This window comes from Mytilus californianus, unplaced genomic scaffold (genome assembly GCF_021869535.1).
Source record: "Mytilus californianus isolate M0D057914Y unplaced genomic scaffold, xbMytCali1.0.p SCAF_2, whole genome shotgun sequence".
In the NCBI taxonomy this organism is placed as follows: Eukaryota; Metazoa; Mollusca; class Bivalvia; order Mytilida; family Mytilidae; genus Mytilus; species Mytilus californianus.
Window position 1 is genome coordinate 59,998,925 of NW_026262668.1, and position 122,360 is coordinate 60,121,284.

Here is a 122,360-nt window from a genome sequence, read left to right on the forward strand (position 1 = left end):
ATGTAGCTAAAACCTTCAACACAGAGCAAAAGCTCAACTTTCAATTCAAGTTCAAGATGGTCCTTGGCACCAGTTATATGTATATTTAGCTTTTATTTTTCTAAAAATAGAGATGTAAATGTATACAATGAATGTCAAAATATCAAGTAAAGTTGTGTTATTCCTCTTTGAATTAAACCCTTTACCTCCAATGATCTACGATAATGATATGATATTGCAGCTGACATTTTGGTTTCATTGATGCATAATGTAAAAGGGGTTACTAAATTCATTTTTATGCCTGGACCTACAATAGAAGGATTTGATTCCTAGTTTGTTCCTCCATCTGGCCCGAGAACACAGTTATATCGTAGTGCATTTCTTTTAGACAATAAATTCAAATTAAAAAAAAATGCACCTGCTCTATCTCAAAAATATTTTTAAAGTGTAGTGTACTACTTTTGGGACAAATAATATCAAAATTATGGAAAAGTCTACCGGCTCTATCTCAAAATATGGGCAATTCTATGTTAAGGGGGTCTAAAATTCAGTTTGACAGCTTCAGACATACTAATTTTTGACCTTTTTAAACGGGACCAAATCACTAATTTACATAAAAATTCATCACCCAAATTGTTTTAACATGTAATTTCATCTCCATACTTAATATTTCATGCTTAAAATATAAAGAAATAAATTTGGAAAGATTATGAACAAAATTTGCAAGTTATACACTGTCCACACTAGGGACTATATTTGTAGACAACTCAAATCAAAGGACAATAACTGTGTCCTCGGACCATCTGTTTGTCCGTCCTTTGTTATATTATTAAACTTTTGGTTTAAAGTAGTTTATCATGAATTTATCATCGCATCAATTTGAAACTTAATTCTCAAGGTCTTTATGATGTGAACTTTTTAAAAACATGCCAAATAAAAGTTATGACTCATATATTTTCCTGTTCATCATTGTTCATTGAAATGAGTGAAATCAAAATACAATCTTAGATTAGTAGAAGATTATTATGAGGTCATCAGGTCACATTAACTGAAAGTACAAATGTCCTTATGATGTGAAGTATCTTAAAAAAATGTCAAATTAAGGGTTTGACCATATTAGGGCATGGTGTCTAATATATAAATACTAATTCTTGTTGCTATACTATTATTGAGAAGTGTACATAATAATTCAATATTTAAAATACTGAATACAATTTTGTGCATGATGCACTAACAATGTTACACTTATTTTGTATTTTCAGCTTTTTTCTACACTGAATACAAGAATTATTTATGTATGCTTTAAAAACAAGTTCAATGACTGCTTTAAATTTTATATTATTATAACAGCATTTCAGAGATAGTATCATATCATTTTGGAAAAAAAAAATATTTGCAGGACAGGATTTTGAGAAATGGCAATTCCATACGCCATTTCCTTGGTAACATTTTGTATCATTCTTTACATTTATATGTCTGATAGACAGAATATTAATTACGACACTTCTGGAAGTTTACTGCTAGAGTAAATGAGTTCATGGAATATAGTGATTTTTTGTATTTGACATACCATGTAGATGGAAGTTGAGCTATTCTGACTTCTTGGTGCCATAAGTTCACATTAGGAACATATGGAACAGACATTGCTATACTAAGATGGCATCAGTTATTCAATAAATAAATAGATAGTTTAACTCTTTAATATTTTTGACTTTTTGTTTAACAATCAGAAAAAATATCCTGATAGAAATGCCTGGTCTACTATTTTTTCTGATAGAAATGCCTGGTCTACTAACTCCAACAAATCATATTAATACATGATGCTACAATAAATATTTCTGACTTCATTTAGAAGTCCAAAATTGTACAGTACCTTGCTTATTTAGAAACAATTTTGAAGATTTACAGAGAGATTTATCTAATAGTCATCTTGATTACAAATATTTTTGCTCGCTGCTCGTCTGAATCTTTGTCACAAGCACTTCCTACCCATAATTGTCCATTCTCGTCAATGTCCAGACTGTAGGGGTGTTTAATGCCAAGGTCAATCGTAGACTTAAATGCTATAACATTTCCTGCAGTGTTCAATATATGTATTGCACTATTTGCTGTGTCTGCAACCACTATTTTGCTTGATTCAGTGGTTGCTATGGCAGTAGGGAAAAATGGTTTCACATGTGTACTTGTTTCCTGTGGATCGTTATATTCCCACTTTCGATGTCCAAGTGAATTGACAGCCAAAACTCTTCCTGCGTGTTCACTAGTGTGGTCCAAAACACAGATTTGTCCAGCAATAGTTGTAATGCGATATGGAACAGTTATCAGTCTTTTCCCAGATGTGGTAAGTTCAAAGGATTTCACCAAGTTCCATGTTTCTGAATAGGCTATGAGCTTTCTTGTACTTGTTGGTTGAACTTCATAATTCCCAGGTTCTTTTAGTCCAAACCAGTATAAAATACCTGAATTAGTATGTTCAATATGAAGGCAAGTAGGCTCCAAAGGATCGAAATCAAAGATATTTAATATTTGTCTCTGACCAAATGCATCTGTGAATGCTCTTTTGAGATTTTGATCATCTCTAGACACAAACAAAATGTCTTCATTTATAAGTTCAATATTGTTAGCTTGGAAACCCTGAATTTGATCTGTCTGATTGCATTCTATATCTTTGTTCATCTTATTATAAATGTACCGTATGCAAAACTTCCTACTCTTTATTGGCATTTTGATCTTCTGAATTTCACTAATGCTATCACATCCTATCCAGGCAGATAAATACGACACAGTTTTAAGGCAATGAATCACTGGCATTGGTGTGACTACTGTATGTATGACATGGAAATCTACTGTGGTCAGGCAATACCCTTCTTCTTTGCTTTGAGAACGAGCAAGAAATCTAGGTGGCAAATGGTCAGATACCTCTATTCCTTCTGCCTGTAATTTCTCTGTAATAAATTGATCTATACCAAAAATGTCATGAAGTAAATGATTCTGAGGAATACAAGAATCACAGACTAAAAGTTCACAACTTTTGCAATATAGTGTGTAATGTTGATGTGGATGGCGCTGGCACGGTAACACCTTAATTTTGTTTTTTATCTTTCTGTCTAGCAGGCAGCAGTCAACATCATTAAACGAAATGATTGTATGTTCCTTTGTAGACTTTGCACTTGTATGAATAATTCTACAATTATCACAAATCTTCATGTTGCATTGAATACAGCGCCATTTAATATTGACCGTCCTTGTGCAAAGTCCACAGTAAATTGTGAGGTCAATGAGTTCCATGTTCATTTTCTAAATAGTTAATTAAAAGATTAATCCTGGAATTCACATTAAAGTTGTAAAAATATACACCTTGACACAAAATTGGTAATTATGCTTTGAATTTAATTACAGACTTCTTTGTCTGTAGTTTCCATTCGAGAATGGAACTTTATTTTGTTGAATATCATTTTTAAAGATATCTTTGTAAGGAAAATATTTAAGGTAAACTTGTGAGCTTCCTTATATGGCTTTACATTTATACAATATTATTCATGTATTGCGTAACTACATGTGATAGTAAAAAATATGGGAAATCTTATTTAATTTCTTCCCTGGTTGAATGAAGTATCATTCTGTCAGGTGATTTTAAATATTATTTCAAGTTCATTAAATCTATGTATGAAATTTAAGAAGGAAACAATAATGTGTCTCTAAGTGTAGCCTTGCTACCACAATTTTATATGAAATTTATTGAAGAAAAATACTTAAAAGTTGGATCTTTTTTGCTAAGGTTTAAGATTTTCTCTACTAAATGTATCTTATGATTTTTAAAATAGAATTTATAATATTTATCTGAGGATATATAAAGAGGACCCCTTATTTAATCATGGTAACTTTGCCATTACAATCAAACATTTTGTTAAGCAGCTAAGCTTAACTTTGACTAAGCATGATGTATCACTAGCCATAAACTGTTAACCATGCACTTTTAAAAATAAATAAATATATGTGATGGCAGTTCTCTGGAAGTCTGTCAACTTTATTAACAGCTGATCTTTACTCATGCTCATTTAGAGCTTGATATATGGTATCTATAGGCACTTGCCTCTCGTTGTCCTCTATACATCTCTTTTTTAGCTCACCTGGTCCAAAGGGCCAAGTGAGCTTTTCTCAACACTTGGCGTCTGTCATCATCGTCTGTTAACTTTACAAAAATCTTCTCCTCTGAAACTACTGGGCCAAATTTAACCAAACTTAGCCACAATCATCATTGAGGTATCTAGTTTAAAAAATTGGTCTGATATTTCCAACCAAGATGGCCGACATGGCTAAAAATAGAACATTGGGGTAAAATGCAAGTTTTCTCTATTCTTTTGGAAAACGTTATAAATAAAGGAAATCTGACAGGAGTGAAATGTTCAGAATGTTGAGCTCTACCTATTGTCTATGTATGTCAAAACTGTCAGACGATTTCTTATAGGAGTTATTGCCCTTAAGTGACAAATTTTACCATTTTTTTAGCTCACCGCGGCTTGAAGGGCATCATGTGAGCTGTTGCCATCACTTGGCGTCCGTCGTCGTCTGTCGTCGTAAACTATTTCAAAAATCGTCTCCTCTGAAACTACTTGGCTAAATACCTTCAAACTTTAACTAAATGTTCCTTAGAGTATCTAGTTTATAAATTGTATCCAAAGTTTGTATCCATCGACAAACATGGCCGCCATGGCTAAAAATAGAACATAAGGGTCAAATGCAGTTTTTGGCTTATATCTCAAAAACTAAATCTTTTAGAGCAAATGTGACAGGGGTAAAATTGTTTAATTGGTCAAGATCTATAGGCCCTGAAATTTTCAGACGAAATCGAACAACCCATTGATGGGTTGCTGCCACTGAATTGGTAGTTTTAACAAAATTTTGCAGTTTTTTGTTATTATTTTGAATATTATTATAGATATATATAAACTGTAAGCAGCAATAATGTTCAGCAAAGTAAGATCTACAAAAAAGTTAATATGACCAAAATTGTCAATTGACCCCTTAAGGAGTTATTGCCCTTTAAAGACAATTTTACACAATTTGTTCATCAAGTTTGCTAACATTTAAAAATCTTCTCCTCTGAAATAAGGGTGAGCGATTCAGGCCCTTAGAGAGCCTCTTGTTTCATTTGTGCCTTTTATCTTGAGAACTGTAATAGATAAGGAGAAACATTAAAGAGCAAAAATGATCAGCTAGACATGTTCTACAAATAAGTCTAATGGTTGAAATCGTCAGTCGACTCCTTATTAGAGTTATGGCCCTTTGATGATGAATTTTTACCAAATTTTTGCGTTTTGCCTTCTATCTTAAAAATTATAATAGATAGATATAAACTTAAATAAGATAAAATGATCAGCAAGACAAGATCTACAATTAATACAATATGATGGAAATCGTCCCAGTACTCCTTATTGGAGTTATTGCCCTTTAATGACGATTTTTACCATTTTATTTGCGTTGTGCCTTATATGATAAAAATTATAAAAGATAGCTATATAGATAGAAACTTTAATAAGCAAAATTGATTAGCAAGACAAGATCTAATAACAAGTCAAATTTTGCCGATATAGTTAGTAGACTGTCATTCCTTATAGAAGTGATTGCCTTTAATTTAGGAATTTTTTTTTACCCTATTTTGTGTTTTGAGCAAAAACTAAAGAAGATAGAGAGAAACAAAACAGACTAAATGATCAGCAATACAAGATCAACAAAACAAGAGATTTTTGTCATGAATTCCATTCTCGCCTACAATGTTGGAGAGTGTCATTTGTTGAATATGCATAAAGACCAAGGTGAGCGACACAGGCTCTTAAGAGCCTTTAATTCTGATTTTATTATACCAACTTATGCCTCACATCTCCTTATAATCATATTTTTTATGCCCCCGCCATCACTAGAAGGGGGCATTAAGTGTTACCCTTGGCAGTCTGTACGTCCGTCTGTCTGTAAGTACGTCCTGAAATTTGTTTCCGTTCTCTAACTTAATTTGCCTCAACCAAATGTTATGAAACTTATACACAATGCTTATTACCATAAAACACAGATCAGGTTAGAATTTGGGTGGCGTCACTTTTACCATTCTTGAGTTATGCCCCTTTATAACTTTATATGCAAGCGGGGGCATCATCTGTGTCCCATGGACACATTCTCCATTTATTTTCAAATCAATAAACATTTGTCAAAAGATAAATCCCTAAAAAAAGAAACTAAATGTGACACTATTTTGTTTGAATTTTCTTTCTCTACTTATTAAGTACTTGTTTTGTATGAATAATTGGTTTGTTAAAGTCAAGTAGTGTGAACTTAACAATGTTTGCATTTATATATCTGTGAGCCTACATTAGAATTCACTTAAAAAAGTTTTTAAAAAAAAGGTAAAGTTTATGTTGTTTTCATTTCATGTCAAAACAGTTACTGTATATAGCCAAATAATGGGTTTACTATTTGAATTTCCTAATAGATTGTGAAACTGTAAATACACTCCTACAGGAATAAATAATCTGAATCACCAGGAAAATGGATCTTAAAACAAAAAGATAATCTTTAAAATAATCTGTCAAAACTGTTTTTAGATTTCCTTTGTTAAATATTTGTGTAAATAAAGATATTTTATCTGTCATTTGATACTTTAAAATGACGTACTACGGAAGAAGTGTCCTGTATGAAAATACAGTTGGAAAACCAATGAGGTGAGAACAATAGAAAAATAACTCATCTTATGAAAAAGTCTACAAAATCAATAGTTTGTTTATGTTGGTAACCATACTAATCAAAAATTATTTATAAACCACAATAGTACATTTTATAAAAATAGTCTGTTAAACTCATTCACTTAAAATATACATGCAAAAAACATGATCTCTTTTTTTTATTATTTTCGAGATACTTTTTAAATTATTAGATTTTTGTTAAAATAGATTTAAGAAATGTTAATCTTAAAAAAATTGCTGCATATTGATAACAAAAAAATTTCAAAAAATCATGTTCATAAAAATCTTAAGCTCTTTTCAGGTACCAATTTTTAAAGTGTTCCACATATAGTCCTTATTATGTTACAATTTCCCAAAAATAAATTGAGGTTGGTACACCAGAAATTTATTCGCATAGCAACATTTTATACTAATTTTGCACAAAACTCCCATGGCCTGCTTTTTTCATTGTTTGCTATAAAAAAAAAAAAATTATAACATTATATTGTGATTTTGTTTATATATCTTTTAATCTAAATTTTTACAATTTTTACCAGAACACTTTCTTGTGAATTTATAATCAATTATTTCCTTGCGGAAAACAGGCCAAGCATTGATTAGGATCAAGTTTTCAGTGTTTGCAAGAGAGACAATACACTGCACTTGCTTGCTTAAGGATTCTATCTGAAGAGATATGAATTTTAAAAAATATTCACCTTAATTGTATGCAGCATTTCTTGATATGCAAATAATTATAATGTGTGGATCAACTACAACAGTAATAAATTTTCAAAGAAAGATACTTCAAAATTGTTTTGGATTAAGGGCAAAACGTGACATGAAAATGTTATACTACTGATATGGGATGTAAACCTGTTAAAATTGGGTTAGAAATGGAGTTTTTGCTATGTATTCACCTTTTAACAATTTAGGTATAAGCATTGAAATAGATTTCCATTTTATTAGCAAAAAAGGTAAAGTTTGAAACAGCATAGATTTATTTGTGTTAAAAACAGAATATAAATATCTATGTTGCAATTGTGAAGCTAAACATACTGATTACAATGAATATCAAACTCTAAAAAAAAGAAAAAACAAATATTGACTGTCCTTTTCAAACAGAGAAAAGTCAATTTTCTTGAGCATAGCTCCAACTGTTTATTAGTTTTGGATTGTGGAGAGTTTGGAATGAACAATAAATTGTTTGTAGACATTCCTTAGTTGGACTAAATACCAGATACACAACAACCTACCATCAACACCTTTCAAGTAAGAGATTTCTGATGAAGCACTAGCAGGTCCTTTATGATGAAGAAATCTAACAAGAAAAGAAATGAATGGTAAAAGATAAGAAGAAAAAACAAGGATGAACACTCCTCCTTTTCCAAAAAAAAAAGAGCCCATGTGTTTGAGCAATTTCAGTTTTGTTTAATACACTTGCAATAATGCAGAAGCTGAAAGGGGATTGAAAGATTGAAATTTTGTGGTACAAAGTTAATAGCTAATTAACTATTTCAGGGGTTCAAATGAATAAATGAATGTGTATTTGAGGTCTTGATCTCTTCTTTTCTTGTTCTTGGAGGGGACTTCATTTTTGAATTACAAAAGTCAAGGATCTCCCATCCTTTGCACTGATGCTATATACAAGACCATTGGCTTTCTTAAGCTGGACTTTTTACCTATGAAAATAAGAATAGTCCTGGTATGGACATTATATCTGTTCTGGCTGAATAGATCTTAGTGAGTCTGGCAAGATGAGCAATTCATGATCTTTTGATCCACTAGTTTAGAAACAAAATGGGCATGTAGCAAGAATTGTGGGACCAAAGTTAAAAATCTATCTTTTCATTCCAGGTGAGAGATGGATCTGATGAAAATGCAGATCTTCTGGGTCGTTGGTGTGGTAACGAAGTCCCTGCAGTTTTGTCATCAACAGGAAATAACCTATATATAGAATTTAGATCAGATGTCTCTACAGCAGGAAATGGATTCAAAGCTGACTACACTACAGGTATTCATTGGTTCAACATCTTGATTGTTGTAATCAAGTGCATGTTACATGTTTTAAAATCACATGAAACTACATCTTATGGCATGCCCAAAGATTCATTTCTTAAGGAGATCTTAAAAAATGCAAAATGATAAAACAACCTGTTATAATCAGAATACAAAGTGTGAACAAATATTGAAGGAAGCAAAGGCAAAATTCATGAATGGTAGAAAAAACACAACCTACTGTGGATTAATTTATTTTCGTTGGTACCAATTTCGTGGATTGTGGAAAAAATTGTATTTTCGTGGATATTTGATTCACTGTTTTGCCAATGTCTGCATACAAGCCTATACAGTAGTGTCCTGTAATTCCGTCCGTCCGGTAAATCCGCCCACTCCCATTTACTTCCGTAATTGTCACTTCCATGTATATTTCGTCTGCTGTTTTATTCATAGGAACTGTACTTATCATTACTGCATGTCAAATGTTAAAGAAAAATCCTTTATTACGAAAATATCTAGTGATATATATAATACAGTTCCTAAAGCTAACGATAATCTATTATTGCTTACAAAACTCGTTTCTGCCTTGAAATTTTTTTTTTCCTGATTGTCTGGAATCCCTTTTATAAATCATTGTAAATGGTCTATTAATAGATCACTTTTCCTTTCATAAATATGTGATCAACTGGCCCTCCATACATATTTACTGCCTATTGGCGGATTTACCGGACAAACACATTTCAGATAAAAACACAGATGACCCACTTGTTTTGTTGATTTTAAAATTTATTTCAGACATTTTTGGGGAAATGAGATAAACTACTCAAAATAGATTTGCCAGTGAATCGATTAATGTTAAATTTGATACAGTTTGTATATGATTAAGCAGAAATACATACGGTCAAAGCTTTATGTTGGCGGATTTACCGGACTGCATCGTAGAAGAACATTGAAATTACTAGTTCACATATACCCACCAAATCCATGAAAATTGGTATCCCACTTATAGTCAACAGTAAATCCTCAGCCAAAAATAGTTAATCCTTTTGCCAAGAATATTTGTGAAAGTTAGAAGGCAACATTATTGCCAGGCATTTATGAACTTCTTCCTCCCATTATAAAGTAGTTCTTCATCCATAGTTTATAGAACTGAAATAAATATGTTTGTTCAGACAAAGGAAAAGTAATGATGAATAGACTCAGTACAGCTAAATTGATTTTGAATTTTGAACAAATTTTTGAATGCAGAAAAATTTATATTTCTTCACTTCATACTGATTGTAGGGTGTGGAGGAACCTTTACAACTGAGGAAGGAACCATTCAGTCACCATACTTCCCTAATGCTTATCCTGGCAACAAAGAATGTATCTATATCATAAGTTTACCTGCAGGCAGCAGGATCACCTTGACCTTCAGTTCTTTTGACGTTGAAGACTCGTCAGATTGTAGCTATGATTATGTAGAGGTAAGATTTGATAAACTGTTACTATAATCACTCATTATAATTCAAAAGATTATTGTCAATGTTTTGTTGGAATAATTTTTAAAGCCCTTATGTACTCCACAAAGGAGTAGGGGCATTAAGGTCTAGGTTTGGCCCAAGAAAATAAAGATTTTGAGAACTATTTCAAATTTGCACATATTGTTTGAAAATGCATAAAATCAAGAAATATAAATGAATTAGATAAGATTTTTGATGTTATGACGTCAGAATTACATCAAAATATGCACCATTTCCATAAAAACAAACTTTATGCAGTTTTCCGTCAATATTTCCTTTGTGGAAACATTGTGTGCAGGCAAGAAACAACAAAATAATTTAAGAGAAGCTTTAGTAAAACCATTGACATATTCTAACCAAATATAAAGTTGTTTTTTGGGTGCGCACATACTTTTACAATATATATTTGGTGTATGGAATGATTGTAAGGTACACATGTCTGTCTGGCAGGTTTCATATGACCTTGACCTTATTTTCATGGTTCATTGGTCAATGTTAATGTTTCATGGTTTGTCAGGTTATCACATTAAGCAATAAGTCAACTATAATTTTATAACAAATAGGTCTGAAAATTAGATTTCTACTAGAAAAATCGATGGAGTTTCAGCTTTACTTCAGACTATTATAAAATTAATTTCTGATTTGTTTGTAATTTTGTACTTTTGTTCATTGTATTTATGCTTAACTTAGAGTGGTATGTAAAGAGATGCAAATCTGAAAAAAGGAAACTTTGAACTTCTTTTGAATAAAGAAAGCAATAAAAATACAATAATAAAAATATTTAAATTTAGGCATCATTTTTTTGTAGATTCGTGATGGAACAAGTGCTGATTCAGGAATCCTCAATAAATTTTGTGGAAGTCAGGTTCCAGACCCAGTAACAACAACACAGAACAGCATGTGGGTTAAGTTTGTCTCTGATGGTTCTGTCCATAATACAGGATTCCAAGCTTCCTATGCTGCCAGTAGTGCAGGTATTGAACTATTTTATATGTAAATTAATAAAAAAAAATTTGACACTGACATTATACAATTAGGTGTAAGAAATATTCTCAACATAAAGTATATCTCACACCCAAGTATAGTAATAAAATAACCCCCAATGAAAATTGAATAAAGGTTTCCATTTCTTTATGAAGGTTAATTATCCAAAGATTTGTAGACAGATATTTTCTAAAATGTTTTTTCTAAATTTTGTGCCGACATTCTGGTTGTTTTTGCTATCATGTTACCATATATGATAAATAGCTTTTAGGTAAAAATAAAGGGAGAGATGAGGGGGGGGGGGGGGGGGGGGGGGGGGGGGGGGGTGAACATTAGTGAGATTACATTCCTGAAACAAAAGACTGGACAAGATACACTTAAATTTTAACAATAGACAAGTATCAATAAATTATTTTCATATTACAAACTTTTGACTCTGGAGTATACTTTTTTTTGACAGGTTGCCTACTCTGTGGTAAGACATTCCAGTATTAGGTCAAGTAAGAGCAACCGAAAGAAGTAAAATCAAGCTTACAAAGGTGCAATTTGGGGAAATAATTAACTGTATTATGTTTCTATACACTACAAAATCATCAGAAAACAAAAACACTTAATTTTTACCCCAAATTGCACTGATTGTAAGCTTGATTTTACTTCTCTCAGTTGCTCTCACTTGACCAAGTACTAGAATATCTTACCAAGGAGTGGGTAACCTGTCTAAAAATTATATACTCCTGAGCCAAAGTCTATTCTGTTCTTCAAATTGTGAATAAATTTAACAAAGCCCACCAATTTTCAAACTGCCATTGACTCTGAATTCTTTATAGCAAAAAAAAGTACACAAAGAGTAACAAAACAGCCACATCCGTCCCTCAAAAACGCTTTAAAAAATTTGCATGAACTTTGGTGAATTGTTTATATCTATTGATGTGAGCTCCCTTTTGATTTTTATAAATTTTAGATTTTAAGTTTCCAAGTTGTGGGGTTTTATCCATTAAAAAAGGGTGATTTTCCAGTTTTCAGACAATAACTCAAAAACACTTTCACCAATTTGCAAGGAACTTTAGTGAATTGTTTATATCTATTGACATGAGCTCCCTTTCGATTTTTATAAATTTTAGATTTTATGTTTCTGAGTTATGGGGTTTTATTCATTAAAAAAAGGGGGATTTTCCAGTTTTTGGACAATAACTCAAAAATGCTTTGAGCAGTTTTCATGAAACTTTGGTGAATTGTTTATATCTATTGACCTAAGCTCCCTTTGATTTTTATAAATTTGAGATTTTACGTTTCCGAGTTATGGGATTTTATTCATAAGTAGGGGGTGATTTTCCAGTTTTCAGACAATATCTTTAAAGTGCTTTGAGCAGTTTTCATGAAACTTTGTTGACTGGTTTATATCTATTAAGATAACCTCCCTAGTTTTTCATAAATTTCTGATATGACATTGAGAAGTAATTGAAATTTATTCTTTGAAAAAGCGAAGGGCGTATCATGCGCTCATGGCACAACTGTTTATTGTGTTTTGGTCTGTTTTTCAAGTACTATAAGCAATAGGTCAACTATATTTGGTGTATGAAATGATTGTAAGGTGTACATGTCTGTATATATAGCAGGCATCATCTGACCTTTACCTCATTTTCATGGTTCATTGGTCAATGTTAAGTTTTTGTGTTTTGGTCTGTTTTTCAAATACCATAACAATAGGTCAAATATATTTGGTGTTTGAAAAATTGTAAGGTGTATATGTTTGTCTGACAGGAATGATCTGACCTTGACCTCATTCTCATAGATCTTTAAAAATGTTAAGTTTATGTGATACTTTTAGTAAAGCCTTTGTCTTTAAGACTTTCAACATAAAATCAATGGTCAGAAAGCAGGCGAGACATTTCAGCGTGTACACTCTTGTTAAATCTCTATCATCGAAATAACATAAAACACATAGACACAAAGAGTTTTTTTAGGATTTTGTGACATGACTTTATACACCATATCTCCCCCTTTTATACAGTAATGTCAGTTTAAAAAAGTATTTAACTTCATAATATTTGTACTACAGATGAAAAACTCTTATCATTCGTACTACAGATGAAAAACTATTATCATTCGTACTACAGATGAAAAACTATTATCATTCGTACTACAGATGAAAACTATTATCATTCGTACTACAGATGAAAAACTATTATCATTCGTACTACAGATGAAAAACTATTATCATTCGTACTACAGATGAAAAACTATTATCATTCGTACTACAGATGAAAAACTTTTATCATTCGTACTACAGATGAAAAACTCTTAGTTACAAGTAAAACAGAACTTAGTAATGCTAGCAAAAAATTACCACTTTTTGAAAGTTTTTGTACCATAAATTTTCTTTCTTTCAGCTTGTGGTGGTGTACTGACAGAGGATACAGATAGCTTTACAAGTCCAGGTCATCCTAACTTTTATCCACATGGAGTTAACTGTACATGGCAGATACGAGTCAGTCCAGGTCACGTAATACGGCTGACCTTTAACACATTCAGCATTGAAGATAATTCTGACTGCCGTTTTGATTATGTACAGGTTTTTGACAATGCAACAGCAACTCCTGGTAGTGGTTTGGGAAGGTAGTGTTTGATTTCATAATCTTGTATTCTTGAAATACTGAAAAGTTATCACCAATTTTGTTATTTATATAAAACAAATATTTTTAAAAAACAAACTGTTAGATTTTAACAGTTTTTGTTTAAATCGGCTAACTCTTGGTATAATTTCATGATAACTGGATTTTTTGCTGGGAATATCTAGAAAATACCATGAGAAATAACTGATGAAAAGTTAATGGATGAAATGGCAAGTGACCATCAGTGTAGTCAGAAAAATAAGTTGAATAATTTATTTGCCAATTGATTCTGTTATTACACACTTTTAACACAAATTGCTTCCTCAATCATAAAATGGTTCTATACCAGACAAAAATTGGCTTATGTCCTCACAAAGTATAAGTTGATATATCACCGTTTTAACCAATTTTTAGTGAAAAATAACTCCTGGTTTCAAAAAATTTTAGCTTTATAACAAAAAATTAAATGTAATAAAAGATTCGATAAATTTCAAAGTTACACACATTACACACAGATTATGCTCTTTCCACTAGCTCTCCATTGTTGAAGAAAATGTCCCTCCGAAGGGAGACAACTGAAAATTGGATCTCAAATTACAGGGTCAATTACACAAATTGTCTAATGTAAAGAAAATGGTAAATGTCATTAAGACAGCAACTTTGTATCACATGTAATCAAAGCAGACATCTAGAGATAAACATTGGGTATTCATCAATGGGAAAGTGCCCTAACTCTATGACAAGCTCTAAATGGCATCAATATTTTTGAAGTTGATTTTTTTTAAATTTCTACAGGAACAGCCTGTTTTATGGTTTCCATATTTACAAAGACTTGTATTTGAATTGAAAGACATTATTTTTGATAAATTAATTTTTGCGAAGAAACTGCTTTGTGAGATAGAATGTCTGTCTTACTATATACATGAACCTTTAGGGTGCAAATAAACCTAATATGCTGGTTCTTCCTTAGTTCTGAACAAGAAAAACGTGTTGATTTTTAACAAAATTGTGTAAATTGTTAATATCAAAGTATTCATGTTGGTTATTGTTTGGATACTGAAATTGATATCTATAATCTAGGTAAAAATTACTTGTTATAACCATTAGAAACTCATTTGTAGTAATAGAATAAAAATAAAAGGATGGATTATTTTTCTTTCAGAAAATGTGGCTCAACAATCCCTCCAGTGTTGACATCATCAGATAATGTAATGTCAGTTGTTTTTGTGTCTGATAACAGTATAGCTCATGAAGGATTTTCAGCCTCTTACGTTGCTCTTAATGCATCAACATGTAAGTAAATGTAAGATAATATGATTAATTAGAAAATAATTGGCTGTTACATATTGATCTATTTTCTATGGCTTGTCACCCCAACAAAAAATGGGGATGAAATTTTTTCTCTGGAAAGGTAAGCTGCTCCAGTTGCACTAGTTGCACCCATGGTGTTGTTGATAGACAAAAACTAAAGACAGGATTATAGATCAGCAGTAGAAAATCCATAAAAATGCCAATATTGCTGTTGCCATTAACTCATTATAGGAGTTACTGCTCTTAAATGACAATTTTTTACCAATTTTAGTATTTTTGTCTATTTTCTTTAAAACAATGAATATAGAGAAAGAAACTTTTAAAAAAAAATGATCATAAATATAAAAAGTCAGGATGACAGAATCTATCAATTGAATCCTTGCAGGTATTGATCAATCAATAGCACAATGATATTTGGTACTGTAAATTTAGAATTTTTTGCAAAGTTTTTATAATTGGGAAAATTTCAACGAGATAGGTGTCACACCTACGCTTTCTCAATATTTTTTTTACAGTGTGGTTTACTACTTTTGGGACAAATTATATCAAAATTATAGAAAACTTCATCTGCTCTAACTCAAAATATGGACAATTTTATATTAAGGGGTCTTGAATTCTTTTGACAGCTTCCACTAATTTTTAACCTTTTTCAGCTGTACCAAGTCACTACTTTACTTTAAAATTCATGACCCAAATTTTTTTACAGTGTAATCTCATCCCCTTCTTGCTATTTGAGGCATAAAACATGAAGAAATAAATTTGGAAAGGGGAATGAAAAAAAATTGAAAGTAATACATGTTTCACACTAGGGACTATATTTGTAGACAACGGAAATCCAAGGACAATAACTGTGTTCCTAATACTATTTGTACATTTCAGTGTGTGGTAATGCTTTGACAGAACGAACAGGACTAATTACTAGTCCTAATTACCCCAGCAACTACCCACATAACAGGGAGTGTGTATGGACAATAACAGCTAATGATGGGAACCAGATTTTACTGAACGTTACAGATTTTGAATTGGAAACACATGCTTCATGTGTGTTTGACTTTTTAGAAATCAGGTTTGCATATATGATATAGAGATTGGTTGTTTGACATACTGAATGCTCAGCTTATCAGTTTGGCGACAAAATTAAAGTGTGTTGATATATCCATTCTTAGAAGATAGCCTTTTGTCTGATTTGATGCTTCAGTTTTTTTAATTGATTAAATTGTTTCATTTATATTCCATTATTTACATGTTATGTAAAGATGTTTAAAAGTATAATAAGTTGACGTTAAGTAAAGGGCAATGTAAAAAACTTATATTAGAGTTGCATACCTTGTCTGTCTACTGGTTTATTTGTATTAACAAATAAAAGTTGAAATTGCCATAAAAATCAACGATTTTTTTATAAGAAGGTATATATATATATATTGCTTGTATATAAATAGTAGAAATTTACTTGGATTTTCAATTTTATGAATTCCTTTAAAAAAGTCACCAGACAATTGTAAAAATTCCTTTCAAACTTCATACATTCTTATAAACAATAATGAATAAAAATATATTTTCTTTAGTATAGTTACCACATAAAGAAATACCAAATATTTTTGTTTAATAAAAGTTTTTGCCAGCTTATTTTGGGATCTGACGTGCATGAATTAAGCTCTACTACTCTCTATGAATATTTTTCCTTAACAAATTACAGGAATGGAGGATACCAGACTTCACCATTACTTGGGACATACTGTGGCACCACAATTGATCCAATATTACGTTCCCATAGCAACCAAATGTACCTGAAATTTAAGTCTGACTACTCACGATCAGCTAAAGGATTCCAGATTTATTATGATTCTACAGCCTCTGGTAATCATGTTTAGATAATCAGTTTATCACTGTTTTCCTAGGCAATGTCAATGACTTATGCACATGACGTCATACATTCTCTTTCTGTCATGACAGAAAAACCCATATCACTCGAGTAGCGTGATATAAAAAATTATCACAAAAAAAGATCAAAGCTAAATTTGAGAAAAATAAAAATAACTAATATTTATGTGAAGTATAGTTTGTAAAGATAAAAGATAGTTTTCAAACTTCAATGGAAGAAGCAAACCTACAATTTAGAACGGCTGTTTCATGCAAAAATACTGTTCACAATGAAAATGTCTTGGTTAAATTGTCTCTACAGATGGGAACCAAATTGTCATTCCTGGGTAAATGTATCATGTAACACTGCCTGAAGCACAATTCCTTGCATCAGTGAGAAATCTCATGCTACACATGATCAAATTTAATCTAATCATGTCCAAAAAAACATGCGATAAAATTCCCTGTAGAGTACGAAAAGGGATGTTCATGTTCCATATATAAAACTGGGAAATTTTTCAGTTATAATTCTTTCACAAGAGGTTAGAACATGCCGAACCAAAAGTGTGAAGTTTATATTTTGTAAGACCTTGGAAAGTTAATAACGTAAAGTCAATGATTAAATCTAGCATGTTGATAATAAAAATGCAAAGAGTAATTTTATTTTGAAAGTCTCCTATCGACAAAGCAGTTGTTATAATTGTCGAAATGTATTTGATATTTTTAAGCCCCTGCCATAGGCAATGGGGGCATTAAGTGTTAACCTTGACGGTTCGTCTTTCTGTTTTTCCGTCTATCCATCCTTCCGTCTTTTCGTCCGTCCCATTTAATTTGCAAAGCTTGAGGGGGGGGGCATTCTTCTTTTATTTAATATACTTCAGTTAAAAACAGGTATCTTGTTTTGACATGTCCACAATGTAATCAATAATTAAGGACATTTTTATTATTGTTATAAGTCAGAAAAAGTTTTAGCAAATACTTTGCTCATGTTAAGAAAAACCTTCAAAAATAAGAATTTGAGGATAACCTTAAAAGACAAGGATCCTTTATTGTGTCCACACACCATTAAACTCTGTTTAGTAGTAGTAGTGTTCATACACCATTTCACAACATTTGCTAGAGGATATTGAAGTGGATCCACATGACACCTATGTAAGACAGGGGAAATAATCCTGGGTCATCTTTATCTGTAGGTTGTGGTGCTGATTTAACTACACCAACCGGTAGTTTTGTTTCTCCTAACTATCCAGCACCATACAGTCACAATGCTGAATGTTTCTGGACTATAACTGTCTCCAGAGGGAGTACTATAACATTGGTCTTTGTGGACTTCGACCTGGAAAATCATCACAGATGTACATATGATTATGTAAAGGTATGCCATATAGAAATATTCAAGTGACATGCATGTATTAAAAGGTATTTGGAAAATATCAGTTAGACAGCAACTTAACAACACAGTAAAAAAAACAACATCTAAACATCAAAATTTGTGTTTGTTTAGAATAGACAACCATCCGTAACACATGTCATGCTGTGAATTGCCACAAGTCTTGACATTGTAAATACATTCAACAATGATTACACAAGATCTGCCATGATGTATTATGTAATGTGTTGTTTTGTTAATTTTCATGTATGCTATCAACCCCATTGGTGTATGATAGTGCATTATTTTCAATAAACCATTAATTCCAAACTTTTCCCAGTGGTTCTAAAAGAATGATAATGTGAAAGGTAAAAGAATCAAATCAAATCATGACCAAATTGTGGAATAGATTATAAATGATTTGCTGTAAATCTTTTATCATTTGGATTAGATTCGAGAGGATGGACCACATGGACAGCAGCTAGCCCATTATTGTGGTTCACAACCACCAGAACCTGTGACCTCTAGCACTAACAAAGTATGGATAAAATACAGGACAGACCACTCTGTATCAGGACGGGGATTTCATGCTACATACTTTTCAAGTAAGTATTCAATATTAAAGATAATATTTGGGTTAATTCTTAAGTTTTCATGATGAAATTTTGTTTGCCATGTTTCATGAAAATTAATTAGAAGTGCACAGTTCATGTCTAAATATTAAATTAGGGAAGAATTGATAATTGAGTACACGTTTTTTCCGAGCAAACTAGTACTCAAAAACCTTCCTTCTAAATTATGTATTTATACCACACGCAATGAGTTGCGGATGGTATAATGTTTTTGACCCGTCAGTCTGTCCGTCCGTCAGTCCGTCAGTCTGTCAGTCCTGTTTCTTGTCATCGCAACTCCTCTCAAACCACACAACAGAATTTCACGAAACCTTTTTAGATAATAAGGACATACTATGTAGTTGTGCATATCGACAGGAAATTCCGATTCAATTCTTTTTCTAGGAGTTACGCCCCTTTGAACTTATTTACTTTAATGTACTATTGCAACAGTTTGTCATCGCAACTCCTCTCAAACCACACAACAGAATTTCAAGAAACCTTTTCAGATAATAAGGACATACTACGTAGATGTGCATATCGACAGGAAATTACGATTCAATTCTTTTTCTAGGAGTTACGCCCCTTTGAACTTATTTACTTTAATGTACTACTGCAACAATTTGTCATCACAGCTCCTCTCAAACCACACAACAGAATTTCATGAAACCTTTTCAGATAATAAGGACATACTACGTAGATGTGCATATCAACAGGAAATTAGGATTCAATTTTTTTTTTCTGATACAATTTTTTAGCTCACCTGGCCCGAAGGGCCAAGTGAGCTTTTCTCATCACTTGGCGTCTGTCGTCGGCGTTAACTTTTTACATTTTGAACTTCTCCTAGAGAACCACTGAATGGAATGAAACCAAACATGGCATGAATGTTCCTTATGAGGTGCTGACCAAGTGTTGTTACTTTGTAGCGGATCCATCATCCAAGATGGCCGCCAGCGGGGGACTTGGTTTAACATAGGACCCTATGGGAAATGCATACAAATGTCTTCTTTTAGAGAACCACTGAATGGAATGAAACCAAACATGGCATGAATGTTTCTAATGAGGTGCTGACAGAGTGTTGTTTCTTTGAAACTGATCCATAATCCAAGATGGCGGCCATCGGGGGACTTAGTTTAACATGGGACCCTATGGGAAATACATACAAATGTCTTCTTTTAGAGAACCACTGAATGGAATGAAACCAAACATGGTATGAATGTTCTTTATGAGGTGCTGACCAAGTGTTGTTACTTTGAAGCCGATCCATAATCCAACATGGCCGCCAGCGGAGGACTTAGTTTAACATGGGACCCTACGGGAAATACATACAAATGTCTTCTTTTAGAGAACCACTGAATGGAATGAAACCAAACATGACATGAATGTTCCTTATGAGGTGCTGACCAAGTGTTGTTACTATGAAGCTGATCCATAATCCAAGATGGCCGCCAGCAGGGGACTTAGTTTAACATTGGACCCTACGGGAAATACATACAAATGTCTTCTTTTAGAGAACTACTGAATGGAATGAAACCAAACATGGCATGAATGTTCCTTATGAGGTGCTGACCGAGTGTTGTTACTTTGAAGCTGATCCATCATCCAAGATGGCAGCCAGCGGGGGACTTAGTTTAACATAGGACCCTATGGGAAATACATACAAATGTCTTCTTTTAGAGAACCACTGAATGCAATGAAACCAAACATGGCATGAATGTTCCTTATGAGATGCTGACCAAGTGTTGTTACTATGAAGCCCATCCATAATCTAAGATGGCCGCCAGCGGAGGACTTAGTTTAACATAGGACCCTATGAGAAATACGTACAAATGTTTTCTTTTAGAGAACCATTGAATGGAATGAAACCAAACATGGCATGCATGTTTCTTTTGAGGTGCTGACCAAGTGTTGTTACTTAGAAGCTGATCCTTCATCCATTATGGCTGCCAGATGGGAACAATGTTTAACAAAGGACCCTATGGACAATACATACAAATGTCTTCTTTATGAGAACCACATACTGAATGGATTGAAACCAAACATGGCATGAATGTTCCTTATGAGGTGCTGACTAAGTTTTGTTACTTTGAAGCTGATCCTTCATCCATGATGGCCGCCAATGGGGGGACTTCCTTTAACATAAGACCCTATGGGAAATACATACAAATGCTTCTTCTAGAGGTGCACTGAATGGAATGAAACCAAAACATGGCATAAATGTTTCTTATGAGGTGCTGATTAAGTGTTGCTACTTTGTTGCCGATTTACTGTTCAAGATGGCAACCAGGATTTTTTTATTAAATTACAGGACCAATATTAAACCAAATTTGGCCTCACTCATTATTAGGGTATCTGTTATGATTTTAATCTATTTTGACATGATTTCCAAAACCAAAGTAGAATCAGGTGAGCAACACAGGCTCTTGGGAGCCTCTAGTTTTTCTTACACTTATTTTATTTCTCCAATGACAATGTGGGGACGTGGGGTATGTGAGCACGCTCACTAAGGTTCTTTAATTGTTTCAGATTTAAGTGTCAGACTGACATCATGGAGTGGTGTGATAACAACCTCTCTACCATATTATTTCTGTGTTTTAGATTGTAATGTCAGACTGAAGTCGTGGAGTGGTATGATAAACTACCTCTCTACCATATTATTTCTGTGTTTTAGATTGTAATGTCAGACTGAAGTCGTGGAGTGGTATGATAAACTACCTCTCTACCATATTATTTCTGTGTTTTAGATTGTAATGTCAGACTGAAGTCGTGGAGTGGTATGATAAACAACCTCTCTACCATATTATTTCTGTGTTTTAGATTTAAGTGTCAGACTGACATCATTGAGTGGTATGATAAACAACCTCTCTACCATATTATTTCTGTGTTTTAGATTGTAATGTCAGACTGACGTCGTGGAGTGGTATGATAAACAACCTCTCTACCATATTATTTCTGTGTTTTAGATTTAAGTGTCAGACTGACATCATTGAGTGGTATGATAAACAACCTCTCTACCATATTATTTCTGTGTTTTAGATTGTAATGTCAGACTGACGTCGTGGAGTGGTATGATAAACAACCTCTCTACCATATTATTTCTGTGTTTTAGATTTAAGTGTCAGACTGACATCATTGAGTGGTATGATAAACAACCTCTCTACCATATTATTTCTGTGTTTTAGATTGTAATGTCAGACTGACGTCGTGGAGTGGTATGATAAACAACCTCTCTACCATATTATTTCTGTGTTTTAGATTGTAGTGTCAGACTGACGTCATGGAGTGGTATGATAAACAACCTCTCTACCATATTATTTCTGTGTTTTAGATTGTAATGTCAGACTGACATCATGGAGTGGTGTAATAGAGAGTCCCAATTTCCCTAATGCATACTATCACAACAGGAACTGTTCCTGGGTTATACAGACAACTATGGGGAATACTATTAATGCTTCATTCTCACACTTTGACATAGAATCACATTCCAGTTGTCAATATGACTATTTACAGGTATGTGTGTAATTATAGATTACTCATGTACTCCATTAGAGTTATTGTCTCGCCTTGACGGAGTCAAAAAGCAAGACATAGGTATGCTGTTTCTGGCGACTGCGGCGGCGGCATCAACAATGTATTAGTTTGTGATTAGGTCTAGTTCATGGTGAACCACTAGTGGCACATCTCATTACCATGGAGATTATTTGGCCCCGCCCCCTCAGTCAAGGTCTATTGACTTTGAAACTTTTCATAGTTTACATGTATTAGTTTGTGATTAGGTCAATTTATGGGGAACCACTAGTGGTAGGTCAATGATATTTGGTATCTAGTTGTATAAGCATTAGCATATCTCATTTCCGTGGAGATTATTTGGCCCCTTAGACTTCGAAAATTTTAACATGTATTAGTTTGTGATTAGGTCAGTTCAAAGGGAACCATTAGTGGTAGGCCAATGTTAATTGGTGTTCAGTTGTATAAGCATTAGCACATCTCATTTCCATGGAGAATATTTGGCCGCGCCCCCTCAGTCATGGTCTATTTACTTTGAAACTTTTGTTTAGTTTACATGTATTAGTTTGTGATTAGATCAGTTTTATAAAGATGAACTTCTAATGTTAAGTCAATGATTTTTGGTATGCAAATTTATTGGCATTTGCAAGTATCGTTTCCATGGAGATTATATAGCCCCACCCCTGATCATGGGTCATTGACTTTGAAACTTTTACATAGTTTACAAGTTAATGTTTGTGTTTAGGTTTGTTTAAAGGGAACGACTTATAATAAGTCAATGGTATTTGGTATGCAGTTGTATTAGCATTGGCACATCTCATTCCATGGAGATTGTTTAGCCATGTACCTTCAATCATGGTTCATTGACTTTGAATATTTGCATAACTTACATGTTAAAGTATTGCTATTTTAATTTCAACATTTGCATTATCAAAACTACAAAAAGGCGAGACATATCTCTGTGATAACAGTTTATTAAAGAATGTTATTTTAAAGATAATCATTCAGTGTTGTGTATTTTCTGTTTGTTTGTCTAAATAATATTTATTTCATACTGGAGCAGAGGGAAAAGCTAGATGTGCTTTGTATAAGCAGTGAAAACCAAAATGTTTTTTTTGTATAGATAGGTTTTGGTTCATACAATTTTAACAAGATCTACTTCCTTTTTTAGCTCACCTGGCCCAAAGGGCCAAGTGAGCTTTTCTCATCACTTGGCGTCAGTCGTCCGTAGTCCGTCGTTGTCCGGCGTCGGCGTAAACTTTTTACATTTTGAACTTCTTCTAGAGAACAACTGAATGGAATGGAACCAAACATGGCATGAATGTTCCTTATGAGGTGCTGACCAAGTGTTGTTACTTTGTAGCGGATCCATCATCCAAGATGGCCGCCAGCGGGGGACTTAGTTTAACATAGGACCCTATGGGAAATACATACAAATGTCTTCTTTTAGAGAACCACTGAATGGAATGAAACCAAACATGGCATGAATGTTTCTTATGAGGTGCTGACCGAGTGTTGTTACTTTGAAGCTGATCCATGATCCAAGATGGCCGCCTGCGGGGGACTTAGTTAAACATAGGACCCTATGGGAAATACATACAAATGTCTTCTTTTAGAGAACCACTGAATGGAATGAAACCAAACATGGTATGAATGTATCTTATGAGGTGCTGACCAAGTGTTGTTACTTTGAAGCCGATCCATAATCCAAGATGGCCGCCAGCGGGGGACTTAGTTTAACATGGGACCCTATGGGAAATACATACAAATGTCTTCTTTTAGAGAACCACTGAATGGAATGAAACCAAACATGGCATGAATGTTCCTTATGAGGTGCTGACCAAGTGTTGTTACTATGAAGCTGATCCATAATCCAAGATGGCCGCCAGCAGGGGACTTAGTTTAACATTGGACCCTATGGGAAATACATACAAATGTCTTCTTTTAGAGAACCACTGAATGGAATGAAACCAAACATGGCATGAATGTTCCTTATGAGGTGCTGACCGAGTGTTGTTACTTTGAAGCCGATCCATAATCCAAGATGGCCACCAGCGGGGGACTTAGTTTAACATGGGACCCTATGGGATATACATACAAATGTCTTCTTTTAGAGAACCACTGAATGGAATGGAACCAAACATGGCAAGAATGTTCCTTATGAGGTGCTGACCAAGTGTTGTTACTTTGAAGCTGATCCATCATCCAAGATGTCAGCCAGCGGGGGACTTAGTTTAACATAGGACCCTATGGGAAATACATACAAATGTCTTCTTTTAGAGAACCACTGAATGCAATGAAACCAAACATGGCATGAATGTTCCTTATGAGGTGCTGACCGAGTGTTGTTACTATGAAGCCCATCCATAATCTAAGATGGCCGCCAGCGGAGGACTTAGTTTAACATAGGACCCTATGAGAAATACGTACAAATGTTTTCTTTTAGATAACCATTGAATGGAATGAAACCAAACATTGCATGCATGTTCCTTTTGAGGTGCTGACCAAGTGTTGTTACTTTGAAGCTGATCCTTCATCCATGATGGCTGCCAGATGGGGACAATGTTTAACAAAGGACCCTATGGACAATACATACAAATGTCTTCTTTTAGAGAACCACATACTGAATGGATTGAAACCAAACATGGCATGAATGTTCCTTATGAGGTGCTGACTAAGTTTTGTTACTTTGAAGCTGATCCTTCATCCATGATGGCTGCCAATGGGGGGACTTCCTTTAACATAAGACCCTATGGGAAATACATACAAATGCTTCTTCTAGAGGTGCACTGAATGGAATGAAACCAAAACATGGCATAAATGTTTCTTATGAGGTGCTGATTAAGTGTTGCTACTTTGTTGCTGATTTACTGTTCAAGATGGCCACCAGGATTTTTTTATTAAATTACAGGACCAATATTAAACCAAATTTGGCCTCACTCATTATTAGGGTATCTGTTATGATTTTTATCTATTTTGACATGATTTCCAAAACCAAAGTAGAATCAGGTGAGCGACACAGGCTCTTGAGAGCCTCTAGTTTCGCCATGTTGGAGGTCTCAGTGCACAAATTTCCTCAGAAATCAGCCAAATTCAACTTGTTAAACTGACAATTTCGTTTAGCACTGCTTGACTCATTACTACGATCTAGTAAGGATCTTTTATCAGACTTGTTTGTATTGAATGTTTCAATTTGGTTAGGCCAAATATGAAAATCAACCATTTACACCTCCAAAATTGTGACAAGGGAGATAACTCAAACTTAAATTTTGTCATATCAGAATCTATCTTTACTAATATACTTATATAGCTGATGTCTTATAGTTGTCACAATCCTATTTACGTCAGTTTAATAAAACAGCTATCTTAATCCTAAGACATCCAAATTGTCAACTTTTGAGAGTTGTTTTATTGCTGTCTACAGCCTGCTCAAAAACAACCCAAATATTATCCATCTAAGTAAGCTATAATTGTAAACTGTTTTGGTATTGCAGATACGTGATGGTGAAAACATGGAAGCTAATGAGATTGGTCAATATTGTGGCAGCAGCTTGCCACCAACTATTGCATCTACTGGAAATACCTTATGGCTCAACTTTATGTCAGATTATTCTGTGGCAGGGAATGGATTTAGATTGGAATACATTACAAATGGTTTGTATACTTCTTGGGATTTATAAAGATAAAGATCTTCATTGCATCTCTTTATGACAGAATTAAAAGTTCTGTCAATTGCACTGTAGTTTACAATGTAACAATATCAGTCTGATTGCCTCAAATACTTTTTGAGAAAGACTTAGTACCTTGAAAATATATTCTACAGTTTCTGATTGATTGATTGGTGATTGCTATACTCTTCATCAGGGCAAATTTATTTAATTCATAAATTGATAGTGCTTGTTCAAAATAATTTTTGATCAAATTTGAATTTCCACATATGAGAAACTACAAAAGAAACAATTTTAGCTAATAGATATAACCTTAATTACATATTTTGTGAACATCATGTATTTGTAAAGAGTCATTGATTACAAATTGAGCCTTTATTTCTTTTCATTTGAGAAATTTAAATAGTTTCTAGACAAGATGTATTGTATGTTATAATTTCTCATAGGTTGTGGTGGATATTTAGTGTCAACAACAGGAAGTTTTACCAGTCCTAACTATCCCAATCCTTATCCGTATCGTCGGGAGTGTGTTTGGGTGATATCACTACCAACAGGCAATGCTGTAGAACTGACAATAGTCGACTTTGACCTTGAAACCCATTCTTCATGTCAATTTGATGTTTTAGAGGTAAATGGTCACAACTTATTATACCCCATGCAACGAAGTTGCGGAGGGTATAATGTTTTTCACCCATCCGTCTGTCCCTCTGTCTGTCCGTTCTTCCGTTCATCCGTCCGTCCGTCCGTCAGTCCTGTTCTTGTCATCACAACTCCTCTGAAACCGCACAACAGAATTTCATGAAACTTTGTAGATAATAAGGACATACTATGTAGATGTGCATATCGACAGGAAATTACTATTCAATTTTTTTTTCTATGAGTTATGCCCCTTTAACTTAGAATTTTGGCCAATCCTGTTCTTGTCATCGCAACTCCTCTGAAACCGCAAAACAGAATTTCATGAAACTTTGTAGATAATAAGGACATACTATGTAGATGTGCCTATCAACAGGAAAATACGATGGAATTTTTTTTCTCTAGGAGTTATGCCCCTTTGAACTTAGAATTTTGGCCTAAATATACTACTGCAACAGTTTGTCATCACAACTTCTCTGAAACCACACAACAAAATTTCATGAAACTTTGTATATAATAAGGACATACTATGTAGATGTACATATTGACAGGAAATTACTATTGAATTTTTTTTACGAGGAGTTATTCCCCTTTGAAGTTAAAATTTTGGCCCAAATATACTACTGCAACAGTTTGTAATCGCAACTTCTCTGAAACCACACAACAGAATTTCATGAAAGTTTGTAGTTAATGAGTACATTATATGTAAATGTGCATATCCACAAGAAAATTTTTATCAGTTGACTTTTGTAGAGTTATGAGTCTTTGGGCTTAGGAATCTGGTGAGATTTTGTTTGTCCAGTTACAATGTGGGGGCGTGGGGTATGTGAGCATGCTCACAAAGGTTCTTTAATTTTGGAAGAAGCTTAGGATATTAATGACAAGTCAAGACTAATAATTTGACAACATTTTGTGTTTGAACATAGTCTGAAAGCATATGCACAACTTCAACTTTAAAGTATTTTGGTGTGATCAAAATTATGCCTTAGTACTTCATATTGGAACCACATTACTTAAATTTGTGTGATTTTATGAAATGTATTATTTGTTAATTTGTTTTTTAAAAGTTCAAGTTCAAGAATGAAAGTTACACTTGTAAAACATTGTAGCCAAATTGCTGATTTTGTTTTATCCATAGAACTACCAAAATCCTCTGTTTCTCTTTCAAAGAGGCATTAGTTACGAGATATAAAAAAAGTTAAAATATGATTTTTTTTGTTCAATCATAAATGAAAGTGAAATAGTGAAATAATAATTCGCTTTTAGCAGCCAGTTTAGTTCAATTTTGTGAAAACAAGCTAAGAAACATCGACCTCATTGAATCGGTATTCATGTGACCTTCAATTTAACCCCTTAGCTAGAGATTGGTTACGCATGTATTAGTGGTGTTCAGCCATTAAAAGGAAAAGAATGTTAACATAGAAAGTGAATCGTTGACTGATTCGATCCACAAAAAATCATTCTTGTACAGGTAAAAACGATGATAATAACTTATTTTCTTAACCTATAACATGAAATCAAACAGACCTAGAAAAGTCCAATTGCACGAAGTCGTTATCTACTTATATTTATGTTTATGTTTATATCAGGTTATGTGACCGTCGGCAGTCTTCAGAGGTCATCTCAATGGTTAATTAGATAGCGCCTGGACTAAAATACACACGAAAAGCTGATATATATTATCTATTCCATGTATTGTTAATTGTTTATTTCAGACTTATTGTAATTTGGATATATGTTTTAGTATGTTATAAATCAAATATGAGAATTTGAGTCAAATCGGTGAACATGAATTTGACAGCTAATGCCTCTTTAAGGTTTGTTGTTTAATAGTGAAAATAAATTTAACAAAAATATTTTAGGTGTACGAAGGATCAGACACATCCGGACCCCAGCTGACGAAGATTTGTCACAAACAGAAAAAACCACAGCTGTTGACATCTAGTGGCAACATAATGTATGTACGGTTTGCAAGTGATAGTTCTGTTAGTGGTAATGGATTTAGAGTAACATACAGAGGCATTACTGGAGGTATGTGGGCAGTTTTAAGATCTACAATTCTTAAATAGAATATAATTTCTATATACTGACTTGGTTGTAATTTTACTTATTATAGACCACTAGAATCATTGAATGTGTCTGTGAAAGAAATGTTTTCCTTTTTTAGCTCACCTGGCCCAAAGGGCCAAGTGAGCTTTTCTCATCACTTGGCGTCTGTTGTCCGTCGTCGTCGTCGTTAACTTTTTACATTTTGAACTTCTTCTAGAGAACCACTGAATGGAATGAAACCAAACATGGCATGAATGTTCCTTATGAGGTGCTGACCAAGTGTTGTTACTTTGTAGCCGATCCATCATCCAAGATAGCCGCCAGCGGGGGACTTAGTTTAACATTGGACCCTATGGGAAATACATACAAATTTCTTCTTTTAGAGAACCACTGAATGGAATGAAACCAAACATGGCATGAATGTTTCTTATGAGGTGCTGACCAAGTGTTGTTACTTTGCAGTCAGTCTATTATCCAAGATGGCCGCCAGCAGGGGACTTAGTTTAACATAGGACCCTATGGGAAATACATACAAATGTCTTCTTTTAGAGAACCATTGAATGGAATGAAACCAAACATGGCATGAATGTTCCTTATGAGGTGCTGACCAAGTGTTGTTACTTTGCAGCCGATCTAATATCCAAGATGGCCGCCAGTGGGTGACTTAGTTTAACATAGGACCCTATGGGAAATACATAAAAATGTCTTCTTTTAGAGAACCACTGAATGGAATGGAACCAAACATGGCATGAATGTTCCTTATGAGGTGTTGACCAAGTGTTGTTACTTTGCAGTTGGTCCATCATCCAAGATGGCCGCCAGCGGGGGACTTAGTTTAACATAGGACCCTATGGGAAATACATACAAATGTCTTCTTTTAGAAAACCACTGAATGGAATGGAACCAAACATGGCATGAATGTTCCTTATGAGGTGTTGACCAAGTGTTGTTACTTTGCAGCTGATCCATTATCCAAGATGGCTGCCGGGGGGGACTTAGTTTAACACAGGACTCTATGGGAAATACATACAAATGTCTTCTTTTAGAGTACCATTGAATGGAATGAAACCAAACATGGCATGAATGTTCCTTATGAGGTGCTGACCAAGTGTTGCTTCTGTGTTGCCGATTTACTGTTCAAGATGGCCACCAGGATATTTTATTTAATAACGGGACCAACATTAAACCAAATTTGGCCTCAATCATTATTTGGGTATCTGTTATGATTTTTATCTATCTTTACATGATTTCTTAAACCAAAGTAGAGTCAGGTGAGCGACACAGGCTCTTGAGAGCCTCTAGTTTGGTATTGAGACAAATGATATTCAGATTTAGGGTTTTGCTGTAGTTATTAGGTATACATGATATTCCAATTTTGATTTTATGAATGAATTGCCTAGTTAACCTGGGGTCATTTGGGCAAAACATTGTAAGGTAAAGATATTTGCCTTGTGATACCAATTGAAAGATCATGTATTAAATCTACTAAATCTTTGAAGAATTAATGTTAAATTAATTACAGCCAAAAAGTAGTGGTATTCTTGTCTTGTATTTCTGTCTGACCATCAGTGTGTGTTTGTCCATATGCCTGTCAGTCACACATTTAAGTTGGAATTTTCTGAGCAAATACAATTTAGGATTCTTTATATTTGAAAGCAATTGTCATTTGGGTAAGCCTTAAATATGCTTTCATAACTTTTTAGCTCACCTGGCCCAAATGGCCAAGTGAGCTTTTCTCATCACTTGGCGTCCGTCGTCTGTTGTCGTTAACTTTTTACATTTTGAACTTCTTCTAGAGAACAACTGAATGGAATGAAACCAAACATGGCAGGAATGTTCCTTATGAGGTGCTGACCAAGTGTTGTTACTTTGAAGCCGATCCATAATCCAAGATGGCCGCCAGTGGGGGACTTAGTTTAACATAGGACCCTATGGGAAATACATACAAATTTCTTCTTTTAGAGAACCACTGAATGGAATGAAACCAAACATGGCATGAATGTTCCTTATGAGGTGCTGACTAAGTGTTGTTAATTTGAAGCTGATCCTTCATCCACAATGGCCGCCAGCGGGGGACTTCCTTTAACATAAGACCCTATTGGAAATACATACAAATGCTTCTTCTAGAGGTGCACTGAATGGAATGAAACCAAACATGGCATAAATGTTTCTTATGAGGTGCTGATGAAGTGTTGCTACTTTGTTGCTGATTTACTGTTCAAGATGGCAACCAGGATTTTTTATTAAATTACAGGGCCAATTTTAAACCAAATTTGGCCTCACTCATTATTAGGGTATCTGTTATGATTATAATCTATTTTAACATGATTTCCAAAACCAAAGTAGTATCAGGTGAGCGACACAGGCTCTTGAGAGCCTGTAGTTTGTTCTGTTTACTATTTTACTTTCTTTATTTTGCTACAACCATTTATGTTCTTTATATGAAGTGAACAGGAAAAAAAAATTGTCACATTGAAAATCACAAACTTAGAAGTAAAAAAAGGCTTTGATTTTAATCATGTTCTATGTGCTATCTCTGGTTGTACATAGTAACATGATCAGACACATTCTTAACTGTTGTAAAGAGATAGATGCTAGTAATAAAGAAACCCTATCTAATCACAGTAAAATTGAATCTCCACTTGCTCATTTTCAGCGACAAAGCATACAAAATGAGTGATTTGAGATTTAACTTTAGTTAGATAGAATGAAACCCTTGTATATTTTTACTTTTTTTACACTCAGGTTGTGGTGGCAACTTTAGTACACCTACTGGTACTCTGTTGTCTAAAAACTACCCAGACAATTATCCTCATAACACAGAGTGTGAATGGATAATCACAGTACAAGAAGGTCAGACAGTTGTTATAACCTTTGAAGATTTTGATGTAGAAGGTGGAAGCTGTACATATGATTATGTGGCTGTAAGTACTTGTTTGTATGATTGATGTGCTAGCCTACATGTCCAGGATAGTAAATTCTTGTAAAGCCTAAGTCACATGTGAAATATATTCTTCATGTTACTATTAATATGATGTTTGAAAGACTATTACAAAATCCACTAAAACGAGTTAAAACGATATTTATTCAAATTAATTCATCACATAAAATATATTTTACACGAAATCAAGGGTTTGGAAACGGTCATATTTTCCAGTCATGACCCTTGACCGAAATGTATATTTGGGATTTAGGTCAAGAATTTTTTTTGTAATGAAAATTTATGAAGATCTTGTAATATTCCAGAGGGTCCTACAAGTATTTTTTTTCATGCCCATAGGGATTTCAGGTAAATGCTTGTAAAGTTTACTTGAATTGACACCTGACAGCAGAAAATACTGACCAGATACAGACTATTTTATTATGAAAATCTCAGCAAAGGCATTGATTATTTAGATTTTAAAATTAATTCTTTCTATACAATTTCATTGAAAAAAGAATTTTTTGTTCAGTCGTAAATGCTGATATTTACAAGATTAGACGCTTTATCATAAAATGCTCATTCATGTTATGGGGAATGCACGAAAAATAAACCATAATTATTCATACTAAAACACTTTTACAAAAAAAATCTGTATTGTAAATCCGTTTTCAGTCGTAATTTATATTCTTCTTGAAAACTTCTGATTTCTCAAAAAAGAAACAATTCCTAAGGAATTTGAGGTTTTAAGTCATTAAAATTACTGCAGTTTTAAACTGATGCATTACACATATTATTCTCAAATGCATTTACAAAAACAGGTACATAATTTCATGCCATTTATACAGCAAAACTATTGATACAGGTTTATCCAAATGAATTTTCATGATATTTGAAAGAGCTTTAAGTTTAAACTTTGCATAAACTTATCAAATATCTATGCAAAAATAACCAGATTTTGGAATACTTCAATTACATATTATAATTATACAGAGACCAAATAAGACCATTAGCTTATCTCCTCTTTTTCTCATTTTACAGTGTATTGTTTTACCTCATGTGTTATATATATCATTCTATATATCATACTGTGATAAACTCCCTTAAACTAAATTGTAGGGATATGATGGACCAAATAGGAACTCTACAGAATTATTTAGGCATTGTGGCACAGCTGTTCCTAGTCCAAATATATTTAGGTCAACAGGGAACCGGATGTTTGTTAGAATGAGAACAGATGCATCTGTATCCGCCAGAGGATTTAAAGCTACATACTCAACAGGTTCAATATTTGATACTAATTTGCTGTCAAAGAATTTTCAAAGACATATATATCGTCGATGATTGCAAGTTCATTGTGCTTGCAAGTTCGTGACATTTGGGGATTTCCACTTTATTCGTGACGTCATGCATAATTATTTATCATTGGCAACGTGCTACTTCAAAAAAACTTAACTGGATATTTTTCATTGCATTTTTACTAATATGGCTTGATAAAGAGAAGTTGTGTATGTTCTTGCATATTATTTGTTTAAAAGTCTATTTCCACTATTATTGTTTATTACTCTTCTAGAATTTTGTTGAATTCTTGGGAAAATCCTTTCAGCAATGTTATTGACATCTTAACAATGAGTCATCTATTTTTAGGTTATGTGGCGCTCTTTACCCTTTTTGAAGGCCAAGAGTATTATTTTTTGAAGTCTGTATGTGAGCGGTTTGTTTAAGATCAGAAAATGATTTGATATATTTTGATAAAACAAAACCTGCCGAATATTGGCTCGTAAAATTAATTTAATCCTATGCCATTGAATGCAATTTGAATGAAAAAATATTTTGATGCACTAATGACATTGTGACTTCGTTATAGTTATCTTAAACATGTTTAAAGTGTTTAATTCTGGACTTTCCAATTAACCATTGAAAGTCATGTGTAAAAACTAGAATAATTGTTGTAGGGAGAATAAAAAAGTTAGTATATCCCAATTTCTCTTTTTTTCGAGATATTCATTTGTTATTTGATCTCAAATTTATTCTGTAATGTTCAAATACATAATACAATAGGCCTGACCTATATATTGCACATGCGCAAAAACCACTGTCCAAGAAAAAGGTCACGAACTTACAAGCATGTCTACTTATTTTACAGAATTGGGTCACAATACAAAACATAGACAGATTGACCAGGTTTCTGAAGTTATTCATCAATTAAATGTATAAGACTGTTTGCAAATAAGTAAAGAATATTTACATTCATATTAGATAATATTTGCTCCAAGGTTGTGATTTTTTTCTTCCGTTTCGAGTTAGGGTAATGAACTTCCAATCATCGAGGATATAGATAACTTGGTTTATATATATATTTTCTCTGTTGGATAATTGTCTGGCAAACACTATACATTTTTTTTTCCATCTTGATGTCAATGATATAAGAACTGATTTCCCTATCCCCCTAACCCGATTCCAACTAAAATATTAAGTACAATAACCGTTATTACTTTAAAATAAATTAACACCATGCCTAAGATATTAGGGGTATTATATTTTCCAATCTATGGGTCCATCTGTCTGTCTGCCCAGTATGAGGTTACAAATTTAGTTTTAAGTGTATGTTACGGTAGGTAACCATGGAGTTGTGGTCACATCAAGTTAAAACTTAATATACATATTTATTATGAATTGAACTTTTGAAAATATATGCAAAATTAGGGTTTCCACCCAGATTTTGTGATTTACTGAATGTGGAAATTTGATAGTGGAAATGGGGCATGGTGTGCTATGAACACATATTCTTGTTTAGCTACATAAGTTTTCAAACCCACAAGCCTCCTACTTCTCATTTATATCCCCACATGTTCACTTCTGTTTATTAAAACAAAAGGAGGATAATTAGTTGTCAAAGAAAGACGTCCAACACCATGGTAAAAATTTAACAAACAGCAGTAAACAAAAAACTACACAGACACAAAAATTGAGCAGCACAAACCCCATAGAAAATGGTGGATGATCTCAGGTACCCTGGAGGGGTCAGCAGTTCTTGCTCCTGTAATTATCCATTAACAAAAAATTATGTAAGAAATATTTTAAATCCAATTTCTCCAGGGTTTCTTATGTTTTTTAAGTTGAAAAAGTTCTCTTTGTGAGATCTCTGACAATTTTTGTTTAGATAGAAGTGCATGATAAATGCCAAAAAAATGCTTGTTATCTTAATAGTTTGCTATTGTGTGTGTTTAAATGGCCTTATTTGATTTTAATAGGTTTAATTTCTATGTTACAGGTTGTGGAGGATTATTAAGCGCTGAAGAAGATGGAGAAATAGTTTCACCTAACTATCCGAATACTTATAGAATGCTGAGCAATTGCACATGGATCATTAGAGGACTTCATTCCAGTTAGTTCAGAGATTTTAACTGTTTTTAGACCATAAAATAAATGTAACACTTTATAAATATGCTTTTTCCAAAGCACTTTTCTAGAATTTATTTTCACCAGGAACTCAAACCCAAAAATTTAAAAGCCAAAATGTAAAAATACCTAAACTTATTAAAAGTTTTATGACCGAAAGGGACTAAAAAGAATAGCCAAATCAATCTTAGGTCATCTTTGCCTGAGGGAGTTGGAACCTAAGGTTCTTAATAAATTCTAAATTTATCAACGATTAATTTAAGAGATATGTTGTAAACTGGGTCAGTAAGTGCTGACTTCTGAGTTGGTGATGCCCTTGGGGACTAACAGTCAACCAGCAGAGGTATCAACTAAGCATTAGAAAATGGTATAATCCTTATTTGAGATTTGTATTAGTAGTAGAATGCTTTGTCTATGTATAAAGTTTGGCCAGTTGGGAAATCCTGAAACTGCTCGTTGAAATAGCTATGACTAGAAATTATAATCAAAGAAAATGGGAATATCAATTCCTCCATTTGGAAAAATAGAAGAAATGATCAATTGACTGTAAAAAGTTTAGTAAAAAAAATGCAAAATTGATTATGGGGAGAGATTTTAAGGATAATTCATTTTATTCTTAGTATTTATGAAAAGATAGTTGAAAAACAACACTAACCATGATATATCATTTTATAACAGGCCTAGGTTTATATGTGCATTTTTTGAATTAAATTGGGAGTTTTTTTGGTGACAGGTTAATCTTAGTAGTTATCAACATGAACACAGATATGGATTCCTTCCGCTCAGCTCAGGTGTACATGTATAACCCAGCGATTGTGAAAACTGCAAGAATGCACATAATTTATTAATGTATAGTGAGTAGTAGGACGATCCAGTAATTATGTTTTATGAAATGTGGGAATAAAGAATGTTATATGCAAAGATGCATTTAGGGCTGTTCGATTAACACATACATGGTAAACAGAACAGGCACTTTGAAAATAGGGTGACCAACTATACAGACAACTTAAGAATTCAACATACATTTTTACTGTACAATATATTTGACACGCATCAATAGTTGTGTTCAAAGTACCTCCCCTTGGTCCCATATAAGTTTTTTTTTAATCAGTTCTTAGGTATTTTAAATCATAGCTACATATAGATTCCACCACTGCATCAAGTGAGTTACAATATTTCTGCATTAGAGACAGTTGAATTTTAATTTTATAAAGCACGAGGCTTGCCGAGTTTTTTAAATAATTAAAATTTAATTGTTGACAGTGGAGAAATATTGTAATACACAAGTTATAGTGATGGAATCTGTTTCTCTGATGATTTTTAGACGATCTCTAAACAAAGTTTATCTTTCCTTTTCAAAGATTTGCAGAAAGTTATGTTCTTTAGATGTGACGTCATCAGACATGGTCGCCTTTTTTCATGACGTCACAATAGGAAATTTAGAAGAAACCAAAAAAATTTGACGTCAACATTAAATTTCGACCAATCATTTGCCGAGAACAAAGCTTTTCCTAGAGATGAGAAATATTTTTCACACAGATTGAGAAATGTGAAAAAAGCATGAAAATTAGAGAAAATTATATTTTGATTTAGATGAAGTTTCTGTATTAGTTTTTCTTCATGACTATTTCAGATGATCGTGTCACCTTGACCTTCACTCACATGAGTTTAGAGGTTCACAGTATCTGTAACCATGACTATGTGACAGTTTATGATGGAGATGATGTGAATGGTACTGTAATAGGAACGTATTGTGGCACCACTGTTCCAGCATCAATTACATCTCAGGGGTCAGCCATGACAGTCCAGTTTACGTCAGATGCATCTGTTCAAATGTCAGGTTTCAGAGCACTGTATACCAAATCAGTGTCAAGTAAGTGTTTTAAAATGTATGACTGCAGGTAAAAAAATGTTTAAAACAAAGTCTGAGCTATACAAATAAATCCAAATGCATTAAATTTTTTTGAATAATTCACATTTGGTCCAAGGACACAGTTATCGTCCTTTGGTTTTCGTTGTCTACGAATATAGTCCCTAGTGTGAACAGTGTATAACTTGCATTTTTTTTTGATACACTTTCCCAATTTATTTCTTGATATTTTATGCATGAAATATTAAGTAAGGGGATGAAATTACATGTTAAAAAAATTTGGGTGCTGAATCTTTATGTTAAGTAGTGATTTGGTCCAGTTAAAAAAGGTCAAAAATTAGAATGTCTGAAGCTGTCAAACTGAATTTTAGCCCCCCTTAACACAGAATTGTCAATATTTTGAGTTAGAGCTGGTAGAAGTTTCTATAATTTTGATATTATTTGTATCAATAGTAGTACACTACACTGTAAAAAATTTTTTGAGATAGAGCAGGTGCGATTTTTTTAATTTGAATTTATTGTCTAAAAGAAATACACTACGAAATAACTGTGTTCTCGGGCCTAAGAGATGAATTCCGTCAATGTAGATTCTGTACTTTGGCAACTTTCCTGAATGGTTTGCTGGTTTCAATGTGTCAAACTCAATAAAAGTAAAGGATTTACATCTTTGTTTGACAGAAATTCTGTTAAAATGTCCCATTTTGGCATTATACGGCTAAAATAAGCATTTTAAAGCAGTTTCCATTTTATGCCTAAGAGCCATGCTGACTTTCTATCTGACAGCTTTTTATGTTCCTGATATTTGTGTTTCTATGCTTAAATCAAATTTAATTAACCATTTGTGAACTCGCAATCTAGAGAAAAGTATATTATCACAGAAAAAATGTGCAGAATATTTGTATTTATGTCCCTGGTTAAACGGCCTGTTTGATGTATGTGAAATGTGAAGAGCTTTGTACATAAAATCTGTAGTCCATCACAAATATTTCACTAAATCTGTAAAAAAAACACTTTACAATGATCAGTACACCCTATTCATTTCATATGCTACCATAATTTTTTTCTTTAGGATAGTAAGTGGTTCAAATATGTGCCAAATGAGACTAAGACTACATGCAAGTTTTCCTTTGAAAAGTGAAAAACTGGTCATCAGACCATACTGTCTGCAAAAAAAAGTTGAATTCAAGAGTCCTTTTGCAATTAGACTTCTTGTATCATGACATCTTAGCATAGAAATGAGCAAAAAGTAACAAATTTCAATTTCTTATAGCCTCTGTGTGCATTTTTATATGTAAATATGGGCTACGGCCTAAATCGACTCTAAATAATTCTCAGTCTTACATGGCCTAAGACCATTTTATACTCATGTGGTATGCTTTTTGTAACTTTTCTTTACATTTAAAGTACATTTAATATATATGGAAGAATAATGTATGGATAAAAAACTTCAAAAACTTCAAATTGGTTGAAAAAAATGCATGTTTATGTAAGGCTTCCCTTAATTCGAAAATCTCTATTTTCAGGCACAGGCTCATATAAATTTGACTTTTGAATAACTGTAATAAATCTGATAAATCAAATGAGTGTTCCGTTGCTTTTAATACTTATTATATTAAATTCAAGAGTACTTAAAAAGCAAATTTTTGCAATATTTAAATTTTTTAGGCAAAAACCTTGACAGTTGAAAATATTTGATTTAAACGTCAAAAATAAACATCCAAATTTCAATATTAAAATGGCCCTAGTTTCTATAATATATATTCTATGGCCATGAAACTTGGCCAACTATCTTATAATTGCCTAGGGTTAGGTCATGCAAAGTTTTATTAAAATTGGTCAAGTCTTTCTATCCTATTAGGTCCAAGGACACAGTTATCGTCCTTTGGTTTTCGTTGTCTACGAATATAGTCCCTAGTGTGAACAGTGTATAACTTGCATTTTTTTTTGATACACTTTCCCAATTTATTTCTTGATATTTTATGCATGAAATATTAAGTAAGGGGATGAAATTACATGTTAAAAAAATTTGGGTGCTGAATCTTTATGTTAAGTAGTGATTTGGTCCAGTTAAAAAAGGTCAAAAATTAGAATGTCTGAAGCTGTCAAACTGAATTTTAGCCCCCCTTAACACAGAATTGTCAATATTTTGAGTTAGAGCTGGTAGAAGTTTCTATAATTTTGATATTATTTGTATCAATAGTAGTACACTACACTGTATAAATTTTTTTGAGATAGAGCAGGTGCGATTTTTTTAATTTGAATTTATTGTCTAAAAGAAATGCACTACGAAATAACTGTGTTCTCGGGCCATTTATGTATAATCAGCTAACCCTTTTTTTTAAACCATTAAACCAGTTGACAACTTGTGCACAATAGTCTGTCTGTCAGCCATTCAGCATATTTATGTCATACCATAAGTCAAGATTACATCAACCAAATTCCATAATGTGTATGCACAATTTGTATAGCTTAAAAAGGATGGCCACTTGCAATTTTTATGAAATTTGGTGGGGGGGAAAAATCACAAATTTTAGCATCAAAATGATTTGTAGGTAATATGCTATTCCAAATTGATTTCCACAGTCAAATTTGGGGTAAATACTAAATTTTGTTGAAAAAAATCATAACTGAAAAGAATCATCTTTTTACAAGGATTTCAACAAAACATGATACGTATGTGTAATATGCTATTCCAAATCAATTCACAGTGTCAAATATTGGGTAAAGACTTAGTTTTGTTAAAAAACACACATATTTAGAAGCATATTTTTGTGCTTGTATTTAACAAAAAATTGATACACAGGTATAATATGCTATTCCAATGGGTTCACAAAGTCGAAAACTATAAGTCTGCTACAAATCATGAATTAATTCTTGGTGTCAAAATTTGTGAAAATTGCTACCCAATGAACATGCATTGCTATATTCACTTTGGTATAAGTTATTTTCTTCTGTGACTCACACAAAAATGTTCTAAGTGGACCCCATCAGTTTTTAGTTGTACTTGGGGTGTGTCATTTATAGAAATATCAAACTGTAAATGCTATTAAAGTAAAAATTAAAAAAATCAGTGAAACAGATTACTGCAAGTGTTTTAGGTTTTCATGACATCTTTTGCAAAACAATGTAAAGGTATGCAAGTGCTCCAAGTGAAAACTATGCAAAGGGCTGTTAATGGAATTAAACAGAATTTTGATTTGCAATTGCATTTAATTGTTTTGAAAGAAAATACTTTCACTTTTCATTGTAAAAGGAAAATTGAGGTTATTGCAAATGTCACAAAGATTACCATTCTCAGTCTAGATTGTTCATACAATCTAACAAATCTATCTTTTTAGGTTGTGGTGCAAATTTTACAGCGGAACATGGTAGTTTTACCAGTCCAGGATATCCTAATGAGTATCCAATGGAAACAGAATGTGTATGGACTATATATGCCCCACCTGGAAATAATATTTTGGTTGCATTCAGGTAAATCCCCCATATGAAAAAAAATATAATGCAAAGAAGCTGAAGTATAACTTATCAGTTTGAATAAAAAAAAGAAATGAATAAACATGCATCTTTATAAACAAAAAGAAAAAAAACAAGTTTTCTCTATTTATTTGCATTATTATATGAGCATACATAGCTGATACAGCAGTTGATACAGCGTATACCATACAGGTTTAGTCAGATGTTTTACAAGTTATCAGTTTTATTTTAATTTAAAGATAAATCAAGTGTTGAAACCAAAATCACTTTGATGGAACTTGGTTGAATCGAATGTCAAATTCAATCAATCTGTTTTTTTGTGGTTTATAGAGATATTGATCTAAAAGTTATTTTTCAAATCTGTCATCATTGAGGTGTATTATGGTATATTCTGTTCATCAAATGGGCTGTTAACAGTTCACACAATATGTTAAAATTGCTTTGACTAATTTTCTTGAAATGTTAACACAATTTTAAAGTTGTTTGAAGAAAGCTCCCTTTTGATGTTGATAATTTAAAATAATAAAAAATGAGAGGAGGGGGAATTTTGCATTTGGTACAATAATTAACTATGAGATTTTAGCACTGTAAAAACTGTAGGAGGAAAGCATAATTTTGACAGTTGTCTGATTTTTTGTTTTGGAGTTATGCGACTTTACTTACAAAATAAAATGGAAGCAATTTTCACATTGTATAGGTTAACTTCAAAATGTTGCTGAAATTTCTCAGAAATATTTCTAGAAAAAGCGGTAATGATTTTCATCTTAAAATTCCAAATTATGGTACTTTACTCTTCTTTTATTGCATGGAAATAATAATGACTGACATATCATTAATGCATGGGGCAGCTGTTCAGTTTGTGAAAACAAAAATGTTTTTTTCATACCACTTTCAGAAGAAACACACCTAGAAAAAAATTTTGGAGTAATTATTCTCACATGGAAACATACAAACATTTAACAGTAATTTGATTTGATTTGATTTTTGGTGTATTAACGCCACTTTTAAGCACCGCTTTTGGGGTATTTCGTGGCGGCCAGTTTTTATTGGTGGAGGAAGCCGGAGTGCCCTGAGAAAACCACGACCTTGGATAGGAAAACTGACAATCCTAGTCAATTAAGATTGGAGTCGAGTGCACCCGCACGAGCAGGTTCGAACTCACAACCTCAGTGTTGACTGGCTAGTGATTACAGAAGTAACTACTTAGACCACTCGGCCACCGAGGCCCCCCATTTAACAGTGAATTTATATCATCATTAATATTTAAAAGAGTATACAAAATAACTTAAGTTTTAATTGGTCTTTCAGTTTCTTCAGCTTAGAGGATCATTTACCAACTTGTAGCATGGACTATTTAGAGCTTAGAGAAGGGAATGTTCATGGGAGGTTATTAGGTCGTTACTGTGGTGACCAAGCTCCTTCTAACTTGACAGCTGTTAATGGGCTGTGGATAAAATTTAGGTCAGACGATAGTTTAACAGAACGAGGATTTATTGCTCAGTATAGTACAGGTAAGTGCCGTTCTAACAGTTCTAGGATATTTCTTGCTCAGTATAGTACAGGTAAGCGCTGTTCTAACTGAACGAGAATGTATTGCTCTGTATAGTACAGGTGAGTGCTGTTCTAACAGTTCAAGGATATTTCCTGCTCAGTATAGTACAGGTAAGTGCTGTTCTAACAGAACAAGGATTTATTGCTCAGTATAGTACAGATGAGAGCTGTTCTAACAGAACAAGGATTTATTGCTCAGTATAGTACAGGTGAGTGCTGTTCTAACAGAACAAGGATTTATTGCTCAGTATAGTACAGATGAGAGCTGTTCTAGCAGACAGAGGATTTATTTCTCAGTGTAGTACAGGGGAGTGCTGTTCTAGCAGACTGAGGATTTATTGCACAGTATAGTACAGGTGAGTGCTGTTCTAACAGACCCAGGATTTATTTCTCATTGTAGCACAGGGGAGTACTGTTCTAGCAGACTGAGGACTTATTGCTCAGTATAGTACAGGTGAGTGCTGTTCTAACAGACCGAGGATTTATTTCTCATTGTAGTACAGGGGAGTGCTGTTCTAAAAGACTGAGGATTTGTTGCTCAGTATAGTACAGGTGAGTGCTGTTCTAAAAGACTGAGGATTTGTTGTTCAGTATAGTACAGGTGAGTGCTGTTCTAGCAGACCGAAGAATTAATTATAGGTTAGACAATACTTGGTCATGTTTTATGAATATTTAAAGCCCGAGGCGTAGCCGAGGGTTTTAAATGTTCATAAAACATGACCAAGTATTGTCAGACCAATTTAGAACATATTCAAACCTTCAAGTGACATTAAAAAAATCATCCTTTCTAATTGTAATAATCAGACCTTAATATGAGTTCACTTTAATTGTTAACATTGTTAATAAAAGGGATGTAAATCACAAATTTAATGGTCATTTCAAAATACAGGTGCAATTTAATAGCACTGATATAGTTTTTTGAGGACAAATAGGATGAATTGTTCAAAAATGGAGTTTTTTCAGCTTCAGGTAAATTTACATACCTTTTTATATCTCAAATTCTTTCATTTTGAAAAGCACATAATGTTATAAAAATTACCTTTTCAAAATAGTATATTTGTATATTAATGATAAAACTTAATAAAAAGATAAAATTACTATCCTTCCAACATCAAATGCTTACTTCTTTACTGACGAATGTGTTGTTTTTTCCCAAATTGCCTTTGCCTTATAGATCAACAGTCATTGTTTCTTACAAAGCATTGACTTTAAGGTCTTGTTTAAAAATTTGATTAAATATTAATTTACCTACATGTTTAAACCCCTTTTCATATTTTTTGTGTGTTCTATATATGTACCATTATATAACTTTTGCAATATTCAAAACTCAATTTAAGATGTTTTATAATTCTATTATCTTATTTTCATTTAGAATAATTTGACAAACAACAGTATTCATACATTTTTTTCTTTTGCTGTTTTACTATGGAAATTGCCTCAGGGGTTTGTAACACACTTCGTTAGTGCAGTTACAAGTTCACTTTCATAATTAATCTACAATGAAAAGTCATTCATGTATAGCATTGTATAGTGCATGGAAAGCCATGTACTATGAAAACAGAAGGCAAAATACCGATTTTCCATTGGACGAGAAGGGGTGAGTATGTTCTAATGCTTAGTATAGTACAGGTGAGTGCTGTTCTAGCAGACCGAGGATTTATTGCTCAGTATAGTCAAGCGAGTGCTGTTCTAGCAGACAGACAATTTATTGCTCAGTATATTTCAGGTGAGTGCTGTTCTAACAGACAGAGGATTTATTGCTCAATATAGTAAAGGTGAGTGCTGTTCTAGCAGACCGACGATTTATTGCTCAGTATAGTACAGGTGAGTGCTGTTCTAACAGACCGAGGATTTATTGCTCAGTATAGTACAAGTACAGGTAAGTGCTGTTCTAACAGACCAAGGATTTATTGCTCAGTATAGTACAGGTGAGTGCTATTCCATTTAAACATACATTTTACCCAGGGAAGGCACTTTCAAAATGGGCTTACCACCTACAGAGGCAAATTGACACCCACCTATAGTTGTGATTTCAAAGTGCATTCTCTGGGTCCCTTTGAAAATATCTTGACAACTCCTTTTGTTGTATAGTGTCTGATGAGTTTAGATAACATGATTTATTTTCTATGTGAAATTATCGGTTGTTATTTGACTAGGAAATTTTGTTGCTACTAATGTAACAAGTTTCATAATTGTATAACATAGACATCAAAATTTGTATGTACTTTTATTGAGAATTAAAAGCAGTCTTCTCTTTCTTTTGACCTAATAAACATGTCTTCTTGTGGATTATGAAAAACAAACTTGCCTCATCAATTTGATGTGAAATACATTCATGCATAAATATTTATTTCTTATTAAAATCATGAATTCTTTATAGTTTTTAAAAATGATGATGATGATGAATTATGTCTCACTGTCCAGTGGCAATTATTACTTGCATATCAGGACAAAAAAATTTAATGTGATGCTGACAGTTCTGAGTTATCAACCAAGTCTTTGCTCTTAGATCTAAATGATGCATGTTTAGGGGAGAAACATCAAAAATCAATTTTCAAGTTTGACACGACCTGAAATCAAACCCACAAATCTCTAGCACTTGTGGTGTGCACACTACCATGTGACCACCAGGTGGTTGAAAGAGTTTTCCTGTTTGAAATTAAAGCTTAAATCATGCATCAATCTATTTTGAGTTCCAAAGACTTTCAGTTTGATATGTACTTTTTGAAATTTATATGCATTTGTAATATATAAATGAAACTTCAAATATTCATGCAATGGCAACTGAAATATCTGAATTTGATTTGGAGAATAAGATACAAGAATTCACAAAACTTTGTAAACATTTTCTGTAAGAATGTAATTCTCTTCTTGTAGTATATGGAGGGACACTGTCAGGAAGGTCAGGACAGGTTGCTTCCCCTAGGTATCCAAATGTTTACCCTAACAATGCAGATTATGTTTGGACCATATCAACAGATGTTGGAAGCAGAATTAGGATTACTTTTTTGATGCTAGATATGGAGCGTAATGGTCCGAATGATCGGTGCACATATGACTATATTGAGGTTTGTTTGACATGCTATATTTTTTCTAAACTGGTTTATGCTTTTTGTTTTCAGTTTTTACTTTAAAATATTTTTACTTCTCGTGCTGATTGAAGATTGAGCTTTGAAGATATGTTCCTATTACATGACCTACCAAGTCATCAATCTATGATTCAGATAACCAAAAAATAATTGCTCAACAACAATTACCAAATAATATTGAAATCCAGCATTGCCTGACTAGTTGCTCACCAAAACTGCTGTATTAAAAAAGCTACTTTGGTTTCAATATGCATTACATTGTATACACCAATCTCGAGGTGTTTTTTTATGAATGGGTTACACCAGTTGACCCGAGGTCAATTGGTGTAAAAAAACGTCATTGAACAATTGTTTCTTACAGTGATGTAATTACATAAGCATTGTGACATAGGAAATTTACGGGAAAGTGCAGGAATTCAAAAGTTGTCTATTAAAAATTGTAAAAAACATTAACAAAAATGAAATATTTAGGTCATGCAATGAAAATGTGAATATGTGACTAGTAATTTTATCTATTCAGTTCAGAGATGGTGACCAAGCTGACAGTCCTGTATTATCAAGTTTTTGTGGAACAACTCTACCTGATCCTTTCTTAACAACTACTAATCAGCTGAGAGTTAGGTTTTTGTCAGACTTTGCTAGCTTTGGTAATGGTTTTCTGTTCAAATGGGAGGCAACCACAGATCAGTCAATATCTACAACTCTATCACCAAGCACAGCAACAGGTAATGTAGGCTAGAAATTATTCAACAAAGTTTTTCCTAAGTTATGTCTGAATAATTCTTACTGCCAGTTATAAAATTCATATCTTACCATTTTTTTTAATTTCAAGTTCTCAAATGCATCAGCATTAAATTACAAATAACTGGTAGCCAGTAATAATACATGTATGTTAAACGATGTCACAAATCAGAAGTAAAGAGACCAGTTCATGGACAATTAAGGCAGAATAAATATCAACTTGAAAACTTCAACATGAATTTTAGAGAAAAACATATCCATGATAGATTGCATTTAAAATATTTTCTTCATTCAGTTCCCGGATGTGGTGGTAATATAAACCTGACACCATCATCAAGACAACAAACAATTACCTCCCCTGGATATCCTAATGGTTATGCTCACAACTTGAATTGTGTCTGGAGAATATCTGCACCAGAGGGATTTAGAGTGTGGGCAAACATTACAGATATTAACCTTGAATCACATGGGACATGTAACTATGACTATGTCCTGCTGTATCAAGGTGAGTAATAAAAAAAAATTGTAAATTTATATTGTGAAAAACATTTTCATTTATTACCAACTGACATGGTAATATGCTCTTTACATTTGATTGTTTGAAAATCCATGATATGAATGTATTATAGTTGGTAAGATATTGTATGCCAAAATGAGAGGTATTAGTTACAAGAAGCAGGTAAATATATTGATTTATTGCCAACCAAATGAAAGTCTTCCACAGAGTCGTCTGCTCTTGACCAGGGTATTTAAACTTTTGTCTATTCTCTTGTCCTATTGAATAAATACAATAGCTATTGTTCTCTGTGTAGTTTTTTTCACTGGGACCTTTAAATTTCTTCTAGGAGAAATCTATCACTCATTGATTAATTTACCTGACCAAAAAATTATCTTCTTTTTTTGGGGAAATAGTTGTATAAACTCGCATAAACTGCATGCAATATTGTATTTAATCAATATCAATAATATATTTTCAATCTGTTCAATATAAACACTGATTTAATTATAAAAAGTTTATTTCTGACAAAATTTTTAGTATTGTTCCAATGAATTTGCATGTTTTTGTTGTTTTTCAGTTATAGAATACATTTATCAAGACCTTAATTTAAACACAATAATTTTCAAGTTTTTATTTGTCAAACACACAAAAAAGCAAATTTTAATAGGGAAAATATAAAAAATTTGTTCAGAAATCAACTTTTAATTTTTGAATCAGTGTTTATATCGAAACTATTAGAAATGAATTATTGATATTGAATAAATACAACACCACATGCAGTTTTTTTGAGTCCTTATTTAGTATTTGTACATGTATTTTCATTTTTGACCGTTCAATTTTTTGTTCAGATAAATTAATCAGTGAGTGATAGATTTCTCTTGGAAGAAATTTAAAGGTCCCATCAAATAAACTACACAGAGAACAATAGCTATTGTATTTATTAGATGGGACAAAAGAACTTGCAAAAGTTAAAAACGACAGGTAACTTGCAGGTGAATCTGTGATAAAGTATCATTGGGTTCGCAATAACCTGGCCATGTGTTTACATGTCTGTACAAAGTCAGGCCTGTGGTTTAAAAAAAAAATATCTTATGACAAAAATTTATCTCAAGTATACTGAATTGCTTATAACTTATGATCAATTTTAGTCTTAAGACTTTTTGCGAAACACGGACCAGGAGCATAGTATATCATTAGTGATTTTTATGAAACACGGGCCAGGAGCAAGGTATATCATCAAGGTTTTTGTGAAACGTGTTTCAGGAGCATCGTATATCATCAGACTTTTTGTGAAATGCAGGCCAGGAGCATCGTATATCATCAGTGGTTGTCTAAGCTAATTCTATAAGTCTTTTGTCATCTAGGGCATTTGGTTCTGTTAGCAGACCAATGTTGATCACAGAAATCATTAGAGCATTCTATATTGTCTACACTTTCTTCTGTTACTTAAGACTGTATGTTAACCGGTAGCAGTTTAAAAAAAAGTTATTTTTGTGTCATCAAATTGCTCTCGCATTAACATTAACTTTTTTTAATTATAGCTAATTGTAAATACATTATGGAAAATAGTTTATGTCCTTGAAAAAAATCATTTGATGGTATATTTATTTATTAGGATTAACTTTAGTATAAATCTTATTAACCTTAAATATATTGGAAAATGTTATAATATGAAATTGATATTTTTAATTCTCATTGCAGTTTTTCAGAGGAGGGAGACTTATTTAGGAAAGTTTTGTGGGCGAGTTGCCAATACACAACCAATGGTTTCAGAAATGAATAGTCTAATGGTTTCTTTGGTAACAGATCAGTCTGTTAATTATACTGGATTCTCCATGACAGTCAAATCAGGTATGATTTATCTCCTTTAACTCTTGTAAAAAGATCGACACAATTCTGAAAAATAATTTCAGAATTTGTTTTTGGAAAGATTGGAACTTGTTCTAAATCTTTCCTAAGGCACCGGCCTTGCTGAAATATGTTCCTTATAATGGCCCCTTATCCAAGCATCCAGAGGAGGCAATGGATAAAGGGCATTCTAGAAGGAAGCCAAAAGGCTTCGAGGGTTGAATATGAATATTTTATTCCTACTGGCTGTAGATGACCTTTTTTACAGGTAAAAATACAGGTAAAAATACAGGTAAAAATATATCAATCAAAAACGGATTCGTCCTGTGCTCAGTGAGCCGTGTACTATAAAACCTAATGATATACTTGAATCAGTCTCTTTTTAAAGCCCATACCCTGAAGGCAAGAGCAAACATCATTTATTGGTACCAAAATGGTTGGAGAAAAAACTCGAAACACAAGTTTGTTATCATTGTCACACCACTATTTCTTTCTAATCAAATGCAAAAATGATTTGACACCAGAAAAAAAACATCTATCACATAGATATACCAAATTGCAGATTAAGAACTTCATATACTTCAAATTCCTCAAACATTACAAAATGTCCAGGAAAAAAGTACAACCAAGTATTAACTTGACCAAAACAAAAGTACATGAACAAGTTTTGTATCTACCCCAATCTAAAACCAAACAGGGTTATCAAAAACAACAACCTGTCAACAAAACTATGGTCATGAAGCAAAGACTATTTGTACCAGTGGGTAGGAAACTTCAACCCTCGAAGCCTTTTGGCTTCCTTCTAGAATGCCCTTTATCCATCGCATCCTCTGGATGCTTGGATAATGGGCCATTCTAATTACAGAAGCCGCCAGGCTTCTCAGGTTGAATATGAATCTTTAAAGTAACCAATAAATAAAACAACAAATAAATTAATATGTTATTATTATCAAATAATGTTACAAACATCAGCAGTTTAATTCACAATTATTGTCTAAAAACATCACTGCTCCATCAACATCCTGTGATAAGTTCATCCACAAGTATCTAAATATAATAGTTATAACAATCCACAATGGATATAACATTTCAAGTTTATATAACAACATCCCACATGTGTATGTAATCCAATTCCATATCTAGTCCTAATAAGTTAAATGCAATACATCTTCACGAAATCATCATAACTGTCCTGACTGTACAAGTAGTACATAAAACGCAATCTTCACTTGCTGACTGTCCTGGTCAGCAACAACAAAATAGTTGAACCATGATGCATCCTCAAAATACTGAAAAATAAATTTCCATTTACTGAGATAAAACTGCATTAGAAAAATTAACAACATGTTCATCAGATTGCTGACTTCTATCATTTTCATGGAATCGGTAATAAAATTTTTTGAACGTTTTTGCTGAATGCCAGTTTGCAGTTTTAAGAATGTCATTTAATGATATTCCAGACCTGAATGCAGCAGAAGTTGAAGCTCCTGTGAATGAGTGAGCTTTAAATTAGGAAATATTGATTCCTGAATACTGTAATACTAACTTTAACCATCTGGCAAAAGTTGATGTTGAAATTTTTTTGAAAGTCTTAAATGACTTGATTTTCTTTGTTATTTTGTCACTTTAAGATAATATAATAAAGTATTGACAGGACATAATTCTTTTCTGTCAAACTTAACCAAATCTATCTTTTGGCTAACTCTACCAACCTTGGAAGTTTTTTGTAAACTTGTAACTATAAAAGAAATGTTTTTCTTATTTATAGACATATTGTTCAAATCTAAACTTGTTATGGTTTGTGCTCTCTGTGCAGTACATAAAGCCAATAAGGCTGATACTTTTAATGTAAGTAATTTTTTTGATAAATCTTCCAATGGATACAGAGAAGACAAATATTTCAGAACTTTGTTTACCTCCCAGGTAAATGAATACCTAGGTAAAGGTGGTCTAAGGTTAAAAATACCTTTCATAAATCTGGCAATAAATGTATTCTTAAGAAATTTCTTCTTCCCCATAAGAGCCAGAGTCTGGCATACTGAACATTTATATACATTAATGCAGCTATATGATTTGCTAGATTTGAACAGATGTGCAAGAAAATTTACAATCTGACTTTCAGTGGGTGAAGTGGAATTAATTTTCCATTTATGACACCAAAGTGTCCATTTCATCCACTGATAGTTATATTGTTTTGCTGTGGATGGTCTCCATGACCGCAACAAAATGCCACTAGCGATTTTTGAAAATCCCTTACTTTTAAGGGATCTCCTGATATTAAACAGGCGACTAATAATAGTTTTCTTTGGTTCATTGTATGTAATGTATTGTTGTGCACCAATTTTAGCAGGTCTTTTTTGAAAGGAAGTTTCCTTGGAAAATCTACTAAACAATTCAATAATTTTGGATACCATGGCTGTGTGGTCCACATTGGAGCAACTAAAATTGCTAAGCTCACCTTTTCTTCCTGTATTCGTTTCAAAACTCTCTGGATAATGCTGAAAGGAGGAAAAATATATGGTAAATAATCATTCCAACTCAGAGAAAAAGCATCAGAGGCTAAAGCATCTGGGTCTGGGAACCACGAAACAAATTTGTCTAGCTGTTTATTTAACCTACCGGCAAATAAATCAATTTCTGGCATAACCCAAGTACTACAAATTGTATGAAAAACCTCTTAATTCAACATCCACTCAGAGGAATCACTAAATTGTCTTGTTAAATTATCTGGCAAAACATTTTCAACACCAGGCACATGAACAGCAGATAAATACAAGTTTCTACTTGTTGCCCAGACCCAAATATCTCTACAAATTTTTAACAGTGATACAATACTGCCTCCCATATCATTAATGTAACTAACTGTTGTTATGTTGTCAGATTTTACACAAATATGTAAACATTGCGATTCATTGCATAAGCTTACTAGGCCATATTTTACTGCTAGTAACTCGAGAACATTAATATGCAAATTTTGTTCAACCTTGTTCCATCTACCTTGAGTACTTAACTGATTAAATACTGCACCCCAGCCTAAACCAGAGGCATCTGTATGCAACTCTGCCCCGGGTGTGCCAAAATTTACCATTTTTCCATTTACATGTTTCAAGTTTTCTAAACACCACTGTATATCCTGCTTTGCTTGTACAGATAATATTGTTTTTGCATCATATTCATCATGAAAAACCTTCAAAGCCTTACTCTTATCGATATCAAGGTATCTATAATATAATAGAGCCATAAGAACTGCATTTGATGCCGATGCATACAATCCAACCAGTGTAAATAACTCTCTTATTGTCAGTAGCTTTTTACTTATAATTTTCTTTGAAAAATTCCAGATTTTTTTTATCTTTTCTTCTGGTAGGAAAATCTTTAACTCAACAGAGTCAATAATGAAATCAAGAAAAATTATCCTTTGTGTAGGAACCAGAACATATTTTTCCTCATTAATAGTAAAACCTAGTGATCTCATCATTTGGAGTAAAAAATCAGTATTATCCTGACAAATTTTGCTTGAAAATTCAAGTAACAGAGAATCATCTATGTAAAAATAAGAACCTACTGTATTCCCATGCTTCTCATATGAGAAAAAATAACTTTCATTACTTTTGTAAATACTCTAGGAGCGGTGCTCAAGCCAAAAACTAAACAAGTGAATTCGTATAGTTTACCCTTCCACAAAAATTTTAAATATTTTCTATCTTCATCATGAATTTTAATTGAAAAATATGCATCACGCAAATCAATGGAAGTATAAAATTCACCTATAGAAAGTCCACATAAAACTGTTTGAAAACATTCTTGTTTAAAATGAAAATATTTCACAAAATGGTTAAGTCTCACCAAATTTAAAACAGGTCTAAATTTACCATTTTTCTTTTAAACCAGAAACAAATCTGAAATAAACTCATTTTCCTCATGAAAAGATTCAGTAATGGCCCCTTTAACCAATAATTCTTGAACTTCATTGTCAATAAGAAGGGCTTCTTCTTTTGAAAAATTTCTTGGCTTAGGCATACATCTCTGGATAGGTGTACCCAAAATTCTATTTTGTAACCAAATTGTACTGTATCAAGGACCCAAGGGTCAGAATTAATTTTTTTCCATTCAGAAGCATAAAATTGTAAAGAACCAGCCTTTGGTTTAAAATTTACCTTCAGTATCTTCTTTGTTTGCGGGACATTCTCCCTCTGAAGCCTTGACTTTGGCCTCTTCCTCTGCCTCTCAACCGGCTCTGACCTCTGTAAGGACTTGTTTGGTAATACGACATATTTTAACTTTTAACATCAACATCTTTTTTCATGATCATTTCGGCCGTACGTATTAACGGTGTTATTCCTAGCCCTATTGCCCTTTGAATACCCTGAAATAAAATGTCTTGTGACTTGACATTTCTGTTTAGAAAAGACCATATTTCCGTATTCACCCTAGGTGGTGCAATTGTACTACAATTAGCGGGTACTTTATTTCTCTTAACAATTTCAGTTACATTGGCCCTCTTTTTGGCAACTGCACTTACCAATTTGGCTACATTATCGGCAGCATCTTCCCTGAATTTGTCGTCTTCGTCAAATATTTTAGGCAGTTCAAAAGCGAACTCCTCAGAGACACAGTTGTTGTTTTCTTCAGGGTGCTCATTGTCACAGTTTGCAAACAAATCAAAACAATTAAGGTCATCATTGACTTCCGGGTCATTGTGCGGTGCACCCACTTGGTCGGGACTTACATTTGCATTATCAGTATTTGCCCTATTGTCTAAAAAATCTTCAAGAAGATTATACAAATTCATGAATTCTGTTTGTCTTTTATCTGTAGGGCTGGGTTTTTTACTAGCTTTGCTAGTTGACGGCAAAGCATCACCACCGGAGTTATCTCTGCTCCTTTTCAGTGGGGCCTTTCCTTTGCGGTTTTTACCTGGACCTTTCCCGTGACCACTTGGCTTTTTAGGGTCACTAGTTGGTTTGTCAACAAACTTCTCACCTGTCGGTAAACACGGTGCAGAAAAACCAGAGAAGCTTTCTTCGTCTGATGCAAATAGATTCATTATATCTGCCTCCTCGTCACTATTTAGGTTTATAGGACGGTCCTGGTCGGACTCTTAATCTGACAAGGAACTGGACATTACTATCAATGTCCACAACTAAAAAACATTTGTCGCGTTTGGAAAATGCTGAGTCAGCAGGTTTAGTTGTAGGTTAAGACGTGTCTTCTTACAGCCTTTAAATAAAAAGAGACCGATTCGAGTATATCATTAGGTTTTATAATACACGGCTCACTGAGCACAGGATGAATCCATTTCTGATTGATATATTTTTACCTGTATTTTTACCTGTAAAAAAGGTCGTCTACAGCCAGTAGGAATAAAATATTCATATTCAACCTGAGAAGCCTGACGGCTTCTGTAATTAGAATTCTCATGTCTGTGGACATATGCACATATATACTGTGAAAAACTTAGGTATATTTTTGGAGCAGTTCATTCAAGTATGTATATCTTTAATGTGTGTTGATGTGCAGGCTTTTTTTATCATTTGGATTAGGTGATTGAGTAATGATACAATACTAGTATGATTGACAACTGTCATGATCACCAAACAATCAGAGACAAGGTGGGACTTGATAACAATGCCCCACCTTCTTAAATGCCAATCATACTGACCACATTACTAATCAACCTCAGTCTTACATAATTATACAGACCCTTCAATATACATCTCAATACACTCTCAATACACAAATATTTGACCTCATAATTTAATACACAAATTTATATATTAGGTGTTTGATATATAGAGATGATAGATATATTCATTGCCTATTCCTTTTGATCTACGCTACATAAAGTGATTCTGTAAATTGTGTCTGAAAGATAAATGATAAATTAAGGATTAACAAGATCTTTTTTTTCAAAAAAAAAAAAAAAATGAAATCTGAATATAAATATATACAAGGTATATAAGTAAGGCCTATAATTTACTTGATAAATCTGCAATAGTCATCTGTAATTAATCAACAATTTAGGTTAGTTCACTTATTTTTATACGACCGCAAAACAAAATGCGGTCGTTTATTGATATCACGTCATCGTCGTCCGAAGACACATTGGTTTCTGGACAATCACTTTTGTTTAAGTGTATGGATTTCTATGAAATTTTACCATAAGGTTTATGACCACAAAAGGAAGGTTGGGATTGATTTTGGGGGTTATGGTCCAAACAGTTCAGGAATTAGGGGCCAAAATGGGGCCCAAATAAGCATTTTTCTAGTTTCCAGACAATAACTTGTGAAATTGTGTATGGATCTCTCTGAAATTATACCACAAGTTACCATATCACAAAGGGATGGTAAGAATTTGCTTTGGGGGGTTATGGCTCAAACTGTTTAGGAATTAGGGACAAAAAAGGGGGAAAAACAATGATTTTGATTAGATTTATGGTGTTTTAACGCCACTTTTAAGCACCGCTTTTGGGCTATTTCGTGGCGGCCAGTTTTTATTGGTGGAGGAAGCCGGAGAAAACCATAGACCTTCGATAGGAAAACTGACAATCCTAGTCAATTAAGATTGGAGTCGAGTGCACCCGCACGAGCGGGGTTCGAACTCACAACCTCAGTGTTGACTGGCTAGTGATTACAGTAGTAACTACTTAGACCACTAGGCCACCGAGGCCCCTGGGAAAAACAATGGTTTCCAGGTTAATGGACAATTACGTAAAAACATTATTTTAAAGCAGTGTAAGGGAGGTAATTCAATCACATATTGTCAAATTACCTCCCTTACACTGCTTGTAAATTATTTATAAAGAAATGTATTGTCTTTAGGTGATTAGCTGTCAATTTATTTTTAGAAGTTACTATTTTAAAAATGTTTAATAAAGGTAACTAATTTAAATATAGCCATGATTATGTATGTGAAGGAATTTTATTTTTAGATATTACTATTTAATGTTGATGATTATGATGTCATTTTCTATTTTGATACTTTTATGATGTATTTAAATGGGTTTTTATGGTTGCAAAGTCCTACTGTCAATTTTTTTTAAGAAGTTACTTATAAATGCTGATGAAGGAATTTTATTTTTAGATATTACTATTAAAAGTTGCTGATGAAGGTTTTTTAATTTTAGCCATGACTATGATGTCATTTTCTATTTTAATACTTTTATGATGTTTTTAAATGGGCTTTTATGGTTAAAAAAAAACATTTTTCTAGTTTCCAGACAGTAACTTGTGATTAAGGGTATGGATCTCTCAAAAATTGTACACCAAGGTTCCATACTACAAAGGAAAGACTGCAATTGAGTTTGATGGTTAATGCTAAAAGGGGAATTCAAAAAGTTTGGGGGGAAGGGGGGGTTCCAATTTTTTTTTAAAAGGGTTCATATTTTTTTTTTTAAATTTTCAAAATTTCAAGTTTCAAGAAGAAATCTTCAATTGCACAGTATTGCGCATTAGATTTGTAAGATCTTTGACCACATTTATTTTGTGTCAGAAACCTATATTATGTCAAAAATTTGATCACAATCCAAATTCAGATAGTATCAAGCTTGAATATTGTGTCCAAATTTGCCCCAACTGTTCAGTGTTCGACCACTGCGGTCGTATCAGGCTGCGCTCAGCGAAGCATTTTATTTTATCAGTGATTGGCTTGAAACAGTTAGTAAAATTTTTAAACTCTTAATTAGAACAAACCAAATATTTTTTAGTTTATTCCCCATCAAATGTCTTGTTAACAATTTTAGTCATTTGAATATAAGAAGTGTATATATATCTATGCAATCAAGATAGAATCCACATTTCAATAAAATAAGCTTTTTATTTTTTTTATGTTGAAAAGGTAAATTTTCAATGTCCTTTGCTGAAAAATATTTAAATTATAAATTGATCAAAATACACTCTACAACTTTTAATCTTCAATGTCATATAATCATGATAATTGTTTTCATAATCAATAAGCAATTCTCAGAGGAGAAAAACAGTATACCTATGTTTCAACTTACAAAATGCCCCATAACAACCTTTTTATATTATTTTTTTTGACACAATAAAGTTCTTAGCTTCAAGTCTATCTGTTGGTCCTATGTTTTACAAGGATAATTGATAAACTTTACTAGAAGAATCTGTGATTTGCAATTTTTGTTTTGTTTCAAAAGATAAAATGTAAAAGGTGAAACATGTAAAGGGGAACATTATTTGGTTAAGATATAAACTGCAATTTAAATGAAATTGTTGTGCAAATTAAGGGACCCCCTATCATTCAATTTGATTCACATTTAACTCATTTTATCTACTGGAAAAGTGCTTTTCCTTCTAAAGACTGACAGTTAATGCAATTGTCAGCAATAGTGCTTTATTAATGTTCTTTTTTGTCAACACCATACCTAAATATGAATATATGATTTGAAATTTTTCAAACTACTCTTCCAATCTTTCCATGAGTGTTTTCCATCACTTTGATTATTTTGAGGACCAGATAAGGGCTTTAATCATATCTCTTCCATTTCATAGAATTTTTCAGTATAATGTTTCAATTTTGCTAAAATTATTATATTGACTGTTTATATTTAGAAAATTTAAATGTGATTATAATGTTTATTTCATAGTATTCTTATGAAATTCAAAGAGACTCATTTTTGCGAGCCTGCAACATTTATGTTCAGTAAGCGAGATATAGCATTCATAGATTCCGTTGTCATCTTCATCAATATTTAGATACCTGTTTTCAGGGATTGAGGAACAATTTATTTTTCATGGATATTTGATTTTATGGTGTTGCCAAAGAATGCATACAAACCTATTCAAAATTTGTAGTTTGTTGAACAGTTGAATTCATGGTTTACCTTTACAGACGAAATCCTAGAAAATTGACATAATGAATCCACAGTATTCAATTGTAAACTTATTTAATTTATATCATATTTGTTGTATTAGAAAAATAGAGGCAGAAGATAACAAAGGGACAATCAAAATTCATAATTAGATATAAGAAGATGTGGTATGAGTGCCAATGAGACAACTCTCCATCCAAGTCACAATGTATAAAAAGTTAACAATTATAGGTCAAAGTAGGGCTTTCAACACGGAGCCTTGGCTCACACCGAATAGCAAGCTATAAAGGGCCGCAAAATGACTAGTGTAAAACAATTCAAACAGAAAAAAAACAACGGTCTAATCTATATAAAAAACGAGAAACACTTATGAACCACATCAACAAACGACAACCACTGAACAACAGGTTCTTGACTTAGGACAGGTGCAAACAAATGCAGCGGGTTTAAACGTTTTAATAAGTCAAAGAGAGACTAACAAAACCATGTAAAATATTTACTTAGTGTATATTGCATAAATAAATGAAATTTTATGATTCATATATCGTGTACAACCTTTCGTCTATTTGTTTTCAGTATGTGGAGGCAAGATCTATGGAACCAGTGGTAGGATAGCAAGTGACAATTATCCTAACTCCTATCCAGCTAATTCTAACTGTTCTTGGGTGATTATTGTGCCTACTGGTAGAACTGTTAGAGTCCAGTTCAATGGAACTTTTAACATTGCTGGATCTGGTTCTGGTTGTCAAGGAGATTATATCCAGGTATATTACTTTTAAGTTTGCATTGCTTTACCTAATTATGGTTGTCAGGAAGACTAACCATATGTATTATGTAGAGGCTGGCATTGTTTGACCTTGTTCTACTTGTCAGACACCTACTTTCTCTTTGCTGATACTTTGAATATTTTAAAATGTTTATTGAACTTAATATTCTTGTCGCACATTTTTCCAGTACTTCTTAACCGAATGACTTCATGTGTGGTCAGCAGCTTGGCAATGACTAGTAACATGTAAGCACTTTTCAGATCAGTTTGACACATACTTCTTGTTTTCTGATACTTTGAATTATGAGTTGGGGTATGCATTACAAGTTAATTGTGAACACTGATTTCAGAAATTCAATATGGTGACTCACTCTTTAGGTATAACAGTTTCATTGTTGATTGAACAGTAAACAGTAGTCAAATAAAAAAGTGTTTAAACATAAAATCGCATTAAATTGTAAATATTTCAGCTTCTTACTGGTTCCAATGCAAATGCCCCACCAATGGGTAATGCAGCACAAGGAAAATACTGTGGTACCAGTCCCCCTCAACCATTAGAAACTACAAGCCATTTTATGTATGTCAAATTTATATCAGATGGGAGTAACAATGCTGCTGGATTTTCAATGGTCTTCAATGAAGTTCAAGTGACATGTGGAGGTCATCTGACCTTGAGTAATTCAGTGACCAGTGGTTATTTCACATCACCAAATTACCCTAGTAATTACACGCATAATGTGGAATGTGTTTGGATTATAACAGCACCTGCTAATGAAAGGATTCAGATCGATTTTGATGAACGTTTCAGAATAGAAAATCACATGAGGTATGAATATATATCAGAAAGAATGTATACATGTGGACAAAATCCTTTTCTGTATTTGTGAGCTTATGTTGATAAAGAAAACTGATATTCAGAAAATGTACATGAAGCAGTGACAGAAAGATATAAGATGACAAAAAATTTATTTTACTTTGAATTTTATGCCCTGCCTAGGAAAGTAGGGAACAGTTTATTTTCCTGTTTGTGTGTCTATTTGTCCATTCATCCAGTTTCAAGTTTAAGTCTTGTTTTAAAATATGGTGATGTTTTGGTTTTAACGGAAATTTACCATCAAGTTGTGGTTATGCCAACTTTAAACTTAGTGCACATGTTATAATGATGCAAACTAATTAATTAAAAGATATGCAAAATTGTCATCTAAGCACAAATTAAATTGTTAAACATAACATTAATTGTATTTTGGATGGAAAAAGATTTTAGGAAGAAATGCATCATAAGTCACTTATTAAGTTATTATTTTAAGGACATACATTATAACATATATATTATATTGAAGTTTCCCTCTGGTTTTCTCCCAAAGTCAATTTTGATACCAATGTTCAAAATTTGTGAAGAAAAAAACAACACTTGGTTACTAAATTTCAAGATGTATCCTTTTGTTTTTGACATGTTTGAAGTAAAAATATGAGAATTTAATGCCTTTTGATGGATTCAATATTTGTAATTAAATATAACAACATGTCTGCTCTTCATTGTAACTAGTTTAAATTCATGCAACCACATACAAGGAAGTCTGAATGTTTTCCAATTTCAAATTCCTTTTATTAATTAAGTCACAAAAACAATATGCATTATTATCTACCCTTGCTTTTGTATTGTATGCCCCTGTATCGAAAATGTTAAATTCAGAGAGGGTATCTCTGTAGGAAAATGGTAGAGTTTGGTATAAATTTAGACATACCCATTACTTACCTGACAAATATTTTCTTTTACGTGACAGCTGTGGTTTTGACTTTATCGAGTTAAGAGACGGAGGTACAACAAACTCCCCATCACTTGGTAAATTCTGTGGCATCACTAGACCTGGAACAGTTAAGTCCACAGGAAATGTTATGTATGCCAGATTTAGAACTGATGGAAGTGCTTTCTATACAGGGTTCAAAGCAAATTATAAAATTGGTAAGTATGTCTATTAAAGGTAGAGATTTAAATATCTAAATTTCTGGTGGCCATCTTTAATTTAAAAACTATTGGTATGGATTAGATTTATTTCTTTGTATGAAACAATTTATTTATTCCTATCTTATGGTATTTTTATTTTACATAAAACAGATAATTTAATTTATTTTAAATTTTAATGTGCATGATTTTTTTTTGGAAAAGACAGCTGTCCCTATTTGGTTGGCCACTCTCTAAGCCTCTCACGTCAATCATTTTGTGTTTTATAGTTCACAAAAACCTTACAATTTCATACTGAATATTGAAGAGAAGGAGACAAACAAATGAAAAGAATGATTTGAAAACTTTTTGACACATTTCCCTTCTGTTTCTTGGGAATTCATTCGCAGAAATTGTGTACATGAAGTGGAAGGAGACTTTAGGTTTGCACTCTGTCTGTCTGTCTGTCTGTCTGTCTAGCAAATCAGTTTTCCACACTTTTTTTTAGCTCACCTGGCCTGAAAGCATGGCGTCTGTCATCTGTCGTCGTTGTCTGTCTGTCGTCGTCCATTAACTTTTACAAAAATCTTCTCCTCTGAAACTACTAGGTCAAATTTAACCAAACTTGGCCACAATCATTATTGGGGTATCTAGTTAAAAAATTGTGTCTGACGATCCCACTTGCCAACCAACATGGCTGCCATGGCTAAAAATAGAACATAGGGGGTAAAATGCAGTTTTTGGCTTATATCTCTGAAACTAAAGCATTTAGAGCAAATAAGACGGGGTAAAAATGTTCATCAGGTCTAGATCTATCTGCGCTGAAATTTTTAGACAAAACAGACAACCCGTTATTGGGTTACTGCCCCTGAATAAGTAATTTTAAGGAAATTTTGCAGTTTTTGGTTATTATCTTGAATATTATTATAGATAGAGATAAATTGTAAACAGCAATAATGTTCAGCAAAGTAAGATCTACAAGTAAGTCAATTTGACCAAAATTGTCAACTGACCCCTTAAGGAGTAATTGCCCTTTATAGTCAATTTTTCGTAAATTTTTGTAATCTTTTACAAAATCTTCTCTGAAACTACATAGACTAATTCAACCAAACTTAGCCACAATCATCATTAGAGTATCTAGTTAAAAAAATGTGTCCTAAGACCTGGCCTGCCAACCAACATGGCCCACAGGGATAAAAATAGAACAAAGGGGTAAAATGCAATAATGTTCAAAAAATTAAGGTCTACAAATAAGTAAAGACGACAAAAACTGTCAATTCAGACCTTAAGTAGTTATTGCCCTTTAAAGTAAATTTTTAACAATTTTTCGTAAATTTTTGTAATCCTTTACAAAAATCTTCTTCTCTGAAACTACGTAGACAAATTTAATCAAACTTGGCCACAATCATCATTAGGGTATCTAGTTAAAAAATTGTGTCCGACGATCCCACCTGCCAACCAACATGGCCACCATGGCTAAAAATAGAACATAGGCGTAAAATGCAGATTTTGGCTTATATCTCTGAAACTAAAGCATTTAGAGCAAATCTGACAGGGTAAAAATGTTCATCAGGTTAAGAGCTATCTGCTGTGAAATTTTCAGACAAATCAGACAACCCATTGTTGGGTTGCTGCCCCTGAATAAGTAATTATAAGGAAATTTTGCAGTTTTTGGTTATTATCTTGAATATTATTATAGACAAAAATAAACTGTAAACAGCAGTAATGTTCAGGAAATTACGTTTTACAAATAAGACAATATGACCAAATTGTCAATTGACCCCTTGAGGAGTTATTGCCCTTTATAGTCAATTTTTAACAATTTTTCCTAAATTTTTGTAATCTTTTACAAAAATCTTCCCCTCTTAATCTACTTGGCCAAATAGAATTAAACTCAATCATAATTTTCAATAGGGTATCTTGATTGAAAAATGTATCCGGTGACCCTGCCATCCAACCAACATGGCCACCATGGCTAAAAATAGAACATAGGGGTTTACTATAGAAGTCTATGGGAAAATTGTAAAAAAACAATTTCACATGGTCACAACTTGAAAACTAATTTAAATTATGATTAGGGGTCTTCAGTAACTATTGTAAGACTACAACGGGATGACTTGCTTTTAATTTAACTACTGGGCCAGATTAAACCAAACTTGGCCTCAATCATTATTAGGGTATCTAATACTATTTATTATGATTTTAACCTTATTTTACTTGATTTCCAAAACCACAGTAGATACAGGTGAGTGACAGGCTCTTGAGAGCCTCTAGTTTGATCATCCTTGAAGATATTGACTTGATATTAGTTATATAGTTTACACCTTGACAAGTTATAGATCAAGAATAGCATTTTGTTAATGATATTTTAACCAGTAGGGGACTATATATTGCCACGCAATACTCACAGAATGCTTGTTAACCATAATTATAAATGAAATTCGTACATGAAATGGAGAACTATCTTCGTGTGGTACTTTTAAGCTAAACAAAAAAGGTGGCGGTGTTTTCTTGTCATGAAACTTGCTTAGGCTGGTTCTCTCTCTTGCAACATGCTAGTTTCAGAGCCAAACAGATAAAGGACAGGGAATCAGTCTAAAAACTTGCTTTGATTATGGTCATTTCATACCTCATTGAATATTTATATGTGTGCAATTTTGTTCCTCGTGTAATATTTATATTTTTTAAATGATATTAGCAAATCAGGGACTGTTATCATGAAGCAATCTAAGTGCTTAAGATCGTCTTAAGGTTATCTTATCTGCTAAGAGTGTATCTTGATGTAATCTTAGAATGATTGACAGCGCTTAAAATTCATGTTGCACTCGCAACCCTAAGAGTACTCTTTGTCCTTCTCGGAACGCTCTCTTAGTTTTAATCTTATCGACTGGGTATATCGAATGTTGATAATCAACTTAAGATCATCTTTGATTATTCTCAGCAAATTTTAAGTGTATCAGCATTCTTTTTTTACTGAAAACTTAACAGAAAATTCTAAGAGTGGTGAGGGACACCCCTATCTCTCTCTTAGTTGATAAAATGTTGCTTGGCTGCAATGTTCTTACATGTGTGTTCAACAGAACAAAATAGGATATCCAAAAGGATCATAGAGATCGAACAAATCCATTCACTTGTCCTAGACGACCGTAGGATTGTCTATGATTACAGAATCGGAAAATGTCCCAAGTAACACCATTTTGTTCTGCTAGCTGTCAGCATTGTTTCCAATTCATCTTTGTTAAAGCTGGCTTTTCTTTAAAGAATAAAGAGATGTGGTCACGGGTGGGGGGTCTCAACATGGGATTTTGGGTACAGTTGTGCACCCTGGATTTAAAAAACACCTCCCATTCATATATTGAATAATTGTGAAATCCCTACCTATACATATATTTCACAGCGAAATCATAACCCATTCAGTGAAGATCGTTGCACAACAAATTGAAAAATTATGACCCATTGATATATCACAATTGGTCAATTACTACCTATTGATATATTTCCTCTGTAAAATTGCACCCCATTGATATATTTGACGTATCAAAAAAGGGACCCATTCCAGCGGCACATATGTATATACCTTCATATAGGAAGAGACCCCCCATGGATGTGGTATGATTGCCAATGAGACAACTATCTACCAAAGTTGAATGAAGTGGATGTTAGGAATTATAGGCAACTGTACGGCCTTAAACAATGAGACATGAAAAATATCAAACAATTCAATTGAGAAAACCAACGTCTTAATTCATAACAAAACAATTTGTAAAATACAAATATGACAGACATGAACCAACGACAACTTGTGACCACTGAACTACATGCTCCTGACTTGGGAAAGGCACATAATAAATGTGGCGGGGTTAAACATCATGTTTGTGAGCCCTCAACCCTCCCCTAACCTGCACCAGGAGAAAGTGGAGTTACAGCACAGCATAAGAACAAACTATAAAAATCAGTTGAAAAGGGCTTAACTCATCAGTTCGATACAAAGCAGAAAAACATCTAACAAGAACACAAACCGGACGTAGCAGAGTATTTATACATCCATAACAACAAATAGACACAAAGTACAGATCTATTAATACTCACAGTTACTGACAGCTAGGTCAAAGGCAATAACAACTAATAAAAAAATCATGTATCTAAGACTAAAATATCAATTACTACACACACAATATCCTATGGATTTAGTTGAAAGCCATCATTAACAGTCAGAGGAAAACATGACCTTGTGCAATGCAAAAAATATAGGTATTGACAGATTGTAGTACCATGAATGTACATATGTGTATACTCCCTTTTCTATGCCCCCGCCGTAGCGGAGGGGGCATTAAATTTTACCCTTGTCCATCTGTACGTACGTACATATTTACATCCCAAAATTGGTTTCCGTTCTCTAACTTTAGTTTGGCTCAACCAAATGTTTATTATCACAAAACACAGATCAAGATTGAATTTTGGTGGCGTCACTTTTACCGTTGTAGAGTTATGCCCCTTTACAAATGGAAAAATTGATGAGTTTATCGTTTCCATTCTCTAACTTTAGTTTGCCTCAACCAAATATTATGAAACTTATACACAATGCTTATTACCACAAAACACAGATCAAGTTTGAATTTTGGTGGTGTCACTTTTACTGTTCTAGAGTTATGCCCCTTTACAAATGGAAAAAATGCTGAATTTTTAGTTTCCGATCTCTAACTTTAGTTTGCCTCAACCAAATGTTATGAAACTTATACACAATGCTTATTACCACAAAACACAGATCAAGTTTGAATTTTGGTGGCGTCACTTTAACCATTCCAGAGTTATTCCCCTTTATAAATGGAAAAATTGCAAAAATTTTATTTTCTTCTAAATATCAAGTAATTTTTAAAATTGAGTTATCTTCCTTTGTCCATGATTATAGTTGAATCAACTACAATCAATGCTTTATTCAATGCAATGTTTAATTTTGACTTCCACTGATAAAACACAGATCAAGATTGAATTTTGGTGGCGTCACTTTTACCGTTGTAGAGTTATGCCCCTTTACAAATGGAAAAATTGATGAGTTTATCGTTTCCATTCTCTAACTTTAGTTTGCCTCAACCAAATATTATGAAACTTATACACAATGCTTATTACCACAAAACACAGATCAAGTTTGAATTTTGGTGGCGTCACCTTTACTGTTCTAGAGTTATGCCCCTTTACAAATGGAAAAATTGCTGAATTTTTCCTTCCCGCTCTCTTTAGTTTGTCTCAACCAAATGTTATAAAACTTATACACAACTGTTCTAGAGTTATGCGTGTTTACAAATAGAAAATTGCTGAATTTTTAGTTTCTGTTCTCTACTTAAGTTAGCCTCAACCAAATGTTATAAAACTTATACACAACTGTTCTAGAGTTATGCGTGTTTACAAATAGAAAATTGCTGAATTTTTAGTTTCTGTTCTCTACTTAAGTTAGCCTCAACCAAATGGTATGAGACTTACACACAATGCTTATTACCACAAAACTCAGATCAAGTTCAAATTTGGGTAGCATCACTTTTACCGTTCTTCAGTTATGTCCCTTTATAACAATATGATATGCAAGCGGGGGCATCATCTGTGTCCACATGTGGACACTATCCACATTTATTTTTTATTAATTTTGTATTACATTGTGTCATAGATCAAATTTATTCGTTTAGTGTATGTTCACTTGTTTTTGTTAAAATGTCTTCTGATTGAGTTAAGCCATTGCATTTGATATTTTATAGTGTGTCTTCCTATGTTGTGATGTTACACTATAGTTTCAGGTTAGGGTGAAGGTTGGTGCCTATTAAAACGTTTAAACCCGCTGCATTTGTTTGCACCTGTCCTAAGTCAGGAACCTGATGTTCAGTGGTTGTCGTTTGTTGATGTGGTTCATAAGTGTTTCTCGTTTCTCGTTTTTTATATAGATTAGACCGTTGGTTTTCCTGTTTGAATGGTTTTACACTAGTCATTTTTGGGGTCCTTAATAGCTTGCTGTTCGGTGTGATCCAAGGCTTTTTTTAAGGTGTTTTTTAATTCTGGATGTACTATTTCTTTGCAATTATTACTCAGTAATTTACTGCAGTCTATACACTTCCACTTAATAGGTCATTCAGTTTCACATATTCAACATTTGGCTAGAGCTTGACTTCTTATAACAGACTGAAAGAATGCCATTATATTGTTTGATAAGAATGTTGTATTTTCTTCCTGATTTGTATCACAAGGTTGTTCAGTGTGAAAGGAGCACTAGCTGTCAAATTCATGTTCACCGATTTGACTCAAATTCTCATATTTGATTTATAACAATGTAAAACATTTATCCAAATTCTAAAAAGTCTAAAATAAACAATTTACAGGGCATGGGCTCGATAATATGTAGCTTCGTTTCGTGTGTGTTTTAGTCTAGACGACATCTAATTAACTAATGAGTTGACCTCCGAAGACCTCCAATGGTCACATAAGCAATATAAACATAAATATAGATATAAATAGATAGCGACCTCGTGGAATTTGATTTTTGCTAGGTCTGTTTAATTTCATATCATAGATTAGAAATATATGTTAATCATCGTTTTTACCTGTATAAGAATGATTTTTTGTGGATCGGATCAGTCAATCAAATGATTTACCTTTGATTCACTTTCAATGTTGACATTCTTTTCCTTTAAATAACTGAGCATGCACAATTCATGAGTTATCCATCTTTAGCTAAGGGGTTAAATTGAAGTTCACATGAATACGGATTCAATGAGGTTGAATTATTCACTTGCAAGTGATTAATTCATCATCAATGTTTCTTAGCTTATTTTGACAAACTTCAGTATTTGTTTTGAATAAAAAGATACAAGACATTGTAAAGATTGTTAGCTAAAGCTAAAATTTGACCATACAAGAGCTTTATTTCCAACCTGAAAATACATTTTCAATGATGTTGTCTGTGACCTAATAGAGAGTATTTATAAATTAAAACTATTCATATATATATATATATATATATATATATATAAGTCTGAAAATTACACCCAACAGTGTTAGAATTAGACTTTTATGCTGACAAATTTTTGTCCCTCAACGGGATTCGAACTCACACCTTTGATACACTACAGCACCAATCGCTTAGCCTCATGTCCAGCGCTCTAGACCACACGACCACATCCGCTAAAATATAACTTCAATAGTCGTAGTGTTACCTTGTCACGTAAGGCGAATCTAGAGATAGACATAAGACATGTGTTTTAAGCGTGTGAAGATGTTATATTATTATTTAATACACAATGTATTTGTTATTTGTCAGCAATCTAACTCAACAATTTTTATATACCGTATGGGATAATGATTCAATTCATTATACAGTCACTAGAAATAAGTATATCATACAAACAAGTCTAAGCAAGTGACAACCATACAATATATATGCCCACTGGATCTCAGTGTGTTTGAGACACAGGGTTAATACAAATATTTAGTATATATACTAAACAAGTCAAAAAGGGTATAACATCACAAAAATCCAAGTACTGAAGTACTGAACATCGCAAGTTCTGGTGGATGGTCACAAGCACTTGTCTCAGAAAAAAATCCCATCTCTATATCTGAAAGTTAGGTTAAGGTACATAGATATATTTTTTTCTGAGACAAGTTCGTGTTTGGATGATGAATAAATGACAGAGAATTCAACCTCACCGTAATAACTATTATATTGTAGTGATATAATCATTTGTTATCAGTATACTGTGGATTCATCATTATTCGTTGGATACCAATTTCCGTGGATCTCGTGGGTACAGGGGAACCATGAAATTACGTGTTCGACGAATTACAAATTTTCTATAAGGTTATATGTAGACTTCTGCAAAACCACGAAATCAAATATCCACTAAAATGCCAATTTTCCTCAATCCACGAAAATTGGTACCCAGGAAATTCTATTGAAATAACTTGATTTCTGAATTTTCTTTATCTCTTGTTGACAAAGTCATAAAACTAGACTTAGGCTTTCTGTTTAGCTGGTGATGGCAGCATCAACAATGTATTAATTTGTGGTTAGGTCAGTTTAAGGGGAACAACTAGTGGTGGGTCAACAAAATATATTCTCATATGAATGACAAAATTTTGTTCTTTTGATATTTTTTTCACCTATCCATTATGTACGTAATATACATGAATAATTTAATTTTGGAAGTAACGCATCTTCTGATTGCCTGACGTTGTTTTGTTTATCAGCTCATAGACATAATTTTGTCATGTGACCGTGACGTCATTAACGTTTTTCCATGGTTTACTCCGGTTTAAAATGGAATTTAGAATTAAATTATAAGAAATAACTGTAATATTTTTTCTGTCTATTTCGAAATAACATAAAAAATGTGGTGCACACCTTAAAATAGCCCGATAGTTATTCATAGATTTACTAAAAAAGTATTCATTCTTTTTTTAGCAACATGTGGAGGAACCATTAGAGGTCAGACTGGATACATTCAAAGTCCAAACTTTCCCTCACCATATGACAGTAATATGGACTGTGAATGGTACATCCATGCACCAACAGGACATTATATGACCTTCAACTTTTTGTCCTTTAACCTTCAGTATGGAAGTAACTGTACAGTGGTCGACTATGTAGAAATCAGAGAATATAATAATACAGGTTTGTTAGATTATACTGGAGAAAAACAAAAGACTAGCTGTATAATTAGTACTGTAGTGTATCAAAACTACACAAAAACCTGTCAAAATACAACTTGTAAAAACAAAAATTCATTTTGAAGAAATGAATGTAACTATTCCTTTATGACAAATACTATCCCAAAAAAAAAATCTTTATTTAAAAAATTATTAAAAATTCTGACAACTCAATTCATTTTCATCCATGTTAATCTATTTACCACAGTTAATGATGTAATTAGACTAAATGAGGTAGATTAACATTCAAAAGGAGGTACAAAAAGAGGTTTGATAAAAGGTCGCCTCCCCTTTTCAAAAGTTGGTCAATAAGTCTAATTGTTAGTAAAATTTTAAAAATTTCTGTTTCTCCACTGGGAGTGTGTAAAAGCTAACACTATATTAGCGAAAACAAATTCAATATGGCTCTTCTTTTTAGCAAGATCAAGAGGTTCACACATGGTTTGCATTGTTTTATCACAAATATTTTAAAAACAAAAATGACTTTTCTTACAGGTCCATTATTGAAGAGAGCTTGTGGAAGCAGCACACCAACGTCTGTTGATACATCTGATAGCTTTGCCTATGTTCGATTTAAATCAAACAGTGCATCAAATTTAGCTGGATTTAAACTTGTTTTTCATGCTAGTGTTGAAGGTAACTTATTTAAAGTTATTGATTAAACAGTTTTTCGGTTTTTTTTCAAATATATTATCTTTAATTCTTGCATCCAAAATCTTATGTACAACATCTGTCTATTGACATTTGAAATAGTTGTATTTTTTAGTAATGTCTTATGATCACTATACCTCTTACCTTTACAAATCATCTAAATAGACTATTTTCATATTACCTACTTTTGGCTCCGGAGCGTATAAATTTTTAACAGGTTACCTACTCTGTGGTAGGACATTCTGGTACTCGGTCAAGTAAGAGCAACTGAAAGAAAGTAAAATCAAACTAACAATCGGTGCAATATTGGGGGGAAAAAAATAATTATTTAAGTTTTCTATACACAACAAAATCATCGGAAAACAGTTAATTTACCTTTTGATTGGTTGACCCCTATAACCTTATTAAAGTTTTGTTTATATTTGATACATTTTAGAATGTGGTGGGTATTTTACAACACCAATAGGTAGCTTTTCTTCACCAAACTTCCCAGGGCGATATCCACATTCAAGAACCTGTGAATGGAAGATAAGAGTTCCACAAGGTCGTCGAGTGACTTTGAACTTTGATAGCTTTAACATTGAAGCTAGCAGAACTTGTTATGATTATGTTGATGTAAGTATGGTTACTTTGATAATTGATACTTAGCCTTTTTATCCTTCTTTGGCTCATACATTTTACCACACTGCACATTGTCTAAATACTTTTCCAAAAAAAAGATTTCAAATACATTGTATGTAGTGCATAATGCCAAGGTGTGAGTACAATATTTTATTTCTTAATATACTCCCACAACATAAGAGGAGATGTATGCTGTTATCACTGTCTGTCAGTCCTTACGCACATCTGTCCATCCATCCAATAAAATTTTTGTCACATTTTATTCAGAATCTACAATTCAGAGCTTACTGAAATAAGGTATCAGGCTTCATGCGAACATGCTATACTTTGTGAGGCTTTTTCTCATTCATTGCTTATCAGCTATCTGTAAGCCAAATACTTGTATATTCTTACACATGATGGCCATGTTGTAAACTTTCATCACATTTTTCTCAGGTACTACTAGTCAGAGCTTTTGAAAATTTGATATTGAGCTTTATGCAAGCACGCTTTACCCTGTGATGCATATTCACATTCATCACTCATCAGTTTTCGGTTCAGTATATGAAAAATAGGTCAACTATATTTAGGGATGGTTCATTGGTCATCATAAACATGGGTTTCTATCAAAAATATACCCAATGAACATGAAACAAGTTCAATATTGCTCCCACCTTGGAATATATATTTATAAGCTGATCTAAGTTGGAAAATGCACTGTTTTCAAAAAAATATTTTACTCTGACACTACTGTTTCAATCGGGAGCAAACTTGGCAACAATCATCCTTAGGAAGCTTAGATTTAGAAATTATGTTTCATATGTCTGATTACGGACCAACACCAGCAAGGACTTTGGTTATTTGAAGTGTCTATTAATTTTCCTTTCTAAGGTTTATAATGGAATTTTGGACAATTCACCTCGCTTCAGAAGAGTTTGTGGTGAGACAAACCCAGGTATTATCCAGTCCTATGGAAACACTATGAAGGTTATATTCAGGACAGATGGTTCTATCAGTAATGGTGGATTCAGAGCATCTTATTCATCACAGGAAGATGCAGGCAAGTTATATAATGGCAAAGTATTTAAAAGTTTTTTTTTAACCAATTAAAAGAATTTGAAAAATCTCATAAAAGGGCAATTTCTATCTCTATAATTACTAAGTGCTGTTCCATAAAAGCATACAAGGGACCCAGGGAAAGCACTTCCAAATCTCAACTATGGGTGGGTGTCATCTATGTGTTTGCATAGTGGAAATGTAAGTGAAATTTTAATTTGCCTGTATAGGTGGTTACCCCATTTTTAAAGTGCCTTCACTGGGTACCATGTATGTTTTAATGGAACAGCCCTAAGTAAAAGATATGAATGGAAATCAATGGATGAAAATTATGAAATAACGTGTTTAAGACCAATTTTTCCCAAATTTTTGATAGTATGCTAAAACATTTGCTGCTCTTAAACCACTGGCCAAAAGCTGTCATTAAATTAAGCCTGAAAGATCCAAAGTCATCTTTCTGTTGATACAGCCAAACAACAATCTTTAATACCATTTTTGTCTCGCCTGCGACGAAAGTCGCAGAAAGTGAGACATAGGTATTACTATCCGGCGGCGTAAACTATTTGTATAAAGCTTTCTATTTCAGAAGGTAGAAGACCTGGATGCTTCATACTTTGTATGCAGATACCTTATGTTACGAACTTTCCGTCTGTCATATGTCCAATGTCCTTGACCTTATTTTCATGGTTCAGCGACTGCTTGAAAAAAAAGTTTAGTTTTTTTGTTATGTAAATTTCTCACTTATTATGAGTAATAGGATAACTATATTTGGTATATGGGTTCCTTGCAACGTCTACATGTCCATCAGACAGGGTTCACCTGACCTCAGCCTCATTTCATGGATCAGTGATCAAGGTTAAATTTACGTGATTAGGTCCGTTTCTCAGATACTACAAGCAGTAGGTCAGCTATATGTGGTGTATGGAATGATTATAAGGGATACATGTCAGTCTGGCAGGTTTCATCTGACCTTGACCTCATTTTCACGGTTCATTGGTCAATGTTAAGTTTTTGTGTTTTGGTCTGTTTTTCTAATACTATAAGCCATTGGTCAACTATATTTGGTGTATGGAATGATTGTAAGGTGTACATGTCTGTCTGGCAGGTGTCATTTGTCCTTGACCTATTTTCATGGTTCAATGGTCAATGTTAAGTTTTTGTGTTTTGGTCTGTTTTTCTAATACTATAAGCAATAGGTCAACTATATTTGGTGTATGGAATGATTGTAAGGTGTACATGTCTGTCTGGCAGGTGTCATTTGTCCTTGACCTCATTTTCATGGTTCATTGGTCAATGTTAAGTTGCTCTTGTTTGGTCCTCTTCTCAGATACTATAAGTTATAGGTCAACTATATGTGGTGTATGGAATGATTGTAAGGTGTGCATGTACTTCTGACAGGTTTCATCTGACCTTGAGCTTATTTTCATGGTTCATTGGTCAATGTTAAGTTTCTGTTGTTTGGTCTTCTTCTCAGATGCTATAAGTAATAGGTCAACTATATTTGGTGTATGGAATGTATTTTATTATTTAACTGCTGATTACTTACATTGAAATAGATTATTTTATAAAAATCTTTAAATAACATTAATAAGTATAATAAATAATAAAAACTTTTAAGGGATCATTACTAAACCGTGATTAACAAAAACATTGGAAGGTGTGAAAATGTTAAAATAAGGTCACTCATGCATGAATGTTTAACATAGAATACAGTTCACTCCAGTCCCTTCATAAAGATTAATTGGCTGAATATGTACAGATTGAAGAACTTTTGAAATTTTGTTTACACAACAGAATCACATTTACTGATTTTTGATACATATGAAATAAGATAAGTATTGAGATAAGTAAAAAATATTTTAGCATAGCAACATAAATAGATAAATAGATAAATAGATAATATGAAAATATGACTTTTTACAATATTTTGATCAAAGATTGAAGATAATTTTAGTTTTTTTTTGTTTTTTTTTTTGGGGTGGGGGGGGTCTTTCAGGTTCATCTCAAGGAATTGACAAATATTTATCCAGTTTCTGCAATGCCTTAAAACTTTTCCTTGTGCACAGGTTTGTCTGTACTCAAGAGGAAATAAAAAAAAAATGGCCATATTTGTCAATCCCTTCTGATGAACCTTAAATCTAGATGAAAAATTATCTCATAAGAAATTTCAAAGTTTGCTTTTAGTAGTCATTTGACTTAATGTTTCAAAAAAAAAATTTGTATAATGCGATTTTATTTACTCAAATGTTGTTGCTATATTTGCCTGTGATTTATTAGCCAAAAGTGTATCCCATGTGATTTTATGATGCTGTTTTTTCTAAAAAGCATTTCTGGTTGATCTGGTATCAAGAAAATTCCTCTCTTTCAGTAATAGTTAATATTAATAATTTTCCTTTTCAGCAGTTATGATGTTTTTATAACTCACTGCAGATGTAACATTATCACATGTCAAACTATTTCACTTTTCAGCACTTAACTTGCAAAGATTGTGATTAAATATTCTTCTTGTGTTAAAATCTAACAATTATAATATCACTCATCACTGCCATGTTTAATCACAATTATCAATATCAATGGTATATCACTATGTTATTTAACCTTAACCACAGTTATTCAGCATATTTTCATATAGTGGATAATAACCCATACAATTTGTAGTATGAAGACACTATGATAGTGATCTTCGGCAGGGGCGGCAGCAGCAGCGTTGGCAGGGGCATCGGCAGCAGCAGCGTCATTATCTCATTACTTACAGCTTAATATTTCTAATGCCTTATGTGACAAAGTTTCTGTCAGTCATATGTCCATTGTCCTTGACCTCATTTTCTTGGTCCAGCAACTACTTGGAAAAAAAACTGTATGGTTTTTGTAATGTGATTTTCTCAATTATTATGAGTAAAATGATAACTTTATTTGGCATGTGCGTACCTTGCATGGTTCACATATCTGTCAGACATATTTCATTTGACCTTGACATCATTTAATGGATCAGTGAACAAGATTTAGTTTTCATGATAAAGTCCATATCTCAAATTCTATCACCAATAGGTCTTCTATATTTGGTGTATAGAATGATCGTAAGGTTCACATTTCCAACTGGCAGATAAGTGATAAGTTCATAAAATTTTCTGTATGGAATGAATGTTATGTGTATATGTCTGTCTGACAGGTGTCATCTTACCTTGACCTCATTTTATGGTTCATTGGTCAAAGTTCAGTTTCCTCAATGAGGTTTGTTTCTAAGATACTTTAGGCAATATATGTTAAATAAATTTGGTGTATGGAATGATTGTACGGCCTACATGTTTGTCTGATAGGGTTTATCTCACCTTGACTTCATGTTCATTCATCATTAAAATGTTAATTTAATGTAAAGCTTATATAAACTTATTTTTTTTACTTTCAACATAAATTCAATTATGAACACTAAAACAGGCGAGACATTTCAGTGTGTCCACTCTTGTTACAAAAAGAACCTGCATTCAACGGGAGAAAAAACTGGGTCAATCAAATTTGTGTTCCATTTTTATTTAACTTTAATTGACAAAATTATGGCCTTTTTATACATATTAGATCTGTAGTCATTTTATTTTCTTATTACAAGGCCAATCATGCTATACTAACTCTTTTGCTGAAAAGATGCCAAATGAAGGAAAATGTGTGAATAATGGTCTTGTTTTGTATACAATTTCTGAATACATCTTTTATTGTTAATGTCAGACCAACTTGATTGACAGAATTGAAACTCTGAGAAAAAACAACAGTAATTTCTTTAATAATGAGTAGTAGAATAATTAGTTATCCAAATGAATTTGTTCCAACTTATATTTATTTTTGTATCATATTCAGTGAGTTTTATATAATCTTAGATTGATGATATCTCTTTCAGACTTAGGATTTATTTACATATTGTTACTTATTAAAAGGACATTATCCTAATATATAAACTGCACAAGGTCAATAGTATTAACTGGGACATTTAATATGCATGTGCTGAAGGCTTGTGCATTATCAATTTTACTACTGAATTCAATACTACTGTCTGAAGCACAATCTAATCATTATCAAGTCAAACACGTTGAAATGTCATTACATAAACAACTGGAGTCGGTTTCACAAAAAACTTAAGACTAAGATTAATTGTAAGTATACTGAATTGTTCATGACTTACGATCAATCTTGGTCGTAAGTATTTTGGTGAAACTGACTCCTGCTGAATCACTGTTGAAATAAAAGAGAAACATTTTTTAAAAAATACTAGGGACATTATCATGATAATGCCTGATGGAGTATTACTGTAGATTAAAGAAAAACACATGACTGCATTTAAACCAATAAAAAAGTTGAATTTAAATCTAATATATACGTAACGACCCTGCATACCTGAGGTATCCACTTTATGGAATCTACTGACAGAAGATTTACCAGGCGTTGGTTCACTTGTGTTTAATTTTTAGAATCTAATATGATAGATTGATATGATATATTTTAGTGTGTGGTGGAATCCTGAGTGATACTAATGGTAACATAACTTCTATTGGATATCCCACGGCTAATTATAGTAACAATGAGGAATGTATCTGGGTCATACGGAACCCGAACATAAATGGTTCTACTATAATGTTAAACTTCATTGACTTCAGCTTGGAGTCCCATGGTGACTGTACTTATGATTTCATAGAAGTTCGAGAAGGTATGTTGATTTTTTCTGTGTACATATTAACATCTGCCTGTACTGTATGTGCAAAAAGTCATTTATATCAAGAAATTAGTTATTCCTTTTACTTTTGTCATCTCAACAACAATGCTTCATTCATCTCAACTTCCGACAAAAAATTCAAGTTTGATTTAAATTATTTTCAGTAAATTTGATTTTATGATTGATATGAGTCAGATTATTTAAACTTTGAATTTGACTGCCACTCTAGACTTATTCATCCTTATTCATAAAGAAAGATGGACATCTGTAACTTAAAGTTTGAAAAGTAAGTTCTTTTCAGTTGTTAGTCCAGGATAATCTTACACTTCATATTTCTTTATTTTACAAAGATGAAAAGACATTTTTTTTTAAGATGGCTGATTATAAGAAATAAGCATTTTTTTTAAAGATCTTTTAAGGTTTTGTGCAAATGTACTGGAATAAGGCAGTGAATTTTATTAAGTGGATGAACAATCTTTAAATATATTTTGCTACTCGTCATAGCTTCTCAAAACATGAAATGAAGATTATATGTACACATTCTCTTTTCTCATTGTTTGAACAGGTACAGATGAGAATGGAGAACTTGTAGGAAAGTTCTGTGGTAACACAACATTACCATTACCAGTTTTCTCACCAATGCCAAACCTATGGGTCAGATATAAATCTGATCACTCTAATGTCGATAAAGGCTTCCTGATCAAGTATTACTTCACAGGTATTGTATACAATTGTTGCTAAAGTAGTCTACTTATGAATTGGAATGCTAGGTAATAGATTTGATATAGAAGATCAAGATACTTTGAACTCCTTACATGGTCACTTCTTTGTAGCTGAATGCACAGATTAGAGAAAGCCAAATATTATGATCTATTGTCGACATTGGGGATATTGTAGGGTCAGACAAGAGACATTTACCAATCCACAATTGTAGTCATGCTGAATCACTGGATATGTCTCATCAACGTACTGCAACAGGAGTAACACAGCAAGTGTCACTTGTGGAGTAGGAAGTGTTAACCCATTAGTAGCAACTGTATTTACCCATAATTTTTGTTGAGATTTATTGTACCCCATGCAACTTATATGGTCCAAGTACATGTTCGTCAAATGAATAATGTTAATTCCTAAGTTCACAGTTTAATAAATAGGTTAATGTTTTGCCACCAATAATGATAAGTTCTCTATATATATATATACTTTTGTACTAACTAAAATCGAAAGTTCTAGAATTCTAGTTTTAGATAATCTTAAATGTTTCAATATGATTTATCAATTCTTAAGCCATTGTACTTAACTTTTTTTTCAATTTACCAGATTGTGGTGGTATATTAGCAGCTCCATCTGGTGTTATAACTAGTCCAAACTTCCCTAACTACTATAACAATAGTGATGCTTGTGCCTGGTTAATTCAACAACCAGAGGGATACCAGGTCAATGTAAGTAAGCTTTTTGTTTTGGGTTGCTGTCTCATTGACATAATTATATATCACAGATCTAGCTTCATTCTTTTATTCATATTCATAAATACTTTAAAAACAGGAAAGAAAATATATGGAGTATGTTTCTCTAAAATAACGTTTATTTTCTGATACATAAAACTTACTCCCAAATATCATTAACACAGCTTTTCAAACGATAAACAATATGTAAAAATGGAAAATGGAACAGATACTAACTGAATGTATGTTTACATTTTTTATAGGTACATTTTGGAAACTTTTCCTTAGAGAGTCACCCTGAATGTAGATTTGATTACGTAGAAATATTAAACGGACAACTACCTAGATCTCCATCTATTGGACAATTTTGTGGAAACCATACAATTACAGATTTTGTGTCTCAGTCTAATGCCCTCAGAGTTATATTTAGCTCAGATTATAGTATAGGAGGAAATGGATTCATGATGTCTTACTTTCAGTCTGCTGGAGGTAAATCATCTATTTGTTTTACATACATTTATTTGTAGATTTTTGTCTCAACTAAAAAATCATTCAAAATCTGAGATTTTTATGGAAATTGAAAAAAAAAATGTTTCATTGGTTTGTAAGTCTAAGGATATACAATGAAATATGTGTATCTAACAGCCTAGCAGTTTTATCTCCTTAGTTTTTGTTGAACTTTCACCTTTAATAGTGTCTCAAGTTACTGAGTGAGAAATTGGTAGGGACCTTTCTGTTTATTAGTGGTCCCAAAAAGGTGTATAATCTAGTAAATGGGAAGATAGGATCTTGTCACACAGTGCCATTCATTTGGAAAATATACCTAAAGTAAAAGTATAATGATACAAAATATTTAATTGAAGACCCATTGATAATGAGGAATTCTTTGAAATTGCTAAAAATGGCCAATTGCAATATTTTCTTCCAAGTTACTAGTGGACTCCTGAAAAAGGAAAGCTTGGTTTTCACATAATAATAATAATAATAATAATAATAATAATAATCTTTATTTCAAGAGGGTATGCTCAATTAGTACAAACACTATTCTCCCTTGAGGCCCTCACTCCACTCACAATGCATCACACAATTTCTTCATAACAAAGATAAACATAAGAAAACATAATCAAAATTGATACATAATCATTTAAATAATTCCTGGATTTTCAAGCAAAAACTTAAAGCAGTTTGTTTTAAAAGTATTTATGTTTGACATGTGTCTTAGTGCTTCTGGTAGTTTATTCCATAAAGTTGGGCCAGAATATGAAAAAGATCATCTATATGTGTTTGTTCTTGCCTTTGGTATATTAAGTAATTGGGTAGTATTTGATCTAAGTTGCATTCCATTTTTATTTATAACATAGGAGATTTTATTAGACAAATATTCTGGGACAGATCCATATAAACATTTACGAACATATAAGGCCTTGTGGTAAATTACACGATCAGTAAATCAGGAGCCATGATAACTTTTTAAACATTGTATTAGATGGGGTATCATAAGGAAGTTCAAGAATAATTCTAGCTGCTCGTTTTTGAAGTTTATCTAATCTATTTGTATTTTGGTCACTGGTGTTTCCCCAAATTGTACAACAGTAATCCAAAATAGGGAGAATATAACCATTAAAGTATAACTTTCGTGTTTCCAGGAGGAGGGATTTCTTTATCCTAGACAAAAGATTTAGCCTGGTACTGATTTTTGTGCACAAAGTGTCAATTTGGGCTGTCCACTCAAGATTTTCATCAATAAAAACCCCTAGGAGCTTTTCGCCATTAACATCTCTAATGTGGGAGTTACCAACAGTCAAATTAAGAACATGGTCTGTTTTTGCTAGTTTCTGTCTACAACCAATAACCATAGATGTAGTTTTTGTTGGATATATATACATCTTATTTCCCTTGCACCATTCTTCAATTCTGTCTCAATCATTTGTAATGCTGTCCTGGATGGTATTGAGACTACGACCTGTGCAGTGAATGGTAGTATCATCTGCATAGAGGTCTGCTTGAGATGAGGTTATATGAAGGGGCAAATCATTAATGAACAATAAAGATAAAATGGGGCCTAATATGGAGCCCTGAGGTACTCTAGATTTCATTTCTAGTGCCCTTGACTTGATTGTCCCATTTTCAACTTGTTGGAATCTATGAGATAGATATGATTTAAACCAGTTACATGATAAATTTGAAATTTTGTAGCACTGCAGTTTTTGAAGAAGGATAATGTGATCTACCAGATCAAATGCTTTTTTAAAATCTAGGAAGATAATACCTATAATTTCTCCATCATCAATGGCTTTCAACCACTGATCAATAAGTTTTAGTAAAGCAGTGTGACAAGAGTGGTGGCTTCTAAATCCAGACTGACTTGCATGAAGGAGCTTATATTTTAATAGGTATCGGTATAGGTGTTTGCAGACATGCTTTTCAAAAATCTTTGAAAGAGTAGGCAAAATAGATATTGGTCTATAGTTGTCGACAGTATCTTTAGGACCCTTTTTATGACTTGGCATGACACGGGCATTTTTAAGCTCAGAAGGAAATATACCAGCAGTGATACTCCTATTTATAACATAAGTTATTGACGGTGAAATAACTTCTGATGATAGTTTAAGTATGCGAGGACTGATCTGATCAATGCCTGTAGCTTTTGCAACATTTAAATTCCTAAGGCAGTCCTTAACTTCTGCAACTGTAATCAAGGGGATGTAAAACCAAGTATCTTGAGGTACTTTTGCTGCTACCTCCTCATAAATCTTATTACTATCAAATTTGTATGATTTAGATGTTGATAGGCTATCTTTCAGGGCAATATTTATAAAATGTTTGTTAAAAGCATCAACTATATGCTGAGTTTCTGTGATAACACCATTGTGTATCAAGTTGTGATGGAAAAGGAGAACTTTTAGTTTGGTTGAGCCCCTTGACATATTTCCATAATTCTTTTAGATTTTTAGCCTGTTCAATAGATGTTTTATAAAAATTGTTTTTTGCATCATCTATAAGTGATGTGCTCTTGTTCCTCCAGAACCCGTATCTGTCTAGATCATGCTGTTTATGGTAATAATCCCTGTTTTGTCTGGCAGTTAATATTTCAGGGGTTAACCATTCTGGCCTTTGAACATTTTTGACTCGCTTTGTTTTTGTTGGAGCATGCTTATTTAAAACATTATTGAAAAGAGAATACCAGATATTTAAAGCTTTGTCTGTGTCATGTTCTTCTTTCACAGTATTAAATGGTTTACATTGAAGTTCTTTTATAAAATTTCCTTCATTAAACTTTTTAAAACATCTATAAGTTATGATCTTGTGGTTAGAATCAGGTATTTCTTTAACATTTGTTTTTCTTGTAAGGCATACTGGGTAATGGTCACTTAATGCCAAATAAGGTACATATGTTTCAATTATATTATCGGACTTATTTGTATATATATGGTCAATGATCTTTTTACTTTTATCTGTTACTCTTGTTGGATTATCAATAAGTTGTGTAAGACCATAGCACTGTATCATATTGGACCATTTGTTGTTACTACATCCTTGAGCATAGTCAATATTTATATCACCCATGATAATAATTTCTAAATCTAAGCTTGATGCTTTACTTATTTCTAATTCAAAAGCATCTATCCAGTCTATTTTCATATCAGGTGGTCTGTAAACTGAACACAAAAGAATAGATTTTGTGGATGGAAAATTGATCTGAAGCCAAATTGATTCAACATTACCAATCTCTAAGTCTTCTCTCCTTTCATATGCCATTAAGTTGTTTATGTAAACTAATACCCCAACCCCTGTTTTGTCTTGGGTTTCATGTCTATCTCTTCTTATTATGTCATAACCATTTACTTCAATTAAATTATCACCTAATTCTGGATTTAAGAATGTTTCACATAGGCCCAAAATATGTAAACTTTTCTTTTCATTAAGGGTGAGTCTTATTTCCTCAATTTTTGGCAATATGTGCTGAATATTGAGATTAGCAATTTTTAATCCCCTTTTTTGAAGACCACATCAAGAAATAAGATATGAGGGTAGGAATGGGGTACCCCACATAATGAACGACGGTAACATATTTGTTAAAATAACATTAACGATAATTATTTTACTCCATTTGACGCTAACCGTAGCTACAAAATGAGATATGAAGAGTGATGATAAAAAAAATATGGCTCATTTGATGCTAGCCGTACCAAAAAATGGACATTTGACGCTTGACGATGAAGGCATTCCTACCCTCAGATTTAAATTGTCTTTTTCAGGTTGTGGTGGTTTGTTACATCAGAATACTGGCAGAATTACCTCCCCTAACTACCCACAGAGTTATCCCCACTTGTCTGAATGTGAATGGGACATTAATGTGGAGAGTGGATATCATATCATCTTAAATTTCATTCCACCATTTGACCTTGAGATGGAATCTTCTTGTGATTATGATTATGTAGAGGTATGTAATTGTAAGATAGACTTTGATATGCCCTCCAGATAAATTTATTCTTATTTTCCTCAAGAAACAATGACAGTTTATAGGGATCAGCTTGTTTGTCTGGACCAACTCTTATATCCAGTTCATTATATTTTGTAGGGTATTGGTTCATAGTATGCAAACATTACACAAGACTGCTATTCTTTTTGTATTAAGTTTAGACTTTTAACTGCATGCTCAGTTCTTATTAGTTCCGATTAAGTATTTTTAAAAGAGTTATGCCCCTTGGAAATATGAATTATATGGAAAATGAAATTGATAGCACTCTCAAGCCTTCATTTCTCTTTAAAAGTCTAAATTTTTTCAAGGTTTTAAAGAAGAAAAAAAATTTTTTTATTTATTTATTGCCCTTTGACAGATAAAATATGTGCAACGTGGAGGAAGTAGTTCTTTTATTAGTCATTCATTCAATCCTACCTGAATTTTGTACAATCCTTTATACTGAAAGGAGCGTGACCTTTTATGGGCAGTTTTGAGGTCAGAGGTTAAAATCATGCAGAACGGTTGTTGATAAGTAAGACGATAGGTCATGTATTTATTACACGCTATGATAAATTTCAGATGTGCTTAAAATGAATCTTTTAACTGTAATTTATAGGTTGATGATTCGCTACCAAACAACACATTAGTACCACGTGGTAGATGGTGTCATAATTTAACACCTCCGAAGCAGATGTCTAGTAGTAATCGTATTGTTGTAAGATTCAGATCAGATAGGAATACAAATGGTAATGGATTTGCTGCTAACTGGACTGTAGGTTAGTGAAAAATTAGAGCATTATGGAACATACATGAAACTCAGAATTTACTTTTATTTAAAATCTATTTTCTGTTAAAGAGTTACAACTAGTCAATATAGAAAGGTTAAGTCTGTATTTATTAGTAATGAAATATAAATGTTTAGGAAATTTTTTTAAAGTATATGTTTTGATGATTCTTTAATCAAAAATCTGTTATGTGCTTCAATATTTGATAATTTTCAATCCTTTAAACTATTGAAAAAGATGTATTCAATTTTTGTAAGTCATTTAAATGGTTAGCCAGAAAATTAAACAATCTTTTTTTGTTTTAAATATTCCTCAGCACTGTTGTAATCTTGTCATTGAGAGCACTTGCTCTCATGGATGTTAAGTTGTATTGGGACATAAAACATTGCAATTTAACACCATGTGAAAGTTGGTAACAATGGAATCCTTATGAACTTTCTATGTACATTGTAATGCAATTTTTTATCATATGGATATTATCAGCTAAGTAATATTTGATTTGATAGATTGTGGTGCTGTATTTATGGACGATAATGGGGTATTTGTCTCCCCTGGATATCCTAACAATTACGGACCAAACTTAATCTGTAACTATACCATCGTCTCTAATCCTGGAAGGTTTATAGTACTACAGTTTAACAGAATATTTGATATAGAAGGTAATGTTTAAATTAATTATATCATGAACATAAAAAAAAGAAGGTTCACTATAAATGAAGTACTTTAAATTTAAATATTATTGCAAGTTTTTTTTTTTAATGCAAATAATGTGACTGAGTGAGTATTGCAATAATAAGAACTTGCATTCTGATATCTGTTACATATATCTGTATGCAAATTTTCCTCCAATTGCAATAATTAATCTTGCATTTTTGTCTATTTTTCAAAAATTCCAATAATAAATACACATTATTATTTCTGGATTTACAGTATTTGTGCAATAAATGTCAGAACTGATATAAAGTGTACCATATAAACGGTAATTGCCTTCTAATACACTTAATATACCCAGTATATATTTTTAGTAAATGAAACATTTCAGATTCTTCAATATGTAGAGGGCAAATTGTCTCCAATACTGGATATTATCTTACACTTATACATTTCTAGGAATATAATTGGTCAAAAGCAACTGCATGGAGACCCTGTTTATTTCATATGGGGTTCGTAGGCATGTTTTTTTTTTATTACACGGTTAGTAGTGGTGTTACATCCCTTTATAAAAACAACACGGCGTTGAGGAAAAATCTGAAAGGTTTCACCCGGATAACAGATGAAGAAATTGATGATAAATGATTGAAATTAAAACATATTAAAAGCTAACAAGTTGTTATTGTTGGCTTTTGTTTTTGTATAGACCAATGGAAGTAGGTTCTTTATATTGAAGACTTGATCACTTTGATAGGCCACTGGTCTAAATGCCACATGTTAAGATAGTTGGTAGGATAAATTCGTTTTGCTCTCACCCTACTTGGAATTTACTGACCCCATATATATTGTATTAGGTCATTAGCACACTGTGTAACTAATAATAGGAAGAACCCTGTTTAAAAAATGTTTCCTTTGGACATATTTATATTTCCAAATTAGATATTATTAATTAGTTTGTTAAAGTGATATGAAAAATTTCACAGCAGCATTACCAATAAAAAACTAGATATGATTTTACAGGAAAATTAAGTGTTTCACACTGAAAAAATGTCTTGTGGAGTTCTTGTTGTTTATGCTAAACATTGGACTTCGTGTGCTTAAAGAATGTCAAGACTATGTATATTTGGCATGACAAGTAAAAGATGACTAGAATAAGAATGAAAACAAGTAATATACTGGATAGACTTCCACATCATTGAATGACAAGGGGGTAAAAAAAAATTCCAGGATGTAAGCTAACAAAATCATGTCAGTGACTCTATGGAATGATGGCTTTTAAAATTTTAGATACCTTTAAATCATATTCCTCTTTCTTATTGATTAACCAAAGTTTGTATGGTTGTAGCCAATACTGAAACCTTGTCAACCAGTCAGTGATACTTAACTTTTCATGATTTTTTTCCCAGGTCAAATTTGTTGAATGAGGTCTATTTATTGTGGACAGTAGTTAGACATATCAAATTTTATTCAGAATTTCATACCTATCTATCTTACAGGTGTCTTTTGACCATGCCCATTGTTTTATATTATTAATTATGATAATGATCATGTATATAATAATAATACTTGATCATATAGTTCTTCAAGTATTCAAACATACTCAGATTTCAGATGTTTGGTTTTAAGCATTTGAAAAAGAAGATGAATCCAGGAAAGCACTTCAGGCACATCAATTTTATGAAGTGTTATTTTCATCATATAATTAAGAATTATTAGTGTATTCAAACATTCAAATAATGCTGTGTAGCAGGTCAAACATTTAAGTTTGTCAGTTCTGATGCATAAGTGCTATTGTTTATTATAGTTCTGATGCTTAAGTGTTATGGTTTATTTTAGGACCCGCTAGTTGTCCATATGATGCTCTGACAGTTTATGAAGGGAACAACACATCTGGTGCACAACTAGGAAAATTCTGTGGAAATACTGTTCCACAAGCAGTTAGTGGAAAAGATGCTCTTTTTGTACAGTTTAAAACGGATGGTACTGTCCCCGGCAAAGGGTTCTGGGCAAGCTATAGGGTATCTAATTGTGGAGGAGAATTTACTGACCCATTTGGATACATTCAAACACCAACACATCCTACAAGTTATCATCATAATGCTAATTGTACGTGGCTTATAACAGTAGAAGAAAACAGAATAGTTAGCTTAAAGTAAGTTTTGATTAGGTTATGGTATTAGGATGGTCTGTTTAAATGTGAAATATTGTATTAAAGAAACAGTGGCTATAATGGTCAAGATCTGCTCCAAATGTATGTAAAATATAACATTTTTCTTAAGCTTGTTACAAAATGCACATTATTGACCTTTGATGTGCAAGTTAAATTATTATTATACCTAGAGTGGGGGCTATGTTGCAATCAACTTGTCAGTCTGTCAGCGCCCATCTATCCATTCATCCAACCAATTTTTTCGTCACTATTTTCTTAGAAACTACTTCACTGAATAACCTCACAATTGGTCAGCAGCTGAAGAGGAGTGTGAGGTGCCCACTTTTTGGATCACTCTGATACCCACTTCCTGTTTGACTATACTTTGAATGCATTGATAAAGCAATAACCTACAAAATGTTAAGCTGTGACAGATATATGTTGTCATAATTTTTGCCCTATGGTAAAATATTATTAAAATCACTTACTGCCTTTTTAACATTCCTTGCCAAAAAAATTAATATATGCCTAATGGAATATTTTGAAAAATCCTTTTCTTTGAAACTAACATGCCAATCAGGAACAAATTTAGGTAAATCTTTTTTTTTGGGTCTAATTTTTAACTTAGATTATGTTTGTTGATGACCAACCAGCAAGAAATCTAGGGATAAATTTTTAAACGGAGATCAAATTGGTAAAATCAATGAAAAAATGAAGAAATTCTGTAAAATTCAGACTGTTTTTATATTTAATGGAGTAGTACATTTATGATCACTTTTGAAACTATTGTGGATGCATGATCCCTATCTCTTCATTCTAAATTAAAATAACAAGTTTTAGTGTCAGAAAGTTGGCCTCGGGAGATGAATTGATAAATGATACTTGGATTTACATGATTTACCTGTTTATTCTCAGGTAAACATCAGCTGATGTCATATGAATAATCATTGAGTTTTAGGGTAATCACATATGATCTGCTGTACAGAAGGGATAATTTAATCAATTTATAGTCCAACATCATCACAATACATGACCTTCAACTTCTTTCACTTTAACAATTTCTGTGTTCAAGTTAAACTTTACATCAGATAAATAGCCTGCAAGTTCTAGAGGAAATTACAGAAAAAAAAAATTAATGGATAGTGAATATGACCAAAAGAAACAAGTACATGTACAAATATTTCCAAAGCAAATGAAACAGAAGTTAACCCACTCCCTTTCCCCTTGAGTACATGTCTTTTTAAAAGAAGGGTCTCAAAGAAAATGAAATTAGCTTTCATCAATTTCAGGGATAAAACAAAACTACATCTAAAGAGCAAAAATGAAATTTAGCTATACATCAGCACAATTAATGCTTTTTCTATAGTTAAGTGAAATTAACTCTTTTGTGTCCCTGTTGCCTGCATTGAAGCCAATAACACAGAATAACATACTTTTAGTCTTTTGTTGCAGAAAAGAACAAATACTTCAAGTGCAATGGGAATCAAATCAGTATGACTATACAAGACAAGAAATATTAAACCACTTAAGTTTCCAATAATTATTTCAGGTTTAACTCGTTTGAATTGGAAGCCCACCAAACATGTAACTTTGACTATGTAGATGTTTATGATGGTGGAGATCTGTCATCACCAATGATTGGCAGATTTTGTGGGGAAGTAGTACCAGATGTACTGAGAACAACTGGCAATCAAATGTTGATTAACTTTGTCACTGATTGGTCAGTTAGTTTAGCAGGATTTACAGCTACCTACAGAACTACTTATGGTAGGAAAACTATAATTATAATATATCAAAGAGTTATTTTAAGCGTATACAATGTTCTTAAAAATTATTTTTGAAATTTCAGGCTGCAGTTGGCCTTATTCTATAAATTGCAGACACTTTGATGCTGACAAGTCTTTTTTTAAACTGTAAATTGATTCATATTTTCATTATACATAAGATTAATTCTCTTTTGTGTATTTTTTAAACACAGGTGAATCTCAGGGCTGTGGAGGTGTATTGAACAGTACTTCAGGTAGAATAACCTCTGTTGATTCTGATGGAAACGGTAAATACGAACACAATTTAGATTGTCGATGGATCATCATTGTCGGGGACAACAAAATAGTGAAGTTAACTGTCAATGGATTGGGAATAGAGAGTCATTCAACATGTTACTATGATTTCTTAGAGGTAAGTACATTAAAAAAAAGTAAGTTGTTAAATGTTTGCATATGTCTAAATTTTGTCAATAAAACAAACACATGAAATAGAACTACATCCTCAATTAGTGTGCAATTGTATTTCTGTTTGAAAAAATGTAAGTGACTCAGCTGCCACCATCAGGGCCAGAACTATTGCTAATTGGGGTCTTTTAGAAGCTTACCTTACAACTTAGTCTCAAAATAAACTGAAATGTTTTGTATGAGGTAAAAGGGAAGCTTTAAATTTTTGTTGTACCTGAATTAACTTTAACATGATTTGTAGATAGATTTGTGATCATCTGGCAAGACGAAAAAAAAAACTTCATTAAAAAAGTTTCAAGCAGTATAGCCTAGTTGGTTTTTTTTTAAAGATTCTTAATATTTTAAAATTATATTTTTTCTTAATTTATAAAAAATCTTATTCGCAGATAAGAGATGGATTTTATATGGATGATCCATTAAAAGGAAAATACTGTGGAGATACAGTTCCACCAATAATCCGTTCCACTTCAAATGTCCTGCTGGTTAGGTTTTACACAGATAGTTCTGTAGATGGAGCAGGATTTAATGCCACTTATGTCCAGGAAGATGGTAAATTATCATTTAACTCAATCCAATGTTTCATAGTCACCATTTATTGATGGTTGCACAAACGAACAAGAAATAAAATGTCCATTTCACGATTAATGAAAAATTAAAAAAAAATGGCTTACACTTCGATTTTTACAATTTGCATGAAACACAGTGAATAATGAGTTCAGAGTTTTCGAAAAGTAGTGGTCGGAAGGTTTTGACCACCAAAAATTGCAAAGGACTGACACAATTTTGGAATTTTGCAATAGAAAAACATTAATTGAGAGGACCAGCAGATTTTCTTCAAAGACCACCAGAAAAAAAAGATTTTGAGAACTCTGTTAGCTTCAAGAACTAATACTTGTGAAATAAAAATTTGCCAACATGTTGGACTAAAATAACCCACCATCCACTTTTTCAATCATAAACATTGTAAAATTATTACATGCAGAAAAAGCTTCATTCAGAGTTAAAGTTCTTGATGTTTATTCATAATTTTAATTCCCTACACCTTATCTTGATTCCTGCACTTCTTGATGACAAATATGGTAAAAAACTTTATGAAATATGGTATATAGCAATCTTATTTTAAAGTAATATCTATTATGTTGCTGTCTGAAGGAGATGAACTATAGATGAACATTGTTGAAGTCTGTACAATAGTTAAAACATATTTTATTGTTTAAAATGACGAATGGACACAAGTTTTACAACTTAGTATTGTTTTCTCCATACGATGACCTATAGTTGCTTACATCCATGTCATTTGGACTCTGGTGGATAGTTGTCTCGTTAGCAATCATCCTAGAGGTTATTTTACTTCCTTTATGATAGATAGCAAAGTTGAACTGAAAAATAAGCTTTCATGCATAGTGTTCAAAGTAGATATTGTATGCAAACTAGTGTTTAAAGCAGATGTTGTATGCAAACTAGTGTTTAAAGCAGATGTTGTATGCAAACTTCCAGAACACATGTAAATAATCTGCTTTTGGACACTGAAAACAACAGAGCTTTGTGGATAGAAGTAATTGTTAAGATATGTGCTTTTGAACTAAATAACGTATGTTTTGTTCATGTTGCGAACAAGATGAAGTCTTTTTATCCTCATTATGATGCCACTGAAGTTTGCAATGGTTTTGAATGAATTTCAATTTCTTTTGTAATGCCTGTTTTCATTCAAGGACACTTTTCATTCAAGGACACCTATTAAAAGAGATTTTACTATGTTTGACTTATTTATTCACAATAGTTATGGTATACCCATAGAGTAATTGCAAAGTTCAAAAGATCAAGATTTTTTATCTTTTTGAACAAGTATAGTGAGTTTCACAGATTTGATGCTGTGGAAAAAAGATTCAATTTGCCTGGATTTCTTGGCTGTAGGAAAATTGCAAGGATGAAAACTTGATGAAATACAATTTAAGCTACTTGAATAGAAGCAATGATGAAACCAAGAAATTAAGTTCCCATGAAAAAGTTTTTTTTCTCAAACCATGAAAATTGATACCCACAAAAATATCAGAATCCGCAGTAGTTCATTTTGATTTTAATGGTAATGACCATCATTAAATTGGTATTATATTTTTATTCAGCATTGTGTGGGGGAACACGTACAGCTACAGACAGTCCACAGACATTGACGTCACCAGGATATCCAAGTTCCGTTTTCCAGCCGATCCAATGTCGCTGGACTATAGATACTCCAGAATCTAACCAACAAGTTCGCCTCACTATGACAGGCTTGGATCTTATGACCCAAACTTCCTGCACTGATGAATATGTTGAATTTAGAGATTCACCAATGGTAATGTAGTGTTGGGTTCTGTAAACAAGCCTTGCTTTCACCAAATCTTGGTTTAAACAGTATTAATTATTGAATAAGACACAAAAACATTAGAATAATAACAATTATAATATAGCAGACAAATATGGGTTTGGGAAATGTTTGGAAAACTTTTATAAATCTGTCTACCAAAAAAATATGTATATATAGGAAACGATTCCCATTGTGATGTTAAAGTCTGTAAGACAATTTTATCTTCTTCTTAAAACCCGAGTCTCATGTGTGTGTATGTCTGCATTAGATCCAAATTTACACTCCAATATTTTCAGTTAGTTGTGCGTTTGTTAAAAAATTCATTCTCTTAATTTTCTAATAAAAAATAATCCAAAGGTAATGGTGCTTATTTGAATATAATTCATTCAATGGATTTTGCTTTAAAATTATTTAAATAAACATTGTCACTGGCTAGATTTTTTTTGTTTCTCACTCATGAAAAATTAATTTTTTGGGAAAAAGTTTATAATAAAATTTTTGCTAGCTCAACATTAGGAGTCTGAAGAACTATAAATTGATTTGCTGTTGCCTGAGGGATAATGAATTTCAATAAATACTAGAAAAAAAAAACAATCATCGAAATATAGTTACTGTGATTTGTTCTGAGATACAGTCACCGAATCCAGCACACATATCTGATTAAAGCCGCTTGCTAGCTGTAATCTTGATTTTTCATCAGTGTGTAAAACTGATGAATACGTATACAAGGTCAATTTTCAAATAATTGGTTTGACTAATATATTCATAAATTTATGAAATATTAGCCTAAAACCAAATATAATCATGTTCATATTCTAAATACATGTACTCAGGGTTGTATAAAAACAAATATAGTACTTATTAATATTACTTGTATTGCTCCTATTTAATTAATAAACATCAGCCTGTTCATATACTGTAAAAGGACTGGGAGAGGAAACATGATTAAATTGTATTGTGACATTATAAATATTGACAAAAATTAAAACCATTTGTCATGTTGGTGATAATCTGAAGTAATGTCTGCAAATAAATATACACTAAATATCTAGACCTCTTTAATAAGTGAACTATGAATAACTTATCATGATATTGTATGCAAACTAGTGTTTAAAGCAGATGTTGTATGCAAACTAGTGTTTAAAGCAGATGTTGTATGCAAACTAGTGTTTAAAGCAGATGTTGTATGCAAACTTCCAGAACACATGTAAATAATCTGAAATCATGAAATATTTGATACTTTACAGGGCACTATGGGCCAGTCTGTACATTTCTGTGGTAGTACAATGCCTGGTCCATTTGATTCAATAGGAACTACTGTACAAATAAATCTAGCCATGATGGGTATGGCCAGCAGTAATGGTTTCTCACTTAAATACCAGATTGCTAGTATGTATTTAATAAATTTTGAAATTTCATTCCTGTTCATAGGCTTGAGTTTGCAATTATGATCATACACGATCTTTGTTTTAACTTATAAAGCTAGTAGATATGAAGTGGGTGTCCTCCCTTCCATGTGATAACATGTGTTTTTATAGGAAAATAATTTTTGTCAAGCCTGCAACTTCTGTCGCAGAAAGCTTGACATAGGGATAGTGATCCGGTGGCAGCATTGTTAACTAACTACTTAAAAGGTTTATATTTTAGAAGGTGGAAAACCTGGATGCTTCATACTTTGTATATAGATGCCTTATGTTATGAAGTTTCTGTCTGTCTTATGTCCATTGTCCTTGACCTCATTTTCATGATTCAGTGACTACTTGAAAAAAAAAGTTGAGATTTTTTGTAATGTTAATTTCTCTTTTATTATGAGTAATAGGATAACTATATTTAGTAAGTGCATACCTTGCAAGGTCCTCATGCCTGTCAGACAATTTTCATCTGACCTCAACCTCATTTCATGGATCAGTGAACAAGGTTAAGTTTTGGTGGTCAAGTCAATATCTCAGATACTGTAAGCAATAGGTGTACTATATTTGGTGTATGGAATGATTGTAAGGTGTACATGTCCAACTAGCAGGTGTCATCTGACCTTGACCTCATTTTCATGGTTCAGTGGTTAATGTTAAGTTTTTGTGTTTTGGTCTTTTTTCTAAAACTGTATGCAATAGGTCAACTATATTTGGTGTATGGAAATATTTTACGATGTACATGTCAGTGTGGCAGGTTTTATTTGACCTTGACCTCATTTTCACGGTTCATTACTCAGTGTTAAATTTTTGTGTTTTGGTCTGTTTTTCTTAAACTATAAGCAATAGGTCTACTATATTTGATGTATGGAATGACTGTAAAATTTATATGTCTGTCTGGTAGGAATCACCTGACCTTGACCTCATTTTCATGGTTCATTGGTCAATGTTAAATTTTCATGGTTAAGTTTGTTTCTTAGATACTATAAGCTAAAGGTCAACTATATTTGGTGTATGGAATGATTGTAAGGTGTATATATCTGTCCGGCAGGTATCATGTGACCTTGACCTCATTTTCATGGTTCAATGGTCAATGTTAAGTTTTCATGGTTAAGTTTGTTTCTTAGATACTATAAACAATAGGTCAACTATATTTAATGCATAGATTGATTGTAGGGTGTACATGTCTGTCTGGCATGGTTCATCTGACCTTGACCTTATTTTCATGGTTCATTAGTCAATGTTAAGTTTTTATGGTTAAGTTTGTTTCTTAAAAATTATAAGCAATAGGTCAACTATATTTTGTGTATGGAATGATTGTAAGGTGAACATGTATTTCCGGTTTGGTTTATCTGACCTTGACCTCATTTTCTTGCATCATGTTAAGTTTATGTGATACTTGAAGTTGTTGTAAAGTTTTATATTTAGGACTATCAACATAAAATCAATGATCAGTAAAGCAGGCGAGACATTTCAGTGTGTACACTCTTGTTAAATGTAAAGGTTTATTTAATTTAAAAACTTGTAACGTTATAAGAAAAATTGAAAATTACAGAAAAATTGCTCACATTGGCCTGTAAATTCAGTGGACTATTAAATTTTATTGATTATTTTGTAGTTTATAAGCAATGCAAATGTCAGTTTTTCATTTGATCAATATTGACCATTTATGTTATGCACTGTGGATTCATTATTATTTGTGGGTATATGGAAACCACAAATTTAAATGTCCAAGGAAGTATAAATCTTCTGTAGACTTTTTAAAATGCAAACTTTTGCAAAACCACAAAATCATATATCCACTAAAATACAATTTAGTACCCACGATAATCAATTAATACACAGGTTTCTTATTATAAACAGGTTGCAATAGAACTTATAATGGTAATAGTGGACAGATATATAGTCCAGGATGGCCAGGGAATTACCCAGTAGATAGTTACTGTGAGATGGATGTGTCCAGTCCTCCAGGAACATCATTATCCCTTTACTTCAACTCATTCCAGATAGAAGCACATTCAAGTTGTCGTTTTGATGGTTTGTTGGTAAGATTTATTACACAGATTTGAAATTACAGAACAAATTATATAAAGAAAACTTTAACAGTTTGTCTCACATAGTCTTGAAAAGCTTTTCTTGATGAATTAAAATGTTTAAAAACTGTATATATTTTAAAAGATCTAAAAAGCTTGAACTTCTTTAGCAGCATTCGTTCTTACAACAGCAACAAAATACACATGTTAAGAATACAGAATCCCTTTTATTTTAAATATTGGAGAAAGTTTTGTGCTATTTAGGAGGAAGATTGTTTAGGAAATGATGAGAGTTAATGATGCAGTGCAATTTTTGGCTCTTGTTTATTGTCGGTACAGCAATTAAAAAAACTTTACAGAGAACTTGGGAAGTATTGTAGTTTAAATGCTGTTAGTTGACATTCTAACAATATTCTCTATTGTTTTATCCAAATTGGTTTTTTAACAAAAAATTCATGGGGATGCATATGAACCTATGAATAAAACAATTAATGGGGATACATGTGAACCTGAGAAACAAAACATTTCATGGGAAAACATATGAACCTATGAATAAAACAATTTATGGGGATACATGTGAACCTGAGAAACAAAACATTTCATGGGAAAACATATGAACCTATGAATAAAACAATTTATGGGGATACATGTGAACCTGAGAAATAAAACATTTCATGGGAATACATATGAACCTATGAATAAAACAATTTATGGGGATACATGTGAACCTGAGAAATAAAACATTTCATGGGAAAACATATGAACCTATGAATAAAACAATTTATGGGGATACATGTGAACCTGAGAAATAAAACATTTCATGGGAATACATATGAACCTATGCATAATACAATTCATGGGATACATATAAACCTATGAATAAAACAGCTATGTATATTGAGACTTTAAGATATAAGCATGAAGATCTATATTCTTTATACACAATTAAATGTGTAAAAATTAAGTTTTAAAACACTTTAAATGTTTAAAATGAATTTATATGTAAAGTTCATGAACTTATCTATATCATTTGAAAATTCACTTAGTGACATAGTTTCATTCAGAAAAGGTTTAATTAAGAATTGAATGCTTCTTTTAGTAATTTTTAGGGTTGTAAAAGCATTGACAGTGCACACATTTTTAGAATGAAGCTCTTCTGCACTTCATACAAAATTTACTTCAGTCAACGTGTTTACACCCCAATAAATTTACAAAAAGAAGCATTGAATTCTTAATTAAACCTTTTCTGAATGAAACTTATAATAACATTTTTTTGCTAAGATGATGAAAACACAATTTCTATCAAGTTTTTCTTTTAATTACCTGTGCACTGTATTGTGGAAGCTCATGTCATCATGAATGTTACATTTCATTTTGAAATGAAGGTTAATTTTAGAATGAAGCGAGATTGGAGTTCGCCAATCAAAATAACGTATTATGATGAAATATACATGTCATGTAATTATCATAACTTGAATGATTATAGATACGGAATAGTTCAAGTGGAACAGACATAGCTACATTGTGTGGAATGGCTATACCAGATCCTATCTTTGCACCAGGGAATAGATTATGGATGAAGTTCTATACAGACAATTCTGTTACACATCCTGGTTATTCCATATCATACACAGCTTCTTATAATGGTAAGGTCTTGTTCTATACAGATAATTCTGTGACACATCCTGGTTATTCCATATCATACACAGCTTCTTATAATGGTAAGGTCTTGTTCTATACAGATAATTCTGTGACACATCCTGGCTATTCTATATCATACACAGCTTCTTATAATGGTAAGGTCTTGTTCTATACAGATAATTCTGTGACACATCCTGGTTATTCCATATCATACACAGCTTCTTATAATGGTAAGATTATGTTCTATACAGATAATTCTGTGACACATCCTGGTTATTCTATATCATACACAGCTTCTTATAATGATAAGGTCTTGTTCTATACAGATAATTCTGTGACACATCCTGGTTATTCCATATCATACACAGCTTCTTATAATGATAAGGTCTTGTTCTATACAGATAATTCTGTGACACATCCTGGCTATTCTATATCATACACAGCTTCTTATAATGGTAAGGTCTTGTTCTATACAGATAATTCTGTGACACATCCTGGTTATTCTATATCATACACGGCTTCTTATAATGGTAAGATTATGTTCTATACAGATAATTCTGTGACACATCCTGGTTATTCCATATCATACACAGCTTCTTATAATGATAAGGTCTTGTTCTATACAGATAATTCTGTGACACATCCTGGCTATTCTATATCATACACAGCTTCTTATAATGGTAAGGTCTTGTTCTATACAGATAATTCTGTGACACATCCTGGTTATTCCATATCATACACAGCTTCTTATAATGGTAAGATTATGTTCTATACAGATAATTCTGTGACACATCCTGGTTATTCTATATCATACACAGCTTCTTATAATGATAAGGTCTTGTTCTATACAGATAATTCTGTGACACATCCTGGCTATTCTATATCATACACAGCTTCTTATAATGGTAAGGTCTTGTTCTATACAGATAATTCTGTGACACATCCTGGTTATTCCATATCATACACAGCTTCTTATAATGATAAGGTCTTGTTCTATACAGATAATTCTGTGACACATCCTGGTTATTCCATATCATACACAGCTTCTTATAATGGTAAGGTCTTGTTCTATACAGATAATTCTGTGACACATCCTGGCTATTCTATATCATACACAGCTTCTTATAATGGTAAGGTCTTGTTCTATACAGATAATTCTGTGACACATCCTGGTTATTCCATATCATACACAGCTTCTTATAATGGTAAGGTCTTGTTCTATACAGATAATTCTGTGACACATCCTGGTTATTCCATATCATACACAGCTTCTTATAATGGTAAGGTCTTGTTCTATACAGATAATTCTGTGAAACATCCTGGTTATTCCATATCATACACAGCTTCTTATAATTGTAAGGTCTTGTTCTATACAGATAATTCTGTGACACATCCTGGTTATTCCATATCATACACAGCTTCTTATAATGGTAAGGTCTTGTTCTATACAGATAATTCTGTGAAACATCCTGGTTATTCCATATCATACACAGCTTCTTATAATTGTAAGGTCTTGTTCTATACAGATAATTCTGTGACACATCCTTGTTATTCTATATCATACACAGCTTCTTATAATGGTAAGGCCATGTCTTATCCATCATCAGAAAGGTAAGTTCTTGTCTTATCTATCACCAGAAAAAAGAATGAGGGAGATATTTCATTCAGAATAAAGTGTGGAAGTATATGAGATAGATCTCAGTTATAAGGGATACAGAAAAACTTCATTATTAATAATAAAAATAGATAAATCATGGTCCATCTAAAAAATAAAAATTTATGAAATTGTTGAAAAAAATGTCAGAGAGAAGTTTTTGTTCATAGTTTACAATAGATAAAATCCTGATGGAAAAGTTTTAAGTGGCACTGTTCACCAATTGATATATATAGTGTTAATACAGATGTTACATAACCTGGGTTGAATTTCAAGTACCATTTAGTTTTTCTGTGATAAGAGATTCAAAATTTAAATCAGTGTGTTTGCCCTATGCTGGAAACATCACAAAATAACATTGATGATTTTGAAAGTAAACATGTGTCCCAGAGAACTGAATCAGCCATAAAACTCACAGATTGATCTTAAATTGAATGAATCCTAATAAATAACTCGATTGTATTTTATTTTTAAGAAATCTAGGACAAGATCTGTTTTGATATACCTCCATCAGAATTATTTTTTTATATGTAGGTATGGGATGCGGTGGAAATATAACTGGTGTAAATGGTAGCTTGACAAGCCCTGGTTTCCCTAGCAACAACACCTTACGTCAGACATGCGGCTGGTTGATGTCTGCACCAGCCAGGCGGACTATCACTGTCAGATTTACAAGTATAAATGTTTTCGGTACAGCACAGTGTGAAACAAATTATGTAGAAGTATACAATGGTGGAAGCGAAGCTTCTCCAAAATTTAGTCGTTATTGTAGTAGTGTAAGTTGAAAATGTTCTCTTTATGACTACTTATACTGTATATTTAACATGAAACAGATTTTACCTACAGAAGAGACTTTAACTGGCTGTTTTGGGTATAAAAGCAAACTAACATTGGAACTTTGATTTCCAGAGCATTATGTTCAATGTTTCTGACTGCATGATTTCATATTGGCAGGTTAAAGACTTTGAGAATGAGTTCAGTAACTGTCTGCATTCTTTGATAATGTAAGATATTTTTGGTTTGAATATCCCTTTTGTTATCTTTCATACAGTTGTTTTAGAGTTCAGTGCTTTCCTGTAGTGATTTTCATTATAAATAAATTTAACCTCACCTCTTATTTATGTGCTTGTAACCAGTAGGGAACCTTTTCAGTGGGAAACCTTTTCAATACTTGTCTTGTTCATATCTGGATGTTTGATAAATTTAAAGTATTTTGTGCTGTCAGATGACAGATCTTTGAAAGTTTCTGTTTCATCTATTCTTATCTTTTTTTTTTACTGTGGATGATATAGAGCTTGACATTGCTGTCTATTGGTCTATTGTTGAAGACAGTATTCTGCCATTTATATGTCTTTTAGTGGTCGTAATGTAATCTGATTTTTTCGTCATTTATATTTTATTTAGAGCAGTAAAGTTGCATGAAGTTCTAAAATTCATGGTATCCATTCAATGTGAAAAAATCTCAACTGTCATTCATGGATGTTGATTTATCAAGAGAAATGTAAGAATCAGTTTTATGTCGGACAAAAAGTAGTTTGATTGAATACTTTTTTTTTATAGAAATAAGGAGAAGTTGTTTGTTTGCTGGTGGGATATCTATCTACCAAAGACCAAATGAAGGCTACACATCTGTACATAGATAAGCAGTGTCTGATGTTATATATATAAGCTGTGTCTGATGTTATATATTATTTGTATTTTCAGGAAACGATTGCACCTTTGCAAGCTAATACAAACCAAGTTTATGTGAAGTATGTGTCCAGTGGATCAGGATCAGCGCCATTATTCAGACTTGTTTATACCAGCTAATTCACAATTACTTATCACTTCTTAAAGATTTATATAATTCATGTCATATTGTTTCCTTGATTTCATTTGTCAATTTTTTTTATCTAAGAATATAATTGTCTATCAAATAAAAGTCTTTTGTAGTCAATTGTCACCTGTAGATTAATGTTTCAGCACAGACTTCTACATGTACAAAACCATATTACATTATAGCTCACGTGGCCTGAAGAGCTATAGTACGTTTTGCCATCACTTTGCATCTATTTTCCCAAAAATTTTCCTTAAAAATCTTCTGCTCTGAAACCGCTCAATAGATTCAAACCAAAGTTAGTCTGCTTTATCTTTAGGACTTTTCCTATTAAGTATTTGATTTTCAACTAAGTAGTTCAACCATCATAGCCACAGTAGAGAAAAATCAAACATAGGGGGTCAAACTGCAGTTTTTGACTAGCATCTTGATGACTTTAGTAAATACAGGAAATAACAACCAGGGAAAAATGAAGCATGAAATGTATTAAGTGCTGTTTAAACTATCTATCTTGAAAGTTTTAGAAAAATCTGTTGATCATTTTTTGAGTAATAACCCCTTAAAGTATTAAGTTTTGACTCTTTTGGCAGTTCTATGCTCTTGTCTCAACAACTTTATTAGCTATTTTTGTGATTTTTATGCAAATTGTTTGCTGTTATCATGAATATCATAGGAGCTAGATTAAGACTTTTAAATTAAAAAATCTGGTAACCTGTTTGGAGATGTGGTCCCTGAGTGTCATTTCATACTGACTTTGAGATTTTTATGTTATCTTGAAAATTGAAAGAGCCAAGCCAATAATGTTGATTGCAAAAATGATCAGCACAACATAATCTATCTACCCTACTTTTTTTAGTTTTATGACAATAACATCTTGTAAATGCAACTCATCTGAGACCATTTGACAGAAAACTCTCATACTTTGTACCATTGTTGCCATCATGTGTAGTTGACCAATTTTACGAGAGTTATGGGACTGACCTTTTGTTGGAGTATTGTAACAATAACACTATGAACACAACTCCTCTGAGTTACTTTTACAATAACCTCTGATATTTGTTCAGATTGGTTGCCGTCAAGTGTAGTTGACCATATTATACCATCACTTTTTACCATTTTCAAAACTGTAATAGATAGATAGATAGAAACTTTAAAAAACACAAATGATCAGCAAGACAAGATCTACAAATGGCTAAAATCTTCATTTGACTCGTTTTAAATTTAATGATAATTTCTTACATCTATTTGCATATTTGTCGAGCCTACGACTTTAGTCGAGAAAGCGAGACATAGTGATCCTACATTCCGTCAGCGGCAGCGTCCACAAATATTCACCCTGTGGTTAAAGTTTTTGAAATTTTAATAACTTTCTTAAACTATCCTGGATTTCTACCAAACTTGGACAGAAGCTTGTTTATGATCATAGGATAATATCTAGAAGTAAATTTTGCAAAAAAATAAATCCATTTTTTCCTTATTTTACTTTTAAATGGACATAGATTTTCTGCCAGGAAACAACACATTCACTCTGTGGTTAAAGTTTTTAAAATTTTAATAACTTTCTTGTACTATTTTGGATTTGTACCAAATTTGGACAGAAGCATGTTTATGATCAAAAGTTAGTATCTAGAAGGAAATTTTGTAAAAAAATAAATCCTTATTTTCCGTATTTTACTTTTAAATGGACTTAGATTTTATGCCAGGAAACAACATATTTACTCTGTGGTTAAAGTTTTTAAATTTTTAATAACGTTCTTATACTATTTTGGATTTGTACCAAACTTGGACAGAAGCTTGTTTATGATCAAATGCTAGTATCTAGAAGGAAATTTTGTTTTCTTCCAGTTAACATTACATTCAGTCTGCAGTTAAAGTTTTTTTAAAATCAACTATCCTGGATTTTTACCAAACTTGGACAGAAGCTTCTTACAATCAAAAGATAGTATCAAGAGGAATATTTTTATTGATTTACTTCCTCATGTCTGTTGAGCCTGCGATTAACAGAAAAAGTAGGCTAGACACTGGGTTCCGCAGAACATTTACGAATTTTTTGGCTATTTTGAAAACTATAATAAATAGAAATTCTAAAAAGGAAAAATTAACATCAGGATAAGATCTACAATTATGTCAACACTACTGAAATTGTTAGTTAATTCTTAATAGAGTTGTTCCCCTTTAGTGCTGACTTTTACTATAAAGTGGCCATTGTTGAAGATGCAGATGAGCGACACAGGCTCTTTAGAGCCTCTAGTTATTGAGTTCTAACTATCATGTAAACTGTATGGCCAATCCGAATAACATAATGTAAGGAAAACAAAGCCATTGTCCTTTCTTATAACATTTTGTGTACCCCCACCTTTTGATCGTAATTATATTCCCATCTTAACGACCTGGACATAACTTTTGCTGCCAAATCGGTATCCTTATGGGATTCGTTTGTTGGAATCCTGATTCACTTACTGATGGTTTTGTACATCACACTCATTACATTATACGCTACCTCACAATAATAGCCATAGCAATGAAACTGTCTATCATTTTGCAACTGTTACACAGATCTTACAGGTATAGTAAATACATGTACAAAATAATCTGGGACATAATAAATTGACGTTAGTATAATAGTCCCAGGTATAATATTCTTTTTGTGGGGACTAATGCATATACAAACATGCCATGTTTCATTCCTAAAGTTTTCCTGTTTGTCTAAAGGTTCATTCTATTAAAATACGGTCAGTTCATGATCTATTGTGAAATAAAATAAAATGATACATTCATCAAGATAAATATGGCGATATTCTGCTTATTTAATAGTCTACACATGCACAATGTTGAGACACGAAAAAGCTATTAATGTATCAAGTATGTAATGTTTTTCACTATTTTCAAGGAAGATCCTGTATTATAAACGCCCACTTTCACATCAAATTATGAAAAAAAACAATATTTTAAACTAACAATCACTATTTGAGGTACATAAATTAGGGTGTTTACATGAATGTACAAACGAACCCCCTTCTGTTTTTAAAGGACTGAAAATTTTCTCGAAAATTGGACAGACAAAAGTTGTCACAGATCATATATCTCTAAGTAAAAGATTGAATATATACAACAGCTACAACATACGAAATTTGGATCTCGCGTATTTGTCCTTGTTTTTGATACATAAGATTCACTAAATGTATTGTGCATTTCTATATACGAACTTATCTTACTTTCTAGTATGTTTACTTACAACATAATGGAGAAATGCAAGACACAAAAGAACTACATGTACATAATTACTTGTAGTTTTACCCTTATCCGTCATTCTGCAACGAACATTCATACAGATTTATTTCTTAACACCATCCCATGTTGAGCGGATATTTAGAATGTGAGTCTACTATGATGAGATGAATGCACGTCGTTTCGTAACCTGGTCGTTTCGTACCTGGTCGATTCGTAACAACCTTGTTTTGTAACTGAGACGTTTCGTAACTTTTGTAATTATATATGGTTATAAAGTGTTAGTTTAAATTAATTAGTTTTAATGAAAAAGTTAAAGTTATTATTTAAAAATAATCAAATTGTTCATCTAATAATAACAATATTGTAATATTTTTAATTTAAAATTTTCTGAAATCTTTTTAATTATTGGCTAATTGGTTATTACACTCGGTGACAGCTTTCATGGTTTTATGACAACTAATGACAGGTAATAAAAACGCCAAATATGTCACTAACAGTAAATAAGCCCAAAGTACTTGTGATCGGTCAAAGTTTCATCCGAAGACTGGAAAATTGGATGTTAAGAACGCAATCCGACTTATCAAGTTCTGTCGAAACAAAGCTTCACGGGGTAGGCGGGAGAAAAGTACAGTCATTGAGACATTTTGATCTCCACATAGTGAAGAAATTTAAACCCGACTTTGTTTTCATACAGATTGGAGAGAATGACGTCTGTGATAAATTATCATCATCACACACAGCATCAGAGATTGTACAACTCGCAAAAGATGTCAAGCGCTTAGGTGTTCCTTCTGTAGTTATAGGCTCCAACATCGTCAGACTAAAAACAAGAAACATGAAAGAAACAACTTATGATAGAAAAAAAAAGAAGATAAATAAAGAACTAAGCAACATAAAGATGAGTGGTGTCAAGTATTTGAGACATCAAAGCACGTGGCAGAAGACTAAATACTCTGATAAAGACGGGGTACATCTAAATGATGATAGACAATTCAAATTCTTCTGTTCTATTCGCATGTGTGCAAAACTGGACTTGTAAAGTGTAAATGTATGTGCAATTAATTATTTAATAAATAAATATAGATATATATATAAAATAAATAAATAATAAATAAAATTCTTTATTTAACGAAGGTTACACATTTAACAATTACATGTTAATCTTCCATGAGGCCTTCAAAAACTATTAATACAAATAGAAAAGAAAAAAAAAACCAAAATACAAACAAAATAAAATACATAATACTGTTATACATAGCAGCTTAAATATTGAATAAGTACATATGCATTCAATAGAAGAAGAAAAAAATACATTAGAATCAAGCATCTTCATTCTGTGCAGTTTGAAAATAGTTTGAACATTTGATCTTAAATGTATCTAAATTATTTATTTCTTTAATATTATTTGGTAAATTATTCCAAGTAATAAGACCAGAATATTTAAATGTTCTTTTTAAAAATTCAGAATTAGGTCTTGGTACATGAAGAAGTCTTGATGTTGTCGACCTGAGACAATAATTATAAAGATCAGTACAAGCAGTAAATTTAATAGATAGATAATCAGGTGCTAGACCATTCATACATTTAAACATTAACACAGCTTGAAAATATTGTATTCTTGTAAATATAGTCATCCATGCAAGCTTTTTAAACATTAATGTTGATGGAAAATCAAAAGAAACAGATAAAACTAATCTTGCAGCACGTTTTTGGAGCTTATGTATCCTCTCCAGATTACAGTTTGTGGTAAGACCCCATACTGTACAACAGTAGTCAATAATGGGTAATATATAGCTATTGTAAAAAAGAATAAGACCTTTTAACGGTAAATAACGTTTCAACCTTTTTAACAGGTATATTCTGGTTGAAATAGTTTCGCATATTTTATCAATTTGATTTGACCATGATAGATTTTTATCAATATGAATTCCAAGAAGTTTTTCAACTTCAACATTATCTAAAGTGATATTATCTTGTGATAAAACACATAAACATTCATTGCAGCTTTCCAGTTTTCTGTCTGATCCAACAAGCATACATTTTGATTTCTTGCTATTTATCATCATATCATTTTCTTTACACCATTTAATAACATTGTCTAAGTCTTTATTCAAACATATATTTAAATTTACAATAGATTTAGATGACAAATGTAAAGTTGTATCATCAGCATATAGATCAGATTCTGTATATTCTAAGGATAATGGTAAGTCATTGATATAAATAAGGAACAATAAAGGTCCAAGTATAGAACCTTGGGGAACTCCAAAAGTTACAGTTTTATATTCTGATTCGGTGGTTCCTAACTTAACTTTTTGCATTCTCTGAGAGAGGTATGATGAAAACCATTTTACAGAGTGTTCATCACAATTGTATAATTTTAGTTTAGATAAAAGTATATTGTGATTTACTGTATCAAATGCCTTCTTAAAATCTAAAAAAAGAACAGCGGTAAAATTTCCATTGTCCAATTCCTCTAACCATTTATCAATTATTTTAATGAGTGCTGTATGACAAGAATGTTTTTCTCTAAATCCAGACTGCTGTTGTATTAATAATTTGTGTGTGGTTAAGAATAAATACAGTTGTTTAAAGACAGTTTTTTCAAATAACTTGGACAGAGTGGGTAAAATTGAAATGGGTCGATAATTGTTTGGATCTGTTTTATCCCCTCCTTTAAATATGGGAGCAACTTTAGCAAATTTTAATATATTAGGAAATATTCCTGTACATAAACTAAGGTTTATTATGTGAGCAAGGGGGCTTGCTACAATCGATCTTGATAATTTTAAAATTCTTGGTCCAACACCATCAGTTCCGGTTGATTTAGTTATGTCTAGATTTTTTAGAGCTTGTAGAACCTCATCATTTGTGACAGTATATAATGAGAATTTAGCATCATCATTTATTTTTGATTTGACATAGTTGTTAATTTTCTCAGATTTAAAACTTTTGTGAGGATTTGATATCAGCTTATCACCTACTGTGCTAAAATGATCATTTAAGCAGTTAGCAATATCATTTTTGTTTATAAGTACTTTTCCTTCGTGTGTTAAAATGTCAATTTCCTGTTTTGTTGTTGAATTCATATCCTTCAAATGCCTCCAAAGAATTCTACAGTTTTTATCGTTATCTATTGCATCCATAAAATATTTTGATTTTGCAGAACGAATTAATTCACTAGTTTTATTCCTATATTTTTTATAATTTTCAGTGTCTTTCTTTTTGTGAAAATAATCTCTTTGGAATTTTGATTTACCAATTTCATTAGTATACCATTCTGGTTGATATTTATTTTTTACACGTCTAGTAACAACAGGTGCATGCTTATCTAAAACATTGACAAGTAAGTAATGCCACATGTCCATTGCTTGGTTTGAATCATTGATTTCGTGAATTATATCGAATGGTTGATTTGACAAATCTTGTAAAAACATTTCATCATTAAATGTTTTGAAGTTTCTGTACTTGATCTCAAAATGTGAATCTGATTTGTCTTTAATAAGCTTTGCAAATTTGTTTACAGTACAGCTAACAGGATAATGATCACCTGGGGCGTATGATGGTACTGTAACATTGATAAGACTTGTAGGATTAGTACTGTAAATATGATCAATTAAAGTGACACTAGTAGAAGTAACTCTAGTAGGGTCAACCACCATTTGATGAAGGCCATATGTTGTAATAAAAGATGACCATTTAGAAGGAAGAGGCTTCAAAAAATCAATATTAAAGTCACCCATTAACAATATATTATCATTTATAGATAAGCCATTTACAACCTCATTTTCAAAATTAGTATACCAAGAGGTTTGGCTATTAGGTGGTCTGTATACAAAACATAATAAAAATGATTCTTTGTGTTTTGGAAAAATCTTAAACCACACAGGTATACACATACATCACTAAGTCTTTTTATTACTTTTTGCGTAACCTACTACTCTTATTGTTATTATATATTGATATAAGGTTACAAAACGTCTCAGGTACGAAACGACCTAGTTAAGTTACGAATCGACTAGTTACGAAACGACCAGGTTACGAAACGACCTGCACCCGATGAGAAACAGATCGAATTTACGTTTGGAAACTCCGCTCATTTTTGCGGAAATTACGGAATTTGGACTTTGAAAATATCGTGAAAATAACAGTAATACGGACTTTTTTTCTAAACGCCTTCACCTATTGAGCTAATGTTTAGTATGTGAGTCTACTATGATGGGTTAAAGATCGAGTTTACGTTTGGTTTTGCTTCGCTATTTTGTGCCCAGATAACGGTCTTTGGACTTTGAAAATTTCGTGAAAATAAGTTATACGGACTTTTCATTCTCGTTATTCCACACCTTAAAATACCTTCAAGCTTTTTTTTTTTCGATTGGGATCATTCGTGTCGTTCCGACACATCTCGTCTTTTGGTTAATCGTTCAAATAAGATATTAATAATAGAAACTTGACGAAAAATTTTCAGATAAATAAAATTTTGTACAAATAAATGTTACTAAAGCTTGTGTTCTCGGTCCGCATTTCTTAACAGTATTAATCACATGATTAATCGAAATGTATTCTACCGATTGTGTCCGATTCCGAATTTTGACATTTCGAATGAGTGGATTCGCAAGGCGGCTGATGCAGCTTTCTTAGCAGGAGATACTTATCCTGTCGACTCACAAGGTCTCGCACCTTTTTGGGTCCATGTCATTCCTAATTTTTTATTTGTTACCGGGATATGTATCTTCTTAATGGATTTATGAGATTTGAACATCGATAAATACTGTTGCTTAAATTTTAATAAATAATGAAAATTATTTCCAATCACAGAATCCTTTAAGAAGTTATTACCCTGTGAACGCTTATGCCCCATCTTTTTCAGACACACGTGTTATAAATAAGGTCTTTGAATGAGTAACCTGAACTCTATTTACATTGTTGCTAAATAAAGGCAGCAATAGTATACCGCTGTTCAAAATTCATAAATCGATTGAGAAAACAACAAATCCGGGTTACAAACTAAAACTGAGGAAAACACATCAAATATAAGAGAACTACGACACAACAGAAACACAACATTAAAATGTAACACACACAGAAACGAACTATAATATAACAATGGCCATTTTCCTGACTTGGTACAGGACATTTTAAGAAAAAAATGGTGGGTTGAACCTGGTTTTATGGCTAGCCAAACCTCCGGCTTTTATGGCAATGTTAAATATAACATTAAAATGACAACATTACATGACAGGACTACAATACAAATACATGGGAGAACATATAGGACAGAGAAACATACGAATAATAGCTAACAAAAGGTACAGTTCCAGGTTTAACATTTAATACGCAAGACGCGTGTTTCGTCCACACAAGACTAACCAGTGACGCTCAGATCAAAAAAGTTCGAAAGCCAAAACAAGTACAAAGTTGAAGAGCATTGAGGACCAAAAATTCCAAAAAGTTGTGCCAAATTCGGATAAGGTTATATGTCTGGGATAAGAAAATCCTTAGTATTTAGAATAATTCATACTTTTGCATACAGTAAATTTATAAAAATGACTATATAATAGATATACATGATAACATCAAAGTGGTGACTAACTACAGAATAAAAACCGATACATAAAACAACATAAACCAGCACATAAAAATTCACAGCCGAGTTAGCCAAAGAAATCCACGCACAAAGTGACGTCACATTTGAATTTCAAAAAATTTCCCCAAAGTAGGATAGAATTCAAGATTAGGTTTGTAATACTCCTACAACATTTATTAATAACAATGAAAATTACAATACTAATTAATATAAAATTGTGGTAGTAATTAGATAATAAATTCTATTATCTAGCTATGGCGGTGCTTCTTCTAAATCAAACTGTAAACCCAATATATCGTATAAATTTAGTTGACCCAAACTAAAATCTAATAAATGAACTGAGTGATTAATTATATTTACCATAACACACGAATACAACAGAAAAAAAAAAAGATTTACAACTACAAACGATAAGACATTTGACAAAATCCGATGAGAATAACAAATATAACATCAAAACTTAATACATGAATTTTGAATAGAAAAGTACCGTGACACGTCTTATAGCAATGCGAATTCACACTCAGCAAAACAGTCACAATCGGGAATAAGTCACGTTCGGTAATTAAAAGATTAGACGACGTAATGTCGAACCACAATCTAACACGTGGTAAAAATGTCCTTGGTTAGTTTGGACAAAGACATCGTATGGATCAACCAATTCGTGATGGTGTCCGTAAAATTTACGGAGTACGGAGTGTCATTTTTAATCTGTCCTCCTCATAACTTTGTTGGAGCAGTTTCTGCGTTAGGAGCACACTCCTGTATATGAAGTCCATATAGTGTGAACATGCACGAGTATAATGTATCAACTGAGATATGTAAACACCATACGAAGGGGCAGAGGGTATGTTACTGCTGAGAAATGGGAATGAAATCGTCCCGTTTATCATAGATTTTCGTGTGAAGTCGTCCATCTGTGTCAATATTGAGGAAAAGATCAAGGTATGAAGCAGTCCTTCGATTATCAGTAGTATCCTTAATTTCAAGTTCACTGGGATATATGAGATGTAAGTATTGGCTGAAATATGGGTTATTCAATGATAGGACATCATCAATTTATCGGAAAGTAAAATTAAAGAATTTCTTAAGGTGCTTTTTCTTTTTGTCTTTTAGAAGGTTCTGAATGAATTCTGCTTCATACGAGTACAAAAACAAATCGGCCAGTAGGAGTGCACAATCAGTACCCATTGGAATACCGACTGTGTTGAAATATGAATCCTCCAAACTCAACAAATATATTGTCGATCAAAAAGTCCAGCATTTTGATAATATCATCTTCAGTATATTTTCTGGTAGATTCAAAACAATATAAAATCAAAATAATTTAAGTGATTTATATTGATACTTGATTTCTTGATCATCGATAAAGCATAACTTAAAAAAGAAACGTTGCTGCATAGTACTAGTAATGGTAAGTTTCACGGAAAGTTAAAATCATCTTGTATCTCGTAAAGTTTAGTTCTCAACGAACCTTCGTTGTCAACTTATAGATATAAGTCGAGACATGAAGTAGATTTAACTGTGACCGCGGTATCTTTATGAAATTAAAGATTAGAATCCATAATACAATTAATTATCTAATTATCAAAACAATTTTATATTAATAAGTATTGTTATCTTTATTGTTATTAAATACATGTAATGTCAGTATTACAAACCTAATCTTGAATTCTATCCTATTTTTTGGAATTGTTTAGAAATTTATCTGTGACGTCACTTTTGTGCGTCGATCAATTCGGTTAACATACAATGCGTTGTTCGGCTTTACTATTTTTATGTGCTGATCTAGGTTGTTTTACGTATTCGTTTTTATTTAGTTAGTCACCACTTCGGTGTTAACATGTATATCTATTATATGGTCATTTTTATAAATTTACTGTTTGCAAAAATATGAATTATTTCAATACTAAGGATTTTCTTACTCCAGGTAGATAACCTTAGCCATATTTGGCAGAACTTTTTGAAATTTTGGGTCATCAATGCTCTTCATCTTTGTTTGGCTTTCTTTGCTATTTTGACCTGAGCGTCACTGGTGAGTCTTGTTTAGACGAAACACGCGTCTGGCGTATTAAATATTAAGCCTGGTACCTTTAATAACTATTAGCTTGTCGTATTGTTCTATCGTATTTTTTATTTGTGTGTTTCTCTGTCCTGTATGTTCTTCCATTTATTTGTATTGTAGTCATGTCATGTTATGTTGCCATTTTAGTGTTATATTTAACTTTGCCATTAAAGCGGGAGGTTTGGCTAGCCACAAAACCAGGTTCAACCCACCATTTTTTCTTAAAATGTCCTGTACTAAGTCAGGAAAATGGCTATTGTTATCTTCTGTTAACATTTTTTTAAATTCCATCAGCACTGGTAAAACAATTTGAACCTGCAAATTTGTTCTCCCCTCAACTCGTAGTGAACTTTATCAAACTATGTAGAAATTCCAGTTAAATTCACACTAAACAGGATTCGCGGTACATTCCAATTGAATCATGTGTGATTTTGACCGCATTTTACTATTTTGTAAAACTGAATATCCAATTCTAACAAACTCACAAGACATGGTTATGTAAGGAAAACAAAGACTCATTTCCCTTTTTGTCACATTTTGTATATCCCAACATTTAGATTATATTGACAGAGGTTCAGTCTAAACTATTTTTTAATCAACCTTACTAGCTAAATATGTAACCCTGGATAGTTTTCTGTTTTCCAATTTGATCAATAATGTTAATAATATATTAGTTATACTATTATGATATTTTAATCGACTAAATGTTTGTTTTCTAAAGAAACACGTTTTGCATTATACGCTACTGCTCAATACATCTTTGACAATGCAACTTCCTGTTATTAAAACGTGCATGTGTTACAGTTTTATGTTAAATATATTAAATTAACAATTTCGTGTAGTGTGTACAATTGTTCCTTTTTGGGACTTCTGCATATGAAAACATGATGTTGTGTTTCATTCTAAAAACTTCTCTGTTTAATGATTTACAATTTGGATAGATTGGAATGCGAGTTCACGTGACAAAATACTACATTTATCAATGTCTATTAATATAGCCTGCTTATAAGTTGTTTTATATCCTGTTTGTAATGTTTTTCACCTTAACACTCTAGATTGTTTTTCCATGGAAGAAACTTGATTATCGACACCGACCTTCACACCAAACTATAAAGGATTCCCAATTAAATTCGCTATTTGATATTATAAAGGATATTAATCATTTATATAAGGATCAGTTTGTTTTCGATGAATTGATGATTAATGATAATAAAAAGTATCATTAATATTGAAGTGTGCCAATGTATCCCTACTGTTGTGGTTTCAATGAACATAAAAACGTTTCCTATGTGTCATATCATGTCACAGAAGAATTCTTTTCTTATATACACCTGTTTGATGTTTTGGCTTTTATAGGCGGGATAATCCTTAAGTGTCTGCTCTTGGATGATGTTCTTTAATTAGTCAACTCAAACCAACTTGCACAAAATTATTAACATCCGTCCGATCGTACCAGGACTCTTACGGATGTGGCGGAAGCATCATTGGCACTATCGTCGACATAAATTCGAGTGCACTCGGCAATATTCCCCTTTCAAAGTTTAAGGTTCAATCAGCGTCTACCCTGTGCTATGCAACAACAGATGTGAATTCATGTCCGACGCTATCTTCTCTTTTTCCCTCTCGTTTACTCACTATCCTCTCTGCACCACATTATTATTTGCATAGAGAGAGAAATACATACTAAACTGAAATGAAGGACAAACCTGACTAACAAAAGACAGAAATATCAAGTAATTTGTAACAGTTGTTACTTTTGTTGCATTATTTTATTTTAAGTCATATTTATATTCTTCATATGAATGATAGTTTATTTCGTTTTATCAATTTGTAATAACTGCTGCTAATTGAATGCTATGCAGCAAGACATGTGACCTTCACAAATATTTGCGAATGGTTTAGATCCTACGCAGTGGTAATCACAAGATCCTCCTTTGGCCCGGCAGTCTTTCTCTTCTGAAAATAATAAATCACAAACTAGTATATATATTAATTATTAAAATTACGTGATCTGAAAAATAATACATCAATATAAAATTGCAGACAAAAAAATCTAGGACAATGGGGTGGGGGTCATATCCCTTATAATTTGAGTTGTAAAGTTTGATCCTTTACTACACAACACACTATGTTAGCGGAAGAATGAGATGATGTTAAGGTTGATATTTTTACTTAGTGCGCATGTGGTGCTGCACAATGTGTACTATTAATGTTGTTACTACTTCTGGCCATGAGTCAATAACTCTGGTAGTGAACTGTCAGTCCCTGAGGGTATAACCAACCCTGTTACCGAAGAACTTGCATGAAAATACGGATATTTTGAAATTAATTGAAATTTGCTGTTAAAAATATTTGGAAATCAGTATGAATTAACCAATTATCTCCATACTGCACATCTCTTATTCCTTGTTCAGATTTGGATGTACATTTTGTTCTTTTTTTGTTTTATCAGCTCTCAACATTTGTGTCTGGTTTTGGGTTTTCAAATATTTTGACTCGAGTATAACATTAATTGTCGAAATGCGCTTCTGGTGCAATAAAATGGTTACTGCTGATGTTTTTAATAAATGGTATTATACTAATCACATCTTGACATCTTCAGATAATTATCACACAATTCTTCATTTATATATACGAAAGACTGTTAGGCACATTCTATTTTTAAAATTTCTCTTTTCATTATAACATTTCCTACTTCCAATTGGAAATTTCTCTTGACATTTCTCAATTCCAACACAGATAAATGTCATCTTGGAACTGAGAAAGCCAACTTGTGTATTTGATAAGGGTGGCTGACCTGATGTCTTACTAGAATGTGCCACTGCATAATATACCTTACAAACCTATAGACGTCGGCAGTATTTGTACTCGACTGTAATAATTTGAATTCGACCGTTCTGAATTAGCCTGATGTTCAATTGAAATTACGTGACACCAATCTTACGTGTTATAATACTCAAAATGGAATTGTAATTGTAATCGACTATACATGTAGTCTTGACCATTCTAAAAAGTCAAAACTAGTTCTCGAGCAGTCTGACCAATTCTTAACCCTATCAAGAACTGTTTTTTTACCAGTTATCAACAAGTTATAATGTCTGAAAAAGTAAAATCCCAAAAATACTGAACTCCGAGGAAAATGCAAAACGGAGAGTCCCTAATCAAATGGCAAAATCAAATGATAAAACACATCAAACGACAACAGACATAATAGGTAACATTGTCAAAATATGGGTACAGCAGTCATCACTGTGTCACAATCTCAAAACAAACAAACATTTAACAAAGAAGCATAAAAAGCATCTATCAAATTTAACAACCACATTCATTGCTTACTTATAAATGTATTATAAATCAACCCATAAAGGACTGAGATATTTAAAGTCCTGTGACTGCATTCACATCTACTCTTAGTGTAGAGTCGCGTGTTTGACGCCAGAAAATGTAAACGTCACACAGGAAGAAATATAAAATAATTTTGTCGTTCAAAGTATTTTCAAAAATTATAATTTCACATGGGGAATGGTGGTATACGGGGTTGAAAAGTTTTTGTTAGAACTAATTTCAGAAAAAGACCGCGATTTAAAATTATCAAGAAGTTCTTTTGAATTTTTAAGAATCCACATATGGTTAATACACTGCGCGAGTAAAATAATTTTGTCGTTCAAAGTATTTTTAAAATTATAATAGAACAATAACATAATGGTATTATAATAGAACAATAACAAAATGGTGGGATCTTTAAAAGTACAGAGCCACGTCATATGTACCAAAGAAATACATAAAGTCACACGTACAAAACACACCAACAAAAATGAAAGATAATACAAACACATTGACGGGATGTATTAGTACCGATCGAGCCACGTCAAATGGATATCACAGAAAACAGACCAAACAGTAAAAACCATCCTCCACCCATAGTCGACAAAAAGTCTTAACCATACCAAAATCAATTCTTAATCATAATCAACCAGCTGTTTATTTCTATTTTCTCAATCTTGAATATGTCACTTACAATACTTTATTTAACAATTTAGTACTTCCCTATGCTTTGTCTATTTCGTATTACAGTCGACTTTAATATGGATATATTCATTTACATTTAAACAGCATTGCATATTCATTATATGAATATTTAACCATGCAGTTAATCATTTATGCTAAAAATGACACGAATAAAGTCACAAATTAAAGGTAACATGTGCTGATTTTACAGAAGACAAACAAATTCAAATCAGCTGAAATAAAATTAAAAGTATAAGGTTAAGTTTGATCTACTTTATTCAAAACAATTCCTGAACAGATGAAGTCCAATAAATAATATTAACCACTAAATTAGAGATAAAACAAGTTTGCATTAACATGAAAACATTAGAAATTGAGAAAACCAGTCTCTGACCAGGTATAGACATTTGATAATATTTAGGGCATAGGTCACTGCTATAAAAACCCAACAACACAAGAAAAAAAGACACTTTTACTTAGTATTTTACACAAATTTTCATTATGGAATATTAATAGTAGTATATAACAATAAAGTTGGTAAAAGAATGTTTTGAAACCTACTGGTAAATACAACTATCCTACGTGTTTCAGCTTTTTTTTAACAACTTATTTTTGTTTTGGTCTCAACTCGTACATCTATTGGAAATAATAATTACATAGACATATCATTTAATTATTTTGATACTAATAATAATTTTAATATTTATACTTCTTTATATGGTTATTTACAAAATATAGAATTTATTTGTCAATAATATTTTATAATTTTCAACTTCCTGTAATTTTAATTTTTCCATTCTAAAGATCACCTGTAACAACAAGGATGTACCTTTGAAGTACAAATTTGAAGCATCGATGTCCACTTGTGCATTGAATTACATAGTCACCATGATGGGAATTTGTAATTTAGTCCTGCAGGTAGAAATGTGTAGTTCAATCCGCAACATATTATTTCTAAATTTAATAAATGCCTAACATCTGCTGCCAGATCTATAGAATCCTGGTGGCTTAAGTAATATAAGGATATTAGGGGCGTTCAGTCAACAAGCTAAGTATATAGAAGGGAAAGTTGTCACAAGCAAGTTAATATATTCCAAAGATGTTAAACATGGATTGCAAAAAGTAAAAGTTAAGAAAGGTTCAGACTTGAGTCGAGATTGGTTCAGACTTAAATTAACTATGGTTCCTTCTTTATTATATGGATATGAACTGGTGAAGTAAAGGTAAAATATGAAAGAAAAACAAAGGATGTGTGGTATCCATCCACGACACAAAATCAGTACATGCACAGAAAAAAACAAGCAAAACGCAAAGGAACAGTGCTCCCAAATGCCGCTCCCCACCACAAAGCCACAATGAGGTCCCCAACACGGAGCAAAACCCCTCAAGTTTTATTAAGTTTGAATAAGTTCATAATGTTTTGTATGGTTCAGAATACTGTTTCGTAATATCAAGTTATGTTCAGACCTATTCAGAATGGTCGAGTAAAAATCAGTATAGTTACTGTACAATACTGCCCATTTTAGACTTCAACGGGTTTATAGTAATATCGCCAAACAACAACATTTTATGCTTGTTTTAAAGCAAATTTGAACGATTTTATGTAAACATAATATGTTCGAACGTACAGTTTGTTAAGGATATGAAGGTTCAAGAAAGAATGAAAGTAAATTATAATTACTATCAGTTTTCCTGGCACAGCAAAGTTGATCAGTTCCTGCACATAACAGCTCATAGAATTTATCACCACCAGTGCAAGGTACGGTCCGTACATTTTGACATCTCCCCTTTATAGCAGCACAACCTTCATCCGTGGCTGACAATGCAAAATTAAGTCAATTAAATTATTTGATATAGATAATATTTTTACGAATGTTATACATTGTGTTATTTGAATTTGAATTTAATAGTTCATGAGAAGATATCTTCTAATCCGGGATAATAATTGAAATGACCAATCACCGGATAAACAAAAGAAGTTTTAATTTCATATTTTAAGTTTATTTTGTGTTGGGTACTGTGTTCTCTTTTGATAATAAACTTAGCCAATTTCTCCTATGTATTAGATGTTTTCAATTGTGTTAGTTTTGTCCGTATGTTCTCTTTATTCTTAAATGTTGTAAATAACTAAACATAACTCATTCGAGTCTCATGAAATAGCAAGCATACACTAACACTAGTCAATACTCGAATTTTGATAACAGACATTGTTAAAAAGTTATTTTTTTCAAACCGAAAGCAAACATTACAGATGTAATATAATGATATGAATAAGATATGACAATTAGGCCCATGTTTAGATGAATTTATCACCTAGAAGATATAATTATAAAAAACAACACATTATTACGTAATGTGTTATTTTTTACTTACTTGGTACATCCGTTAACTGTTTTTAATATTTACAAAACGCAATTGTGTTTGCTGAAAACTGAGGACCTTTAACATGTTGTATACAAATCAACTATATATGTTTTATATAACAAATAACAATATGATATGATTCAATCTAAATTTTTCATTACAAACGTAAGAGGAAAATACTTAAATGAAAAATCCGTATTTTAAGAAAATAAATACATTCACACTCGTTTGGAAAACATTGTCTTTCTCTGTAGTTAAAGAATAAAACTCACCAAAAATACCAGTCTTGTACTTTCGTAAATCAGACGCGCGTTTCACCTTTAAACTTAATCTGATATAACAAGTTCCTTTAACGTATGAAGTACTTACTTGGAATAGCAATACACACATAGAAGGTTAAAAGAAAAATTCCTACAAACACATTCAGTCGGAACATCATTTATCTGCATACGTATAACAAATAATAATACGTAGATGTATATTGTAAATGTTTATATACCTTAATTTGGAGGTATCCTAGGGGTTATTTACTATATCGTACAACAAAATTGTACATTATACTTTGAAGTCATGATATATAAATCTATACTCTGTTCATATCTTTCAAGAGTAGCAGCTATGACTGCAATCCATACTTAAGTCGGATATATTTGCTTACATCCACTTCATTTGAACTTTGGTAGATATTTGTCTCATTGGCAATCATACCACATCTCCTACTTTTATTTTTAGTAAAAATTAGTTAATTTATATTGTGTTTTCCTGTTTAACTGACAATTGGAAGGATAAACTTAGAGTAAGATAAAAACATCTATCAAACCAGAAGGTGTTGAATAACTTAAAAATGACGAAGCTTCACAGACAAGACATATTAAACGTCTACAGATTTCTGCAACGATACCAAAATGAGATATATACGACAAAGATACTATTATATCGTATTAAACGACTTTTTCGAAACAACACATGGGTTTAGACTATGTCGGTCTTTTTCCCTCCCCGAAATGATGTGCATATACAAAGCTTGAATTGGCTTTTATCTATCATTTATAGCCAAAAACGAAAACTTGTTTAATGCTAATGTTAAGATGGAAAACTTTATTTCGACAACTGTTGTGCTTTTTTAGTACAAAAGATGCAAAATTTAAGCCCGGTAGCTTCACCCTGCATCGGTTTACTTGTCTGTGATTTATTTTTGAATTGGAGAATGCTTGCCTCATTTATTACAAGAGCAACAATTATTACAAATTAACTCGGAATGGCTTTTCTTCCTTAGATAAGTTTAGCCCGCATATACAGTTGTTGAAAATATGACATAGGATTTCATTAACTGCAAACAAGTTTAGGTCCAAACAGATAATTAATTTCTCCTCCTCAAAGGACAATTCCTTGTGGAATAGGTGTTTATAAGTATCAGCAAACCTGTGTAAAAAATTGCTATCAAGCTACAACTTAACATTATCAAGTTCCAGACCAAATAAACAAAGATTGACGACAAATACCCAGGTACACAAAAATGTGTGAGACAGAGAAACCAGAAGAGTCGCACAATGTAGCGTTTAGTCCTTAATATCCAGCATTAAATGTGTGGGTTGTATTTATTATGAAAAGGAGGTTTCAGAGGAGATTGCTTACAACAAAATGCTTTTACATATATTTACATAATTTTAATGTTATCTTTGATGAATTCCACTCATAAATTACATCCAAGTATGTGTGAACAATAATTATTCTTTTTGAACCCTGTTCATTCTTCAGATATCTTTTTACAGTATTAACATGATTAAGTTTTATAGAGACGAATTTAAATTTCACTTTATTCTTCCAAAGTGATTTACATTAAATTGAGAAAAAGGCAATTTGTCATAATTCTGGTATTAACTGAACTTCTCGTTCATCGAATCGAATGTAATTCTGATAAATATAAAAAATGTAACGGCAATAAATAACTTCTTCATTTGTTTTTTAAAAGTTGCTTGCGTGGATGCCCTTGGAAATACCTATTATATGAAAAAATGCATTTTAATTGCCCTCACGCCTTCCTTTCTCTTAGGAATTTAATATAAACTTTTAAAGAACAAAAAAGAAATTTTTTTCAGTAATTGCCCTTGAATAAAATATGTTCAACGTTGGGGATATAGTTCATTTATTAGTCATTCATTCAATCCTACCTGTATTTTGTACAATACTTTATACTAAAAGGAGCGTGACCTTTTTGGTCAGTTGTTAGGTCAGAGGTTAAATCATACAAAGTGGTTATTGATAAGTATGACAATAGGTCACGTTTTTATTACATGCTTTGATCAATTTCAAATGTGCTTAAAATGAATTTTGTAATTTTATATATTTATAGATTGATGATTCGCTACCAAACAACACATTAGTACCACGTGGTAGATGGTGTCATGATTTAACGCCACCGGAGCAGATGTCAAGTGGTAATCGTATTGTTGTAAGGTTCATATCAGATAGGAATACAAATGGTAATGGATGTGCTGCTAGATGGACTGTAGGTTGGTAGTATATTTAGGGTTCAAATGAAAATACATGATACTCAGAATTTATTTCATTACATGCCTTTTTCCTGTTAAAAAGTTACAGATATTCCCAATAAAAAAAGTTAAGTAAATACTTAAGTAATAACACTTGAATATTTAGGTACATATTTTAAAGCATATGATTTGATGATACTATAATCCAAAGTCTAATATGTGCTTCTTCAATATTTAATAATGTTCAATCCTATAAACCTCAAAAAAGATGTATTCAATTCTTGTGATTACATTTAAATGCTTGAGCCAGGAAATTAAATAATCTTTTTTGTGTTTTAAATATTCCATTGCATTGTTGTAACCTTCTTATTGTTGTAACCTTCTTATTCTTTTTGACACATTCCCCATTTCCATTCTCAATTTTACTTGTTATTGAAAGCACTAGCAGTCATGGATGTTGAGTAGTATTGGGACACTTTAGAACACCTAAACTTTTTTGTGATGGTTGTTGTTTTTCAATCAAAGAGATTCCTTATGAACCTTCTATGTGAAGCACTATTTTATCATGAAAATTATAAGCTGAGTTAAATTTGGTCTCAACAGGTTATGGCGCTGTATTTATGGACGGTAATGGCGTTATTGTCCCCACTGGATATCTAACAATATATACGTCACAAAAAATACGTCACTGTTTGTGGAGTCCTGTGCTGTCGTTAATGGAAGATGTTCGTTGTTATTCTGCGGTTTACATGTTACTAATGTACTATAATATAATTTATTTATGCGTTTCTCTGTGCTGAGTGTTCTTGCGTTTGTGTGTATTGTATTCGTCATGTAGTGTTGTCATTTTAGCGATATTTTTTAACATTGCCATATAAGCGGGAGGTTTGGCTAGCCATAAAACCAGTTTCAACCCACCATGTTTCTCAAAATGTCCTGTACCAAGTCAGGAATATGGCAGTTGTTATCAAATAGTCCGTTTCTATGTATGTTGGCGTTTTCTCTCGGATTTGTTTTCTCTCAATCGATTTATGACTTTTGAACAGCGGTATACTACTGTTGCCTTATTTACGGACCAAACTTAATCTGTAACTTTACCATAGTCTCTAATCCTGAAAGGTTGATAGTACTACAGTTCAACAGAATATTTGATATAGAAGGTAATGTTTTAATAAGTTACCAGGTATATCATGAACATAAAAAGAAAAAGGTTCATAATTGAAGTACTGTAAATTCAAAAATTATTTCAAGTTTTTATTTAATGCGAATAATGCGATTGATTGAGTATCGCAATAATAAGAACTTGTATTCTGATATCTGTTATGTAGATTTTCCTGGACTCACAATAATTAATCTTGCATTTTTGTCTATTCTTTAAAATTCGCAATAATAAATGCACACTATAATTTCTGAATTAACAGCATTTGTGCAATAAATGTCAAAACTGATATAAAGTGTACCATTTAAATGGTAATTGTCTTCTAATACTTTTAATATACCCGATATATATATATTAAGTAAATGAAACCTTTCAGATCCTTCAAAATGTAGAGAGCAAATTATCTCAAATACTGGTTGATATGAAGAACTTTTTAAAAAATTGTTTCCTTTAGACATATTTATATTTCCAAATTAAATAGTCTTAATTAATTTGTTAAAGTGATTTGATATGAACAAAATTTCACAGTAGTAGTATTAATAAAAAACTAGATATGAATCAATAGGAAAAGTATGTGTACTTTACTGAAAAAATGTTTTATGGAGTTCTTGAGTTCTTGTTGTTAAGGAAAATATTGAAATTCTTGTTCATAAAGAATGATAAGACTTTGTAAAGTCGCTGTTATTATGTAAATAATAATTATCATAGACATGATAAGTAATAGATGACTACAATAAATATGAACACAAGTAATATATTGGATAGACTTCCAGGCCATTTGATAACCAGGACCCGTATGCATAAAGCTACTTAAGTTAAGATATCCAATCGTAATACTAATTTACCGTAGGACATGTAGAAAAATCCGTCTGTTCGGAACAAATCTTAACTTAAGTAGCTTTATGCATACGGGCCCAGGTGATATAAAAAATTCCATGATGTAAGCTGCTAAAATCATGTCAGTGACTGTATGCAATGGTGACATTTAAAATTTTAGATACCTTTAAATTGTATTCTTCTTTCTTGTTGGTCAACCAAAGTTTGTATGGATGTAGCCAACACTGATATCCAACTTTTCATGATTTTTTTACTAGGTCAAATTTGTTAAATGAGGTCTGTTTATTGTGAATAGTAGTTATGGTAGTTATACATATCAAATTTTATTAAGAATGTCATACCTATCTATCCTACAGGTGTCATTTGATCATAACCATTGTTTCATAATAATAATTATCATAATGATAATGTATATTATGATAAGATCATATTTAAACATACTCAGACTTCAGATGTTTGGTTTAAAGCATTTGAAAAAAAGGTGAATCCAGGAAAGCACTTCAGCGGCTCCAACTTTATGAAGTGTTATTTTCATCATATATTTAACATTCATTACATTGTATTCTAACATTCAAATATTGTTGTGTAGCAGGTCAAACATTCAAGTTTGTCAGTTTTGATAAATAAGTGCTATTGTTTATTATGGTTCTGATGCTAAAATAATGTGGTTTATTTCATGACCAACTGGTTGTCCATATGATGCCCTGACAATTTATGAAGGGAATAATACGGCTGATGCATAACTAGGAAAGTTCTGTTTAAATACTGTTCCACAAGCAGTTAGTGGAAAATATGCTCTTTTTGTACAGTTTAAAAATGATGGTACTGTCTCAGGCAAAGGGTTCTGCGCAGGCTATAGGGCATCCAAACACCAATACATCCTAGAAGTTACCATCATAATGCTAATTGTACGTGGCTTATACATGTTATAACAGTAGAAGAAAACAGAATAGTTAGCTCAAGGTAAGTTTTGTTTAGGTTATGGTATTAGGATGGTCAGTTTGAATGAGGAATATTGTATTTAAGAAACAGTGGCTATAATTGTTGAGATCTACTCTAAATATATGTAAACAAATATATTCTCTTATAACAATATGCACATTATTGACCTTTGATATTGCCTTCCAAAAACATAGAATATGACAAAGAGAACCAGGTACAAATCTTTTCTAATATGAAAATAAAGGATATTGGGTATCAATCCATGACACAAAATCAGTACATGCTCAGCAAAAAAGCAAAGGAACATTATTTTTATTGCTGTTCTTCATCTCAAAGTCACAATGAGGCCTTCAACACAGAGCAATAATAAAAACTCTCACCTCACTGCAAGTTTAAGACAGTCCCTAGCAGTTGAAACAGAAGTTAACCCACTCCTTTTCCCCTTGAGTACATATCTTTGTAAAACCAGGGTCTCAATGAAAATGAAATTAACTTTCATCAATTTCAGAGATGAAACAAAATACATCTTAAGTGTAGAAATAATATTAGTATGGTGATGTCCAGCACGGAAGTGGGTATACCTTATTTGTGAAATTAAATTATACTCCTATGTTTTCAACCCAGATTCCTGAAACTTCACAGGAAGATTGCAAATATATTGAAATTGTGCAGCTGTATTTGAGGAATTTTTCTCATTTTTCCATACTTTCAACAAAATTTATGAAAGAGGGTACACATTTTCAACTTCTACAGTTTTAAACCAAGACTTCACAGAAAGATTGTACACATGCAGAAGTTGTGCACCTGGTATTAATAAACTGTTTGAACAAAAAAATCACATTTTTCCGTACTTGTGAACTTAGATATTTTCCTGCTGATGTTAGAAATTTTAGAAAACTCTTCTTCGCCTTCATATTAAAGCAACTGCATTGTAAACATTCTACATTTTTAGTCACAAATATTACAACCCTGCTATTTGAGACGTCGACCCATTTTTAGGCTTTTGTTGGAAGAGAGAACAAGTAATGCCTGTGCTTTGTGAATCAAATCACTATAACTGAAGATGAGGAGACATATGATACCACTTTGCTACAATTATTTAAGATTTAACTCGTTTGAATAAGAAGCCCACCAAACTTGTGACTTTGACTATGTAGATGTTTACGAAGGTGGAGATCTGTGACCTCCAATGATTGGAAGATTTTGTGGGGAAGTAGTACCAGATGTACTGAGATCAACTGGCAATCAAATGTTGATTAAATTGTGACTGATTTGTCAGTTAGTTTAGCATGATTTACAGCCACCTACAGAACTACTTACGGTAGGAAAACTAAAATAATATATCAAAGAGTTATTTTAAGCGGATACAATGTTCTTAAAATTGTTTCGAAATTTCAGGCTGCAGATGGCCTTCTTATTCTATAAATTGTGGACACTTTGATACAAACAAGTCTATGTTTCTGCCCCCAAATGAAAGCTTGGGGGCATATTATTTTCCCCTGTCCGTCCGTCCGTCTGTCCGTCTCTCCGTCCGTCCGTCTGTACGTCCTTCCGTCCTTCCGTCTGTCCGTCCATCCGTCTGTGGGTATATAGTTATTCCAGATAACTCCTCCTAGTGGCTACAGTGGCTAC

The 122,360-nt window shown here is 32.4% G+C and overlaps 2 protein-coding genes and 2 long non-coding RNA genes across 4 annotated transcripts; 3 read left to right on the top strand and 1 right to left on the bottom strand.

Moving 5' to 3' along the window:
- Window positions 1–2,281: 2,281 nt before the first annotated feature.
- LOC127729007 (cubilin-like) lies at window positions 2,282–30,329 on the top strand. Its single transcript, XM_052236582.1, has 15 exons — window positions 2,282–2,320; window positions 8,547–8,703; window positions 9,972–10,153; window positions 10,998–11,163; window positions 13,564–13,789; window positions 14,948–15,078; window positions 15,976–16,162; window positions 16,793–16,953; window positions 18,150–18,331; window positions 18,777–18,930; window positions 22,265–22,446; window positions 25,938–26,097; window positions 26,558–26,739; window positions 28,610–28,778; window positions 30,319–30,329. Exons 1-15 carry the CDS (start codon window positions 2,282–2,284, stop codon window positions 30,327–30,329), a joined length of 2,289 nt encoding a protein of 762 aa, XP_052092542.1.
- Window positions 30,330–31,613: 1,284 nt separating this feature from the next.
- Window positions 31,614–98,142, top strand: LOC127729008 (cubilin-like). The gene is made up of 34 exons (XM_052236583.1): window positions 31,614–31,720; window positions 32,836–32,998; window positions 34,991–35,104; window positions 36,752–36,991; window positions 40,327–40,459; window positions 41,771–41,973; window positions 44,891–45,081; window positions 45,623–45,827; window positions 46,139–46,348; window positions 48,044–48,193; window positions 57,595–57,782; window positions 58,255–58,610; window positions 59,569–59,747; window positions 68,170–68,379; window positions 68,910–69,050; window positions 69,502–69,680; window positions 70,557–70,725; window positions 75,214–75,414; window positions 75,986–76,138; window positions 76,738–76,859; window positions 77,126–77,351; window positions 81,122–81,306; window positions 81,944–82,103; window positions 82,619–82,771; window positions 84,600–84,915; window positions 86,462–86,679; window positions 86,891–87,090; window positions 87,530–87,692; window positions 89,267–89,478; window positions 90,738–90,879; window positions 92,763–92,944; window positions 94,419–94,578; window positions 96,762–97,003; window positions 97,932–98,142. Exons 2-34 carry the CDS (start codon window positions 32,932–32,934, stop codon window positions 98,034–98,036), a joined length of 6,075 nt encoding a protein of 2,024 aa, XP_052092543.1. The 5' UTR covers window positions 31,614–31,720; window positions 32,836–32,931; the 3' UTR covers window positions 98,037–98,142.
- LOC127730153 (uncharacterized) lies at window positions 72,322–74,096 on the top strand. The gene is made up of 2 exons (XR_007994979.1): window positions 72,322–72,443; window positions 73,770–74,096. It is a non-coding gene; the product is annotated as an uncharacterized LOC127730153 (long non-coding RNA).
- A 12,513-nt stretch (window positions 98,143–110,655) lies between the features above and the next one.
- LOC127730149 (uncharacterized) lies at window positions 110,656–115,792 on the bottom strand. The gene is made up of 3 exons (XR_007994975.1): window positions 115,668–115,792; window positions 114,616–114,750; window positions 110,656–110,882 (listed from the first exon to the last, which is right to left on the bottom strand). It is a non-coding gene; the product is annotated as an uncharacterized LOC127730149 (long non-coding RNA).
- Window positions 115,793–122,360: the final 6,568 nt, after the last annotated feature.

Coding starts and splice junctions, on each gene's coding strand:
- LOC127729007 (XM_052236582.1), top strand. CDS start 2,282: ATGCGATATGGAACAGTTATCAGTCTTTTCCCAGATGTG. Junction 2,321..8,546: donor TCAGTCTTTTCCCAGATGTG/GTAAGTTCAAAG, acceptor TTTTCATTCCAG/GTGAGAGATGGATCTGATGA. Junction 10,154..10,997: donor GTAGCTATGATTATGTAGAG/GTAAGATTTGAT, acceptor ATTTTTTTGTAG/ATTCGTGATGGAACAAGTGC.
- LOC127729008 (XM_052236583.1), top strand. CDS start 32,932: ATGTTTGTTAGAATGAGAACAGATGCATCTGTATCCGCCAGAGGATTT. Junction 32,999..34,990: donor TAAAGCTACATACTCAACAG/GTTCAATATTTG, acceptor TCTATGTTACAG/GTTGTGGAGGATTATTAAGC. Junction 82,104..82,618: donor TGCTGCTAACTGGACTGTAG/GTTAGTGAAAAA, acceptor TTGATTTGATAG/ATTGTGGTGCTGTATTTATG.